At 43.2% G+C, this 110,832-nt stretch overlaps 4 protein-coding genes, 1 long non-coding RNA gene and 1 pseudogene across 9 annotated transcripts; 1 reads left to right on the forward strand and 5 right to left on the reverse strand.

The window, feature by feature from the left end:
- Window positions 1-1,473: 1,473 nt before the first annotated feature.
- Window positions 1,474-29,106, reverse strand: ENDOD1 (endonuclease domain containing 1). The gene is made up of 2 exons (XM_044258275.1): window positions 28,683-29,106; window positions 1,474-5,718 (listed from the first exon to the last, which is right to left on the reverse strand). Exons 1-2 carry the CDS (start codon window positions 28,980-28,982, stop codon window positions 4,516-4,518), a joined length of 1,503 nt encoding a protein of 500 aa, XP_044114210.1. The 5' UTR covers window positions 28,983-29,106; the 3' UTR covers window positions 1,474-4,515.
- Window positions 29,107-56,561: 27,455 nt separating this feature from the next.
- On the reverse strand, window positions 56,562-58,544 carry LOC122913475 (lysine-specific demethylase 4D-like). The gene has a single exon (XM_044260194.1). The coding sequence runs from the start codon at window positions 58,542-58,544 to the stop codon at window positions 56,562-56,564; it is 1,983 nt and encodes a 660-aa protein (XP_044116129.1).
- A 10,781-nt stretch (window positions 58,545-69,325) lies between these two features.
- On the reverse strand, window positions 69,326-70,957 carry LOC122913476 (lysine-specific demethylase 4D-like). Its single transcript, XM_044260195.1, has one exon. It carries the CDS (start codon window positions 70,919-70,921, stop codon window positions 69,326-69,328), a length of 1,596 nt encoding a protein of 531 aa, XP_044116130.1. The 5' UTR covers window positions 70,922-70,957.
- Window positions 70,958-87,613: 16,656 nt separating this feature from the next.
- Window positions 87,614-87,700, reverse strand: LOC122914731 (annotated as a pseudogene).
- Window positions 87,701-95,573: 7,873 nt separating this feature from the next.
- LOC122912473 lies at window positions 95,574-100,044 on the reverse strand. Its single transcript, XR_006385630.1, has 3 exons — window positions 99,757-100,044; window positions 98,037-98,130; window positions 95,574-95,605 (listed from the first exon to the last, which is right to left on the reverse strand). It is a non-coding gene; the product is annotated as an uncharacterized LOC122912473 (long non-coding RNA).
- A 174-nt stretch (window positions 100,045-100,218) lies between these two features.
- CWC15 (CWC15 spliceosome associated protein homolog) lies at window positions 100,219-110,722 on the forward strand. 5 transcript variants are annotated; one of them, XM_044258279.1, is made up of 7 exons: window positions 100,219-100,274; window positions 101,562-101,702; window positions 102,271-102,383; window positions 103,425-103,513; window positions 104,673-104,786; window positions 108,533-108,651; window positions 109,844-110,722. In XM_044258279.1, exons 2-7 carry the CDS (start codon window positions 101,572-101,574, stop codon window positions 109,971-109,973), a joined length of 696 nt encoding a protein of 231 aa, XP_044114214.1. In that variant the 5' UTR covers window positions 100,219-100,274; window positions 101,562-101,571; the 3' UTR covers window positions 109,974-110,722. The 5 variants fall into 5 exon arrangements, with proteins under 5 accessions (XP_044114214.1, XP_044114213.1, XP_044114215.1 ...); XM_044258278.1 differs by having other exon boundaries at window positions 100,260-100,335; XM_044258280.1 differs by lacking the exon at window positions 100,219-100,274 and adding an exon at window positions 100,281-100,335 and having other exon boundaries at window positions 101,551-101,702.
- The last annotated feature ends 110 nt before the right edge of the window (window positions 110,723-110,832 follow it).

Genomic DNA, 110,832 nt, shown 5'->3' on the forward strand with positions numbered 1-110,832 from the left:
CCAGACTGTACTTTAATGCCAGGCTTTCCAGCTGTGATCTAGAACTATCCTGACCTCTAAGGCAACTTCTGGGTAATTTCATCCAAGAACATGGCTGTTATTACCAACAATAGCTGTACCAACAAGAATCAACCTTTACTGAGCACTTACCGTGTGATAGCCATGTAACGGACCCTCACTGTCTTCATTAATTCACTGAATTCCCGTAACAACCCTCTGAGGTTGATACTGATAATTAGCCCCATTTCACAGAGGAGGAAGCCGAGGATTTGGGTGGTAACTTGTCCAATACCACATAGTCATTAAAGGGTGAGGCCATTTAGGATTCCTTCACGGATTCTGAATCACATAGAAAATTACAAGTTTTGAGCCTTGTAAGTTTTTTTGAGCCTTACAAGTTTTGACTCCACAGTCTGGGCTCAACCACTAAATACTCCCTCCAGAAGTGACCTTGACCCACCTCTCCAGAGCGTCTGGCTGTGGACTCCTACACGCTGAACACAGCCAACGAATGAGAGTCGTCGTGAGGGATTTCATTGTTGAAATTTAAGCTTAACAATAATTAGTTTGGAGTTTAGTTATTAGAAAGCAAGCCATGATCTGGGGGAAATTACCTACAGAAAGAGACAGGGAAAAGTCTGAGAACGTATGAGAGTCAAGCAGTACATGCTGTGTGGCTCCTGGAGTAACATTTTGAAAACACATATATTATGTGGTGAGCCCAGGTGAAATGCTGAAGAAGACACAGAGTCATACCTCAGACCCTGCCCAAATGGGAAGACAGCCAAGAAGTACCTACACCCCAGATGGGACACCTTACCAAAGGCCACAGAGAAGCCTGGTTCCCCCAGAGACTGTTAATTATTTCTCATGTTGTAGGGGTTTCCTAATGAATAAACCAAAAAATAAGTGTCTTTGTAATTTTCTTTGTGATTCAGAACTGGTGGAATAAGACTTTAGTGTTTATTTCAGGAGGACATATCACAAATACCTAGTGTCCCAAATAGCTTTTCAGAGTAGAGAACATTGAACAGTAGTTCAGGCCTCTTTCACTGATCTAACCTTCTCGTTCGATTCCGAAAACCTTTTTTTAAAGATTTTATTTGAGAGAGAGAGAGAGCATGTGCATGCACAAGTTGGAGAGGGGGAGAGAGCAGATGGAGAAGCAGGCTCTCCGCTGAGCAAGGAGCCTGTTGTGGGGCTCAAGTCCAGGACCCTGAGATCATGACCTGAGCCGAAGGCAGATGCTTAACCAGCTGGGCCACCCAGGCGCCCCCAAAACACTTCCTAAACAAACTTAGATGTGAGCAGAAAACAGCCAGAGTTGATGTGCATAAAGAAGAAAATGGGAAAGAAATAAAAATCACAGATAATCACCAAAGCTCATTTCAACCATTAGCATTTTCCTCTTGTAGATATCTTGTGGTTAATAATACAGATAGGCTAATATAGATGGATGGATAGAAGAGCTAATGAGTTGTCAATGATTACTTTATTGAGCATTGCAAGGTGCACAGCATTGTACATAGCCTGAAAATGTCAAGGTGACTTTTGTCACACCCTCTGTTAAGGCTTCCCTCATTTCCATGGTCTTGTGGGCTTTGTTCCTGTGCTCCAGGGAGCACGTGCTGGAACGGATTCTGCAGCACTCCTACACTGTGTTTCAGCGGTCAACGGCACCGTGGGTCCGCTCCACTAGGTTTCTGGACTCCTCCAAGACGGGGTCCATGTATTGCTGGTCTCTGCAAACTTCATGTTCAAATTAAGGTTTTGAATCTTGGATGGGATCCATGTTTGACAGATGAATGACCGACGGAATGGTGAGTGCTTCATTCTAGGTCCTTCTCCCAACTCCCTAGTCTGCATGTAGGTAGAAGTGCTGATGGGGAGTGAGAAGCCAACATTCAAAAGGCACAATGGAAAAGAGGGGAGGGGGCCAAAGGTGTGGCTCATCCACAGACTAGAAATTAGCTCCATAATAATGAAGAGCTGACTTCCCCAGGGCCCAAGAACATAACAGAGTGACAGAAAAATCTTCCAAGCTAAAGACAGGGGTCATCAATCCAAATTCTCACCTCAAAGCTCAAAGCAGCTTGGGAGGACCATCCAGCCACCTGCTGGTGTCAGTGCCCATAAATCAGGCTCAGCTACCTCACCCTAAGGGTTTATTTTGCCTTATTATCCGTTCCCAGATTTCACAAAAGACCACACAAAAATAAATAAGACACTAAACAACTAGAAGTGAAAAGAAGGCTTTTCCAAATGGCTCTCAAGAGGCGGTTTGGATGCCCCTGTTCCTTGCCTGGTGCCAAGGGGTTCAAGCTTCCATAGATGTCCTCTCTGGGCCTATCAGTATACAAATACATACTGTGAGGGAACAAACATTCTTTGGGGGGGCAGGAAGCATGGTGCTGTGCATGGACGGCTGACGGTTTCATCCCATAGGCTCAATCCATCCGATTGATGAGCCAGGGCTTGGGCTCTGTTGGTTGGATGATGGAAAAAACCCAGGGAGGCAGCTGAGTACTGACACACACACCGCCGTATCTGACATCCCAGGTGCGATGGGACATGTGGGAAAGACGTTGGCTCCTGATCTGCCACGAGCCAGCAGAGACACTAAAGACAAGCCTGGTGCCTCCCTGTGCCTCCGTTTCTTTATCAGTTGAAGATTTGGCCAGACCATCTATCTGGTGGCTTCAAAGATTCCCTTCCTTTCATCCCCTAGGATTCTTGACCCACAGTACCAAGGCAAACCCTCACCCTTCCATGTACCTCCACACGGCTGAAATGAAGGGAGGCCCACTACAGAGTCTCACACTCACAAACAGAAGTGTTGCTAAAATGCTGCTTAAGATTCTTGAATAAGTCTAGTGTGATACCCCCTACCATGGAACAGTCTGGTGTTCATAATCCCCAACACTGTCTCACCAACTGATCTACTCTGGGTGTGATTCAGTTCCTTTTCTCCAAAATGGAACTCACTACACTCACATTTCTGATCTACCTACCTTCTGGAAGTATTGTTTCTCTCCATTATTCCCTCCTTGTTGCCTTCTGGATCCCAGGTGTTTACAACTAACTATCAGATGAATGGTACTCTACACCCCAATGTCAGTATTTTACATTTGGCCCATTTCTACCTCATGGCAACTCTTTAAAATGTTCAGAAAAATCCAGATGATTCCATCTCAGCTGTGGAAGGCAGAGCAGTTTGGAAGATGCTGCTTTCTCCTTTAGGACAAGATTTAAAATGATGAGTGCTTGATCAGATTAGCTCCCAAATCAAAATTGCATTAATGGGAGCGTTGTGTTTTCTAGCCTCAAACACACTATAAAATGAATTTCCTAAGACACGGTGATTCTTAATCAAGTTTATGCTTACATAAACTTATATATGGATATGGGTTGTTTATTTTTTTCTGAAATGGATAGAATAGTTGTTTTCTTCTTCTGTGGCTCTTCTGTATACATTTATACCAAAACAATCATTTAAGGATAGAGGTCAGAGTATTTTACTATAATGAGTACTTGTCTGATGCATAACAAAGACTGACCTAGAATGCTGGAGAGTACAAATTTTCCTATTGGCTAACATATCAGTCTTTGAGCTCATTCTTGTCAGCCAGAGACTTAATCTACGTCAAGTTAATCCAAGCTTAGCTAAGGATTCTCAAACCTACACCACCTACTCAGAGCAGGGTTCTGACCCTTGTACTCTCCTCTTTATGCCCCAGAGGACTGTGCTACACTGTTCAAAGGGCAAACAATTTTCGCCCTTGCATTCAAACTTTGTTATGCCACATTTAACACAAAATGCTTATCATTACCTTAAAAAAAATGCAGCAAAACTCATCTTGGGAGGGGAAAAAAAAAAAACTAAACACACACACACACACAAACAAAAACAAAAAACATGAAAACTTACACGTCCTTCAAAGCCATGGAAAGCTCAGGGATATTAGCAAATCTTTGTCCCTAAGAAAGTTATTTTAACAAGAAAGCATGTCTGCACTTCACCAAGGTCACCTGAGTTAGAAAGAAAGAGAAGCAAATGAAAACAAATCGACCAGCAACATTATATAAGTTGTACCTCACACCTCATAACAGAAACAAGATTCACACCCCACTCTCTCAGAAATTCTTTGGGTTAAGGTTGTCTCCTTCCTAATTCTTCCCTTCTCTGTAATTCCTAGTTATTACAAATGAACACCAGAGTATCTCAAGTGGTCCATCTAGCAGCAGAGTGAAGGAAGATTCTAATGGTTTGGAAGTTTGCCCATATCTCATAGATGATCTACCTACCCATAATCCCATTCTCAACATCTCTCTTTGGTCAAGTCTAAATTATACCATCTTCCTTTGCAAAACATGCAAATACCCCTACCACAGGCCAAGATATAATGTAATTGAGAGCAAACAGAAACCCATTGTAAAGACAAAATATTCCAGCTTTCTCTATTAAAAAAAAAAATCAAATTCAATGTAACTGGACCCTGCTAGTGTTTTTGAGTTCTATAACTCCCCTGAATTGTCAAAAGTAACCCGGTAGCCAATCCTCTTGCAGATACTAAAAATAACCTGAAACAGGCTCCCCATAGTGCCAAAAGCAGCATCAAAGAGCAGAGAGAGGGTGCCGCCCAGGCCCATGGCGATGTCCTTGCACACAAGTGGAACCGCGCCTATGGTGTGCATGGGGAAAGTGGCCACGTCTACGAGGATTCGGACCGGAATGCCCAGAATGCGGCAAACAGCCTTCAGCAGACAACAAAGGATCCGGAGAACGGCCCTGATGATTTTGACGGTGACTTTGAGTACCTTCCAGGGAATGCTGGCCAACTCTTCCCCGATGGCCAAGAAGTAGGAGATGGTGGCTGAACCCAAGCGGTAAAGGCAACTTTCTATGCCGTTACACACTTGCTTGGTAACAAACCACAGGACGTACATAATGTTCTTCAGGACGCCCACGGCAACGTAATAAAGTAGTTGGAAAAGCTTGATGACGGGGGTGGCGAGGAGGCCCATCAGCTTGCCCAGAAGGCCCCTCCCCTCCTCAGCCGGCTCCGGAGGCAGCGGCGCGGAGCCCTGGCCCTGGGGGCCGGAGAGAGGACGAGCGTCCTCTTTGGTCTGCACCGTTCGCTCTTCGTCCTGGACTTGGTTAACCACTTCCAGGATTTTTTTCATTCTCTCCGTGTCCTGTTGGGCCTCGCCGCAGTTGTCCTGGAACAGCCGGGGGCTGGACGGAAGCAGTTTCTCGAGCTCGGGCACCATCACGTCCTCTATGATGTCACCGTCGCGCGCGTGCTGGACGAAGCCCATGGCCCAGCCGGCCCCGGGCGCGGCGCAGCAGGCGGCCAGCCAGACGAACGCGGGGATGGCCACTCTGTCCTTGACCTTGCGGCGGGAGGGCACGGCGCCGGCAAGGAGATACAGGTCCGCCCCGCCGCCGCACTGCGGGGTCAGGGCCCGCTCCATCAGGCTGCGCAGATCCCGGTACCACCGCTCGCGGAAGGACGGGGCCATGGGAGCTGCGTTTGTGAGCGCGAACGTAGCCACTTGGAAATCATCGCTAAGGGAAACCGGGTACACCTGTCCGCTTTGGTCATCGGAGTCCAAGTAATCTGTGCTGAGGGCCTGCTGGCTTCCCAGGCTGTTCACAGAGGTGAGGGCATCAGCCTCATCACTCGCCTCCTCGAGGTGGCTGGTGGGGTCATCGATCTGAAAGAAGAGAGCAAGTGTTGAGATGCATCCTGTTCCCTGAAGAGAGGGTGCCCCTGGATCGCCTGCACTTGAAGCCGGGGCTCTAGAGTAAAGTCCCTAGGGCACCAGCCCTCCCAGCGCCCGGGTGGGGAAGGGCTTGGTTCTCTGGTGCACACACACTCCTTCCTAGTATCCCAGGACCCTGGTGTTTGGAAGTAGCTGCAGAAGAGGCTGTTCCCTATTTTACTCCCTATGTACACTCCGCCCTTTCTCTGTGGTAATTTACTCTCTCTCTCACGCATACACACAGATTGGGTATTATGAAGCCCCTCTACTATATCATTTATTAAACATTAAATCCCAGGGTCTTAGTCTGCTCACTGACCTCACTGACAGACATGCCCTTGCAATTCCTGCTTCTTGTATTATAACAATTTTTTAACCTATGACAAAACTTTCTTCTGCTCCCAGGCTCACTAGTATTTGAATGTCACTTATTAAAGAACCATCTGAATAACTAAATAAAATCAGAATAACAGCTCCCCGTCATTACTGGTCTTAACTCTACAGAACAGCCCATGGGTCTCGGTAGGCTTCCCTTTCTGAAGGAATGTGAGTGTGTATGTAACTAAAATACCAAACTCACCTATGGGAAACTGGACTAAAAATAGAGTATTTGATGTAGAGATTAGATTTAGAGATTCAAAAATAGAGTATTTGATTTATTTGATTTAGAGATTTGATTTAAATCAAATATATTCTTTGAGACATGATCGTGTAAAGGGCAGTGTATTTTTCCATGTTCTCTGCAGACACAGTTTAATGATCTGGTTATTGCCATTATAGTAAATTACGGACAACACTGCTCCCTGAAGACAAAAATACGCCTGTGATGTAAGAGGTAATTTCAGATTGCATTTCTGGGTTACACTTGCCCTTTGGCACGCACCACTAATCTTGCTCTTTGGTTTCCCAGCGGAACCTCTGGACCAAGGGACGGGTAGAAAGCTCACTCTGTGTGCTCTACCTCCCTGTGGACCTGGTCCCCCTGGGCTGCCCACGTCATTTGATACAATTCCTGCGTTTAATGGAAATTTTTTTCCCTAATCACAACATGCTAAGTAGGTTTTAGAAAAATGAACTCTTCCCCCTCCACCAGCATCCTGCTCCATAAATAATCATAATAAATTCCTTTTCGAATTTAGTATCAAGAAAAAAATGGTTTCTCTCTATGAGTCGGTCTCTGTACCAGAGAGTAAAAGCTCCTGAAACCCATGGGGTTTCTTTCTGTTTGGGAATTAACTGAAAGGAGACTTTCAGAGTTCCTGCCAACATGCATGTAAGAAAAAAAAACTAATTGGGTGCCTGGGTGACTCAGTGCGTTAAGCCTTCAGCTCGGGTCATGATCTCAGGGTCCTGGGACTGAGTCCCGCATTGGGCTCTCTGCTCAGCAGGTAGCCTGCTTCTCCCACCCCCCACCCCCGCCTGTCTCTCTGCCTACTTGTGATCTCTCTCTTTGCCAAATAAATAAATAAAATCTTAAAAAAAAAAAAAAACTAATTTAGAGAATTGCAAAGGAGGGGCACCTGGGTGGCTCAGTCGGTTAAGCGTCTGCCTTTGGTTCAGGTCATGATCCTGGAGTCCTAAGATGTAGTCCCACATCGGGCTCCCTGCTCAGTGGGGAGTCTGCTTCTCCCTCTCTCCCTCACCCACCCTGCACTTGCTTCCTCTCTCAAATAAATAAAATCATAAAAAAAAAAAAATCGCAAAGGAGGACTAGAAGGGAACTACCCATCTATTCAACAATATTTATTGACCATATATTACATGTGAGCAGGACTAGGGAAGGAAGCAGTAGCATGGGTAACCCCCACACCCCACACCCCCATCAATACTTCTTAAGAACTACACGCCAGGCCCTCTTCTGAAAACTTCACATGTATTAAAACAGCAAGTGGCTATACTATGTCTTCACTCATTTAAACTCACCAAAAAACTAGGTACTATGGCATTGCTATCACCTTTGGATAAATGAAGACACTGAGGCACATCAAGCTTAAGCAGCCTAGTCTAGGTCACATAGTGAGGGATGGCAACACCACACAAACACGCCAAGCCCAGCCCCACGGCTGGTGACCTTAATCACTGCTTTATGTGCCTCCAACTAGACCTTCATAACATGAAGAAATGCACCATCTCTTTGGGGAAACAAGACGTAGATACAAAGTTAAATAGGAAACCAAGATAACGGTGCCTGAAGATTACCCTAAATGCTGCAGAAGTGAGATAAAAAGAGTGAATGAATTCCAAAGGAAGAAAGGGCACCATGAATGCAGTCAAGGATGACTTCTTACTTCTTAGAGAAGACAGAAGCTGAGGCAGGATTCGAAGGATACACAAGACTTCCATAAATGTAAAGACAAAGAAAGGTCAGTGAGTCTTAACAAGACTTCTAGACCAAGGCATGGGGGCAGAGACCAGCGGCCTGTAAAAATAGGATTCTTTCTCTTTTAAAAGATTTATTATTTGGCGGGGAGGGGTCAGGAGCAGAGAGAGAGAGAGAGAAAGATTCTCCATCAGACTCCCTGCTGAACACAGGGCCTGAAACGGGGCTTGATCTAACGACCCTGAGATCACAACCCGAGCTAAAGTCAAGAGTCGGATACTCAACTGACTGAGCCAGCCAGGTGCCCCCCAAAATAGGATTCTAAGTAAGGACAAGCAAAAGGCTGAATTGGAAAGGACAGTAGGAAGCAGAGTATAAGTGATCTGATACACAGAAAACTCACCATCGGAAAATTATCTCGACCAGGGAGTGCCCACTGTGCACCAGGCACTGTGGAAAAGCCTCTACACAAAGCATCTTTTTAATCCTAACAGGATCCCCATCACCTCAGATAAGCAAGTTGCAAATAATTACAATTTGGAAAGCACTGCCATGGGGGCATTTACTCTTCACATAATCCAAGGGGCGAGGCACTATCTCCGTTTGACACACAGGAAAGTGCAAACTCAGAGAAGTGATAGAGACAAGGTCACCCAATACGTAAGTGGCAGGCTGAGGTTTATAGCCAGCTTCTCAGACTCCAAAGCCCCAGCCCCAGGCCAGCAGCAGCCCACGCCTCTGGGCGAGGAAGGGAGCATGAGAGCCACATGTTGGCCATGCTGGAGGACAGGCGGGGAACAAAAGACATGGGAAACACAGACAGAGCTGCAGGAGAATCAAGTACCTTGGGTCACATCAGAAGTCAGGGGAGGAGAAAGCTTTGGGTAGAGAAGGTCAATAGTGTGGCCCCCGCCGCAGAGAGGAAAGGGAAGGATGGAGACAATGAGCAAAGTCTTTGATGATTTGAGAATCCTTAGTAAGACTTCAAAGGGCGATTTCCACTGAGGGCTCGGGAAGGAAGGCAGACTGTGAAAGTGACCGGATACGGGCAAGCGTGGACTGCAGACATGGACGGCTTGTTGGAGAAGTCTTAGGTAAAGGCAGACGATGAGCAGGCCCTCAGCCAAGAAGCAGGGCTCCCAGGGAACAGCAAAGATGGTCTTCCAGCCCCCACACACAACCCAGGGATGGGGCCCTGGGAGTGGGGGTGCTTTGAGGTCTGCATGTGTGCAAGGAGCATTTGGGGGCTCGGAGGCATCTCAGGGGAATAGCACCACCACACCGACTGAGTCCCTGAGGGCTTCTGGGCTACGAAATCCATGCAAGCCTCAGGGACCTGAGTCAGCTGGTGCAGATTTGCCACAGTGGAGTCTGTCACCGAGTGTGGTGGGAGGAGCTATTTGTGAACAGTGATAACGGTCTGCAGAACACAAACCTAAAGCTGCAGCAGTCGGCAGCAGGGAGTGCTGCTGCTTTCCCTTCTTTCCTCCTTCCTCTCGCTCGCTTCTCAACTCCCCTGGGAATTCACAAGCACCTTTTCTGAAGCCGTTCAGAGGCCTGGCAGGTAGAGGGGCGCCCCCTTCACTGCCTTCCTGGTATCAAGACAGCACAAGGATTTTGACGGGACAGATGACCCAATGGGGCCAGAAGAACAGAGAGTCCCAGCAAAGACCCGCAAGTCCAGTCAGGGGACTGTGCCAAGAGGTGAGAGAGTGGTAGCAGAGGGAGAGGGGGTGTGCCCTGAGAGAATGCAGAGGTATAGAATGTTCCAGAACACAGAGCTGCACAGAGGCTTTGCAGAGGGCTGGGATGACCAGATCAGGAGGATGGGAATGTGGGAGACGCTTACAACTAGTCACATAGTTTAGTATTAAAAAGAGCCCACATGATGGATCCAACAGAAAGAGATATCCAGAGGAGGGGGGGCTGTCCATGTGGAGATCAGGCTCCTGTGCATTTGCTTCTTACATTTTTACAGACGGCAATTTCCACAGGCATCAGGATAATCTCTCATACTTTCGTCTGCCTAAAACATCATGAAGATTCTGGGCATGGTAGCTTCTAGGTAGGTGGTGACTGATTAGTATGCTGATGATGACGACAGCACTGATGGCATTGGGGGGGGGTGAGGGGGAGGACAGCAGAAGGAATGCTTCTGGGAGCACATGGAGAAGCCTCAGCCCGGGATCCAGGATGACGGAACCTCTGCTGAGAGCACAGGGGGAGGAGGAAAAGGTGTGTTGGGAGCCGGGACTGGGGAGTTCTCTGCCCTAAGTGGGGACATGCAGGCAGAGCCCAGGGAAGGTCTGCAAGCCTCTGGGGCTCACTGTGCCAGGGAATTCAGGAGAGAGGCAAGGAAAGATGCTGGAAGGAAAGGGAGGCTCTGTGGAGGCCGCCCAGGACTAATGGGCCAGGCCAGCTCTGCGTAGGCCAGGACTGTCATTTTTGTACTTGTCCTATCCACAGACATGGCCCACAGTCCAGGGACAGATGCAGAGAAGGAACTGGTGATGATGAAGGGGGCAGAGGGCGTTGGCATCAGAGGCCGGGGGGCAGAGGCCGAGGGCGGCAGGTGGGCTACGGGCACTGCTCACAAAGAGACTGTATGCAGGTGAGAAGCAAGACAGGCTCAGGGGACCTGGACTGGGGGTGCCGGGTGGGAGTAGCTGGGTGTGGCCCAGGAGGGGGGATACAAGGGATAGTCAAGTTGAGCAAGCTGACCGCCAAAGACAGAGTGGGGAGAAGGTAGCCAGGCCCTGAAACCATGTTTTCCCATCTGTCTATGCCCCTGAATGGAAGAGTCCCAGCCCATGGCCAGTGATCTCTGGGTCCCAGCACCCAGCACAGGGGCCCTCCGCAGCAGGAGCGATTGGTAGCCGCTGAAAGAATGATCTCATCCTACAACAGTCTGCCGGTGCCCCTCCTGTCCTCCGGTTTGCAGAGGAGAAAGAGAGGCCCCGGAGAGAACAGCCTGTTCTCCAGTTCTGCTCCGGGATCTGCTATGTGGAAAAGGTAGTCATCTAGAAGGATTCTAAACAGTTGTAAAACTTTGCAGTGATTCGGGAAGGGTGGAGTTTCTCCTCCTGGGGGAGAGTCTTAGGCTGGGGCTAAGATCTGGGGCTGGGGCTAGAGAGGCACTTGCAGGGCTGATCCAGACACGATCCTATCGTCAGGAGAGACCCAGGGGGCCCCTACCTAACTCTGTGGGGACAAAGAGGCTATTTCATTTGGGGAGTTGTTTTATTTTCAAGAAGAACTAAGTAATCGAAGGGCTGAACAGGTGCTGTTCCAGTTCTGGTTCTGCCCTGATCTATGACACACACACACACACACACACACACACACACACACACACTGAAAAGATGCTATCATTTCATGACCACCTCCAAGCAGGGAGAGGGCCCCTCCTTACAAGGAACAGGAGTGCTGCTAACAGTCGGAACATCAGATAATCTTATCAGACCCGGAGCTGGCTGGTGCAAAACAGGCCCTCTCCACAGACACGCACAGGAGAAGCAACATCAACCACATCTGAGGCCTTGGGGGAATCCAGAGCGAATGCCCTCACCCCAGAAAATACCAAGCTGGAGGGAAAGCTGCCTTTCAGCAAAGGAGCAGGAGGCTGGTGGGACCAGGAGAGCAGAAGGATATTTGAGGAGGAATAACCCCTAAGAACTTGCAGCTCTCCGGGAAAGGCATAAACAGAGTTCTGACCCACCCGTTTAAGGAAAAAAAAAAAAAATCCTCCCTGTTTGGCATCCAAAATATTCTTTATCCTCTTGGGAACAGAAACAGCTTTAGAAGACTTAGTAAGTTTGTTTTTTTGTTTTTTAATTTTAATTCTTTTTTTTTTTTTTTCCTTCGGAAAGAGAAATGCAGGGCTTTCCATTTCCTGACCAGCCCTTCAGCACTGAGGCGGGCTTCCCAGTCCTCTCGGGCCTTCCTCCTGGTGATTCACCCTTCCTTTGGGCCCCCAGGGCCACTCACACACCTTCCTGCCTCAGGGAGCAGCGGGCATTTCGAGCTCCAGCCACTGCAAGCCCTGGAGGTGCTCAGGGTATGTCCCTGAACCCTAGGGGTGCAAAGGCAACCAGTGAAGGGTTCTCTCCTCCTAAGTCAGAGGATGACAGAGCAGAAGATAGACTACAGTTCTGTTCCAGCTCCATTGCAGGCTTTTCTTTTTTCTTGGAAGTGTAAAAACAAAAACAAAAACAAAAACAATAGAAGGGAGGGAGTAAAAAATGCACCAAACCTAAACAGCAGTACCAGTGGGAGGGGACACCTGAGGGGAGGCTGGCCGCTGGCCTCAGGGACAAACTCCCCACAGGCTCCTTCTCACACAAAGTGCCAAGTTTCAAACCCCCTCCAGGAGCCGCCCGAAAGTGGGCCGACTCCTTTAAGACCTTTCCAGAAGTGCAGTCCCTCCTCAGGTTACATCATCCCCGCTCTTCTTGGGTTTCCTGCCTTGCTACTTATTGAAGCCCGTTTTCCACTCTCTGCTCTGTTCTTTTCCAGAGCAATTATTCTTAGCATGTGACTGTGTGGTACAGAATTCCGAAAAGTCCGTTAAGCTGAGACATTTCCATTTCTAATTTTTTCCACCTTCTGGGGTCCAGACCAGATTAGAGGTTCTTGGGTCTGCCTGCGCATCAGAATCACCTGGAAGCTTTAAATAAAATATGTCCGAGGCCTCACCCCAGCCCAATTAAATAGGAATTCTGGGGTCAGGAGAGGGCTGGGGATCAGGATGTTTTTAAAGTTCTCCAGGTGATTCTGAGCTGAGAACCTGTGGGGCTAGATCTGTATCAGCGTTTCATTTATCCCATCAGTCTCTGCTGAAATTAACTCCTGCCCAGATGGCCAGTACGAGAAATCAGGGACGGCTCTTTAAATTAGTAGGTTTCAAAATTGTTTGTATCAGAAGCTCCTTGGTCCTTGTTCTTGTGCTTCACCCCAGGGACAGACTGCGTGGTGTGGAGTGGGGCTCCGAGGGCACTTTTACTATCATCCCAGGTGATGCTGATGAACGGTGCTGGGGGGGGGGTCCCCATGAATCCCACACCTAAAAACAAATGTTTGAATCACCTTAGGGTAGTGCCCCAGCTGGGTTTACTGATTCACGTGATGCTTGTGATTCCGGAGAGCATTATCCTCCCGCTGCAGGAGCGCCGATGATGATACCGAGGGAGAGAGCGGAGTACCATAGGGCCATTTAAGCCTGCCGCCTATCGGACCCGTTAGTAGTCTGGTCACAGATGTGTGTAAGCATGGATTTCCTGCCTTATCCATACATGGAACCAGAAGCCCATTTTTGCTATTTATACTCTTTTGAGCATATCTCACTACGCTAAGGTCTTTGACAGCAACCTCGATTTCCTGGTTAAATGACAAACGGGCATATTTGTCAGCACAACCCCCCTCCCCAAAACTCCTCCAATCTCTTCCCTCAAGTCTTCCCTTACTTCAACCAAAATAGGCTAATCCGTCCCCAACCATGTGAGTTACATGGAGATCGTGTGACTGCTTCCCTGGTTCCGTCTGCACTGCCCCCCTCCTCCCTACCCCCGTCACCTGTGACCTCAGGGGTTAGGGGGTGCCTCCACCATTCCTCTCTACTTGCATTCCACCTGGCTACTGGGGCCCAGCCCCGACCTCACAGCCTCCCGTGCTGGGTGGTCCCCTTTGTCCTCCCACATCCATTTTCCACTTTTCTCCACCTGCTCTGTGCTCCAGGAGGCTGACTTTTAGGGAGCACATCGTCTGAGCTCTCATGCCCTCTGGCTTCTGACTGAAGCAGCCAGGGGAGGATGGGAGAGAGAAAGACCGGGGTATTTCTTCCTTTGCTCCCCCCGCCCCCCACCTGGCTGCTCTGACTGAGTTTCTCAGTGGTCATGGCACCAACCAGGCTCCCACCTGATCCCACAGGCTTGGAAGGGTGACAGCCTTCTGTAAATGGCTAGGCCCTAGCAGCTTTGCCATACCTTGTTGACTCCCTTAATTCTCTGGAAATAATTTCTTCATTCCATTCTTTTGGCTAAGCTATGTGAAGAGTTCCATCCATTTCCTTCCAGGACCCTGGTGCAAACAACCTTCCCAAGATCGCTTTCCCAAGATCGCAACTTTCCCAGTCCTGGGAGACTGATTCCACCTTGGGGCCTTTGTGGCATGAGTTACACACAGAGTTGGTACACAGAGCTGGTTCCATCAAGTAGGGAAGGTCCCTTGGGTAGTCAAATATGGCTACCCAGACTGGGGTCTCCCAGACAACCCGGCGATCTCAGCCCTCATCAATCATTATGCTATAGCTAATTTCTATTTCTAAATTAACTATTTCTGAAAGAAAGCACTTCTTACCACATGACCCCCTCCTACCCACCTCCTTGCCAGTCACATCCGGCCAGCAGCCCATCAGAGGGCACTCTCTCGGATTTTCAATCCAAGAAATTCAGAGACTGACAACAATCACAGTGTGAAGCAGTTTATGGCTGAGAGCCAGGTTGACTCACTGAAAAGCAGGAAAGCTGTGAAAAGACTAGGAGAGGAGGATAGAGACCCTGAAGACTAAAAGACCATTTGACTTCTAGAAGTTTCCCAGCTCTGGTTCCTTGGAGGCCTGTGTGTATCTCTGTTCCCATGTCTGTGAATCTACTAGGGATCTATTACCACAGCCCTGCCCTTCACCTGAATAAGCTTGCATAAGCCTGTGATTCATATGCCAACCAGCCTGAAGCATCAGGAGAACCCAGCAAGTCCCCTGTGGGAGTTGGGGCAGGAACCTTATAGGCATGAAACCTTCCAGACACCTGGATTAAATTTCAGAAGATGAAGAGATAGGTCTGTCTTGGTTCCAGAAGTCTGGGAACAGACTGGAGGGGTACCCCATGGAGCAGAGAGAAGGAACTTCTACCGAGCTCCCCAACAAAGACCATATCAATGGGCAAAGGAACATGGAGGACTCTGAGAAGAAGCTGAGACCAGTCACAAGGAAGGTAGCAATGGAGCAGGAGTATGGATTTTTGTTTTTGCTTTTGACCAGCTCAACAGTTTTATTAGAGAAATCCAGGGTTACACAGGACTTTAGAGTTAGTGTTGGGACCTTTTTTTTAATTTTTTTGCCGAAGTTGCATACGACACTGACAAGCACTGGTTCTGCATCTGCTTGGCCTGACCTGTCTTCTTGCATTTGGCCACCTTGAGAGTCTGACCTCTTGCTTTCCTGGCTCAGGCCAGGAAACCCCTTGAGAAATAATACTAAGGCCAACAGGAGCATGGTGACCCTCGGCCTGGCATGGTCTGGGAAGCAAAGGTTACTTGTTCATTCTGCATGCTTAATGTATGCATACTGAGTGCTTGGACACAATGGGGAGTGCCTTTTGCATACACTGTCACACCATCTTCCCAACCCCCACCGGTGGAATGGGGACAATTTGTTAGGCCCATGCCACAGAGAAGGAACTAAGCTCCACGAAATTCAGTAACATTTCCAAGGTCACAGAGCTGGTAAATGACAGAGTTAGGACTCAACCCAATTGTGTCTCTCTACAAGTGCCACCCTCTTAAACACTCTGTATGCTTGTTCAGTCCTTGCCCCTTTGGGGCTAACAGTCTAGAAGGAGAGAATTCAGTGATGGTCATGATCTGCCTTCCTGACTTAAGTAACAAGACACCTGCAGAAACGGACTGTGTCTTATTCCAGGGCGGTGTCTGAGACTCCTACTTCTTGGCTTGGTACTGAGAACTCACTAAATGGTTTCCATGTGGACGAGAATGGCAACACCCATCACAATGTCAATCAGCAACTGGGGGGTGCGGCTCCCAGGTGGCTCAGTTGTTAAGCATCTGCCTTCGGCTCAGGTCGTGATCTCAGGGTCCTGGGATTGCATCAGGCTCTCTGCTCAGCGGGAAGCCTGTTTCTCCCTCTCCCACTCACCCTGCTTGTGTTTTCTCTCTCGCTCTCACTCTCAAATAAATAAAATAAATCTTAAACAAATGAACAAACAAAAAGATGCAGTCTAAGCCTACCTCTTAAACCCCAAGTCACGGATGATACTCTCTGGTCTCTGGTCGACTGTGACCACATTTATTACGTACATGAATGAGAGAAGGTACTTAGGCGCTGGCTGTGGCAAGAATGGAGGAGCAGAATGGAACCCAATACTGACAGCAGCAAAAGCCAACAGTACCATGCCTGGTCCATGAGCCACAGCCTGCGATATAACCACTGTCAACCCAATTATGGGGTCACCCTTGTTGGAAAACTGAGAAAGGCTCAGAGCCTGTCTCCACACAAGATGACAGCTACAAGAAATAGCCTTTCTCTGAAGCCGACTGACAGATTTACCCTCCATTTGGAAGACCATTAGAGAAGGGGACCTGACAGCCCTACCGCCTTTCCCACAGCATAGTAACTCTCACTGTGGGGAAATGGTTTATTTGTTTCCAAACTAAACCCTCCTCGAACTATTAAATCTTAACCCGTGTGTCTTCAGCACAAAAGAGACAGCATGTGCTTCTCAATGTTGTATAATAAATATGATTTGAAGCTAGTAAATCTGCCCTCAGGCAAAACCATTTCCATTTGTTCAACCTTTTCTCCTGGGCTTTATGAATTATGAATGTCGCTCTTGTTTTTTTTTTAAGATTTTTTTTTTTTTAGGTTTTACATATTTTTTTGACAGAGAGGGAGAGAGCACGAGCAGGGGGAGCGGCAGACAGAGGCAGAGAGAGAAGGAGAAGCAGGCTCCCCTGCTGAGCAAGGCGCCTGATGTGGGGCTCGAGCCCAGGACCTCAAGATCATGACCTGAGTCGGAGGCAGACACTTTACCAACTGAGCCATCCAGGTGCCCCAAATGTCACTCTTCTTCAAGTTCTTCTAAATGTGAGACTATACGACAGCAGGGCTCAGGAAAAGACCCAGATTAGAAATGAGGAGACTAGTCAGTTCTGCCACTAACTGGGTTCCTGATGTTGGGCAGGCCAGTGAGTCCCCCATAAGAGGACAAGCATCACCCCTGCTCAGGAGCACAGGAAGGGGCAAGAAGTAAGATTATTTTAGGCTACCCTTGAGTTATCTAGACAGTGACTGGAAAAAATATGATAAAGTAGACTTTGTATTTGAAGGGCCCAGGCCTTCTATATCTTTTCTTTTCTTTTTTTTTTTAAGATTTTCTTTATTTATTTGAGAGAGAGAGAGCAAGAGCAGGGTGAGGAGCACAGGGAGAGGCAGGCTCCCTGCTAAGCAGGGAGGCCCACGCGGGGCTCTATCCCAGGACTCCAGGATCATGACCTGAGCCGAAGGCAGACGCTTAACTAACTGAGCCACCCAGGCCCCCAGGTCTTCTATTTCTAAATTAAATAAATTATTTCTATTCATGTGCAAATTCACTCATGAAGAGCCCCTTCACTTTCTCACTCCAAGGGTATGGCGGTCCTTTGAGTGTCTTGTTAGCTGTGGCTCCGGGGTCCAAAAGGGTGCTGAATCTTGTTGACTAGAATGAAAGGCCTGAGAGCCTATATGCATCTCTTTGTGAATAGAAATTTTTGAAATGTTAGCGCGCGCGCACACACACACTCAACTGTCTGTGAGAAATGAGATCCTTTTCTTTATATACTTCTAAAATGCTCAAAAAATATTTTTACCATAAGCATATATTACTTCTATAATCCTAAAAACCCTTACTATAAATGATGGCCATCATCATACATTAATAGGATTAGCTGAAAATTGTCTGCGGGTCCAGATCTAGGGCTGCCGGGATGCAAGAGGACTAGGATTGCCCACGTTTCAAATTACACTGTTACTGTTCAATCCATATTTGCTAAGTGGTCCACACTGAGCAACATTTCTTCATCACTTACAAAGCGCTGGCATGAAGCTCAACCAGGGGCGGCAAGCTACAGCCTGTGGAGCCAAATCCGGCCAAGCACCAGTGTTCATGAATAAAGTTCCCTCGGGACACAGTGATGTTCACTCATTTACGGATTATTATCCAGAGCTGTTTTTGTGCGAAAACAGCCCAGTTGAATAGCTGCATCAGAGACTTTAGGGCCCACAGAGCCTAAAATACTTCCTATTTGGCCATTTACAGTAAACGGGTGCTGGTCCCTGGGTTAGAGACAGAGGCTCGGACAGTGAGCAACCAGAGCCCTGTACTCTCCTTCATGGCACTTCGTGTCTCACTGGGTGGCACTCAGTCCCACAAAGATGTGTAACTGTGACGCACTAACAAAGAATGGTGAGCTCTGGTGCTTAGAGAATATTCTGGGAAGTTGCCCTATTTGGGAATTTCAAGGAAGACAAAATGCAAAACCAAACAGCAGGTACGTAAGTCCTTTGACAGGAATTAGGAAAACAGCATTACCACCACCCCCATCGAAATGATCCAAAATAGCTAGAGGTGAAGGCCTTGCAATGTGTGTGGCACCAGATAAGGCTGGGTGGGAAGTGGGAGACGCGTGTGCAGGACTCTAGGGCACTCTGGGGACCATGATAAGGACTTATCTTTACATGAGGAGAAATGGAGAGCCCCGAGGCTTTCCAGGGAGGCTGTTGGAGGCACGACGGGCTTGATGATCTGAGAGGATTTCTCTGGCTTCCAAGGGGAGTAAGTTTAGAGATGCGGGAGGAAAAATTAACCAGTGCGGAAGCTGTTTTGCAGAGGCCTAGAGGAAGATGAGGGGAGCTTGGCCCTCCAGGTGCAGATGGAAGGGATCATGGGGGCAGGTGTGTCCAGTGAAGGTCCAAGAGCAACGGCCCCAAATGGTGCCCTTGGCCATGAAGGAGGAATCTGCCATCCTGGGCACCATGGTTTCACACTGGAGATACTCAAGAATGAGAAAAGACCAGTGGTGGTTCATAACTTCACCTTTCCCTTCCCCAGGCTTCCATGCACCCTGACATTTTGGCAGATGACCAGTCTTTTGGAAACATCGACAGTGGCCATTTCCTTATGCGGTCCAGTCAGTCCTGCATCCTGGTCAATTCACTCAAAACACTGATGGGATATGGGTCCACTTCTTCCCTCGGTTATAGTTAAATAATGATACAAGGACCTCCTAAAACCAATGCTACCATCTCCCAGACACGGTGGGAGCTCGCAGGCTGGGTGGATATCGGGTGACCTAGGACATGAGGGCAAAGGTAAGAGCTTGCATGGGGATGGAGGACATCAGTTTCCGAACAGTCCTAAAGGAAAAAAGGAATTTCTATACTTTCAAGGACGTGGGAGGTGCTGAGTTGGAGCGAAGGCCCTCTCCCGGTCCCAAAGCAGGGTGTGTGACATTCCCCGGGTATGAAGTGACAGAATGTACTGGGTTCAGCTGTCTCTCCTACTCTGGGCAACCAGGCAGGGGGCACCGGAGGGACTCTCAAGCTCTCAAGGGCTGATGGATGGATGAACGGGTACTCTCTCTCTGTTCCAGAGGTGGGGCTCTGGAGGGTGTGGTTTTCTTGCCCCCCACATCCCCACCTCCGGGGGCAGTTGGCATCTGATCAGGAGCTGGACTCTCCTGAGGCTCGTACAGGGCACCCAGCCCACTTGCAGCTGCAACAGCTCCACACCCCACAAAAGCAAGAGCCCTCCCTCATCCTGGCCACACTGAGACTCAGTGATCCTTGCTCCCTGACAAGGGTTTTTAGAAGATCCCCCTTCCCCAACCCTTTGGAAAATGTCTGTTTGCATAATGGCCACAGGATGGACTCAGGGTGGATTGGAGCAGAGCACAATTGCAAAAGGGGGGCAACAACCTCCTTGGCCCAGCGCAGCACCTCCGGCTCCTGTAATCCACCGTGGCTTCAGCACGAGGATGCCCCTGAGGGCCATGAGCATCCTCAAGTGTGGGCATGCGGCTGTGGGCTGGGAATGTGCTTCTGCTCTATAAAATCCTGATAAGTGAGCATGCGAACTTTGCAAAGAGCAGCTTCACTCCGCAGAGGGAAATAGGAGATCCCGCACGTTAACAGGTTTGCTAAGACAGGCAGCTCCACGAGCTCTCTGATGTCAGAGAGCCCCAGTACTACCCTTCCTGGCTGTGTGAGTGTGGATGACGAAGCCACCCTCTCTGTGCCTCAGTAGCCTCCTCTGCCCCAGGAGGATCACAACAGCACCAATTCCCTGCGGCTGCCATAAGGATTATGTGAGATCACATGTGAAAACAGGCCTGGAAGAGTGCCCAGGGTGGTAAGGAAACCCCCAGCGAGCTCCCGGCCCGACCTGAAGCTCCACCAAGGACACGGAGAAGCATCTCGTACTTAGCCCGGCTAACACGCCAGCTCCTCTCTGGGATCCTGGTCTCATTCGCGGCAGCCCCATTCTTTCAGTTGTTCTGGCCAAAGTCCTTGGAGTTGTCTGCGACTCCTCCCTTTCTCTCCCTCTTGGCTCTTCCTTCAAAATAGACCTAGAACTAGACCACCACCCCCAGTGCTCCAAGCCACCCCTGTCTCTTGCCGGAGTATTGGAAGTTCCCATCTGGCCTCTCTGCTTCTACCTTTGAACCCACACAGCCTGTTCTGAATGCAGCTGCCAAAATGATCCCATTAAAATTTAAGTCAGAGCATGTCAAAACCCCCCTGCTCAAAGTCGGCTCAGTGGCATCCCATCTCACACGAGTAAAAGCCAAGTTCCTTACAGACAGCCCAGGAGCCCTACATGGTCTGCCATCTCCCACCCCACCTCTTGGACCTCATCTCCTGCTACTCTCCTCATGAATCTTTCGCTTGCCCTATTGGCCTCTTCGTCAAACATGAGGAACACTCCTGCCTCCGGCCTTTGCGCTTACTTTTCTCTCTGCCTAGAACACCCAACCCCCAGGTACCTGCATGACTGGCTTTGTCCCTTCCTTCAGGTTTGTACCCAAAATCACCTCCACAATGACACTTTTCCTGAAAACCCTTTGAAAACATCACCTTTTCCCTGTAGCTCATATCCTCCTGCCTTGCTTTATTTTTCTTCTTAGTACTTTCACTATTTAATTTGTTATATCTTTTATTTATTTATCACCTGTGTCCTCTATTCGATAGTAAGCTCCACAAGAGAAGGTATTTTTGTCTGTTTGATTCACTGCTCTGTTCCCAGGGCCAAGAACGGTACCTGACACATAGCAGATGCTTTAATAAATATTTGTTGATTTAAGGAATTAACTAATTCCCTAAGTTAGTTCCTAATTCCCTAATTCCTTAAGAAGGCCAGGGCCGAGGGCCTTGTTAAAGCATTAAGCATTCCTGCCAACCGAAACTCAAAACCAATCATGCCTAAAATTAAGGTCCAAGTTGACTGGAACATGTAATTTAACCTTTATTGTCACACGCTATTTCAGCCTCCTCTTTACTCTGCAAAATGAAATGTACCCATATTTTTTATCTTGATTCAAAGTATAAGATGTTCTCAACCTGACCTCTTCAGAGGGAGCCATAAGCTGTCCGGCACTGGGTCAAAAGAAGCTGACCGGAATACTAACGGTGCTTCTATTTTTGGTTCATACCATGAGTCGGTTTCTCTTTTATTCCTCCTTCCTTTCACTGGCCAAGGAGATGCATCAGCAGGCAACAAATTATGGCTGCCACAGATGCCGCGTTCCATGGGGCCGATCAGTTACGCGGCCACTCCGGAGACATGATCTACGACTTGAAGGGGGATGAAGGGGGACCACATTCTCAATCCAACGGCAATTCTAGGAGTAAGATTAGATCACAGGAAGCACAAGCTCCTAGCGAGTGGGAGGATTTATTTTCTCATATTCTCACTTGTACTTCAGAAGTTTCACTGACTGTTTAAAAGGAAGAGAAATCTGAAACCCGAAGAATAAACTCTTTATTCAGGGAAAGTTCCATTGTATCACCATGAGCTTGTAACTGAGCTGAGGACAATCTGAAGCCGATTCCAAAGCAAAGCCACAAATCATCCAAAGAACTAGATGAATTCTGTAAAATGAAAATAAGCGAACAACCCTAGTCCATCAGTTTGGAATCTGGAGAGGAAACGTGAAAGCTGTCCCTGGAAGACCTCATGCTCAAGTAGGAAGGACACAAAGAACTTGGGAATCAGGCAGCCGTGACCTCCCATCCAGGCTCTGCACCCAGCAGCTGTGGGACCGTGGGTAAATGGCTTCAGCATGCCAAAGCTCAGTGTCCAAAACTCTCAAACATGGGTCCCAACATCTAGTTATAGGAGTGAGTTAATTAGCGAAGACGCTTGTCCACAGTGAGGGAGTCGGTAAGTGCTAGCTCCTTTCCTGGACTGTCCGAATTTCAGTCTGAACTAAAAGAACGGTGCCCAGAGATGTCACCACTGAACTGTCTGGGGCCAAAAGGGCCTGGAGATGTTCTGCCAATGTAGGGCCTTGCTTCTGAGAACGAGCACAAATCCAACAGGAACACTGAATTCCAAGAGAGAGAAAAAGGCAGAAGAGGAGAAAAATGCAAGGAAAAGGAGTGGAGGTGATTCGTGCTTTTGCTATGTGCACCCAAGGAAGGAAGCAATTGTGAGTGACTGACTCTGGAATCATCCCTTTGAGTCAGCCGCTTCCCAGGCTTGCCCAGAGTCAGCGCTGCAGACTGCAATGCCATTGTTCACTGTCTGTTTTGTGACAACACACCTCTTGGTGACTCAGGACAGAGAGGGTGGAGGTGTTTCTGGCACCAATTTTATTTTTGTTCTTTCAATCACCTCAATCCATTCATTCATCCATCTAGTCATTCAATCTCTCACCAAAGCTCTTTCTGAGCACTTGTACGATGTGAAATACAAGCCTGGTGTTTGAGATGGTGCAGATGGAGGGTTTATGTTTTAAGAGAGTTGTAGAATTTTAAGAGTCACCTGCCGAATCCAACATTTCATTTTTGTGTTTGTATTTGTGTAGGTCTTACACATTTTATAGCACATGACTCTTGATCTCGGGGTCGTGGGTTCAAGCCCTATACTAGGCGTGGAGCTTACTTAAAAATATAAAAATAAATATATTTTATATTAAAATTATTATTTTTTATTATTTATATCATTATTTTATATGTATTATTTATATTCTTATTATTATATTTTTATATAATAAAATAAAAAGGGGAGCTGACTTAGTCAGCAGAGCATGCGACTCTTGATCTCAGGATTGTGAGTTCAAGGTAGGTATTGGGATTCTCTCTCTCCCTCTGCCCTCCAACCCCCCTGCACTCTCTAAGTAAGACCTTAGTAAAACAGATACCTTTGTATTTCCTAAGACCTCACCATATTCCAGGTACCGTGCTATAGGTTCATGTGTGTTACTCTGGTCATGTGTCACAAACACTCTATGAAGTTAAACACTATTGCTGCTTCAAATGAGCAGATCAGAAAAACAGGACTCAAAGAATTTAAGGTCACATAGCCTATAAGCAGCAGAGCAGGAAGTGTGGATTCAAGTCTGGATTCAAACTAGAAAGTCTGTATCAGAATTGTCCTGTTTGCTGCACAGGGATTCAAGTATATGATGTCTTCTATGTATCTGTTCTCTGACACAATGAAAAAGGGACTGATGTTAGAATAAAGGCCTGTGTGACAGTTTCAGGGTGTGTGTAGGTGAGAAGCCACTGATAGAAATTAAAGATCCAGAATTTAATCAAGTTCTAAATTGCAATCACTGTTCCCAGGCATTTACTGAAATCTGAAATATGGCCTCACTGGGCCCTTTAGGACAATGCTCTTATAGCTAACCAGAATGTACCCTTCACTCCAGAGCCACTTACACCTAAGCCTCGTAAGTACGAGGCCAGATTTCTGCTCCCACTTGTCCTGCTCACTATTGAAATGAGCAATAGAGTGGAAATTAAGACCCCACATACAAGACGAGAATTAATAACCTACGGCCATTAATGCGGTGGCTCAACTATGAGGTCAAAGTGATATATGCAAAGAGCATTGGACTGAGAGCACATAATCATGAGTTCAAATCCAAGCTGTGCGACCCTGGGAGCATTGCTTAACCCCTCTGAGTCCATTTCCTCATCTCTACAATGAACACAATGACATCTACCTCCGAGTATTTTTGTGAGATTAAATAAGTGTACGCCGAATACAAAGCCAGATGCATCCAGGGTTCATCTTGATAAAACGGTAGTCATGTATGACGGCCTCCAGCATAAATGGACAGTGCACGTTGGTAAAGCATCACTGATATCTTCTCCAAAAATGCTTCCATTAAATGGAAAGGAACTGAGAGATGAAAAGGTCTGGGGCTCCCCGTACAAAAGAGCAGTTCTCAAGTCTCTCAAGTCTTGACTAGAAACTTTTTAAAGCATCTCCACCATGCTAATGGGGGGAATATTTTCTCACCTTTTTTGCCTTTTCCTGCATTCCCTATTTATTTATTTACTTATTATTTATTTCTTAAGATTTTACTTATTTGTTTGACATACACAGTGAGAGCACAAGTGGGGGAAGGTGTGAAGGGAGAAGGAGAAGCAGACTCCCCGCTGAGCAGGGAGCCCAACGTGGGGCTCAATCCCAGGACCCTGGGATCATGACCTGAACCAAAGGCAGATGCTTAACTGACCGAGCCATCCAGGCACCCCTCCCCCATTCATTCCACATAAAACTACAACAGCCCACTGTTTTCTCTGCTTGCTTTGGAGTTCTCCTTCTGCCCCTCAGAAGATCCCATTTAAATTCTTCCCTTGTGGGTGGACATGGGATCCTGTATCTGACACCAAAAGCTGTTGTCCCAAGAAGAGATCTAAACCCTTTGGGGTCGTTCCAGAAGCCAGAGCTGGGACTAATAGGGTGGACTTAGAAGAAGGTTCCAGCTCTGTCCATGGAACGTGTTTGTATTAGCAGCTGCTGGCCAGCTATGGGGCAAGCCTGTGCAGCAGTGTGGGTCCCACCACGAAAGCTCAAGCCGAGTGTCTCACCCACTGCTGCCTGACTGAGCCCAACAGCACATTATTTGATTCAACCCTTGCTGAGGGACTGTGTGTACCCCAGGCACTAGGAACACAAGCAGGATGAGTGAGACGCAGCACTGTCCTCTCAAGGCCTCACATGGAAGAGACCGACCATAAGCAGGTCATTACAAAACAATGTGCAAAGGGACGCCTTGGTGGCTCAGTCGGTTAAGCGGCTGCCTTGGGTTCGGGTCATGATCCCAGGGTCCTGGGATCGAGCCCTGCATCAGGCTCCTTGCTCAGTGGGGATCCCGCTTCTCCCTCTGCCTGCCGCTCCCCCTGTTCATGCACCCTCTCCCTCTCTTTATGACAAATGAATTAGTCTTTAAAAAAAAAAAACAAAAAACAATGTGGGGAATACAAAATAGAGAAATTATCAGAGTCCTGAGCAGTGGAGCTAAGTCAGGTGGGCAACTCCTTTTAGAAGAGAGGATACCTTGGCAGTCTTAAAGGATGGAGGAGGGGAAGAAGTGAGGGCAAGAGAGGACAGTACAGAAAGGGGATTCGGGGCCAAAGGAATGAGCATGAGGACAGAAGTAGAAGTGACAAGCAGTATGGTTTCTGAGGGCCATGCCAGCAGCTGGATAATGCTAGAACAGAAAATGCGAGGGTGGGGAGGAGTGAGAACCAAGGCAGGAGCTGGAGCCAGGAGCCAGGATGTGGAGAGCCTTGTAAACTGCACCCTGCAGAATGAATTCGGTCTGGCAGGTGTCGGGCAGCCAATACCTTAGAGTTTTAAGCTCAAGAGTGATGAAGTTTCTCCAATCTTCAATTTGGGGTTTTTTCCCCCAAGGGAAACAGGACAGCTGTGAAAGATTCTGAATTGGGCTGTGGAAGCCCCCCAGGGGCCAGCAGAGCCCTGCCTGACTCATCACTCAGGGCAAGCTCCTTCAGCCTCCCACCTCTTCCTCCCCGTCTGCTGGGCCTCTCGGTAAAGCTGACTTCAGAGAAAGGGGATGTAGGCACAAGGCAGCTCAGCATTACAAAGTGCTCTGAAGCAGCCAGAAGTCCACAGTGAGCCTTGAGCATCCTTCTGCAGTGGGGACCTTGGCTGGAAGGCAGGTCCTGGGATCCAGGCCAGGGGGTGGGGCGGGGGGGGTGGTGGTGGAGAAAGGTCAGGTTTGCTGCAGTGTGCTCCAGAGCCCACCTGCATCTCATCTTGCAGCTTTTTCTCCCTCCCTTTTTCCTTCCCTCCCTCCTGATACCCTCTGGCTCCTGACTGAGGGTGGGGGGAGGGGCCAGGAGGGGCGGGGCCGGGTGAGGAGGGGTGGGGGCGCCAGGGAAGGAAGGAGCGGTCAGGAACCCATCCTGCAGGGAAAAGCATCAGCCACCACCACCATTCTGACCTCCCCAGCCAGGAACTCAATGGCCTCCTCTCCTCTTCCAGATCACTGTTCATCTCCCACTCTCAAGCTGCCATTTGGACCCCTGTCTTCCCTCCTTCCCCATCCTCTTTTACCTCTCCAGTGCCAGTCCTCATTTCCTGCCCCCCAGGGGCCCAGGATCTCCTCTGCCTCTGTGACTTGGTTCTACCCCCCAACTTGCTCCAACTTTTTCTGGAATTGCACCGATGGCTCTGCCTCACTAAGTCTCGATGATTCCTTCACACCTGCCCTCTCCTTTCCATCATTCCCCTCCATTGGGAACACCTAAGCAGACTGTCACCTACCTACTTCTACTAGTTCAGTAGCTCCAACCACTCCCCACACACTAATCCCTGAATGTGCATTTCTCCCTTTAGCTGTTCCCTCCAAAGCACCAGGAGGCTTGGACCTGTCCTCTTGCTCTTTGTCTCCTGAATTCTGCCTCCTCCTCCAACCACTGCACAAATGTCATCCTGACCCTAAGGCTTTCCCCTCTCACCTCCAAGAGAGATGAAATCTAATAGGACTTTGTTTACCTTTATTAAATATGGGCTTTGCTTAGGTCCTAATAACACTAGTACTTATGTGCCAGGCATCTCTCAGAGAACTTTATACAGTCACTCATTTAAATCCTCAATGCCACCCTGTTATTAGCTCCAGGATAACCTGCCCAGTTTTACAGCTAGTCAATACAGAAACATTCTCAAACCCACATGGCTTGGCTCGGACCAGTTGTTTTGCCACTCTCCACCCAGCAGGGTTTTTCACCTGCACAGCAGGAAGCCTTACAGCACAAGAGCCACCCCCTATTGTCCTGGTACCCTAAGTTCCTGGCACCCAGCAGGTGATTATTAAATGTGCTCCAAATTCAACCGAAATACAGCGCACATTCCTGTGTCTTCCTCACATGTATGTTCTGTCTCCTCGAGCCATCCAGGAGATCCTCAAGGAGAAAAACTTATGTCATCCGTTTCTTGAGAGGCCCACAGTCGTGAGGCATAATGAATTGGGGGACAGGGAGAGAGCTTGAAGCTGGGGCAAACTATGGCAGATTAATATATGTCTTATGTGCGTACAATTTACAATGGCATTTTCACACGTGCCTGATCTCCTAGGTCTTGACATCAAGGTGAGGGCTATGGATTGGATGCGGGCAGGAAGGGAAGTAGACTTACGTGCAAGATGGGATGAGTCCTGGTCAAGCTCTCAGAGCTAGAACTATCTGGACAACATTACAGGGATTACTGCCCAGGGCTCTGAATGCAGACCCTGAAAGCCACAGTCTGTTCCCGAGTGGTTTTGGCCAGCTGTGACCATCAGTGGGCTCAGTGAGGAGCTCTGCCCCCTGCCAGGGTGGTCTGGGTGGCTGGGGCCAGCATAGGAAATAGTGGAAGATGGGTGAGGGACAGAGAACCTACCAGAAGGGAGCGTGGCTGGGTGTGCAGAGGGGGCTAGCTAAGCAGAGACAGGATGTGTTAAGGCAGGTTCAGCAGGGCCTCTGGGGACCTTCTGCAGTGTCGGGTCACCCTCCCCAGAACACTCATGACACGGTTTCCAAGTGGTCTGATAATATAGATGTGAAGAGTCAGGCAAAACTAGCTTGCCCTTCCCACTAATTGAAGATAGTCAGTCTCCCCACTGCTTATAACTATGCCATGGCATTTCAAAACTATGTATCTTTATTGTCCTAACTCAGCAAAACCACAGGTCGGAGTTACTCCATGTCCTGTGCACAAGGGGTTTTCAGACTCAGGTGGCCTCAGCAGAAGAGCTTTTCCGTAGTAGAAAGGGAGGTAAACTTCTAAGCCCAAACACCTGTCCCATCTTACCAGCTGACTGGACTTCCACAGGTCTCTTCACTCCCTGGGCCTTGATCTCCTCTTCTGCAAAATGGGCATGAAAACGCCCACCCACCCGCCTACCCTGGCCCAAAAAACTGTGGCGAGGCCCTGCGCCACCGCCTGTGGGCTCCCAGAGGAGGCTTTGCGCTGATTTGAACTGTCCGTCTCACGCCCCTCACCGGTCGGGAAATGAAGGAGACACTGCAGACATCTACCCCGAAAGGCAGGGGAGAACCCCCTCCCACTGGGGACCGCGGGGGCCCCTGCGGCTGAAGCGTTGGCTTACGGATCGCCAAGCCCTGGCTGCGGCTCAGACGGGGTGCGGCGGGGAGGATCGGAGACCCGGGGTTCCTGACCCGGCCCCAAGACGCGGGGGCTTCCTTTCCCCGCCCGCGCCCTCGCGGCGGCGGCCCAGCGCGCCCCCCACCTCCCCTACTCCCCCGGGGCTACAGCCCCGCGCCCGAGCTCGGGCACCGCTCGCTCACCTGCGGCTCCACCAGCCAGCGGGGCTCGGCGCCGGCAGCCGCGGGGCGCGCGGCGCGGAACGCCGAGTACACGGGGATGCGGTCCCGGCGGCTGTACAGGGTGGCGAAGCGCTCGGCGCCCTCGAAGCGCTGACAGATCTTCACGTGGGCCTCGGCCGCCAGCCCCGCAGGCGGTGTCCCGGCGTAGAAGAACCGGTCGCATTCGCCGAAGCCGGCTTCCTCCTCGCCCACGAGCCGGCCTTCTAGCAGCCCGGCCAGGGCGAGGAGGCTGCCCAGCGCGATCCAGCGCGCGGGCCGCATGGCGGCCTCTGCGGGCGCGGCGGGGGCCGAGCGGCGGCCGGCCGGGGGTGGGGGCGCGCGGGCTGTGCGGGCTGGGAAGTCGCGAGGGGAAGTCGGGACCCGGGCGCGGGCGCGGCGCGGCGGGGCGAGCGCACGGCGGGGCCGGGCTGGGCGGCCGGGCGGCGGGGGGCGGCCGGGCGGCGGGGGGCGGGCCGGGGCGCGAGGCCGCGCCTCCCTCCCTCCCACCCGCCCGCGCGGAAGATGGCCGCGGAGGCCTGGGGGCCCGGGGCTCGCGGGTGCGGCGGCGGCGTTCCCGGCTCCCCCACCCGACCCCGCCCCGGTCGGCCTGCCCGCCGCCTCGCCTCTGCAGGCCGCGGGGACGCGCAAGGGTGGGGTGCCCGAGTCGGGTGGGCCTGATCCGAGGGGCTGGGAAGGGACGGTCCCCTGGGCGGGGCGCTCGGAAGCCTCTGGAGCCTTCGCGCGGCGGGAGCGGTCGGAGATGCTGAGGCGCGGCGGGGGATGCGCGCGGAACTGCGGCTCTCCGGGGCGAGTGGGGAAAGAGGACCGCCCCCCAACTCTGAAATCCACTGAAAAGCCAAAGGCTCCACCGGGCGCACACGTATAGCTTTGATGTCATTCTAGCAGATCAGAAGCCCAGAACTTCAAACTGAGAAATTCTGTTGTAGGAAGTTCCCGACCTAGGCAGACAGGAGAGCCCGGCTGTGGTTTGCGTGGTGCTAGGCTGAGAAACAAAACCAAAACCAAGAAGGGACACCGGCGGACATCCTTGGTTGATGTGTTTATTTGATTCATTGTTTGCTTCACCGCGCTGAGTGCCTTCACACCAGCTGAGGGTGGGCGCGGGGGTGAAGCCAGAACAGGGCCCCTGCGGCAACAACTGCCTAATGGGAAACCTTCTCATTAATCAAAGAAGCGTGCTATTAAAGGAATCATTAAAAATGGAATATGGAACTTTGAGAAACTGACCCCTTCCAGTCTGTTTGCTTTCCTTCCAAAGGTAACATTTTATTCTAAGATTGAGCTGGCTTTTGTAAATTACACGTGTCCTCACCCCCAAGATTCTGGAACAAACTACAGGGTGGTAGCGGCTGGATCTAACTAAAGATTTTGCTGACTGCTCATTATGGCCACGGCCACGGCCTTCGTTAGCTAGCTGTGTCTTTACCTGCTGTCCCCAAGTGCAGCCACAGATCAGGGCGCTCTCCCCATTTGATGGCGCCTAGTCCCTCTTTTCCACTGACTCTCTTCTCACAGGGGAGGAGATTTCAAACCAGACCCCCTTGGGCTTCTGCACTCATACCCCACCTCAGTGGAACATCAGTAGATAGCCTTTAGCAAGGACCCGAAGAGGAAAACTGATGGCTGGTGTGGAATAAAATGACATTCTACTTACACTTCTGCCAGCTGGTTGGTATTTCCCCTCGTTTGTTTGAAATCGGGAGGCAAACTAGAGACATCACACCCCTGTCCACACCTCCGTGCTCTGATGACAATTCACCCCCCACATTCCCCCCATCACCACCTTAGACCAAGCCAGCTTAGTCTCACACCCAGTTTTTATCCTTCCATCCCCTCCAATCCATTCTCCAGCTGGAGTGACTTCCTAAAATATATCTGATGATGTCACTCAACTCTTAACAGCTGTTCAAGTGGAGACTTGCCGGAGGATGCCCCCAGACTCCCTGTTTGACCCCATGACCACTGGGATCTGGCCTTCCTGACTCCTCTGCTCTAGTCTTCCACCACACCCCCTGCTCTGGAATACTGCTAAGCAGCAAGCATTCAGTCTTCGCAGTTCCTCAGATGATAATTGCATCATAAAGGACTTCTGCTGGTCTGGAATCCTCACCACTCATGCATTTCCTCCTGCACCCCTTTCATTTAGCCTCCCCCTCCCTACAATGATCTGGTTGAACATTAGTTCTGCAAATCACCCACCTTCCTGACAAGCTTGCCCTTCCCCCTCCCCCTCAGCCCCCTCATTCCCCATCCCATACCTGAGGTTAAGGGTCCCATGTTGTCCTGCCTGCCAAGCCCAGTATATCCTGTGTATCTAACTATTATCTCCCCCCTTAGAAATTCACATAGTTCCTGTCATAGGGATTCAGTGCAGTGAGTGAGTATATCAATGAATGAAAGAAAAAAAAAACCCTTCCTCCATGAATTTTTATTTGTATTCTCATTGCTCTAGTTCATTCATTTTCAAGTGTTTTTATTTTTTCTATTTTTTTTAAAGATTTTATTTATTCAGAAGGGAGAGATAGAGAAACAGAGAGAGCACAAGCAGGTGGGAAGACAGAGGGAGAAGAGGAAGCAGACTCCTTGCTGAGCTGGGAGCCAGACAGGGAGCTCAATCCCAGGACCTGGAGATCATGACCTGAGCTGAAGGCAGGAGCTTAGCCATCTGAGTCACCCAGACGCCCCTCATTTTCTAATGTTTTTCAAACATCTACCATGAGTCAGCCATTGTGCTAAATGTCGAGTATGCAGGAGGAGCAAAGTCAGATCTGGTCCCCACTGTCGTGCCACTCATGCTAGCACCTTGAAGGGCTGCTCAGGTAGCCTGAGCTAATAGGCTGCTTCCTAATACCTTGTACCTGGCTCATGGAACTGCTGGATCATGGAACTGTTGAATCATTCAGAATTTTCTGGATCATTCAGTGACCTTCTTGATATTGTCCAGACATTTCTATCCTGATTAGGATCGAAAGCAGAAAGTAATGGATCCTGCGCACCTGCTCTGCCTCAGACCAGAAAAGGCAATGCTGGGAGCTTTCTGGAACATGGACTACATTCCAGTGCAAGACTGAGCCACGCCAGCCTTAGCAGAATAGAACTTAAGTAGACCTGGAAGACAGATAAGTAATTACAAGACAGTGGGGGAAGTGTGATTCGCTATGAGAGGCCAGAAGGCTAATCTGGGGAGAAGTTCTCGAAAGACCATGCGTACAGCGGAAAATCACACTTCATGATGAGACATGTTGAAACAATGGCTCACAAACTACCACAATAATTCATTTCTAGCCAACATCTCTGGCTCTTCTCTCAGGGCATCATTTAGCACTTGCACAAATGTGACAACTAATGAAGAAGTTAACCTCCTTTGGATCACTGGGAGTGGTGAGGGGCTGGGAAGTAGCTCCTCTTTGGGTTAGAGTGCCTGATTCACTTTCCTAATGATGACTAAAGCCGAGGAAGCAGGCCTGGCTCACCACGTTGGTGAGGGCGGAAGTCCCCTGAATCATAGGGGCTGTTGACACCCACACCAGCAGGGGGCTAAGTCATGCTTACCTAGACTGGTGGCAGAGCTGTCTTCTTCCCAGCAAAGCTAAACTTTGGATGATGTTTAAAAGTAATAATCAAGACAACCTCTGTTCTCATAGAAACAGCATCTATGGGGTCCCTGGGTGGCTTGGTCAGTTAAGCATCTGTTGCTGGGATTAGTCCCCTTCTGGAAGACAGCTTATCCCTCGCCCTTTGCCCCTACCCCCTCCACCCCACTTATGTTCTCTCTAGCTTGCTCTCTCTCATTATCTCTCTCTCTCTCTCAAGTAAATAAAATCTTAAAAAAGAAGAAGAAGAAGAAGCAGCCTCCATATGTGCACATGCACCGTTTATCCGATACCTTGTACCTGGTTCATGGAACTGCTGGATCATGAAACTGTTGAATCATTCAGAATTTTCTGGATCATTCAATGGCCTTCTTGATATTGTCCAGACATTAAAGGATTACCTCAGGCAGGAAGAATAACTTTGAACCCCACCAATGGACAAATATTGAAAATAATTTCTCTAATATACCTCAATAAAAATGGATGAAATAAAAACAGATATTTTTGTAACTTTTTTTGGCTTTCCATATCTATAGGGAGAAGGGTGTAGTGGTTATGAGCTTGGACTCTGGAGTGAGACTGTCTGGGTTCCTATGCTGGATCCTCTTCCTGGCTTTGTGATCCTCGGCAACTTGTGGAACCTCTCTGTGCCTCGAGCTTCTTGTCTCTAAATGAGGATGATGACAGCACCTACTTCCTAGTGTTAAATGTTAAATGGATGAATGCACCCAGTTTCCTTGAGTGTAAGACATGCATTTTCACACTGAACATTTCTGAAGTTGAGGTGCGTTTTACAATTGAGAGTGTGGCAGAGTTTGTCACAGGGCTATGTGAAATAATGGTGCATCTTATCATCAGTCTTGTCTTAGTCTTATATGTGATGAAAATCAGGATACAAAATAGAGCTTAGAAAAGTGCATAGCAAGAAAAGGAAAGAAAGAAAGAAAATACTATATAAGTATTTAACAGATCATAGATACAAAATATAAATATAGCTCCTCTGACTTCATCAGAGCCAATCAGTATAGCTCATTTTAAAACGTTTGTCCATGTTGGCAATGGCAGACCATGGCATGACTGATCCATTTGCCAGGAAGGAGAGAAACTGCTCTTCACACCTGGTGTGTGGTTGGAGGATACATCTGATATCCATCCCTGTGTCTTAGCAAGATCTCAGAAAGTATGTATCTGAGAGCTGCTGAGACACAGGTACCCTAAATGGGTTAATAAGGTGGCAGCCCTCTAGGTCAATATGCTTTATCTATTTATTGGAGAGACTGGGTGCTCTGACACACAGCAGAGAAGTAGGATCTCTGACGGTGGGGCTCAGCAACCCAGCTGTGGCCCCAAACCTGTATACATCAGGGGCACACCAACACTGTATAGTTAACCACTACCTTTACAAGGATGATGCGCATCCAGCTACTGGAACTATCCGTCTAGCTACTCAAGAGGGCCCTTTGGAAATTTTACACCCCTCTCCAAGTGGCTAAAAAAGTATTGCTTTCTAATCATAAGCAAAGTATTGCTTTCTAATCATAAACAGCACCCTTCCCAAGAAAGGGTTCTTTATAAATATATATATTTTTAAATCATCACGTTTCTGGTAATGCTTTAGTGGGCCTTGGAGACTTGTCCTATGAGTAACTCCCATGCCTCTTGCCACCAGCCATAATTCAACTCAACTTCTGGGCCCCAAATGGCCCAGATAGACAAGCAGGCAAATATAAGTGGGTGTTGTATAGTTAGAGAGGGGAGCAAAGCAGCTTCTCTTGCCTTTTATTTCTCTCTGATTACATCATGTTCTCTCTTAAAATGTATTCAACTGTCAATGTGAGAATGCAGAACATTCTGTGTTAAACTTTCATTCTCTTCATTGTGAACAATTTGTATAATTCTACTTATCTAGAACAAATGTCTATTTCCTTTGTACCAAGAAATTAAAAAAACAAAAAAACAAAAAACCTTCCCAACAGCAATCAGAAGAAGGAAATAAGGGCATCTGAATTGTTAAGGAAGAAGTAAAACCGACACTATTTGCAGATAACATGATACCATAAAAATGAAACTATAAAGACTCCACCAAAAAAATTACTAGAACTGATAAATGAGTGCAGTAAGGTTGCAGGATACAAAATCAATGTACAGAAACCTGTTGCATTGCTATACACAAATAATGAAATAAAAGAAAGAGAAATTAAGAAAACAATCCTGTGTTGCAATTTCACTAAAAATAATAAAACATCTAGAAATAAAAAATAAATAAGTAAGTTTGAAAAAAAGGGAAAATGTCTAGAAATAAACTTAAGGAAGGAGGTGAAAGATCTGTACTCTGAAAACTGTAAGTCACTGATGAAAGAAATTCAAGATGACACAAATGGAAAGATGTTCCATGCTCATGGACTGGAAGGACCAATATTGTTCAAATGTCCATACCACTGAAAGCAATCTATAGATTTAATGTAATCTCTATCAAAATACCAACAGTATTTTTCGCAGAATTAGAACAAAAATCTCAAAATTCATATGGAACCCCAAAAGATCCTGAATAGCCAAAGCAATCTTGAAGAAGAAAAACAAAGCCGGGGTAACACAATTCCAGATGTTAAATTATATGACAAAGCTGTGGTAATCCAAACAGTATGGTACCGACACAAAAAAAAGGCACATAGATCAATGGAATAGAAAAGAAAGCTCAGATAAAGCCACAATCATATGGTTGATTAATCTTCCACAAAGGAAGCAAGAATATAAACTGGGGAAAAGACAGTCTCTTCAACAAATGGCGTTGGGAACAGTGGACAGCCACATGCAAAAGAATGAAACTGGACCACTTTCTAACATACACAAAAATAAACTCAAAATAGATTAAGGACTTAAATGTGACATCTAAAACCATAAAAATGCTAGAAGAGCACACAGGGAGTGATTTCTCAGACGTTGGCTGGAAAAGCATCTTTCTAAATACGTTTCCTAAGAAACAGAAACAAAAATAATTTTGGGGGGGGCGCCTGGGTGGCTCAGTGGGTTAGAGCCTCTGCCTTCGGCTCGGGTCGTGATCCCAGGGTCCTGGGATCAAGCCCCTCATTGGGCTTTCTGCTCAGCAGGGAGCCTGCTTCCCTTCCTCTCTCTCTGCCTGCTTCTCTGCCTACTTGTGATCTCTGTCAAATAAATAAATAAAATCTTAAAAAAATAATTTTGGGGACTACATCAAAATAAAAAGCTTCTGCTCATCAAAGGGAACCACCAACAAAACTAAAAGACAAGCTACTGAATGGGAGAAGATATTTACGAATGACACATCGGGTAGAAGATTAGTATCCGAAAGGTATAAGGAACTTACGCAACTCAACACCGAAAGAAACAAAATAATCCAATTAAAACATGAGCAGAAGACATGAACAGACATTTCTTCTAAGATGGCCAACAGACACATGAAAAGATGCTCAACATCACTCATCACTGAAAATCAAAACCACACAAGATGTCACCTCACACCTGACAGAATGACTAAAATCAAAACCACAAGAGACAGTAAGTGTTAGCAACGATGTAGAGGAAAAGGCACCCTTGTGCACTGTTGGTGGGAATGCAAACTGGAGCAGCCACTGTGGACGACAGTACAGAGGCTCCTTGGAAAATTAAAAATAGAATTATCATATGACCCAGTAATCACACTACTGGGTATTTACCCCCCAAAAATACAAAAACACTGATTTGAATGGATATAAGCAGTCTGTGTTTACTGCAGCATTATTTACAATATCCAAATAATGAAAGCAGCCCAACAGTCCATCAACAGACGGACAGACAAGGATGTGGAGATAAAAACAATGGAATATAATTCAGCCACAAAAAAGAACGGAATCTGGCCATTTGCAACAACATGGATGGAGCTAGAGAGTATGATATTAAATAAAATCAGTCAGAGAAAGGTAAATACCATATGATTTCACTCATATATGGAATTTAAAAAACAAACCAAGTAAAGGTGGGGGGAAGGCAAACCAAAAAAGAGTCTTAACTACAGAGAACAGACTAGTGGTTATTGGGGGGGGGTGAAACAGGTGAAGGGGATTAAGAGCACACCTGCAGTGATGAGCACAGTGTGAGGTATGGGATTGTTGAATCCCTGTATTGTACATCTGAAAGTAATGTAACACTATATACTAACTACATTGAGGGGAATAAAAAAAAAAACTTTCCAGGAAAAAAAGGAAACTAAAGTTCTAGTAACATGTTTATAACAGAAAAATCAGAAAACTAGAATAAACAATTGTATACATGGCATGATCACACTGTGTGAACATAGGCAAAAAATAAAAAAGACTGACAACTCACTAATTGTCTAAATCTGCATGACAGGATAAGATTATTTTATTCTATTTTTGGATATTTTAAACAGAGAAAAATATCTTACAAGAGAAGAAAATTAACCTTTTTCTTTAGATAAAAAAAAACTCAGAAGTATGGGGAAGGGCAGAGGGAGAATCTTTTCTTTTCTTTTCTTTTCTTTTAAGGTTTTTATTTATCACAGAGAGATAGTGAGAGAGGGAACACAAGCAGGGGGAGTGGGAGAGGGAAAACAGGCTTCCTGCTGAGCAGGGAGCCCGATGTGGGGCCCGATCCCAGGACCCCAGTATCATGACCTGAGCCGAAGGCAGATGCTTAGTGACGGAGCCAGCAGGCGCTCTGAGAGAGAGAGAGAATCTTAAGCAGACCCCCTGCTGAGCATGAAGTCCATTGGGGGCTCAAACTCACGACCCTAAAATCATGACCTGAGTCAAAATCAAGAGTCTGACACTTAACTGAGCCATCTAGGCACCCCAAGAAAACACATTTTTATAAAGCAAATGATACTAGGGACGTTTCGGTGGCTCAGGCGGTTGTGTCCGACTCCTGATTTCCGCCCAGGTTGTGATTTCAGAATCATGAGACTGAGACCCAGCAGGCTCCGTGCTCTGCATGGAATCTGCTTGAGGTTCTCCCCGGCTGCCCCTCCCCACCCCTACCCCCACCCCCACCTCTTGGGTGCACCGGAGACCACACAGTCTCTCTCTCTCTAAAAAAAATAAATAAATAAACAAAGCAAATAATATTAAATTTAGAAAACACTTAATTTAGTAAGTATAAACTAAAAAAAAAAAAAAAACTCTCAGGAGGATTTCCTTCCACTGTTCATACATCACCAAGGCGTTTGGTCGTTCTTCATAATACAAATACTTGGAGGCTCTGATGAAGCAAGAAGACTCAAATCCACAGTCTCCAGATAACAGATAAACTGCTTGGTTTGGTTGTCTCACTTAACAAGACAATTTAATATTATTACTAAATTAATATTAGGGTTATTAATGTTAATATTATCTAGTATTTGTGGTAGCCTGTTGGGGATGCTATAACAACATACCACATACCAGGTAGCTTGTAAACAACGAACATTTATTTTTCAGAGTTCTGGAGGCTGGGAAGTCCAAGATCAAGGTGCCAACAGATTCAGTGAGTAAATTTCATCACATCCAATCACCCCTGATGATCAGAGGCACCACTAAGGTAATTAAACAATTCCACATTCATGCTAAAACCCAAGAGGTTCATGGCATGTCATTGCCTTCCTTTGATTTGTCTAAAAGGCTTTATTGAGAAAAATGGAAAGGAATAACAAGAACCGTGCTTTGTGTCCCTGCCCTCATCCCTCAAGAGTTCTGCCTATGTTTCCAGTGACATCTAGAACGTGGCCTTGGGTCCCAGCTCACCCACAGGCCTGTCCCCTCCTCCTTGCCCAACACTGTGTGAGCCCATGGCTTTTGCAAGTTCTGCTATTAAAGATCCTGGGCATTTGAGGTCTTGTCTTGGCTTTATTAATCTGCTCCCTCGCGGACCCAGGGCCCAACAATGAGGGCATCTGTTGCAATTCTAATATTAGCAACAAACACAAGTCACATCATCTTGTATAAAGAGAACATTGACGGAGGAACATTCGGTCACTAGCAGAGACATGGCAACATAAAACAAGGACCTCTGTCAACTGCTGGCCTGTCTGTTACTCAGGGGAGAGAGATGGAGGAAGAGAGATTAAACCTTCCCCTCCTCCCTTCTGTTCTGCAGTCCTAGGGAAAGGCACATACTCTGCAGAATTCCCACGCAGGCAGAGAGTTGTGCTGTGACCCTCGGAGGACAGAGGTCTGAGAAGGTGAGTCAGAAACAACTGTGCTTAGGGCTAGGCATATGGAAGGTGTGCAGAAGGTATACTGAGCTAACAGATCACCTGAATTACACACCTTGGGTCACACGACTTAGAGGACGCCAGGCATCTCACCTTTTTACCAGCTCTAAAGGTAGGGTGACAGCATTTAGGTTGGTTGCTTATGACTATGGGATCTCTGCAACCCAAACCAGCTGTTTAAAACACAGGGCATGGGACGCCTGGGTAGCTCAGTAGGCTAAGCCTCTGCCTTTGGCCTAGGTCATGATCTCAGGGTCTTGGGATCGAGCCCCGAGTCTGGATCTCTGCTCAGCAGGGAGCCTGCTTCTGCCTGCCTCTCTGCCTACTTGTGATCTCTCTGTCAAATAAAGAAATAAAATCTTTAAAAATAAATAAATAAATAAAACAGGGGGCATGTCTCAGAGATCAATGGGCTAATTCTAACCTCCAGAAACATTTCATTTGGCATTCAGGGCTTTTAAATTTGGCAATTAGCTGCCAAATTTTAAAAACCTGAAGATTTTTTTCCCTGAAAGTGCCAGTTGCCAGCTACTCTGGAAGATTCAGAAAAGGACAACGGCATGACCCCATTCCCACAAAACCACAGAAGACTGGCCCCAGGGAGAGTCCTCGGTCTTCTGCCAGGCTTTAACCAACATCTCCACAGTACCACTCACTGAGATAACTCCCGTGAGCCCAGGCAGATTTTCCATCAGGGGTCAAGGGTCTCACAGGAAAGGTCAGGAGATCCTGGCCAGGCTTTCGCCAACCAAGCAGCCTCTGGCCGTGGGTAGTGGTAGGAATGGGTGGAGAGAGAAGGATCCCACTGCAAAGAAATCAAACTCCCACAGCTGAAAAGCCAACCCCATCCCCACAGTGACTTGAGTGAAGGGGATGGTAGGAGCCAACACAGCCTGGACACCGTGACCCACAGCAAAGAGAAAACAGAAACGTTGGTCAAGAAGCCTGCACAGGGCCTTGTCACATGTGCTGTTCCCTGGAATGAAGATGGGAATGGCGGGGGCAGGGAAAGAAGAATGTGTCCTCTCTGTGTCCCTTCCTACGTCCACGGGGCCGAAGAGAAGGAAAACAAACCAGAACTCACTGGCACTTGTCAAAGAATCTAAACTCCCATGCACCCCTGCTGCCCAACTCCTCAGGGACCAAATGCTAGGTGGGTGGTCCTCATCTTGGCTGCACATGGGCATGGCCCAGGGAGCTTTCAAAATCTTGTCCTGCCACTGAAATGAAACTGAGGCGGGGGGTGTTGAGGGAGGGCCACCAGACATCAGTATGTTTCAGATGTGATACCAACGGGTTGAGAACCACTACTCCCCAGCAATTCTTCCCAGCCTTAAACTTGACCATGACTCACCTGGGATCTAGTTAAAAATGTAGATTTTGAGTCATAGGTCTGGGCGGGAGTTTCCACATTTCTGCCAAGCTCAAAGGCCATGTCCATACTTCAGATCTAGACCATGCTTTGAGTGACAGGAAATCACTGCCCTTTTCCTTTGTCTTTCTGTTTTCAAGTATTTTAGCAAGGGAGACTGACGGCCTTTCACTTCCAATTCTGAAACATTAGTAATAACAAAAAAAAAAAAAATTAAAGTAATAATAATGTTATTGAAGTAATACAAAATAATAATAATATCAGTAATAGCAAGACTTTGTTGTGTGCTTTTTTTAAAAAAGGTTTATTTATTTTAGGGAGCTTGGGTGGCTCAGTGGCTTAAATGACCTCATCGGGCTCAGGTCATGATCCCAGAGTTCTGGGATCGAGTCCCACGTTGGGCTTCCTGATCCTCGGGGAGACTGCTTCCCCCTCTGCCTCTGCCTCACACTCTCTCTGTCTCTCAAGAATAAACAAATCAATTCTTTAAAAAAATAAAAAATAGAGATTTTTTATTTATTTTAGAGAGACAGAGAGAGAGCATGCAAGCGAGCAGGGAGAGGGGGCAGAGGAAGGGATTCCTCACACAGACTCCCCACTGACTGTGGGTTTCCTTCACCATCACCAGGCTCCATCTCACAACCCAGGAGATCATGACCTGAGCCAAAACCAACAGTCAGATGCTCAACCGACTGCGCCACCCAGGTGCCCCTGTTGTGTGCTTTTTTGCCAAACACCATGCTGATGCTACACTTTTTAAAAATATATACACTCAACAAGAAGTTGTGGATAGCTTGTTCTTAACTTCGAGGTGGTTACTCCTGAGCATTTTACTTGTGGTGACTTATCTGATCTTCACGACCCATCTTGTCATGGGTGCTGCTATGATCATTTCCATGTCCGGGAAGAGGAAGCTGAAGCGGAGACGAGGTCACAGTTTGTAAGTGCAGTCTCCAGGGCACCTCGGAGTTGTCAGTCACCTGCCCATGGTCACGCTAATAAGTGGCCGAGCCGGGCTTCAAAGCTCCATCTGCTTGACTCTGCTGACTTCTTGGAAGGAAAAATGAATGATGTGTATCCTCTGCAAGTCAGTATTCTCGGCACACTGCCGATATGGTGACTGTATCTCCTTGTCTCTTTAGCCCTTTCTTTTACCTTTCTTCTGGACAACCAGTTTGGGGGGTGTCTTTGCCCATTCGGGCTGCTGTAACAAAATACTATAAACTGGGTGTCTTAACATTTATTTCTCAGAGTTCCAGAAGCTAGACGTCCAAGATCAGGGTGCCAACATGGCCGTGTTCTTGGTGAGAGCCCACTTCCTGGTTTCCAGACTGCCACCTTCTTCCTATATCCTCAGATGGTGGAGAGAGAAATCATCTCTCTCAGGTTTTTCCTTAGAAGGGCATTAATCTGCTCATGAGGGCTCTACCCTCATGCCCTAATCACTTCCCAAGGCCCCACCTACAAATATCATCATACTGGGGATTAGGGTTTCAGTGTATGATTTTGAGGGAACACATTCAACACATGGCCAGGGGTGGGGGCAGATCGTGGGAAGACAGAATGAACATAGGAAATGGAATTTAAATAACCTGGCTCCCTGAAGGAGCCGAGGAATGTCAATGCCATGGGCAGAGGAAGGCGGGGTCTGACAGCAAGCCCCACTCACTATCCAGGGTGAAGCAGCCTGTGGGGAAAACTCAAAGCCAGCCCCCTTCCCCATGCGGAACTGGCGAGAAAGGAATAGAAATGTCTGGAGCAGTCCTCCTTCCCCCCAAACGATGGCAAGTGTCCATTTGTCAACCATTATTGAGAAAAAGCCAGCAAGAGGGCTGCCATCAGCCCAGGAACAGATAGAAACAGCTCGGAGAGCCCCACAGCGCTTTGGCCCTGAACTTGAGGTTGTGGACTCCCTCAAAATTCCATCTCTCAAAGGGTCTATAAAACCAGTGGCTTGGGGAGCCCCTGAATATGGTTATGGCTGCTGAGGAGGAGCTATGGCATGGAGAAACTGCCTAGTGCTTGTCTGTGTCTCCAAGCAGCTCCCAAATTCTGCATTATGTTGTTCTCTGGGCGCCTAGTACAGTGCCAGTCAGTGATGGTGTTTAGCAATGTTTGTTGAGTGAATGAATGAATTGCGTTTGGAATATGAGACACAGAGTTTATTCTCTGGCTCTGCGAGTTATTTCAACCCCCTAGCTGAGAACTGGGTATCTTATTTTAAAACATACTTAATACGAAAGCAATAATGCTATCCTAGAGACTATTCATTTATTTTAGCCGTTTCTTATGATAAACCAAAGGTCAAATAAAGTTCTTAGGGTCCTGGGGGTCATAGGTAAGTACAGTCAAGATGAAACCACCACAAGAGAGGGAAATTTAGGCCAACTGGTTCCTAAGGAGTTTCTCAGGAAGGAGAAACTTACTCAGTAGACCTTGGACATTCACAGGGAATGGATCCCGACATCTTCATCAATTCCTAATGCTGGCACTTTCCAGAATAGTAAACTTATCTGGACCTGGATTTTCCTGGGCATAGCCTCTCTCTAAATCTACCGCCTCTTCAACTCTCACACCTGATTGTCCACCTTCTAGTTGTTTTGCTAGAAAATGCCTGCTGCAGGCGCCCCAGGAGCGAGGTGCCTCCCTCCTTTGCACTAGTGCCATTGCCCCTTGCACTATTCACGTACGAGCCTCAGCAAAGCTCCAGAATATCGAGTGCCCACCACTCCTCGGAGTTGCTCCGAAGTAGCTGAAATGGCTGTTTACTGAGGGAATGTGGGGGACCCGCTCTGTCTGCTGGCGTCCCCGCTAATGACAGTACAAGTCCGACACACGCCGTGGGAGCAGGTCCAGCAGGGCACCGACACCTATAGAGCTCCTGCTCTCAGGATTTGCATTTATAGAAAAGACAAACCAGTTCAAGTTGGCTATGGATTATGAGTGATTTCAAAGGTTCTCTGGTCCCCAGACTCTTCTATCCCCAGCTTCCCTAACACACCAACCACCGTAATCACTCGGCAGTCTTCTAGAGTGCCGTGCATTAACTGAGTTAAGATATTCTGTGCCTCCCCCCGAACCCCGATCCCCACAGAGGCTCCCACTCCCTCACTTCCACTCTCCACCCCCTTTGCCGATCTGTAAGAACATTAAGGAGGCTCTTGCCTCAGCCTCCAGCGTTTACACGTGTTGTCCCTCAGCTATAATGATACCCCATGTCCTCATGGCACACTTGAAGACCACAGCCCCAAGAAACCTTCTCAAAGTCTCTTTCTGTATCCCTAAAAGGCCACCCTATCAACTAGAGGCTTGTCACCCTCTAACCCCTTAATTCTGTGTGTTACTGTATATCACTTATTTATTTATTTATTTTTAAGATTTTATTTACTTATTTGTCAGAGAGAGAGAGAGAACAAGCCCAAGCAGGGGGGAGAAATAGGCTCCCGCTGAGCAGGGAAACTGACACAGGACTCAATCCCAGGACCCTGAGATCATGACGTGAGCCGAAGGTAGCTGCTTAACTGACTGAGCCACCCAGGCATCCCCGTATCTCAGTTTTTATAATGAGAATCTATGCTCCAGGAATCTATGTCCCAAGAACAGTGCCTGGTACCTAGTAAGTGCCCAGTAACAGGCCGACTGAATGAATGAATGAATGGTCCCGGAAAGGACTCTTCACACGAGATGTGGATCTTTGGAGAAGAGGCTCTGAGAGATGGGACAGAGAAAAGATGCTCTCTGAGGTCTAGAGGCTTGGAAGTAAAGCTGGTCTTGGTAGAGGACCCTGAATATTAGGGCAGAAGGACCCTGGAGGCCAGCAAACAAAGGGTGTGGAAAGAAAATGCAGAAACCCAGCAACACAAATGTTGGGTCTGTGTAGGGTCGCCCCTCCAACAAGGTACTTCCCCCACAGTGCTCAGCTCTGCTCCTCCCCAGTCCTCCCTTGAATCACCCTATAGTCCCCGCCTCTTACTGAGGGTTACAGCGAGAAGGGTGTCACTCTCACCCCACAGTGAGGGACAGTGAGGGACAAGGGCATGTGAGGAATTTCAGGGTCAGAGGCTGGCGTGCAGCACGGGAGGGCCAAGGCCCCGGAGCGAGGGGCTGTTCCTCACCCCGGTTCTGTCCAACTCCGATCGGTTTCCTTTCCGCTTATCTCTGTGACCAATTCCTCGCAACGGTTTGTGGTTTCCTACTTCAAGGGATGACAGGTAACCCAAACACTGTGGGGGTGGAGGAGGGTAGGGAAGCAACTTCAAATCCATATAGAGCCACAATCCAGGGAAATAAATATCGTGCTGCAGATCTTTCTGAATCTCTGGAAAGGACCCCATTTACATGCGGAGACTAAAACAGGGTCCTGGTTAATCCTGCTGAAGAATGCAGAGTCCAGACAGACAAACCGATAACTGAAACATTTTAATAAATCTTACAGGAGTCCCAAGACCCAAACAACAACCCTGCAAGTCCGGTTTCTTCTGTCCGTCTCACAAGTTTGGGCTTGTGAGTAATAATGACCCCAGCTAATATTTCTTTAGCACAATTTTGTTTGCACTGGTCTGAGCTGGCTGTGGGCGGCCTTCAGAGCAGGTGCAATGTGGTAACAATTGCCCTTGCCTGAGAAGGGGAGTGGAGAGCCAGAGGAAGGAGCGACTTATTGACAGATTACTTAACACAACGGTGTAGGAGTCTGAATCCAGGTTGGGTCTTCTGGTTCTTGAGCCTGGATGAAATCTTGACCTTGCCTTGGTAACATTACAACAAGGCCAAACACAACAAGGAGTGAAATTCGCAAACAAGCAAATGTGACCTCTTGTACAAATATGTGGTAGATCATGAGGGAAAAAAATAAATAAATAAGCTTTCTACCAGGGAGAGGAATGGGTGGAGGGCAGTTGGACATTTTCTTACAAAACTAAGTATACTTTTACCATGTGATACAGCAACTGCAATCCTTGGTATTTACCCCAATGAGCCGAAAATGTCCATCTACACAAAAACTTGCCTGCGAATCTTTAGAGTAGTTTTACTCATAATTGCCAAAGCTTAGAAGATGTCCTTCAGCAGGTGAGTGGGTAAATAAACAATGGTATATTCATACAACGGGATATTATTTGGCACGAAAAAGAAAGGAGCTGTAAAGCCACAAGACACGGAGGTAACTTAAATATGTATGACTACAGGAAAGAAGCCAATCTGAAAAGGCTACATACTGTAGGATTTCAGCTAGATGACATTCTGGAAAGGGCAAAACCATGAGGTCAGTAGATAGATGAGTAGTTGCCAGGAGGTTGGCAGGAGGAAGGGAGAAACCCAGGTAGAGCACAGAGGATTTTTAGGCAGTGAAAACTACTCTTTGCTGTCTGTAAGGGTAGACAACACGTCATCACACATTTGCCAACCCCACAAAATGAACACTTCCAAGAGCGAGCCTTAACGTGACTATGGACTTTGGGCAAAAATGATATGTTATTCCAGAGTCATCAGTTCTTTTTTTAAGATTTTATTTATTCATTTGAGAGAGAGAGAGAGAGAGTACAGAGGGAGAGAGGGAGAAGCAGACTCCCCGATGAGCAGAGAGCCTGCCTCAGGGCTTGATCCAAGGACCCCAAGATCATGACCAAAGCCAAAGGCAGACGCTTAACCAACTGAGCCACCAGGCACCCCCCAGCTTCATCCATTCTACCAACTGTGCCCCATGGATGTGGAGGCTGATGGAGGAGCCTGGGAATGTGGGAGTTTCTGTACTTTCTGCTTCATTTTGCTGTGAACTATTCTAAAAATAAATCAAGAAGGAAGGAAGGAAAGAAGGAAGTTCCCTTAATTAAAGAAGGGAAGAAAGAGAAAAGTCATGGGTAAGCCCGTGGGGATGCTGATGGAGCAGCAGGAGAATGGAACAGCTCAGAACGAGAGCATCGGAGAGCACATGCTTGGCCTTGTGCTTGCCCGAGGGGCAGCGAGGATGTGTGATACCCCGCCAAATGCCCTGGGCACCTCCCACGTGCCCATGGCAAGGTCATCCCGCAGCTTTGCACACACTCTTGCCCTGGAACGTTGGCACGTCAGTGAACGCTTGCTGCAGATCGCCAGCTAGAAGGTGGCAAAGCACAGGTCCAGATGACATTCTCTGATTTTGAGTCGGGTTCTGCCCTATCAGTTACTGCTGACCAGGGAAAAGCCGTGACTGGAGAAATACGTCATGATTCAGAATCAGCTTCGCACATCTGGAGCCCGAGCGTGTATATCGATGAACTGAGTTTGTGCACAGAGGGAAAACACAGAGCCACCTCAACGGCACGATTGTGTCTCTCCTTTACCACCAAAACAAGAGTCAGAAGCTACAGGGAAAGAGGTAAGGAGGAAGAATGAATAGAGACTCATGACCACTCTCTAGCATGACAGACTTCCCAGATTTCCCAGACCAAGGACCGAAGGCGATTTGTAATGGACAAGCAGAGTCCCAAGGTTCCCGGGAGTCACCTTGGGGAGTCGAGGTCTGTGAGGGGGTGAGGAAGGCGAGCCTCTGCAGGTCTCGAATCAGGTCACAGCGACGCCATGTGGAGTGGCCCAGGCAACCTGGCTCCATTGTCACAACCAGCCTGAATGGGCCTCAGGCGCTGGGTTTCCTGGTGGGAGGGCTGAGGGGACGGGCAGGTGCACAAACACAGAAGGGCAAGGGAGGCGAGCAGGGGGGAGCCGGAGTAGAAAGCATTATGCTCTCCAGGAATAGGGTCTTACTACAGTGACTTTAATTCACCCGCAATCAGCCAAGGAGACAGTCCAGCAGCTCTGATTTCCTTCTTGGTGTCCTCACTGTAGCAACTTATGTCTTTTAAAGTGTCTCACATGATGCATGATGTCCTGTGTAATTCCAATGACTACGGAGTTTTCTCCACCCACAGGGCTGACTACTCTCCCTGGCCAACAACAAGTCTCAGGACCCCAAAGATGTATTACCCACTGTCCTGGGGCCCATCTTACACCAGAAGCCCAAAGAGGAGGCAGGCAGAGCTCACACAGCCCCCCACACTGGCCACTTTGCAGGTATCAGAGCCTCAGTCCACAGCTCTAGTTGTATGTCTAGAGAAACAAGTCCTGCTCTGAATGTCCTTGCCAACATTTGATGAGGAAAAGCACAGAGCCTTTGCTGTAGTTAAGTCTCCCAGACTGCTCTCGACCCAGGCAGGCTTCCCCAAGTCTCCTTTCTTGTCTACCATGCATCCCAAGGACTAAGACCCATCTCCCCACCTCTTCGCGGCCACACCATCTCATTCTTCCTTCTCCAAGCCTGGCTGGAGAAAGAGAAAACCTACCTCCCTATTTACTTGCTGCTCCAGGAAAACTAAGACTTCATTCCTTACAGCTGCAGGAGAGCAGAAAGGAGGCAACACACACATACACACACACACACACACACACGCACGCACTTACATACACATACAGACACACACACTCACACACTTTCAGTGCCTTACAAAGCTCTGGTCTTAACGTCATTCCTCTGACTTTAAGCTCCCTTCCCAGATGGTAAGTATAGGTGTCCTTTGGACTTTCTCTTCTATTTTTATTCTAAGAGTGCTCACCTAAAATCTTTCTTATTCTGACCCAGACTTTTCCAAAGGTGATGTAGAACCCAAATTCCCAGGTGGCCCCTACAGAGGCAGTCAAGATCAAATGTTAACTACTGTTAGTTGATTACATGATAGAATACAGCAGTCACCATTAAAAGATAGCTTGAAGGATTAGCTAGTAAGATCCTTACGGCGACTGTGAAATGGGCACAGACAGCAGTCGGACGCTCTGAGAGGGGGAATTAACTTGCTCAAGTTCCCATAACTTCTAGTCAGTGACAGAGCTAGGATTTGAACCCATTTGACGCCAAACCTAATCTTTTTGACCACAAGCTTCGAGGTGCAAAGGAGATCAGGAACTTATGCCACTAGTTGCCAGGGATCCAGACAGAATTCTGCAGCGTCCAGGAGCGTTTTTGGAGAGCTCCGTCAGAAACATAATAGCGTTTTGCAAACTCCACTTTGGCCGAGAGCTGGAATGATGGTTCACAGCGTTAAGTGGTGGCACCAATGAGGCAACCAGGAAGGACTGGGAGGGACGGGAGGAAGCAAGGTCCAGGGGCCGTTCAAGGACTCTGAGCTGCGGAAGCCTTAGCCTGGTGACAGCTTGCGGGGCTTAGGTCCCGAGCGTCGTCTTGGAGCGGACTAGCCTCCGGGTCCGGAGTTGTGCGCACTGTGCCCACCGAGGCGCATCCTGGCCGCGGGCCCGGGCAGCCGACTCCCGAGCCTCCTGTTCCCGAGGACGGTGACAGCGACCCTGCCTCCTAGCTAAGCAGGTGGGTGGAGATTCGGGACAGACCTCCCTCCAGGCGCTCAGCTCCGGGCTGGGCTGCCGCACTGCTGGCTCCGACAGGTCCTGAATGGTTCCCGTCTTTCAGAGACTGGATCATATAAAGAGCCTTTGGATTTTAATGCCATACTTTGGTCGTTTGTATAAGCGTTTCTTCAAATATTTTCGCTCCAAATCTTCATAATCCACCTATGCCTGGATCTGATCCTTGGGCTTTCCACCGCAGCGGGCGGTGCTTCCCCGCAGCCCGGCCCTCTCTTTCCGTGTAGCTAATGACCAGGCTCCCCGCCCCCCTCGCCCCCTGCTGGACAGGAGTGGCTATTGCAGCGGTATCCGGCGTTCTGGTTTCCCATTTCTCCGCCAGGCGGGTTCTGTGCCTGTATTTGGACTCCGTGTTCCATGTAAGCAACGTATTCCTGAAATATTTAAATATTTTTCACGACTGGACGAACCGTCCTTATTGTACAGCTTATATTCTAGATGCCATGTTCCTGAGATGCTATAGTTTCAAATGAATAAGCATCAAAGTCCTAAATCCCAAGGTCTGTTCTGGATAGAGCTGAAGTTGCTGGAGGTCCACGTGAAACCCACAATCATATAAACGTAAGTATTGGTTACTACAGTGCTAAAGGCTCTCATCGATGTCAGGAACCACCGCCACCCATTCTAACTTGAACTCTTCAAGCAACTAAAATTATAAGAATACCCCCCAGCCTGCCAATTCGTTCAGGAACTAAATTCTATTTTCAGCAGTTTCTTGCGCAAAGGAAATGGGATATTTTTTGATTGGCATTTCAATCAAAAAATATTATTGAAGATAGTCATAATTGAAAGAATAATTTTATTCAGTCAGCTCCAATATAATTCCGTTGTCAGCAGACCCATCAGTCTCCAAAATGTTCTTTTTCACTGCTAATAAACCTCAGTTTGTTACCATCTCACAAAAAACAAAAACAAAAACTATTTGGGGTAAAAATATTTCTTTCAAGACTGAAGACGAAAAGGTACAAAGACTCACATGCCTTAATACTGTGAAGATTTGACTAAAAACTTTTTAAATGTTCTTAATCACCAAAATAAAAAGTAAAGATTAAAAAACTTTAAACTATTTCAAATGTAAATAGTTCCTGCCTTAATCTCTTGTACATGCTTGTTTGTTTTAAAGAACAAGGGCGGAGGAATAAACAGGCAATTGTCCAACAATACGAAATCCTGATTTCCCAGGAGCATTTTCCAAGACCCAGAAATATGCTTTCCTGTTTGCAACCTCAAACTGATGCAGGATGAATTGATTACGTGTTTTATCAAAAACTAAATTCACTGAGCACTCTTCTCATCCAATCCCTCGATATCCTCAAAATCTTCAAGTCAAACTCTGGTCTGCTCCTTCAGTTTCCCATAAAATAAAGACTGCCTGATAAAATCTGTCTTTAAGACATTTTAAAAGATTTTATTTATTTATTTACTTACTTACTTATTTATTCATTTATTTATTTTGAGAGATAGACGGGAGTGGAATAGGCAGAAGCAGAGACAGAGAAAAAGAATTAACTAGGCTTCAAGCCCAACACAAAGCTCCAGATGGGGCTTGATCTCACAACCCTAGACATTTAACCAACGGAGCCACCCACTCACCCTGACTTCAGAACTTTTAACATGACAACATAGCAAAACTAGTTACCATCCATGAGATAATAACTTAGTGTATATATATATTTTTTTACTTAATTATATATATATATATTCATTTTTAATCCAGGAGAAATAGAAACCCCATCTATCATGATTTCCAGTGCAAAAATTAGAAAATGTTTCCACAACTGAAAAACAAAAGCTTTAGACTTTTATCAAGAGAAAGTTCACCCTTTCCATCAATTTCACATACTTAACAAAAAAAAAACCTTCAAAAAACAATAATACAAAAAAAAAAAAAACAAAAACAAAAAAAACCCAATAATACATAGCCTATCTTCCACTGATATGAAATCCTAATTTCAAATAAGACACTCCCAGACCCATAAAGTGCTTTCTCACTGGAGCTGTTTTCAAAATGAAAAGGAATGGGGTGATAAGCCAACAACATTTTATTTATTTATTTATTTATTTATTTATTTTTTAAGTAAGCTCTATACCCAAAGAGGGGCTTCAGCTCAGGACCCTGAGATCAAAAGTCACAGACCTAACTGACTGAGCCTTCCAGGAACGCCTCAGTAACACTTTAATTCAATCAGCTGTATCCTAATCCAATGGATCCACACTGTAATTCAAGATAGAATTAAAATTAAAATCCACAAAAAGGTGGAAAGGTAAGGATCCAGAGAATTTTTTAGTCAGGAGAGAGTTGAAAAACTTTAGCTAAATGAATTGAGTGACTGCAATGCTTAAGGTATCAATATAAGCTCAATGAAGAATACAAAAATGAGTCAGAAGATGTTTATATCCATGGGGAGATAAGACATGTGCAGAATGAGCATTAATTGACAAGTTGGCTTTGAGTACTGATCCCAATATTTACTAAATGGTAACCTTAAGCATTTTATCCAATTTTTCTGTAATTTTATTTTTTCATCTATATAATGAGATTGGTAATACCTTCTACCACATTAGGCGATTTTGTGTATGAAATGATCTGCTGATGTTGATGCTTGGTATGGTTCCTGGCGTATTGTCTGTGCTCAAGAATCTAATAGAGTGTTGCCGAAGTTCGAAGGAGAAAGGTCCGAGATCGTTCTGGAGAGTTCGTTAAAAAGTAGGGATTAAGGTCATCTGCCTAAAAATGGGAGAAGTGATAAAACAGAGGTTCTGGAAAAGGCAGAAAGTTTAAAATACAGTCATCTTTGAACAATGTGGAGGTTAGAGGTAACGCACAGTTGAAAATCTGAAAATAACTTTTGACTTCCCCAAATATAAAGCCTAATGTTGACGAGAAGCCTTACTGATTAGTCAATTAACACATACTTTGTGTTTTTTTTAAATTATATACTGTGTTCTTACAATAAAGTAAACTAAAGAAAATGCTATTAAGAAAATCAAAAGAAAGTGGGGGGGTTCTCAGTCGGTTAAGCATCCAACTCTTGATTTCAGCTCAGGTCAAGAGATCGAGCCGGTGCTGGACCAAGAGCCTGCTTAAGATTCTCTCTCTGCCCCTTCCCCCATCCCCTCCTCTCACTCTCTCTCTAAGAAAGAAAGGAAGGAAGGATCAAAAAGGAAGAGAAAATGCATTTCCAGTACCATACTGTATGTATCAGAACAAATCTACATATAAATAGACTCTCAAAGTTTAAACCCATGTTGTTCAGGGTCAACCAAAATGACTGTGCGGGTGACCACCGATATAAACAAGGAAAATGGGAAAGGTGACAAGCTTACCTCTTCCCTTTCTTAAATGATCTTTATCCTCACGCCAACTTAGTCACCCTGTGACCTCACCTTTTCTGAAATTTTGACTTTAACAATCCTTAACCAATGCTGACTACTCCCTCAGTTTGCATAAAATATACCCAATATGTATCTTTTTTTTAAATCTAATTGGAAATCTCCAAATGTCTGGTTGTCTTGGTTCTCTCCTTTTGCTACTCATTTTAGATAAACAACAAAGTTGTGTGTGTGTGTGTGTGTGTGTGTTTTAAGATTTTACTTGTTTATTTGAGAAAGTGAGAGAGAGTATGAGCAGGAGGAGTGGGAGAAAGAGAAGCAGACTCCCCGATGAGCAGGGAGCCCAATGTGGGCTCGATCCTGGGACTCTGGGATCATGACCTGAGCCAAAGGCAGACGCTGAACTAACTGAGCCACCCAGGCACCACAGGACAACAAAGTTTTGATTGAATTCTTCTTCCAAGAAGTAAAACCTGGGAGCACAGAACCCTGCTAGGGTAGAGTAAGACGAAAACAAGAAAGATATAACTATACTCCTTCTTGAGTTTTCTAGGTTTTTAATCATATCTACTTAAAAAAAATGACTAATTTCATCACTTCCCTTCCATCAATTAAAGTTCTAATATTTTGTCCTGGTTTATACTTCTAATTCTATTGTAATTGCTGGTAGAAATGTCTCAAATATAAAATAGCTAACTAGATACAGAAAGTGCTTTCATTTTAAGGAATTGTTCTTTCATAGATTCATATGTGGGGGTGTATTTAAAGCATCCATAAAAAATGGTCATATAACTTTCATTCTTGGAACTATTAATAAGGTGAGTTATATTACCAGATTTTTAAAATTTTAAACCAACATTACCTACCTGCAATAAGCCCCACTTAGTCATTACATTATTTTTATAATGTAACTAATTTTAATTTAAAGCTTTTGCATGGGTGTTCATAAAGAACATTTGCCTATTATTTGCTCTCATTATTAGGTTTTTCTATCAATTTATTAGGTTTTTCTATCAATGTTGTGCTTGCTTTAAAACTGTGAAGCAAGGGGCATCTGCTTGAGAATTCTTTCCCTTTCCCTCTGTACCCCCTTTCACATGCTCTCTCTTTCTAAAATAAAAAGCAAAAACAGGGCGCCTGGGTGGCTCAGTGGGTTAAGCCGCTGCCTTCAGCTCAGGTCATGATCTCAGGGTCCTGGGATCGAGTCCCGCATCGGGCTCTCTGCTCAGCAGGGAGCCTGCTTCCCTCTCTCTCTGCCTGCCTCTCTCTCTGCTTGTGGTCTCTGTCTGTCGAATAAACAAATAAAATCTTTAAAAAAAAAAAAAGCAAAAACAAAAAAACTAGAAATTAATTTTTTAGAAATGAAATTAATGTCTCACCACCTGAGCCAAAACCAAGAGTCAGATGCCCAACTGACTGAGCCACCTAGGCACCCCTAATTTTTAGTGTGATTATCACACAATAATGATAAGGGTTTTTTCATACTTTGTTTTTGTAATTATTGATGCTTTTTTTTCACCCTAACATATTGTCAATTTTTTTTCACCCTAATATATTGTCAATTTTTGTGATTGATGGCACTTGACAAAAGCGAGTGTTCCCTATTGCCAGGTACGTAAGTTCTGCCTATTGTTAATGCCGTTTAAGTTTTTTAGATCCTTATGTCTGTCCATTTTTTCTGTCTTGCACTAGGTTAGGTAAAGGGGGTTCTGCCCACCCAGTTGTGATGTGTGTCCCAGTTTCCCCACACCAGCACCACTGCCAATTCTGAGAATACCAGCAGGTTGTACAAGAACTCGACTCAATTCTGAAACTGTTAGGAGTCAGGTGGATAGGTAGGTAGTTGGGGTCAAGGTCCCCAGCAAGGAAATATAGAGTCAGGACAGCTAAGATAAAACAGCACTGATGTCCTGTTTTGCAGCTTAGACAGGACCCTACTGACATTCTGCTTTGCAGCCTTTGCACAAATGACTTCTGTAAAACCTCCTAAAATAAGACAATTAACTGCAAAATGATTTGTTAAAATTACAGGTAAGGGGCAGGTAAAACATAAGCCCCCACATGGCAGCAAAAAAGAACCATCAGCACATGGACTAAAAACCCAATAAGTACAGTTACATGACCAAAGCCCTGATTGGCACGACTCAGCTACTCCCTGATTGCTTAAGAAAGTTCTGCAAAAGAGCTCATAAAACCCCCCAAACTTAGAAACTTTGGGGACAACCCATTTGGGACCCCTCCTTCTCCAGAAGCTTTGTACTCTTGCTCAATAAACCTTGCTTTGCTGCCTACCACTCTCCACCTGGTCTACCTCTTCATTCTTCAAAGGAGCACGACCAAGAACTATGGGCACTAAGGGGACACAAATCCTGTAACAAAACTATCTACCTGGAGATCGTATCAGGTGCTACAAGGGACGGTGTCAAGACTGCTGTACCCCCTGCATTCCCCCCCTTGCCCACCCCCCCTTCAGCACTTGCCTGTACTTCTGACCAACTAGCTAAAAATCCCTCGACCCCTTCTTCTGGCTTGATTAATTTGTTAGAATAGCTCACAGAATGAGGAAAACATTTTATTTCCTAAGTCACCAGTTTTTTAATAAAATGATAGGACTCAGGAACAGCTGGATAGAAAAGATGCCGAGGACAAGGTAGAGGGAAGGGGGGCAGAGTGTCCTGGCCCTCTCCCAGCACCCCAATGTATTCACCAACTCAGAAGCTCTCCAAACCGGTGGTTTCATCGCCTGGATCTGATCGGTTAAATCATTGGCCGTTGGCAATTGATTCAACCTCCAGGCTCTCATCCCCTTGCTGGAGGTCAAGGACGTGGGACTGAAAGTTCCAACCCTTTAATCACAAGGTTGGTTTCTCTGGTGAGTCACATTTAGGTGACCTACAGGCATTGCAAAAATCACATTGCTAATGTAACAAAAGACACCTTTATCGTTCTTATTTCTTACGAGATTCTAAGGGTTTAGGAGCTCTATGCCGGAAATGGGGATAAAGGCCAATGTCTATTTCTTGTTACAAATCACAATATCACATAAAGTGACAAGTTCTCCTATTTTGATGTGATTCTTTCAACTTGTTCTGTTTTAAAATCTGCTCTTCATCTAAAGAATAATTTTGTCAAAGTTGCATGGACTTTCATGATGGCTGTATGTACTTGGTGAAATTTAGCCACTGGTGTTATGAAAAACCTTTCTATGTTCCTTTTAGTCTCCATTCTGGCGTGTCTGTTATTAAGACCCAAGACACCTGCTCTCTGCTTGTATTTTGTGTGGCATCGTTTTGCTTGTTCTTTTTAACTATTCCGAATCACTCTGTGTTCAGACTGTTAAAAAACTGAGGCACGTAAAAAATTTTTAGACTTTATTTGAGCAGAAATCAATTCAAATCAGGCAGCATCCAATCTAGCAGATAGATAGGAACTCCAAGATGAAAGGCTTTCATAGGCAGAAGGGAACAGGAACAAAGAAGTCATAGTAGGCCAAAAACTGGGCTGAGTACAGCAGGGTTACTTAAAGGATGGGGGAGGGGCACCAGGGTGGCTCAGTCAGTTCGGTGTCTGCCTTTGGCTTGGGTCATGGTCCCTGGGGTCCTGGAATCGGGTCCTGCATCAGGATCCCTGATCGGCGGGAGGCCAGCTTTTCCTTCTCCCTGTTCCCCCTGCTTATGTTCCCTCTCTTGCTGTGTCTCCCTCTGTCAAATAAATAGGCTCAGTGGGTTAAGCCTCTGCCTTCAGCTCGGGTCATGATCTCCGGGTCCTGGGATCGAGCCTCACGTCGGGCTCTCTGCTCAGCAGGGAGCCTGCTTCCTCCTCTCTCTCTGCCTACTTGTGATCTCTGTCTGTCAAATAAATAAATAAAATCTTAAAAAAAATGTTAAAAATTTAAAAAAATAAAAATTTAAATAAAAAAAAGGATGGGGGAGACTAGCAGGCAGATACCCACACTAGTACTGGCCAGGCAATTCCTGATAAGCTGGTTTAAACTCCATTGCTGAGAGAGCTTAAACTTACAGTTAACTCACTCTTTTGTGACATGGGGCTTATCACAAGACACTTCATTTTGGACCTGTTGTCTTGTTTTAAATACATTTTATTTTATTTTTATTGTATTTATTTATTTTGACAGAGAGATCACAAGTAGGCAGAGAGGCAGGCAGAGAGAGAGAGGGAAGTAGGCTCCTCACCAAGCAGAGAGCCTGACCGGGGACTCAATCCCAGGACCCTGAGAGCATGACCTGAGCTGAAGGTAGAGGCTTAACCCACTGAGCCACCATGCACCCCTTAAATACATTGTAAAAATCTATTTTAAGAATTTGAACCTTTCTTTGCTTTGCAGATACACAGTATAGATAACAACTTTAAGAAACATCAATAAAGTTAAAAACATCCCTGAGGTGGAATTGGCTGACAGACTCAATGCGCTCTGGTTTCAGCCTGAGCAGTGGCCTGAAAGGTGGGGTGTGTCAGAGCTGCCGAAGCAGGAGAAGCTTCTGGGGCTCAGTTGTGGCTGTGGCAATGTCCAGGGGCAGCCAGGATCAGTGACTTAGAGGCCCAGATGTAATATGAGGATGGAGGGGTTTGGTCAGATTCTCAGCAACATCCAGTGTTGCCCCAAATTACTGCAGGGCAGATATCCTGGGGGGGGGGCGGGGTGACCTCAGGAACAAGCAGTGTCCGTGGCATCTAGGCCAAGTCAGAGTCCAAAGACCTTTTGGTCTTTCAGGGGTGAGCTGAGATTCCCTGAGAAGTACTATAGCATTCTGTGGGCAGCTGTTGGGAGCCACTCACTGGGAGTCCTGGCTGTCCTAGCAGGAGAAAGTATCTGGCATCTTTGGTAATCTCTCTTTTCTAGAAGACAAAGCCCCTCTACTGGGATAGGCCCAGCCTACACTTCCCGGGGTTGACAGTCAGATGCAGCTATATTGGGCAAAGTCTTCAAAAGTCAACAGCTCAAAGGCTGAAGATCTTCCATCAGGCCTGAACAAATCCCAGGATTCAAAGAGCACAGCTGCCCTTGGCTTTAATCTCAGAGGATCAGAATCAGGGATGGAAGAGACGTTGGCAGCTGGAACTGGCGTCGGATTCATAGAGGCATAAGTGTGGTCCATCATTACCAACCTCGAGAGGGTTAGAGGGACCCTGCAGTGCCCATCAGCGTTCCTGGGGAATGTTTTCTGAGTTCTGGCGACATCAGGAAGAGCGAGGGGAATACTGTCAGAGAAGCTGACTCTAATACTGTCCAGGGATAGCAGGCACGGGCCAGGGTGCATCTGATAATCAGGATCCAATGGGGGCCCTAAGGGTTGAAGATCAGGGGCACAGGAGCACCCAGAAGCCTGAGCATAAAACCGGAATCCAAGACTCAGGGGTGCCGCCTTGTCCACCCAGCCTCCATCCACAGGAAAGGGCTGAGCCTCAGAGTGCGGAGCTGGGTACCCCGCTTCCCCCAAGACACGCCTCTTGGCCCGGGCTTGGAGGTTAGGCCCCTGAGCCCCCTGAGCACCCTGTTCCCGAGGACGACGACCAGGACCACACCTGCCAGGGGAGGGCCGGGGACCTGGGGCACAGGGAGTGGGGGGCTGTGGCCCGGTGGGGCCGGGCTCCCTGGAGGGGCAGGAGGGGACAGCCCCACACTGGGCAGCAGAGGAAGAACTCTGGGCGGGTAAGGGGCGCGGGGAGGCCTGGCGCGGAGCCAGGCGGCGGCGCCGGCGGCGGGGGCCCCAGCCAGCCGCCCCGGGTCGCGGGCCCCGTAGGGCCCGGCGCGGTGGCAGGTGCCGCAGGCTCCACGTGCCTCTCCCGGGGCCGCGCACCTCCCGCCAGGCGCTCAGCTCCGGACCGCCGGGCGCCACGGGCTCCGTGTGGTCCACGGCAGCCCGGTCCTGCCCGCGCTTCCACAGCTCATAGCGCTCGGGCTGCAGGATGCGCACGAAGGCGTCCATGGAAAAGGTAACCCTGGCCTCCCCGCAGCTGCACTGCGAGGCCACCTTGCCATAATCGATCCAGCGCGGGGTGGCGAAGTTGATGGCTTCGGCGCAGTTGAAGCCGTGGTTGAAGCCAGAGTGGTAGCCATAGGGAAAGGTCACCATGAACTCGCCCGCCTCCTGCGTGATCCGACTGAACGGGATCCCGTTGTCCTTGAGCACCGTGGGCGAGATGAGAGCCACCTTGTGCCGCAGGAAGGCCTCGCAGGCGCGGGCGCTGCCCGGGAAAAGCTCCTTGGCCAGGCGTTCCAGGCGCTGGCCGTGCTCTGGGGGCACCGCGTACCAAGTCTTGGGCTCCCCGAAGTGCAGGTAGTTGATGCTGTACAGGTCCATGTCCTCCGTGTGCCAGGCGAACGTGGTCTTCCACATGCCGAAGTACAGGTAGGGGGTGTTCACGCCCTCGATCACCACGCCGCACTCCTGCTCCAGCAGGTCCTGGATGGTTCCCAGGTGTCCCAGGTTCCACTCTTTGGTGTTTTCATCGAACAAGGAGCCGCTGATGTCAGCGCCATAGATGGGAGAATCGTAGAGACGCGTCTTCCAGTATTTTCGCTCCAAATCCTCAAACCCCGAGTGTGGTGGAGTCTGATACTTCCCGCTGTTTGCCAGACGGCAGTACTCGCCCACTGTCGTGGCTTTCTTCTTTTTATGGTATTGAGTAAACACACCTGCCTGCCCGGAGACCACCTGCTGGAGGGGAGTTGCAATTAGGATGTCACTGATGTCGTCATAGGTCGGCCTGGCCCTCCATTCCTTGGGTGGAATCACCTTGGCGAGGCCTGCTCGGTGTGCACCCTGGGATTCCATGTAGGCAATGTATTTATTGAAATCTTTAAATTCCTCCGCGGTTGGGCGGAAGGTCATGACTGCACAACTTGCGTTCTGGGGACCACAGTGGTTAGACTTCATGGCAGCAGAGAGTCTCCTCAAGAACGTTTAAAAGCTAATTCTAAGAAAAGCAAACAGAATGTTTGAAATCAAATAGATGACAAAACAAACACCAATTTCGCAACAATTAGAAGAAAATTGGAACAGAAGTGTTAATTTCAAAGTTGGAAATGCAGTGTAAAAATTGCACTGTTGGCGGGAGTGTCTATTGGTGTAGCCCCTATGGAAAACAGTGTGGAGGTTCCTCAAAGATTAAATAGAGCTAACACATGGACCTAGCAATCCCACTTCCCAGCATATACCCAAAGGAAATGAAAGCAAAGTACCAAAGAGAGATCTGTTCCCCCATGTTTATTGCAACATTATTCACAATGGCCAAGATATGGAAGCAATCCAAGCATCCACGCATAGATGAATGGATAAAGAAGTGGTATATATATACAATGGGATCTCATTCCACCATAAAATGGAGTGAGATCTTGTGGTTTGCAGTAACATTAATGGACCTGAAGAGTATAATGGTAAGTGAAATAAGTCAGACAAAGACAAAGACCCTATAATTTCACTTATATGTGGAATTTAAGAAACAAAACAAAAGAACAAACAAAAAAGAAGCAAACGAAAAGATAGACTCTTAAATACAGAGAACAAACTGAGGGTTGCGAGGGGGGTGGGGGGATGGGTGAAACAGTTGAGGTGATTTAGAGTACATTTATCGTGATGAGCACTGAGTAAATGTATAGCATTGTTGAATCACTATATGATACACCTGAAACCAATATAACTCTGAATGTTAATTAAACTCCAATAAAAATAATTCTCAACTTCTCTATTAACAAGAAAGGTGTGATATGTGTGTGTGTATATATATATATGTGTGTATGTGTGTGTGTGTGTGTGTATGTATACACACACACACACACAAGGGAATATCATTCATCTTTCAGGAGAAAGATGGAGATCCTACCATTTGGGACAACATAGACCTTGAGAGCATGATGCTAAATGAGGTAAACCAGATAGAGAAAGACAAATACTGCATGTTATCCCTTATACATGGAATCTTGAAAAAAAATTTTTTAAGTTGAAACAGAAACAGAGTGGAAAAAGTCATTGGGAGGAGCTGGGAGTAATAGGAAGAGGTTGGTAAAAGACAGTAAGTTGAGAATGTTCTGAGGATCTAATGTAAAACACAATGACTATCCTTGATAAACTGTGCTGCATAATTGAAATTTTATGAGAGTAGAACTTAAATGTTCTCACCAAAATATACAAAATAAAAAAGTAAATACTCGATGTAACTGAGGGACCCCTCAGTTTGTTTTCTGAGGCTACGAGCATAACCTTGAAGCTAAACCCAGAAGGGCCAACATTAGATAAGCACTCTATAGGGCAAATGATATCTAGGGCAAAAGTTGCAAAAACCTTAAACAAAATTTTATCAAATTTTTACCACAATAGGGCATTAAAAGAATAACACACCGTGATAAATTATTGCAAGGATGCTTTAAAAACTAACAGTTTGGGGGCCCCTGGGTTGCTCAGTCAGTTAAGCAATGGATTCTTGATTTCTGCTCAGGTCATGATCTCAGGGTCCAGGGATAGAGCCCTGCATCAGGCTCCACGATCAATAGCGGAGGCTGCTTATCCCTCTCCCACCCCCATTTGTGCACTCTCTCTCTTTCTCTCTCTCAAATAAATAAATAAAACCTTTTAAAAAGTTTTTTTTAAAAGCCTCTAGCAGTGTTACTGAATACCATAACAAATGAAATGGAAAAGTCATCATCTTATATCATGCAGAAAAGTATCTGAAATAACTCAAAATCTATTTCATTATTTTAATACACGTATTTTAAAAAAGAGGAAAGGAGTCCCAGAACAGAAAAAAAAGTGCTATGTAAACTACAAGCAGACAAAAAATACAGAACATAAGTGTGTACATTAATTGTTCACTTAATGTATATACTCATAATCCTTAGTGGGTAAACACTTGAAACAATCTAATTAAAACCTAATCATGTTTCATCAAAAGATAAATTATTAGAAATAATAGGGTTCAACAAAGTTTCTAGACACAGATTAGCATCCAGAAATCTAGAGCATTCTGCACACCAGTTAATAATCTGTTGGACAGTAGTCTCCCTTTGTCCTCCGGAGATACACTTCAAGACCTCCATGGAATGCCTGAAACCGAGGATAGTACCGAACCCCATATGTATTGTTTTTTTCCTACACGTGTTTCTATGCTATAGTTTAATGTATAAATTAGGCACAGTGAGAGATTAACAGCAACAATCATAAAAGGGGACAATTATAACAGTACACAGAATTCAAGTTATGTGAATGTTAGCTCTTCCTCTCTTCCAATAAGTGTTTGTACTTATCTTTCTTACCATGTGAGAGATGATAAAATGCCTATGTGACGAGTGAAGTAAGGTGAGTGACGAGGCCCTGGAAGGTACCACTGGACTACTATTGACTTTCTGAGCAAACATCAGAAGGAGGACCTCTGCTTCTGGACCTCAACTGACCACAAGTCACAGAAGTGGAGGAAAGCAACACTGTGGATTAGAGGGGCTGCTCTAATGGGATAGCAAGAAGGTTTCCATCCCTTTTTGCAACAGAAATACAAGATCCCAATGAAAAAAAAAAACTAAAAATGATAGGCATATAATAGTTGTACTTTGAATGCATAAATAAAGAATTTTACCAGGGAAAAGTTGCTTTCTGATATAAAATGTCCTCATTTATCTGTTTTATGCTTTAAAGGAAAAAGCAAAAGCAAAACCCAAAGGAAATGCTTGCGTTCTACTAGCTTAAGACCTTGATATTAAATGAGGATACACAAGGACCTAGAAAATGGTCCCCTTTAAGGATTCAGCCTCTAAATGAAACTTGCTTTGCTCAAACTCCAGCTATACTATCCCACCCTAATTCTAATTCAATCAGCCCCATCCAAAATCTGCTAGCCCCATACCCAGTCAATGTCTCTAATTTAGTCCCACATATTTCCCAGTTCCCTGACTTTTTTTTTAAGATTTTATTTATTTATCTAAGAGAGAGCAAGCACAGAGGGAGAGTGAGAGGGAGAAGCAGAATCCTCACTGAGCAGGGAGCCTGAGATGGGGGCTCCGATGCCAGGACCCAAAATCAGGACCTTAGCCCAAGGCAGATGCTTAACCAACTAATCCACCCACCCAGGAGCCCCTTCAGTTCCCTTTCTGTTCGTTCACTCCTTTGCGGTTCTAGGAAATACTCTAATTCTCTTGGATACCAGCCTGCTAAATGCATTGCTTTTTCCTGAAAATCTGTGATTTCTACCAAGAAGATAGTAAGAAAAAAAAATTAAACCCACACATCTGAAAACAAGTTTAAAAATAAGAAAACTGTTTTAACTCAAGGAAATGATAATCCCAATGCATATTTCTCAATTGTAAATTGTATATATATGTACATATATATACACATACACACATATGTATATATGACTACAGTTACATTCTTAAATTTATAACAGAAAAATAATTCTTTTGCTCACAAGCACAAATAACAAAGTGACATACCTTCTACCAAAGAAACTGATTCCAGCTGAAGGGACTCCTGGACCCAGAGAAGAAGCATCCTCTTACTAGCTAGCCTCCTAGTGTAGCCAGGAGTCCTGATGGCTCCAGTTTTATACCTGGGCAGTAACCTCTTTTGATTTAATCAGTGTCCATCTAATGTAATCATGGGGCTAGGGTCTTGGGTAGTTATCCTACTTTCTCTAAGCTCTTCTGTTTTTTTTTTTTAAACCAATCTTTAAATCAAGCAAACCAGTCTTTAAACCAAGCAAATTAAGGTTGAAAATAAAGGAGTGGGAGAGTCAAACCAGGCAAATATTAAACAAAAGATAGTGATTAACATTAAATGCATTTATAGGATAAAAGAAAGATGTCTTGTAGTTATCAAAGAGAAATCTCACTAGAAAAATATTACAGCAATACACTTTATCTAACCACATAGCAGCAAGAGATATAGAACGCAAAGATGGAGAATTATATGCAAGATGTTTTCAATACATATAAAACGTAAGTATAAAACATTTATAAAAATTCACTGGTTGTTGGAGCCCCTGGGTAGCTCAGTTGTTAAGTGTCTGCCTTTGGCTCAGGTCATGATCTCAGTGTCCTAGGATCCAGCCCCAAGTTGGGCTCCCTGCTTGGCAGGAAGCCTGCTTCTCCCTCTCCCTCTCCCTCTGCTGTGTTCCCTCTCTTGCTGTCAAATAAATAAAAGAAATCTTTAAAAAAAATAGATGTGATTAATAAAACAGAAAACTGATACTTCTAATGAAAAAGAAAGAACTGGGGAAACCCATGAGGAAAAGAACTTTCTAGGACTGGGGCCGGAGATAGACTACAAAAGCCCGAAGCTTTCTGCTATGCTTGAAATAAAGGACAGGCTACACGGACAAACACACTGATGGGGGCACCTCAAGGAGACCGGGAACCACAGGAAAGAGCTCTTAATGGCCGGAACCCAACCAATTTGGGCAACGAAATAATCAAAGTACTATTGAATTATAACTCAGATTATAAGATGAATACCTATGAGTTTACACTGATATAAGTGATTAGGAGTCACAAACTGAGAAGAGGCAAACAAATCTGCCCTGCAGAAGATTCCAGATAACTTACACGTACTCCACCCTAAAGGAGAGCATGAAACCGTGCTCTCCGAGCATGCCCTGTGACTACTGACTGCCTTCAGGGGTACAGAGTAGCGAGGGGTGAGGGGAGACATTTGACAATGGAGGGCCCTGACAAACACTATTTCAGCCAAGTCAATATCGGGAGTCATCCATTATGTTATATATGCCCTTGAGATATGCCCTTGAGAAGATGTGATAAAAACGGCACTGGACCTCTGCAAACTGCCTCCGAAGAACACCTAAACCAAGGGGAATCATAAGAAAAACAAATTCTGACAGAGGACATCCTATGATATAGTTGACCAGTACTCCCCCAAATTGTCAAGTTTCTATATATGCGTTTTTGTGAGAAACAAGGAAAGTCTGAGAATCTATTACAGCCAAGAGAAACCTAAGGAGACATTTTTTTTTTCAAAGATTTTATTTATTTATCTGACAGACAGAGATCACAAGTAGGCAGAGAGGCAGGCAGAGAGAGGAAAGGAAGCAGACTCCCTGCTGAGCAGAGAGCCCTATGTGGGGCTCGATCCCAGGACCCTGGGATCATGACCAGAGCAGAAGGCAGAGGCTTTAGCCCACTGAACCACCCAGGCTCCCCTAAGGAGACATTTAAAAACTAAATGTAATGTGGTAGCTTGGATGGCATCTTGGAACAGAAAAAGAACTTTGGGTAAAACCTGAGGTAATCTGAACAAGCTACGGCCTTTAGTAAATCATAACATTTGATACCCATTTGTTAATTGTGACACATGCATCATGGGGGAAGTTAGGGGGAAAGAGGTCATGATCTTGGAGTCCTCAGATGGAGCCTCCCATTGGGCTCCTTGCTCAGTGGGGAGTCTGCTTTTCCCTCTTTCTCGGACTCTCCCCTCATCCTGCTCTTGTTTGCTCTCTCTCTCTCAAATGAATAATAAAAAAAAAAACTTTAAAAAAAATACTAGGGGAAAAGGTGTGTGGGAGGGGTTGGGAGATATGGGAACTTTCTGAACTATCTTCTCAATTTTTCATTAATCTCAAACTGTTCTAGAGTCACGTGGGTGGCTCAGTCAGTTAAGCATCTGCCCTCAGCTCAGGTCATGATCTCGGGGTCCTGGGAGGGAGCCCCATGTTGGGCTCCTTGCTCAGGAGGGAGTCTGCCTCTCCCTCTCCATCTGCTCCCCCTTTGTGTTCTTTCACTCTCTCTGTCTCAAATAAGTAAAAATCTTAAAATTAATTAATTAATTAACTTAAAACCTGTCCCCCAAAATAAAATATTACTAAATATAAAAAATAAATAATAAAAGAAGCTATCCATAAAGGATATTAGAATAAAAAATATTGGAAATATGATATAGACTTTTTAAGTGTACAAAACAATATGAATCTAATGATTTTATGAACCACTGCACAACTTAATTTTTTCAGAGCAGAAAGCAGTTTTTTTAACACTTAAAATTATGAAATATAGAGTGTTTACAGAAATTTGGAAAGCATATATGTACCGTTAACAAACAATTACAGAGTAAACAAAAATAGAACTACCACCCAGGTCAAAAGAAGAGAACATCACCAGGGACCCAGGATGCTGCCTTGTCCTTCTTCTCTGGGATCACAGCCCCCACTGCCTTCTAGGCTAATCCTACTCTAACAACAGGCGTATTCATTTTGGTAAGCAACATAAAATTGAAATTGTGTCCATTTTTGAAAACTTCATATAAACATATCAATAGAATCCTACCTTATGTACCTTCCTGTGTTCTTCTGTGTATTTTTTTGGGGGGGGGTCATTTTTATGTTGCCACACGTAACTGGACTCTGTTCTGTCTCAGGGCTGTCCAGTACTCACCATACACATGTTTATGCTGTGGATGGACCTGGGAGTTGCCTCCGCTTCTGGTCCCATTACACAGAGCGTCGCTCTGAAAATTCTCCAACATGTCCAACACACAGGCATTCATACCTAGAGAATGGATTTCTTGGTCATAGAATGCGAATTCATCCTTTATCTTGCCAAATTGGTATTTTTCCTAATTGTTTTTACCAATTTACATGCGCCCTAGCTTCATATGAGGGTCTTGGTTGTTCTTCACGCTTGCAAACCTTTGATGATTTGTCAGCCTTTAGTTTTAGCCAGTCAGGTGATGGCACAGGAGTATCCTGTTATGATTTGCATTTCCTTGACTGCAAATGAGGGTGAGCGACTTTTTCATATGCTTCTCAGCCACTAGGATTTCCTTCTTCATTAAGTGCTTAATCAAGTATTTTGTCCATTTTTTCTGCTGGTTGTGTGTCTTTCTTTGGAGGAATACTTTGTATATTCTGGATATTAGCTCTTTCTTGGATATGAGTAATACAATATGTTTCTTTTCCTGGATTTGTCTTTTCACTCCCCCTTTTCTCCTTTTCTTTCTTTCTTGTTTTTTTGTTTTTGTTTTTGTTTTTGTTTTAGAGAGAGAGAGAGAGTGCTGGGGGTAGGGACACAGGGCAAGGGAGAGAGAGAATCTTTTTTTTTTTTTTAATTTATTCATTTGACAGAGAGAAATCACAAGTAGATGGAGAGGCAGGCAGAGAGAGAGAGAGAGAAGCAGGCTCCCCGCTGAGCAGAGAGCCTGATGCGGGACTCAATCCCAGGACCCTGAGATCATGACCTGAGCCGAAGGCAGCGGCTTAACCCACTGAGCCACCCAGGTGCCCGAGAGAGAGAATCTTAAGCAGACTTCATGCCCAGAATGGAAACCCATCTCACAACCCTGAGATCATGACCCGAGTCGAAATCAAGAGTCCCACACTTAACCAAGCAGGCCACCCAGGCGCCCCTCTTTTCCATATCTTTTGAAATAGAAGTCCCTCTTTACCTCTGATATTACTATATTATTAAAAGTAGCTCACACATATGGTGACTATCAAATGTCAGATGCTGTTCAAAATAGTCTGCATAGAATAATTCATTGAATCTTCATAACGACCTGATCAGGGGAGCCCTCCAATTAAGCCTCGGGTTTCTCAGGTGAGGAAGCAGAGTCAGGGTGACATTAAGCAACTCGCTCAAGGTGACAGATCTGGTAAGTGATGGAGTCAGATATTCAAACAAGAATCTCCAAGATTACTCCTTAAAAGGAAGACAAAGAAGAGCGACTCCTCCATTATCAGGCGGTGATAACTGAATGGCAACGAACAAAACCCATCTATGTACGAGAAAAAGAGGCCCGACACAGACACGTGTACGTAGGAATCTGAATATAATGGAGGTGTTGCACCAAGCTGGTGGGGGGGGGGGGCGATGTACTATTTTTGAGAGAAAAAAAAAGTAGAACTCTACTTCATATCACTTACATAAACTTGAGGTGGACCGCAGACTGAAGGTTCAAAACAGGGCGCTAGCAGAGAAAATACCGAAGAATGTCTTCTTGAACTCAGGGTGGAAAAAAATGTCTTCAAGAACCAAAGGACATTTAACTGACTTCAGTGTCGCGACTCCGATGGTTAATTTTATGTGTTGACTTGATTGAGCTAAAAGATGCCCAAGTAGCTGGTAAAGAAATTATTTCTGGGAGGGTCTGTATGTGTATCTCAGGAAGAGATTAGTGTTTGCATCAGTCAACTGAGTAAAAGATCCCCTTCACCACTACAGGGGCGCTGATCCAAGCCATCAAAAACTAGAACAAAAGAGCAGAGGAAACATAAATTCAATCTCTCTGTTAGAGATGACATATCATCTTTGCCTTCCCTGGGACATCAAACGTGGGTCCTTCTGGTTCCCGGGTGTTTGGACTGTGAAAGCTAGCAACGGAGTGCACCTCACTAAAATGGGCTCAGGGTGTTTGGCAGGGGGAGCGCTCACGTCCTACCCCTCATAGTCAGTTACAGACCCAACAGGAAGAGACAGACTTGACCTTATAGTCCATCTGGCAAGTGGGTACCACTGTCTTCTAGCTAGAGGAAGAGACACTACCTCATTTCCTGCAAAAGCTCAGCCAATGAAAAGCCACCACACTTGAAACTTCCAGTTTATTCCAGTGAACTTTTGTTTTATAACAGCTTTCCCAACTTACCCTTTCTCCTTAAAAATGTATGTCTTTCCTTTTTCTCTGGACTTGCCTATGGTTTTGCCCCGGTTTGTTTGACCCAGACTGCGATGCTCTTTTATTTCCAAATAAACCCATCTTTTGCTAGTAAAATAACTGGTTTTTATTTTTAAGGTTGACAGGACCCAGATTCAGGATTAAACCATTAGCTGCCAGATTTTCGGGCCTTTGCACTCCTGCTGAATCACACCACCATATTTCTGGGTCTTCAACTGGTAGAACATCAGTCTAGCAGATCACGGGATTTCTTGGTCTCTGTAACAACATAAATCAATGCCTACAATACTAAAAACTCCTTTTATTTGTATGCATTATATATAATATATGCATATACACATATGTATATATTAATAGATCTATAGATATATAAAAAGAAACTAGTTCCGTTTTTCATCATACAAAAAATATAGTGAATTAATATTCTGAGTATCACAAAACTTCTACAGACCAATTAAAAAAAAGTCAACCTCCCAAAAGTAGGCAAAGCCTAAGCTGGAGGGAGGGGAGTGGTGGTTTGCTTCTCTGACATGTTTCCTTCTTAGCCAAGCCATCATTTTTAATTTCCAAGATTTATTCGGAGTTTTCTGCTTCTGCACGTTTTCAATATGGACATCGAAATGACCACATCTAACTGGTATTACTGAGACCTTCTACCTATGTCTCCTGCCCCTGGAATTGTCACAGAACAACTAAGCTGACTGTTAAGTATAAAAGTCACAGCATGTCAAGGGCTGTTTCAAACTTCCACTGCCTTCCCATTTCAAGTTGGGAAAAAACTCAAATACTTGACATGAGCCACAAGGGCCGGCATATGGTGCCCTGCCTCTCTCCTTCTTCCTCTCTATGCCCAGAGGCAAAGAGCTTTCTTTCTCTTCCTGAGAAAACATACGTTCCATGTTAGGTCAATTATACTGATAGTTTCCTCTAAGTGGAAGTCAGCTGTGGACCTATCTTAGCTGGGTCTTGGAAAAAGTCTACTGCTTAATCCAACTTCCCCAGACTACTGGAACCCAGGCAGGCCCTGCCCATTCTGCTCTATATCCCCTCCCCTTCAGGTTCTTCCCAGCACAGAGGACCGGATGAAATTTATCTGATTCATTTGTGCACATGTTGACCGGCAGGAATCAGTGATTGCACTATGCGAAATATGCATACAACACGGAAAAGGCTGCGCAGACTTGGGGGAAGATACTCGATGACGGCACCGTTAGTCCTCTGCTCACCTCCCAGCAATTCGGGTGCTCCTGCCCGGCAAAGCACCAGGTGATGCCTGTCCTTCTTCCTTAAGGTAGGGCTGCAAACCCAATCCCCTCACCTACCCAGTTAGTAGTACCCAAGAACCACCCTTCAAACTCCTTCCTCAACACCACACAAGGCAGCCAGCCCATAAAAATCAGTCTTGCTTGAAATGTTTTGATATAATTATCAAGAGAAATACAGGAAAGAAAAACTTCCACCCCTCAATCAGTTGAATGGACAATATTTATTAGAAACAAAGTCAGATCTGAACAGTTTGGTTATCTGTAATATGTTTGTGAACAAATACTGGCGATAACACATTTTGAATACATCAAATCCTCAGAAAGATGAAAAATTATTTTCTGAGCTTCTCCTGACCCATTGGAAGAAAGGGCCTAATTTTTCAAGGAAAGGGGGAAGGGGGGTGGAGAGGAAAAGAGGGAGATTGAGGAGGACCAAAACCCAGCAGCATTCATAGTTGGCCCAGAGGATAGGAGTCTGGGGGAGATGAGGCTCTGGCCACCTCCACAGGACCCAGCTCGCAGACACACAAGAATGCCTAGTGGATGAAAGCTCAGCTGGCGAAACGGGCATCAGCAGTGTCCAAAGACATTCCAGGGTCTGGCAGAAAGAACAATTATGGCGAACTTGGTAAAGAACATGGACTCAACGCATCAGTGGCAACATCACAGGACTCTCAAGCAAGACCAGTGTCCTGCAAGCTCGCCCAAAGCTCTGACATTAATATGGCCAGTCTCAAGAAAACTGTGGCCACACTCAAGAGCAGTGGGTTACAAAAGTGTCCCCCAGGCTTAGGGGACTGGGGCACAGCCAGACAAGGAAGCCTCAGCAGCTTGCCTAAGCCCAGGGCTCGGTGGTGCGGGCTTGTCCACCCAGCCTCCATCCACAGGAAAGGGCTGAGCCTCAAAGTACGGAGCTGGGTACCCTGCTCCCCCCAAGACACGCCTCTTGGCCCGGGCTTGGAGGTTAGGCCCCTGAGCCCCCTGAGCACCCTGTTCCCGAGGACGACGACCAGGACCACACCTGCCAGGGGAGGGCCGGGGACCTGGGGCACAGGGAGTGGGGGGCTGTGGCCCGGTGGGGCCGGGCTCCCTGGAGGGGCAGGAGGGGACAGCCCCGCACTGGGCAGCAGAGGAAGAACTCTGGGCGGGTAAGGGGCGCGGGGAGGCCTGGCGCGGAGCCAGGCGGCGGCGCCGGCGGCGGGGGCTCCAGCCAGCCGCCCCGGGTCGCGGGCCCCGTAGGGCCCGGCGCGGTGGCAGGTGCCGCAGGCTCCACGTGCCTCTCCCGGGGCCGCGCACCTCCCGCCAGGCGCTCAGCTCCGGACCGCCGGGCGCCACGGGCTCCGTGTGGTCCACGGCAGCCCGGTCCTGCCCGCGCTTCCACAGCTCATAGCGCTCGGGCTGCAGGATGCGCACGAAGGCGTCCATGGAAAAGGTGACCCTGGCCTCCCCGCAGCTGCACTGCGAGGCCACCTTGCCATAATCGATCCAGCGCGGGGTGGCGAAGTTGATGGCTTCGGCGCAGTTGAAGCCGTGGTTGAAGCCAGAGTGGTAGCCATAGGGAAAGGTCACCATGAACTCGCCCGCCTCCTGCGTGATCCGACTGAACGGGATCCCGTTGTCCTTGAGCACCGTGGGCGAGATGAGAGCCACCTTGTGCCGCAGGAAGGCCTCGCAGGCGCGGGCGCTGCCCGGGAAAAGCTCCTTGGCCAGGCGTTCCAGGCGCTGGCCGTGCTCTGGGGGCACCGCGTACCAAGTCTTGGGCTCCCCGAAGTGCAGGTAGTTGATGCTGTACAGGTCCATGTCCTCCGTGTGCCAGGCGAACGTGGTCTTCCACATGCCGAAGTACAGGTAGGGGGTGTTCACGCCCTCGATCACCACGCCGCACTCCTGCTCCAGCAGGTCCTGGATGGTTCCCAGGTGTCCCAGGTTCCACTCTTTGGTGTTTTCATCGAACAAGGAGCCGCTGATGTCAGCGCCATAGATGGGAGAATCGTAGAGTCGCGTCTTCCAGTATTTTCGCTCCAAATCCTCAAACCCCGAGTGTGGTGGAGTCTGATACTTCCCACTGTTTGCCAGACGGCAGTACTCGCCCACTGTCGTGGCTTTCTTCTTTTTATGGTATTGAGTAAACACACCTGCCTGCCCGGAGACCACCTGCTGGAGGGGAGTTGCAATTAGGATGTCACTGATGTCGTCATAGGTCGGCCTGGCCCTCCATTCCTTGGGTGGAATCACCTTGGCGAGGCCTGCTCGGTGTGCACCCTGGGATTCCATGTAAGCAATGTACTTATCAAAATCATTAAACTCTTCTTTGGTTGGATGAAATATCATTATGGTACAGCTTGGGTTCTGAGCACAGCTGGCCTTAGACTTCATAGCTTCCATTAATAAGCACCAAGCTTCACAAAGTTTTTCAGTATGTTCTAGATAGTTGAGGATACTGGAAAATGCTATATTTTAAAAAATGGGTTTGAGAGTCTGAGTCACTAGGAACCACCAATGGACCTTTATGAAAATGAAATGATAATGTTTCTTAGGCTTGCTGATTCACCAGCGAATGACGCTCTGGGAGGAAGAGTTGCCTAGAACTAGCACCGGTTAAGCCTGTGCTGCTCTTCAGTCGCTACTCAGCTCTGTTCCCTGGAGGTCTATTGAATCACTCAGTCTTGGGTGATTATACAGGTTATTTCTTCAGGGCAGTGTTTAAACAAAGCCTAAAAGGAAGAATACAGAAGGGTTGAAAATTAATGTTGCAAAAGTTATTAGAGAGTTACAAATAAAATACCATTATGGAATATTATTGCACACTCAAAGAAAGGCTAGAAGTTTATAAGATTAACAAAACAAGAGGTGGTGTGGATGTGGAACAATGTGGAGGGGTTATATTCTAATAAAGAGAATGGAAATCATTACATTCACTTTGGAAAACTATTTGGTCAGTATACACTAAAATTGAGCATCTGCTTGTGTAAAATTGAACACATGCCTGTGCTATGGTTGAACTGTTCCCACAATGTGCATGGCTCTGCACTGACAGTCACCTCCAAGAATGTCTATAACATTATTTCTAGTGGGCAAATACTGGAAACAGCCTAAATGCCCATCAGCAGTAGAATAAATATGTGATAGTATATCCATATAATGGAATACAATACAGCAATGAGGACAAAAAATTACAAAGAAATATAAGAATAATTTTATAATCATTATACTAAGCAAAATCATCCAGTCTCAAAAGAATACCTACTCCATTATTCCATTTTTATAAAGATACAAATTAGGCAAAGTAATCTATATTAGAAGTCAGAGTAGTGATTACCTTTGGAAAAGAGAGAGATTGTGCATGGGGACATAAGGGTGCCTCTGGAGCATATTAATATTCTTGTTTTGAACCTGGGTGCTGGTTACACAGCCATCAGAAGAGCTAGTTGTGATAATTCACTAAGCTATGATGATTGTCACAAACTTCCATATGTTTATCTAAAAATAGAGCTTAGATGGAGCTCAACCACAATACTAGGGTACATAGACCCCACATAGTGAACACCTCTGAAGTGCCTGGTTCTAGTGAATAGGGGGCATTGTGCTGTAGGGCACCACAGGACCTCTTTTTTTATAGGGCCACCACTTTCCAAGATCGGTACATAGCTGACTTTCCTATTGGGAAACAGACACAGAGAGTTTAACAAAATGAGGAGACAGAGAATATGTCCCAAATGAAAGAAGAGGACAAAACCACAGAAAAAGAGCTAAATGAAATGTAGACAAGCAATATGCCTGATAAAGAATTAAATGTAGTGGTCATAAAGATACTCAGGGACTTGAGGAGAGAGGGGAGGATCTCAGTGAAACCTTCAACAGAGAGAAAATATTTAAAAAAAACCAATCAGAGAAAAGGAACTCAGTAACTGAAATTGAAAAAAAAAATACACTGAAGGGAATCAATAGCAGATGAGAGGAGGCAGAAGAGCAGATCAGCAACTTGGAATACAGGGCAATGGAAAGCAACAAAGCTGAAAAGCAGAAAGAAAAAAAGAGTAATAAAAAATGAGAATAGGTTAAGGGAACTCCATGACATCATCCAGGGAATAACATTTGAATTATAGGAGCCTTGGAATATGAGAGAGAACGGGGAAGAAAATTTATTTGAAGAAATAACTAAAAACTTTCCTAATATGGGGAAGGAAACAAGACATTTAAATCCAAGAAGCACAGAGAGACCCCAACAAAATTAACCCAAAGAGGTCCATACCAAGACATGTAATAATTAAAATGGCAAAGCTAGTAGAGGAGAATTTTAAAAGCAGAAAGAGAAAAGAAAACAGTTACATATGGAAAAAAAAAAACCTATAAGGCTACCAGCTAACTTTTTAGTAAAAACTTTGTAGGCCAGGAGAAAATGGCATGATATATTCAAAGTACTGAAAGAAATAGACTTGCAACCAAGAATACTCTTACCTAGCACCATTATCATTTGGAATAAAAGGAAAGACAAAGAGTTTCCCAAGACAATTTCAGTAATTAAATGTAAATGGGCTAAATGCTCTAATCAAAAAACATAGAGTGACAAAGGAGTATACTACATAATGATAAACGGAATAATCCAACAAGAGGATATAACAACTGTAAATGTGCACCCAATATGGGAGCAGCTAGATACATAAAGAGACTATTGATTGACATAAAGGAAGAAATTGACAGTAATTCAGTAATAGTAGGGGGCTTTAACCCCCACTATATCAATGGATAGATCATGCAGACAGAAAATCACAAGGAAACAGTGGCTTTGAAATGACCCAATGGACCAGATAGACCTAACATATAAACTCAGAATATTCCAAACCCGAACAGTGGAATGCACATTCTTTTCAAGTGCACATGGAATATTCTCCAGAAGAGATCACATTAGACCACAAAATAAGTCTCAGTAAATTCAAAAATACTGAAATCATATCATGTGTCCTTTCTGACTAGAACACTATGAAACCAGAAATCAAGAAAAAATCTGGAAAGAACTAAAATACATGGATGCTAAATACTATTAAACAATAAATGGTTCAACCAAGAAATCAAAGAGGAAATAAAAAAATACATGGGAAACAAAAAAAAAAGAAAAAGAAAAAACAACAGTCCAAAATCTTGGGATGAAAAAAAAGTTGTCCTAAAAGGGAAGTTTATAGCAGTAGAGGTTTACCTCAAGAAACAAGAACAGTCTCAAATAAACAACCCAAACTCATACCTAAAAGAGCTAAAAAAAAAAAAGAAGAACAAAGCTCAAAGCCAATAGGAAGAAGGAAATAAAAAGGATTAGAGCAGAATAAATGAAATAGAGACTTAAAAAATCTAATAAAACAGCTCAATGAAACCAGGATAAGATAAATTTGATAAACCTTTAGTCAGACTTATCAAGAAAAAAGAGAGAGGACTCCCAATAAATAAAATCAGATACAAAGGAGAAGAAATAACTGACACCCCAGAAATAAAGAACATTTTTAAAGTTTTTTTTATTTTTTTAAAGATTTTATTTATTTATTTGACAGACAGAGATCACAAGTAGGCAGAGAGACAGGCAGAGAGCGAGGAAGGGAAGCAGGCTCCCTGCTGAGCAAAGAGCTGGACATGGGACTCGATCCCAGGACCCTGGGATCATGACCTGAGCCAAAGGCAGAGGCCTTAAGCCACTGAGCCACCCAGGTGCCCAATAAAGAAGATTTTTAATCCCAATATACTTAACATACAGTGTTGTATTAGTTTCAGTTGTACAATATAGTGATTCAACAATTCTACACATTACCATGTTGAGCATTGGGTAATATATAGAATTGCTGAATCATTACATTGTATACCTGAATCTAAAATAACATTGCCTGTTAATTATACCACAATAAAAAAGAAAAATAATAAAAATAAAATAAAGATAGAGTTTAGGTATTAAGCTAGCACTAAAGAAGATGAAGATACATATTTCATTGTACTAAAAGGAATAGTGAATAAAAATAAATAATAAACACCGAATTGAAGGAGCTTGAAATTAGATAGGAGGAGAGGAAACAAATGACAAGGAATAAGGATGAAATTAATGAAAGATAATACATACAAAACAAGGATGAAGACCAAAACTGTTCTTTGAAGAGACTAATAAAAACACACCATGAATATAACTGATCATAAGAGAGAAGATAATAGGCAAGACTAGAAATTAAGTATTGCACAAATCTAGTAATACAGTAGAAAAAAAATTAATCTCCAAAGAGAATCTTCTTGGTATCCTGACATCAAAATTTTCAAAAAAGAATAACTTTCTACAGAGGAAACATAGCCAAAATAGATCCAAGAAAAACTAGAAAGCATAAACACAAAAATATAAGAATCCAATTCAAAGTATGACCTCTAAAAGCCCAAAAGATAGATCATATTGTAGGTGATTCTAGCAAACTTAACAGTTAACTCTTACTGATGCAAATTCTTTCAGAGTATAGAAAAGTTAGAAAGCTACTCAAATGAGGCCATTATCTTTGGCAACACAATCAGAAAAGGACAAAAAAAATTTTAAGCTATAGGCCATATTTAGTTATAAACATAGATGAAAGCTACACGGGATATTTTCCAACCAAATAAAGCAACATATTAAAAGAATAATACCTCATGACCAAATAGAATGTATCCCAGGAATGAAAGAATGATTCAACATCTGAAAATCTAATGATATAATTCAGAATATTAACAAAGAAAATGAGAAATATTATCATCTTGTACGTACCAAAAAACCGTTTGATGAAATGACACTCATTCATGATTTTAAAATTCTTTACTTGTAAACCACTAAGAAATAGTTCTATAGTAAGATAAAGGATTTCAATGTAAAAAATATATATAGCAAGCATCATTCTTAACAGTGAAACAAAAAGAAACATTCTTAACCAAAAAAAAAAAAAAAACAAAAAAAAGGCAGCATGAATATGCTCTCACTCAGAATTTAAAAAAAAATAGATGCAACAGCTAAATACTTCATTAACACAATCTCAAGAGGTCCCTTAACACTGTTTGCTAATTCTTTTAAATTCCTAATTTCTTAGTTTTTCTGCACTCCAAATATTGTTTTATCTTCCCCATCTTCAAATTTGAGCATGCCTACTCCATCCCTCTTAGAATCCTTCATATGTCCTAAAATTCCCTCCCTACCTGATCTGGCCCAAAATTACCTCTTAATTTTTTTTTCTTTTTTAAGATTTATTTTTTTAAAAATATCTTATTTATTTATTTGAGAGATAAAAAGAGAGAGAGAGAGAGCACGAGTTTGGGTGGGGGCAGTTTGGGGGCAGAGGGAGAAGCAGACTCCCCAGTGTGCTGGGAGCCTGGCCCAGAACTCAATCCCAGGACTCTGGAATCATGACTTGAGCTGAAGGCAACTGTTTAACCAACTGAACCACCCAGGAGCCCCCCACCATTACCTCTTAATGCTCAACACCACCGCTTTCTACTTACCCCTTGCTCTTTCAGTTCCAACCACATTCCTGTGTCTCAAAAAAGCCTAGAGTGGGGGCGCCTGGGTGGCTCAGCTGCTTAGGCATCGGCCTTTTGGCTCAGGTCATGATCTCTGGGTCCTGGGATCGAGCCCCACATTGGGCTTCACTGAGCAGGGAATCGGCTTCTCTCTCTCCTTCTGCTCCTTCCCTCCCCACTGCTCATTCCACTCTCTCAAATAAATAAATAAAGTCTTAGGAAAAAAAAAAATCTGTAGTACTCCTGCTTGATGGTCTTTGTACACAGAAAACTCTTACCTCCCTCAAGTCTCAGCTCAAATATCGCCTTCCCGATAGTCTTGTTTTGGGTGAGATGGTTTTCTGTCAAGAAAACAACTCCAAATGAAACCTGAACTGATGATCAGGACTTAAATATCTCTTCAAAATTCTAATCAAATTGGCTCCACCCAAACTCCATCATCTCTAGTCCAATCACAATTGAATCCAATCGACTAGCCAACCATGTCTTCTGAGGGAACCACCGCTCCTTGTTCTAGTAAATAGGCCTCGTTTTCAATGTTACCAGCCCACAAAGCATTGGTGTTTTGCCTGATTTTTTTTTTCTCAGAGATTTCTTATAAGAAAATAAAGAATAACTACCATCCTTCAACAAATCTGAAACCATATTTTTAAAAACATTTTACTTATTTATTTGAGAGCGAGAGTAAGTGCACAAGCAGGCAGGAGGGGTAGAAAGAAAGGGAGAAGCAGACTCCCTACTGAGCAGGGAAGCTGGATGCGGGGCTCGATCCCAAGACCCTGAGATCATGACCTGAGATGAAACCAGACGCTTAACTGACTCAGCCACCAGGGCGCCCCCTGAAATCTTATTTTAAAAATAAAAACAATTTGTAAGCTCCAACAGCTTTTCCTGCACCCAGAGCTACTGTGGCTGAAGAAACTGCTAAGAAGACGGGATGGAAGTGAGTCAGGAGAAGTGGCTGGAAGATGAAATGGAGAGGTTCACGCTGGGCTCTCTACTACACGATAAACCTAGGTTTACCTATGAGGGAGACAAATACACCGCTTTCTACTTACCCCTTGCTCTTTCAGTTCCAACCACATTCCTGTGTGGTTGGAACGGTGTGTGAAATCAGAGCAGGCTTCCTAGTGATCCTGAGTCCACTTGGAGTCACCTTACAAAATCACTGGAAATTTTGTGAGTGACTGTTTCTGGAAAGATTCCTTGGAAGTTTGCTAGACACCAAAAGCACATTCATATTCTGGGGTTCTACAAATTTTAGGGCCCTCCTAGGAACAGAAAGATTTCTCTGGCAACACTGCCAGCATGGGAGGAATAGTAGTATAGGAAAGCTGACACAGCTGTTAGAGCCCAAAACACCATTAGCATTTGGGTCTGCCCACGAACCATGGGGAAGAAAAGAAAACCTTGCCAAAGAAATGGGGTGAGGAGGAGCTCCTGGGAAGGAGCCAACCACATTATGGTTAGACACCAAGGCGTTTACTCTTACCTTAGATTTTCCCCCAATAAAACTACGAGCTATCACCTTAACTGCCACTGCTCGAAATAATGGAAACCACCCATATCTTCCACGGTTCCCAAGAGTCTTGGCACCAGAGGTCTCTCCACCTTATTCGAGGTCCATTCAGACAAAAGGAAGCTAAGGCTAGGGCCCAATCCTCTACCATCCCTGTCCCCCGGGGAGGTCACCACGGTTTCGTTTCTTTATTAACACAAATCCTTTTTCCTTTGGGTCTGGGGTCTGAGGCAAAAATAGCTAAGGAAGGGCTTGCTCTCTGTGACCTGGTGGCTTTTGTAGAAGTGTACCAAACAAATGTTTGCTGCAGACTCAAATGCCAATGGCAGGAGCACTTTGAGTCAGTGGTGGTAGCTCTGGACACCTTGGCTTTCGATGGACTCTAAGCCACTAAAGAATCTGCAGAGGTGGGATAAGGAGGATAAATACTTTCCTCTCCTTTTCCAACTTTAGTGTCAAAGGCCAAAAGGAGGGCTTGCAGCTGCTGGGACAATCTCTAGGTCTCTATAGAACTTGTTGCTAATAAATGCAGGCAAGGGGAGTAGATGACAATCTGGCTCATCCTTGAGGGAGCAGGACAAATGCAATTATTTAGACTCTAAAAATTGGGTGAAGTCAGATAACATCTGACTTCCTATTCCAGATTTAACTGATGAGCACTCAAGAGTCTTGGGGATCAATGGTTACGAAGGAGAAGCAAGGTCCAAAAACGACCCCACATGTTCACCCTAGAATGCCTGAACGATTTGCTAGCCCAGACCCCTGCCCCTAGCTGGATGGGAAGTGTTGGTGTTCAGGTTCCTATGGGAATAATGGCTTGCTGCCCGTGGCTGGAGGACTAACCATCCAAAGGGACACAAGGTCTCCAGCTGCCTCCTTTAGTCCAGGGCCCAGAAAATATTGTAAATGACTGGTATGACATCTAGACAGCTTGATTCACGAGGAAGGCTCTATGTACCTCTCCTGATAAAGTCACTGTCACTGAAGCTCTATATGAAGGAAGAGCAATGGGGGAAGGAACCCGTCCACTAGAACAAAACCAAAGTTGTATCCAGCATGCCTCCTGAAATAGGAGATGCCTCTCTGTGGAGATACTGAAGAAACAGGAAGACTGTGTGTGCCTTAGTCTTGATGTGTTTCCTTAACTCATACTGTGTAACTTTGAAGTATTTGTCTCCAAGCATTGTATAATGGGTGGTCGCCCCCCACGGATCTATCTAGCATGAAAAAAATTTTCCCCATGACAAGGAACATTCAAAAGATAGGGAGAAAGCAAATAGTAAGGTTCCATCAGGGTTAGTGTTTTTTCAGGCAAGTACATCTCAAGCAAAGAGGGATACTGATGGGTTAGGTGGGGGTACAAGAGAGTGGTTGTCATCATGGGCCCTTAAGGCCTTAATTGTTTAAGCAATTAAACTCTATCCTGAGTTTAAACAAGAAAGGAGAGCATGTGGGTGGTGATGGAGAATGAAACAGGATTCGATTTGTGGGCTGAATTTCTCAATCTTGATAGGGCACTAGGAAATGTAAGCTAGAAAGAGATTAGGATCTTGTAACGGATTTTTTTAAGTTGGGCAGTTTTTAACTGAGTGTCCATTTTTGATGTATTGAAATCTCTCTTTTTTACTTTATGCTGTGAAACTTCAAACTGTCTGCCTCTACCCACATTATCTCACCCAAATTTCCCTTCCTTCCTTCTCAATCCTTAAGTTCCACCCCTTCTTAAGTGCATGAACCTGAATTCTTTTCTTCCTTTACTGTCCCCGTTCTCTCAGCTCCCATAGTTCTCTCTTAGCACTCATCCTTCATACTTTATATAATGTGAACAGCAAGTGTTACCTTTATTTAGCATCTCACTTTTCCAGGCCTTTTACTAAGCACTTCCTAGTATCTCATTCAAACTTCACCATTACTCGATGAAGTTGGTACCATCATTACCCCCATTTTATGGAGCAGACAGCAAGGTCTAGAAAAATTAATACTTAACTCAATAGCTTGTGGTCTCAATCTCTAGAGTTATTTCTCTAGAGTTATTTCTAATCTTCCATATAAAAGTATTTTGAAAGCCTGGTCTATGTCCTGTCCATGACCGTATTTTCCAAGAGATCTTGGTACTCTATAATAGTGTGCGCTCCAAAAAAATTTTTTTTGCACTCCAAAAATTAATTAAATAAATAATCGAGTGAGGCCATTTGGTAAATACTTGGAGTCTCTCTCCTGGTCACATGCCATCTTCCTTCCTGTGCTCCTTCTGTAAGAGGATATACTCCTTTCCACAGCTAATCTCATTTAAACTCCTTAAATCAACACGTCTCCCTTGTTCCAGGAAAGCCAATTAATCACTATCATCTTTGCTTTTCTTAAGTCATCAGTCATCCCTCTCTTTCCTAATTTAAGCTACTGTCCTTTCTCTCAATTTCCTTTCAGTGCCTAATCTGTCAAACGATTGAATGAAAATAATCTTTGTTCACAGACTCATTTTCTTATCTTTCTCTCTCCTCCTCTGGTTTTACCCCCACTCCTCCACTGAAATTGATCTCTAAATCATCAGAGTGTCTCCTCTGGGCTCCACCAAGGATCCTACTGAATCTCACCACGCCATGGATTGTTGGAGCAACTTCCTCCTACAACTCTGACCTCTCAGGCACTGCCGTTACTCTTCATCCTGGTTCTTCTCTTTCTCCCGGCTTCTCCTTCCTCTTCCTGCCACATGAATGCAAACTTACCTCAAAGCTCAACTCTCTTAACTCTGTATTTTTCTCTCTTTGAATTTCCCGTTTATGTTCATGGCTTTTTTTAGTACTGCACTCTCTCTTCAAAGATATTTCTTGCCATAAGCTTCTATAATACTGACCTAACTCCTAACCTTGTTTGTCTTCTTTGTCTTGGGACAGCCACAGAGCCCTTGGAAATCAACTGCTTTAGTACAAATTGATCACCTTTCTTCTAAAACTAATTTCCTCCTTTAGATCTCTTTATTTCATTTACTTATTTTTAAAGTAGGCTCCATGCTTGGTTTGAACTCAGGACCCTGAGATCTCAACACTTTACTGGCTGAGCCACCCAGGTATCCCACCCTGGATATCTTTATTTCTGCAGTTAATACAGTTATCCTAGTCACTGTCTGACTCAGACTTTAGCCACTGTATCTGCTGATAATATCTAAGTCTGTGTTTAATAAAAAATTCCTTCTTGAGTCAGAAAATCTACTTACCATTCATTGAAAATAACTTATAATCATGGGATTTGATGGCTAAATAAATTCTGTTCTGTGACTCAACTGTTTTCTCCCTATTATTGGAGTTACTTTGTTTTCACTTTACTAACAATCATTACTTATAAATATGTATCCCATATTTCAGTACCTTAAACAGTATATCCAGTAAAATATTGGATAAAATAAATTGGATAAAATAAAATAAATTAATCAAATTCCTTAGGTATGTGACATTGTAGTATTTAAATATCTTAAGGGTTTTTTTTAAAGAATGATTTTGTTTATTTTTTAAGAATGATTTTGTTTAATTTTGTTCATTTGTATAAATTTTTAAAATTCATAAGGTAAATTTTAGTTTTTGTTAAATTACTGAAGTAAAATCAAAGTTGATTTTCATTAATGTTATTGACAGTGTTCAGTAGCAAATTTTAGCTCAGCCATAATCCAAAACAATATGAAAACAAATTAGTCTAAGATACAAATTCAAATGACTTTGAAAAAACATTCCTTATGGAGTGGCATCACAGAAGTGAATTGTTAGGCATAGTAATTACACAATTACCATATAAAGGCTTCATTTGCTTGAACTCCTTTTACAAGCTTGTGTATGTATAAAAACTATTTTTATGCTACAAGTGAAGAGTTGCAATTTCTTTAATGTGAGACCTGTGCCTAGTTTTTGCTGTACAAATACTTAGTTTTCAGGCAATATCTTAAGGTTTTTAACACACATTTCCAAAACTCTTCAGAAAGAATGCATCATTTCATATCCTCACCACTGAGCAACTTTTTGCGGGGGGGGCGGAAATAAAAGGAAAAAGAAACTACATTTTGGAAAGTAAAAAAGTGTAGCTCAAGTTTTAATTTACATTTCTTGGAGTACCATGAAGGTTGATTTTTTTTTTTTTTTCTTTTGTGACTAGGAGCCATTTGCATTTCATCATATGAATTGGTTCATATCCTTTGCCCATTTTTCTCTAATAGGGCCCGAGTGTTTTTTCTCATCTGCCTATATGAACATTTTACCTACTACTCATATGAAAAATTTGCATATTAAACCCTGTTAGGTACATTCATAGGTTTTTCTCAGTTTGCCATTTCTTTATACTTCTTTAATTTTATTTAATCTAAAGTGCTTTTGACATATATTTCAGTGTTTTATGTTGTTGAGTCTATCTTTTGTTTTGTATTGTCTTTTACATCTTTTAGAAAATTACTTAGTCATCTGGGCAGAGATAAATATCTTTTTTTCATTTATATATGTTAATTGTACCTCTAACTCTGATTTGAATTATACATTTAATTCTGTATTTTTTAATATTATATTAACTTGTTTTATTGTTTTGTAGGGATGGTGTGAGGAATAAGGCAGATGCAAACCTGATATTTGGTCCTTTAAATATACCGTTTATTGTGTTTTCTCTCTTTTTCTCAAGTTTACAGGAGCTTTTATTTATCTTAATTTTTTCCCAATCTCAAAATTCAGGTTCTTTGGTTTAAGGAAAATTTTTAAGTTATTTCTTATTTCCTCTACTTTTTTCCTCTGTACATGAACTCTTGTTATTTGGATGTCAGACCTCATGGATTGGACCTTTAATTTTTGTAACTGTTCTTCTGTCAGTTTTCTGTCCTTTTATTACTATGTTTTGTCTTCTAAAAAAATCCTTATCTTTACCTTCCCAAACTCTTTCTGTTGCCTTTTCTAGCTCTCTCAAAATTTTAATTTCCAACAGGTCATTTTTTATCTCTTTTTTTGTGTGTGTATGTAGCTTCTTTTACCCCCCTCTTTGTGTCTTATTGTCTGTTCTTATTTCATGGTGGCATTTTTTTTTTAATCTCTTTGAAAATATTAAAATGTCAATGGCTTTTGAAGGGCCCCCCCATCGTCTGTGTTTCTTTGAAATTTCCTTTTATTAATTTTTTTGTTTCAGTTTCTATCTTTCAGGTTTAAGGCTTTCCTCAAATGTCTGGTGATCCTTAGTAAGTGGTTCATAGAAGAGTGCAACACAAAAACCCGTTTAGAATCTCAGAGTGCGTGGCGATTATGTTTTCCTACATGATGATCTGTCTGGGTTGTTTCTTGGGTGAGCCTCCGGTGCTGGTATCTGGGGGGCCGTCATATTCAAGTGTGATGGATCTTCCAATCTTCCTCTTGGAGGGGACAGGCCTGGCTTTCCAACCACATGGAAAAAGTGTCCTGACATTTCTAATACCAACTTACAAAGTTCACTAGGTCAGCTTGTTTTCCCTATAACAATCACACTCAACAAATGCTGGAAATTGCCAGTCCAGAGACCATCTTTTTCACCTAGTCTAGAAAATGAAGCCTAGGTAAGAGTGGAACAGTAAACTGTTCCTAAAGGGAGGGAGGGGATCTGAGGTTCTAGCTGCTTCTTAGACAGACTTTCAAGAAATCCTAAGCCTTTTGGGTTTTGTAGAGATAATTGCGTTGCCTCTTGGCTTTCCTCACTGCCAATTTAGGATTCAACTTCACAGGGTTTGATACAAGTTTCTACTTGTCTGTTTTAAAATTCTACTACTATCTTATCTCCTTTACCATTTTTCTCTCTTTGTAAACTATTTTGTGAACCAAAAATCTTGTTATTGTTACTTCATTGGAGTTTTGGAGGGAGCAAGTGAGTGAGTGTACTTAAACCACTACTTTTATATATTTTTGTTTTCCCCAATATATCTCTCAATATACCTAACCCAAACCCTGGGCTCAGTCACATTCTCTATCACTGACCCTTTATGCTTCTCCTCTCTAACTTCTCTAAGTTATAACCCCTGCCTTCCAGACAAACACCTTCCTTGAGAGATCCTTCCCCACCAACCCTAGGCCTCTCCACCAACTATATGTCTAGGCAATGTATTTGGTGCTTAATACAAACTGTTGAAGTGGGAGTTCTCCAGAATGTTCTACTTGACAGTTAGCTTTCATCTCTAATAGGTCCTTGTCTAAAGTCATAAATTCCTTCCATGAGATGTGCTTGCTTCTCTTTCCAAGATATTTATATGTTTCTGCCCCACAAATTTCAACATTCTCCTCTTGGTAAAGTGCATGGAAAGGAGAAGATAAAGAAGACTTTTCCTGTACACTTTGTGCCTCAAATGCTAATATTTGGTGTCTAGTTCCTATTCAGGAACATTCAGGAGTTTGGACATAGAGAAGACTCATGGTAGGAAATGTCAGACATGAATAGCATAGATTAAATTGTGACAGATTGGGACTTGGGGTCTATTTTATTTTGGGGGAAGGACTTGCCCTTTAAATCAATTTAAATGTCACATTATGAAAAAAAAGTCACATTATGATTTCATTGTGACATACATTGAACATTGGAATATTAACCTCATTAGAGTATTTTCTGTTTACTTTCCTCTGTTACATGGATACAGTGGTATCTAACAACAGAGAGAGGCAGGAGCCAGAAGTCTTTTTGGAATCCCTTATCTCCAGGACATAGCCACTTGGAGTTTTGAGGCAAACATGCTTCTTTGAACTGCAATAAATTTTAAATACTTTTTTTTTTGAGAGAGAGAGAGAGAGAAAGAGAGAGAGATAGAGGAAGAGAACAAGCAAGAGAGGTATAGAGACAGAGGGAGAATCTCAAGCAGACTCTGTGCTGAGCATGGAGCCCAACATGGGGCTCAGTTTCATGACTGTGAGATCATGACCTGAGCTGAAACCAAGAGTCAGGGGCTTAACCAACCAAGCCGCCCAGGCACCCCTAGATACATTTCTTGAGTAGTATGTAAGTCTGGTTCTTGGACTTTCCCAAAGATTCTAAACTACTTAATGCTTGGGGGAAAAAATAATGTTTGCCCTAAAACAGTGAATTCTGTATAATGCACCTAAAGAACCCTGACCAGTACACTTCCTCTCCCTCATTCCCACTCCCCCAATCACTCTTTAAATATTTTAGCTGTTTGTTACATTTTCTTTTTCCAATATTTCTAGACTTTTAGTTTTGGATATTATAGACAGTCATACTATAAAAGATGTAGATTTAACTCTCTTATGCTCCATCCCAACACAGACCTTCCCTATCCCATCCTCTCGTATAGTTGTATCAGTTTTTTTAGTTAAATCAAGTCTGTATTTTTACCGTGCAAATCTAGTTACAGTGGAGTCATGTCATACACTATGAGTGCATTTCCACATAATTTTATTTATTGGGGAGTTAATAACTGTCTCATTGTTTCATTTGCTTGGTTTTACATGTATTTATTCATTCCCAAATTCATTTCCAGCAGTATAAATATCTTCCAAATACACAAAACACATCAGGTACTAAGTCAGATTTCTCTCTTTAGAAATAGTCTTCCTAGAGCTCTCCATATGCTTCCTTGAATCTGGACTGCTTAGTCTTTAGACCACTGCACATTCTGCAGTCTGGGGTTTCTATTTATCATAGTCCTGGGGGACTCTCCTTCCCTGTTATGTTAGACCCTGGTTTCCTCTTGTCCCAGTATTTTTTCCTGGTTTACTCCCTTGGGTTGGTGGAGCATACCCACCAGGATCATCCTTTGAGGTTACATTAGAATTTATTAAGTAGCTCACAAAATCTCCAGAAGGACCAGAGAATAGGTTTTGGAGACTGTGCTCCTAGGAACAATACCCAAATTATCCAACAATCTATATTAAGGTATTGCTATACTTTCTTTGGTCCAAGGTACTAAAGACCATGAGAAATGGACTTTACCAACTACAGTCTGTGGCACAGCTGCCTCTGAAACCTGTCTCTCACCACCTCCTCCAGGAACAGATCCTGCACAAAGTCAATTTTCTCACATTTCTTCAAATTGAGGTCTTCATGGAAGTGTCTGGTGGGAAGAGCCTAGGTCATATGTCTATGTCTTTGCTGAAACAGATCTTGGATAATTGAGTTCTGGCTTCAAACTTGGCAAGGCAGTGGTCCTAATATGTGAATTTCCCCAAATCTAAGAAGGGAATTCAAAGTTGGTCACAAATATAACAACTGTCTACTAAATTTTGCATGCCTGAAAAGGTCTTCCCCCCCCCCCCACACCTTTACCTTTCTCTTTTGGGATTCTGAAGATGAAACTGCTCCATTGAATTCTAGCTTCTAGAAATCCAAAACCAATGTGTTTTCTGATCCTTCTTGTGCAACCTGTTTTTACTCTCTTGACACTTTTAGGATATTTCTTTGCTCCTTATTTTCAGAGGTTTCATTAAGATAAGATTTGTAAGTCTTTTTTTTTTTTTTTTGGTCAACTATGAGCTAGACTTTCTGATATAGAAACTCGTGTTCTTCATTGCTGTGAAACTTTCTGATAGCCATTTCTTTAATATATTTCTTCCCACTACATATTCAGTTCTCTCTCTCTGGAAATAAAACTAGTTGGTTATTAAACCTCTTGGACTGATCCTCTCATTTTCTTATTTTTTTCTCCTATTTTCCATCTTTTTGGTTTTTTGTTATATTTTATTTTCCAAATCTTTTAGCAATTATTTTTAATGTCCAGAAATTATTTTTTGCTCTCTGAATATTCATTTTACTGTGTTTCTGATATTTTCCATGCCTGTAGGTTTTCTCTTCTCTCTCTAGAAGTATTAATTTTAGGGATCTTTAAAAGTTTCGATTGCTCCCTACATTGTATTTCTTTCCCCTGAATTCACCCTTCTACGATGTTTTGGTTTCTGTCTTTCACGTTAAGTGCTTTCCTCATAGTTATTCTTGCCTTGTGTTTAAGAGTCAGGCACTGAAGAGTTGCATTTGCTATGTATGACTGGTAAGCTTCACTGAGAATGCTCTGACAGCATTTCCTTTGGGGATGGGGCAACTGTCAATACCTGAAGGTAAGAGTATAATGAAAAACTTTAAATTGATGTATCAATTTCATTTGAAATTGGGGCTCAGGAATTTAATTTTCTGTTTTTCAGAAACATTAAATAACAGAGAAAATTGCATAAACAAAATTTGCATTCCAAACAGAATTGACATTCTTAGTATTTTGTCATATTTGCTTCAAGTGCATTTTTTAAAAAACAGCTTTATTGAGATATAATTTACAGAACAAATATTTCATCCATGATTAGTGTACAATTCATTAATTTTTGGTATATTTACAAAGCTGTACAACTATTACCATAATCTAGTTTTAGAACATTTGCAACACTCCAGAAAGAAACCTAATGCCCATTTTCAGTCACAACCCATTTCCATACTCAGCTCCAGGGAACCACTAATCTATCTATAGATTTGCCTATTTTGGACTATATATATATATATTTGAAATGTCCAAAAAAAAAAAAAAATATATATATATATATATATATATATATATATATATATATAATATGAAGTTTTTTGTGTCTGCCTTGTTCCACTTAGCAGGTTTTTGAGGTTCATCCCTGTTGCAACATGTATCAGTATTTTGTTTCTTTTTATGGTTGAATAATATTCCATTGTTATGAATATACCATATTTTAGTTATCCACTCATCTGTTGATAACATTTGTTTTCATCTTTTGGCTGTTATGAATCAGGGTGTTATGAACATTCATGTACAAGACTCTGTGCAGACACGTTTTTATTTTTCTTGTGTAGATACCTGGGAGTGGAATTGCTGGATCACATTGTAACACCTATGGTTTAATGTTTTGAGAAACTGCTACACTGTTTTTCTGAAGGGCCTGCAACATTTTAAATTTCCACCAGCAATATATGAGCATCCTTGTCTTAATACTTGTTATTGTCTTTTTTTTTCAAATAGTACTTCTAGTTCGTATGAAGTATCTTGTAGTTTTGATTTGTCTTTCCTTATTGACTAATTTGATGCTGAGCATTTTTTCCTATGTTCTTTGCCATTCATGTATCTTTACTGAAGAAATTTCTATCAGCAATAATCGCGCCTTGGATAAACCTCATTGGCTACGATACTGCCACTGCGCAAAGAAATTGCTATTCAAATTCTTAGAGCATTTTTTGAGTTGTCTTATTATGGAGTTGTGAGAGGTCTTTATATGTCTTGGTTCTAAGTCCCTGTTGAATATATCATTTGCAAATATTTTCTTCCAGTCTGTGGGTTATCATCTCTCTTTCTTATGTCTTTTGAAGTGGACAAGTTTTGAATTTTGATGAAGTACAACTTATTGCTTGTGCTTTTGCCTAGCCCAAGGTCATACAGATATAGTCCTGTTTTCTTCTAAGACTTTTATAGTTTTTGCTTACATTTAGGTCTCTGATCAATTTTGACTTAATTTTTGTATATGGCATGAGGTCGGGATCCAAACTCATTCTTCTGTATGTGGCTATCCATTGTTCCAGCAACATTTGTTGAAAAAACTACTCTTTCACTGTTGAATTGTCTTGAAACATTTGTTGAAATCAACTGGCCATATACGTAAAGGTTTATTTGGGGGTCTCAATTTCACTCCATTTAATTGTGTGTGTGAGTGTGTGTGCGTGCGCATGCTTGTGTATACATACATACATGTATGTACATACATACATGTATGTATACACATGTGTGTGCACATGCACGCACACACACACACACACATACCAATGTCTTAATTATAGCAGCTTTATAGTAAGTTTTAAAATCAGGAAGTGTGAGTCCTCCAAATTTTTTGTACCTTTTCAAGATTGTTTTGGCGACTCCAAGTCATTGTGTTTATATATCAACTTTTAGTTTCTACGGTTGGGGGGGGGCACAGAAGGAATTATAATAGGATTGTACAGAACTCATAGATCAATCTGGAATGTACTGCCATCTTAACAAAATTAAGTCTTCTGATCCATCAATATGGAGTATCTTTCCATTTATTTAGCTCTTCTTTAATTTAATGTTTGGTAGTTTCCAACGTAGAAATCTTGCACTTTTGTTAAATTTACTCCTAAGCATTTTATTCTTTTGATGCAAACAGAATTGTTTTCTTAATTTCATTTTCAATTCAGATTGCTCATTGCTAGTGTACAGAAATCAACTGATTTCTATATAATGCTCTTGCATCCTGAAATCTTGCTGAACTTACTCATTCTAGTAGTCCTTTAGTGGTTCCTTAAGATTTTCTCTATACAAAATCATGCCATCTGTCAATAAAGATAATTTTATATCTTCCTTTCCAACTTCGATGCCTTTTTTTTCTTGCCTAAATGCCCTGGATTATAATCTTCAGTGTATGTCAAATAGAAGTAATGAGAACAGACATCCTGAAGAATCTTATTCCTGCTTCAAGTATTTTTAAATAGAAGAAATAAATGTTTCAGATGATGTAAACCCCAAATCCTAATCTGCTTTTCCTCTCCAGCCCCATAAACAACAACAATTATGAATTTGGTGCATTTCTGATTGGTAGATGTCTTTTCACTTGTATATGTATATATGTTGTGTATCAACTAATAATATGAAGTATTGTTTTGTGTATCTCTTATATAAATGATTTCATTACAAATATGCTATTTTTTCAATTTTTAAATTCCACATTATTTCAATTCATATATACAAATATATATATGTCTGTATATAGTCTGTCATAAGAAAATATTTAATGCATTTCTCTATTAGTGGGTATTTGGATTACTTCCACTGTTTTTTATTATAAACAATGCTGCATTAAAAACCTTTTACATGTGTTCTTAAAAACTGTATGTGAAAATTTATCTAGGGCACATACTTTTAGGTGATACAGAAAGTACATTTTGTATTTTATTAGGCATGGTCAAATTGCTTTACCTAGCGATTTTCATAATTAACACATGCACTAGCAGAATAAGAGAATTTCTCCATACCCCCAGATGCACTTGATAATGTCAAAGCTTTAGTTAACTATCTGATTGGCAAAATAACATATCCCCTTTTATTTTATTGTGTGGGCTTGTTTCCTGATGAGGTGACGTGCTTTTTCATTGATTATTGACCTTCTGTGGGTTTCAGTTTTATGAATTACCAGTTACATCCTTTGCTCATTTTTTCAGTTAGTTTTGTTTTTCTACTGATTTTGTAAGAATTCTTGTAAGAATTCTTTAAATGTCTTTAAAAGTGATACCAATGCTATGTCTACTGTATTGGTGTAAGTCTCCTACCTCATCCTACCATCTCTATTTAAATTGCTTATGGCAGTTTTTTAGTTATTTTGAAAAATCAAACTATTAACACTTGTTAATCTTCTCCACTATGATTTGTTTACTTATGCCCTGTTTAAGTAACTCACTGTTTCTTGGAGTCACAAAGATTTTTCTTTTGTTTTCTTTGTATTTCATCTTAATCTGTTTCATTCATTTAGAATGTTGTGTCACTGCAGTTGGGAGGTAGGGATATATATTGTTATTTTTGCTTTTGTTTTTTAAAGAAATCTAATTGTCTACCACCATTTTCCCCCATTGAGTTGGAATCCTCCACTCTCATATTCCAAGTTCCAATATAAGCATGGATCTCTTTCTAAACTTTCCATTCAAGTCCACCGAGTGGCCCATTTCTGTGCTGAGCCTACACCATTTCAATTATAATAGCTTTACAATTACTATTGATAATTGGTAAGGCAAGTCCCTATGTAATTTTCCCGAATTAATTTGGGTAGATTAGTAGAGTTAAATTTCAGCATTAATTTTAGGACACATTTTTCAGTTTCTCCAAAAATCCTATTGATTTGAATTGAAATTTTATGAGTTAGAGAAAAATCTGAGGTACACATAGCTCCCATACTGAGAATTCCTATTCATTAACTGATATTTCTCAATTTACTCAGATCTTGTACATATTTCAAAAGAGTTTCAGAATTTTATCCATAAAGATAATGTATCTGTTTGAGTGTATTGTGATGACACTTTTTTCTGTTAATTTTCATTATTTTTTAACTATATATTGTTTCACTTTTACGTCTTTTTCCTATTAGTTATACTAGACTGACCACTGACTCTAGAGTGTTCTGTATTTCCACACAGATGGTAATATTTTATGGGAAAAAAACCCCACAAAAATTATTTCTCTTCTTTTCCAGTAGTCATAGCTTTTTTCTTTTTTCTTCTTTCTTTCCTTTTTTTTTTTTTTTTTAAGCTGGACAGGAATGGAAGTCTTACATAATTAGATATGATCTCTAGTAAAATAGTGAATGTTTGCTGATTTAGTAGAAATTCTACATTTATTTCAGATTTTATTAAGAGTGGTTCTTAACTTTAAATTATATCATATCATTTATCACCTAATCTGACACACTTTTGAGAGTGACAGGGACCCAAGAAAGAGACACATAAACCAGGACTCTACTAACTGACCAAATATTTGAATATTTGAACAATGTAACATTATATAGAATATAGAACAATATAGAATATTTGAACAATGCAATCTAAAAATTGACCTAATGGGCATATATCAAACTTTATACTCCCAAACCACAAAATGTAATTTTTTTTCAAGCACTATAGAAACTTTACAAAATTAACCATAAAACTGTGGCAATAAAACAAGTTTTAACAAATGTCAAAGGGCTAAAAGCAGGCAGGACATAATTAGAAACAATAAAGTTAAAAATTAATACTAAAAAGACATGTAGAAAACACTCAATTTATCAAATTAAAAATAAACTTCTATACAAACCTTTAATCAGAAAGAAATAAAGATGAAATTAGGAACTACTTTATGGGTATTCTGCATTTCTTGTGGGATATTGGTAAAAGGTATTAAAAGGAAGATTTATAGACTTAAATAAATATCTAAGAAAGGAAATAAAAGAAGTCTGAAAAATTCCGTCTCAGGAAGTTAGGAAAAAAGCAAAAAAAAAAAAAGTATAAGAAGAAAATAACAAAAATACAACCAGAAATTGATGAAATATAAAACCAATATAAAATAGAATGAACAAAACTAAAAGTTGGTTTTTTTGAAAAGCTGAATAGAATCGACAAACCTCTGGTGAAAAGAGTTTTTTTTTTTAGTATTTTATTCATTTATTTGAGACAGAGAGTGAGAGCATAAAAAGGGGGAGAGGGAGAGGGAGAAGCAGACTCCCCACTGAGCCAGGAGCCCAATGCGGGACTCGATCCCAAGTCCCTGGGATCATGACCTGAGCTGAAGTCAGATGCTTAACCATCTGAGCCACAGGCACCTCACCTCTGGTGAAAACAGCAAAGACCAAAAATAGAAGGCACAAATAACCAATATCACTAAAGATAAAAAGATCATCACTATAACAATGGCAGACATTTAAAAAAAAGAAAAGAAAAGAAAAAAAGGTAGTACAAACAACTTTAACCCAATCAATATATTTTAAAATTCAGATAAAACAAATTCTTAGAAAAACATAATAACAAAATGGACACAAGAAGAACTAGAACACTAAGTACATCTATAATGCTCTTCACAAAGAAAATTCGAAGCCCAGATGACCTAATCAGCAAATTCTACCAAACATTCAAAGAAGAAATAACACCAACCTTAAACAAATTTCCCCAAAGAGACAAATTTCCAACACATTTTATGTTACAATTTTTAAAAATATTTTATTTATTTATTTGACAGAGATCACAAGTAGACAGAGAGGCAGGCAGAGAGAGAGGGAAGCAGGCTCCCTGCTGAGCAGAGAGCCCGATGCGGGACTCGATCCCAGGACCCTGAGATCATGACCTGAGCCGAAGGCAGCGGCTTAACCCACTGAGCCACCCAGGCGCCCCTATGTTACAAATTTTATGATATAAGTCTCCAACGAGGACACTATGAGAAAGGAACATAATGGGCTAATCTCACTTATGAACACAGATACAAAAGTCCTAAAGAGAATTTGAGTAAACTGATTCCTGCAATAAATTCATCATGATCAAGATGGATTTATTTCAAAAACGAAAGGTTGACGATTAAGCAAAAAAAAAAAAAATTAATATGTAACACACTAACAGGCTAAAAGAGAACCTCACTAGATGTAGAAAAGTGATAAAACTCACCATCCATTTAGCAAACTAAAAATTTTAGGGAAATTTTATTGAATAAAATGCATCTACCCTAAGGCTTCAGGAAACATCATACTTAAGAAGGAAGGAAAAGTTAAAAGTTTTTCCTTTCTGATCAGGAAAAAGACAAGGATGCCTGTGATTTCTTTATTCAACCTTGCCCTGGATGCCCTATCCAACAAAAGACATCAAAGAAAAAAAGAGGGGGAGGGGAAAGATTGGAAAGGAAGAAACAAAGTTGTCATTATTCCCAGATATCACTGCATATGTGAAAAATCCAAAAGACCTATAAATAAGCTATTTTAATTAATAAGAGGGTTTGGAAAGGTCTCTGAATTTAAAATAGCAATATATAAAAAACAATTTATATACACCAGCACCAATTAGACAGCAAAATTTAAGAACAAGGCCATTTACAATAGTATTAAAAATTTAGCGGCTGAGGCTAAAGCTAACAAAATTTTGCAAGTCTTCTGTAAAGATAGTAACACAAATTACTTAGAGGCAATTAAAGTAGACTTCAGTGAATCAAAAGACATAACCTATTAATAGATTTAAAGATTCAATATTGTTGAATTGTCAGTTCTTCTTATATTGATCAATAGATTCAATGTTATTCTAATCAAAATCCCAAAAGTATTTTTGTAGAACATACACACTTTATATTGAGGCACAAAGGGCCAGAAATCATAAAGGAGAGACAAGACTAGAAGACTTGCTTTACCAGATTTCAAGCCCCCTCTGTCACACTATGCACAAAAATGAATTCCTAGTGGGACTGTGTAGGCTATAACTATAAGACTTTCGGAAAATAATATCCAAGAATAGCTATATAACTGTAAAGTAGGGAAGATTTCTCAATACCAGAGAGAGGAAAAGACCAATCAGTCAAAATACCCAAATATTAAAGACTTTTTATATGTCGAAATATACCAAAATGAGGAGCCAAGAAATGGAAAATACACATGTAGCACAAATAAGTGACAGAACTGACGGCTAAGGTATTAAGAGCTCAGAGGAACCAATAGAAAAAAGATTTAAAGAGATATGTCACAAAAAAAATCCAAATGGACATTAAACATATGTAAAGTGATTGGTAATCAAGAAAATGCAAATTCAGACCTCAATAAGAGATTACTATCACCCACCAAGTGAGTGGAAATCTGGATAGTATCAAGTGTGGTGCAACTATGGAACAAGAACAAGAATGGGATATATACAAATGAAATGTACACACATGCATCTCTGCACATTCATAAGAAGGTTCATAGTAGCATTATTTGTAACACCCATACTGGAAAACATAACTGTTAGAATAAATAACATATACTGTGTATTTTTACACAATGAAATTCTATGTAGACTACTACAGCTACACAATATACACAATTCATTCATATAAACATTTTGGACACTTACATAAAGTTCAAAAATTGTCAAAACTAAATATCATTAAGAAATATATATAAGCATTCATTGAAACTTATTTGGGTGCTATTTGATTAAAATTTGTAAATCTTCAATGTTTATTAAATATGATGTGTGTTCTCTTGTTTTAAAGGATTTTCTATAAATCTATAAATGCAATATACAAATATATATGCATATATAAATGCAATAAGGATATTTATCTATACGCACAATGCATCAACGTTGTTAATCTGTCTGCTTGACCTATCAATCCGAGAAAAATGTCCTTTAAAAAAATTCCCATTCTAATTGTGTTTTTCCTTTTAATTCTTTATTTTTGCTTTATTTTTCCAGACTATGTAGTTAGTTGCATACTTTTTCATGACTGTAATATTTTCCTAGTGAATTTTTCTTTATGATTCGATAAAGATGGCCCTATTCATGTCCTTGTTAATGCTATTCTGTTTAAAAAATCCTTTTGAGAATTCATTCTGTTTAAAAAATCCTTTTGATAATTCAAATACATAGTTTTTGGTTGGAATTGCTTAGAATTTGCCTGGTATGCCTGTCTATTTTTCCCCATTTTAGTTGCTTAGTTTTTTTTTTTAAGATTTTATTTATTTATTTGACAGACAGGGATCACAAGTAGGCAGAGAGACACAGGCAGAGCCGAGGAAGCAGGCCCCCTGCCGAGAAGAGAGCCCGATGTGGAGCTGGATCCCAGGACCCTGAGATCATGACCTGAGCCGAAGGCAGAGGATTAACCCACTGAGCCACCCAGGCGCCCCTAGTTGCTTAGTTTTAACTGTTTTTTAATATGTTCATTTTTAACTATCTAGATAATTATGGGCTGGCCAACTAATGAGGTAGCCATGTGCTCAGATTATGTAAAAGGTGGTTAAAGTGTACCATTATATAGTAAGCTAGCCTGGACCAGCAGCAAATTTCATTTTGAAGCTGGGTCATCTGTCTGGGCCCCAGAGCACCTTCATTTAAAATCAGGAATTTGTTGGTGTAAGGCAAGCTACTTTTTTTCCCTATTCTTGTCAAAACAAAAGTTTCAGCTTTCATCTTAGAAAATTGGTCATTTTCTACCTATAAAATTTAAACAAATGCCATTATGTTTATATATTTATGTTTACTTTTAAATGTGATTTCTGACTTGTGACCACTGGGTTTTTCCCCTTCATTTTCTTATTAAAAGCCTCAAGGAAACATTTTCAAGTAAAGTTTTCAGCTTGTGGGTTGGTAACTTTGTAAATGAGAGGGTTTACTGGAATTGGGGACAATGATTCAATTGAAAGAAGAGGGAGGTTGGGTTAAATTACAATTGTGATTGGACTGGGGGTAGGGCTGACCGAATTAGAATTTTGATAATACATATATAGCCTGATAGCCATATGACTTCTCATTTAGTGATTCTTTCCTGAAAAGAAACCATCTTTCTTGGCGTATCTTCATGTCAAACCTGGATTTCAGACTAGCCGAATGTAAATTACTTTTTTCTCCTTTAAAATATAAAAGAGATTAAGGCAACAACTTTTTACATCAAAATGTGATTTTTTTCTTCTTAAAACTCATTCACTCACCATCTCACTCATTTATTCATCCATCCATTCATTCATTTACTTATTTGGAAAAAATTTGTGGGCACCTCTTGGTGTCAGGCACTATTTTAGATGCTTGGCCTACATCACTAGGATAAACAAAGATTCTGCTCTGGTAGAATTTGTATTTTACATGGAATAGGTAGATAAGGAAATAATACACATAAATTACACAGGATCATGAAGATGATACATGCTATGTAAAAAAGAAAAGCATAGCAGAATATGAAAGATAAGGAGTACAGGATGTTGGGGTCCAAAGGGGAGGATGGGCGCAACTTTAAATAGGGCTGTCACGGTTGGGTGACCTCATTTAAACAGAGACCTGAATAAGACAAGTTAAGAGGGCTCTTGGCCAAGAAATAGCTAATGCAAGGGCCCTAAGGCAGGAACTCTGAGCAAATAGCACCAGGAAGGCATGTAGCCTAGAGAGGCATGAGCAAGAGAGGACATCAGTTAGGTAGGGGAGAGTCTTGCAGGTCACTGTGAGGACCTTTTATTTTTACTATGAGAGAAATAGGGAGTCAATGCCTGTTGTCTAACTAGATCCCCTTTTCTCCCGATCCCATACATCTGTATTGTTAATTTTTAAAGATTATTGCCCATCTGATACTATAATGTGATAATTCATTATTGGTTTACTTTCATTTTCCTCACAGGGAGGTTGCATGTATTTTATACTTATTGTTTCTTTGGAATTGATTTCTTTGAATGGCCAGTTTATATTTCGTGCCCACTTTTTTTATTGGGTTATTTGTATTTTGTTATATTAGTATATTAGTATGTTATATTAGTGTATTAGTAGTAGCAGTAGTAGTAACCTTTTATACATTATAGGCATTACAAAATTTACCTGTTCATCTTTTGACTTTGTTTTGAACATTTGCAAAAATATTAAAATTTTGTATAGATAAATTTTTACAATTACTTCTTTTATAGCTCTTAGGTGTTTTGCTTTGCTCAAACGATCTTTACAAACTCTAGGCTATACAACTAGTTCTTAAGTTTCTTAGATTTTTAAGGTTTCTTTTTTCCTTTTGGATATTTAATTCAGCAGGACATAGTGTCTGTAAAAGCTTTGTTTTAATTATTTTTTTAAGATTTTATTTATTTATTTGACAGAGAGAGATCACAAGTAGGCAGAGAGGCAGGCAAAGAGAGGAGGAAGCAGGCTCCCTGCTGAGCAGAGAGCCCAACGTGGGGCTCAAACCCAGCACCCCAGGATCATGACCTGAGCCGAGGCTTTTACCCCACTGAGCCACCCAGGCACCCCTCTGTGGAAGCTTTGATGCTGGAACTCCTATATTACATCGTGCTACAAGGATAGTCAGTTTTGCAAACATAGTTATTATATAAAACATCCCTTTCACACTGAGTTAAAATCCTACCTTTGTCATTAAAATGAAGGAGTTTTTAAGGTTAAGCTATATTACATCATATCCAAAACCTGGTAAGACATTCTAGAAGGGATGGATTCATAGATTACAGGAGAGAGAAAATATAGCAGGATGCCAGTTAATAAGAAGGTTGGAGGGATTGGGACCCAGACCATAAAGGGGAGGGCTTAAGTCACCTCATCTCTTTCTACTAACCCACAGAAAGCTGAGGGTATGGGCACAGTCATAGGCAGCTTGCTAGATCTGCTGAAGAGCACATGAGAAACCCTTATTTAAGAACTTCTATTTTCCCAGAGAAGTCAGATCATCCACTCCTCAGGAAGAGGATGAGAGGGGAAAAGAGGGTGGAAGAGGGGCGTAGATTTGAAGAAAGAAGGGAATGTGGGAAATTCTATCATTGCAGAGCAGTGGTTTGGCAGGCAGAATTTAGGGCACAACTGGATTTCTGTGGTAATGGGTTTCAAAGGAGAATTCTTGGGAGGCTATATACGATTTTTGCTAGGAAAGATAGCTAATAAGGTGAATTTTAAGTTTTTGGTAAACTTTTAGTTTCTTTTGCTAATATTTTCAAACCATTTAAGTCAAAGGCTTTTAGTTTCATTTATTAGTACTTTAAAATCACTTAAGGAAAAGCTTTTCAAGTTTATTTTCTAATTAATACATTCAGACTGTTTTGTTTTAAGTCAAAGCTTTTCATTTTGCGGGCTGATCAGGTTGTATGTTGGGTGCTTATTTAATCATGGTGATCCAAAGATTAGGTGTGGGCTAAGAGAGAAATGAATCAGTATGACTGACTCAGGGCTAATAAGGGGAGTTGGAACATCAAAACCAGGGGTATCTTCTGTAACTGTGTGCCCACTTGCCCTTGTTACTTCATTCCTCCTCCTCAGAGTGCACCAATCATTCATTCACTCATTCATTCAACAAATACTTACTCAGCACCTATTATGTGCCAGGCACTGTTCTATATGCAGAGGATACACCAGTGAACAAGAGAGACAAGGTTCCTGCTTTCCTGGAACTTATGTTCTAATAGAATAGGAAGATAGACAATAATAATAAAATAATATTAATAATAGTAATAGCTAACATTAATTTTGCAACTACTCTTTGCTGAGACTGTTTTGAGCACTTTACAAGTATTCATTCACTTAAGCTTTATCATAACAATAAGAGGTAAAGACTAGAATTATCCCAATTTTATGCAATGGACACTTGAGGGCACAAAAAGGGAAAATAACTTTCCCTTTCTGGCAAGGTTAAACAGTCAGGAAAAGGCACACCTGGAATTTAGTACCAAGTCAGGCTATAGATCCCTTTCTCTTAAATGACTGTTGTTCTGCCTCTCAGAGAAGAAACAAGGCAAGAAACAATAAACAGAATATATTTTGGTAGAGTTCAGTACTACAAAAAAAACAAAACAAAACAAAACCCAGGGCCACATGATGGTTATATGCATGTCAGGGGTCGGGGCGAGGGCGGGGGGTGGGGGAGATGAAGAGGTCAGGGAAAGCCTCACTGATGAGGTGACATTTGAGCTGAGGCTTGAAGGTTACCAGTTATCTTGAGGCACAGGCAACAGAGAAAACCTGGTGCAAAGAAATCTTATCCTTGTTTGTGAAACAGAAACACCCTGTTGGCTGTAGCTGGAGTTTAATATGTAAGAGAGTGTCTGAATAAAAATGAAGTCAGGGAGATGGGCAGGAACCAGACCCCATAGGGTCTCAGGACACATTAAGGAATTTGACTTTTATTCTAAGTGCAGTGGGCTGTTATGCAGGAGAGTAACACTCCCTAATTCATAATTTTCAAAGATCACCCTCATTGTTACATGCAAAATTAACTGTATGTGCGCCAAAGTGGGAGCAGGAAGATCCTTTAGGGAGCAATTGCAATCCAGGTAAAAAATCTTGGTGGCCTGACCTAGGGTGGTGGCAGTGGAATGAAATTTTGGGAAATGAGAGTAAAATTGGCAAGTCTTGCAAACAAACTAGATGTGAAGAGTAAAGAAAAAGCAATTTAATTAGGAGCCTTGGGGTTTTGGCTTACTAACTTGTACATGGTCATGTCCTTTACTGAGATGCATAAAACTAGGGGAGAAATACCTTCCTTAACAAAATTAAGATCTTCCTCTTGAACTTTATAAGGGAAAGGGCTCTACTTTTCTTTAAAAAAAAAATTATAAGTTTCAAAGCGTTCTGGAAATAAAGCTTTTGATTCAATTTTATGAGCTCTTTACATTTGAAACCAAGTTGGAAGAGCTGAATTTTCATTTGTTTAATAAATATTTATTGAGCATCTACTGTGGTCAAAAACCATGAGATAAGGAGATGGACTCAACAAACAAGAGCCGTGCTCCCAGTGCTTTCTGGGAAAGCGAGGAAGGATGACCGGTGATCTCTTTCCCCGCTATTCGTTGTCTTAGTAAAAGTTCACCTAACGCTTGAGTAGCCATCTTGTCATAACTGCATCTCGTGCTTCTGGCAGTTGGGCCCAGCGTTCTAAACGCTCATCATCGGGTTAATAAATGAATCTCTAAATAGTGACATCTCCCCTCCCACTAGAACTTAGGCTTTTTTAAAAAAATAGAAATTTTAACAAACAATACGAATACAACCTTTGCTTTGAGGACTAATATTTTTGCAGGAATGGTACCTTTGTAAAGATCGTGGTTGCCCCCGTACATATTTGTTCTTTCTTCATATCCAATTAAATGAAAACACTAGTTTTTCCGTAGCCCAGCTCTCTAGGCTTGTTAGGTCTAGCTCAGGAGAGAGGAAGCAGGAGCCGTAGGATTTACACAGTTTGGTGTAATCCTTCTCTACGCTCTCTCTCGCTAGCCGGGAACCCGGGGTCGGCTACCCGGGGCTCTCCGTCCACGCAGCACCGGAATGAAGGAGTCTGGGAGGGGGTCGGGGAAGGGAAAGACGGAAGACACATTAAGTAATTGGTTCGTGAAGGTATAAAATGATGTTTAGGGTCTACTCTAAAGCACCGATTTCAAATGCCCGCCCCCTGGGCCGTTTCGGCCCCGCCCCTTGTTGTCGTCACGCAGACTTCCACCTTGCCTGCTGCGGATTGGTCTCCGTCTCTGCCTCTGAAGTGCGGCGAAAGAGCTTGGGGTTTGCTTCCGGGTCTTGGGCCCTGGCCCTGGACGCAGAGGCTTCTGGGAGGTATGAGTCGTAATGGTGTCTGTATGATTTCCGGATGCTGTCGCCTTAGACCTCGGCCGACGTGAGCGGCAGGAGGGTGGCAGATTGATTCTCTCGTCCGAGTGGGGCAGGGACGGGAGGTTGGGGTCGGAGTCGGCAACAGAGAACCGGGCGCGGGCGGTGGAAGCCCCGGAGCAGCGGGCGGTGGTAGAGCCCAGCGAGTCTCCGGCCGGCCGCGGAGCGCGAGGGCAGCTTTGCGGACGGCGCTAAACAGCGTCCGCACGCCTCCATCCCCCGAGCCCCTTACGAGTCGGGCCTTTGCGTGAAGAGTCAGCGAATTTCTGGTAACAGCCCGAAGGCGAGCCCCCGGGAGGCGGGAGTGATAAAAACCCGGGAGTGTGTGGGAGGGCGGCGGCGCCCCCAGCGGCAGGAAACGCAGTTTCTCCCTCTGCATAGACCCCTTCTCCCTTTTTAAAAAATCCGGAGAAGTGTACGGGTTCCCCCAACGTCCCTGCACGCTCACCGTTTGGACGCTTAACGGGACTTAAGTCGCCACATCTGATAGGCACTGGGCCTGGCAGCCCCAGATCCAAAGTAACGTAAGGAATAGGTCCCTGAGTTTTGCTTATCAGAATCCTTTGGGGGGGGTGAGTTTCCTGTTTTGAGCATTATAACCTACAAAAGATCTGATTTATAGTATAGTGGTTGCTGAAGAAGAAAATTGGACGAACGAAGGGTTTTGGGGGAATTTTTGCACATGTAAGTGTCATTAAAGTTTAGCACAGTTTTCTCCAGGACACTCAGTATTTGTCAGTGACTTTAAAACAACTTTTGTTTTTGTAGTTACTAGCCTGTTTTCTGTTGTATGAGGTTTAGATAAAATGCAAACCTTGAGACGTCTGGTGGAGTAGGGTTGAGAATTTTTCAAAAACCCAATCGTGGCAGTACCAAATTTTACATGGCTTTGACATTTCCATTCTCCTAATAATCCTGTGAGGGACATTGCCCATTCCAGAGAAACTTAATCTCGATCACTTGCCCAGGGCCACAGAGATAGGAGAACAGGAACACAAACTCAGGTCTCCATGAGAGAAGGTTTTGCATTAGATAAGAGCTGCCTAAGAAGCTGTGTTCCTTCTGTACCCTGAGCGTCGTTATTTGTTTTCTTCAGTACTTTCATTTGAGATTATTTAAGTAATTTTGGGGGAATGAGTTTTGGGAATTATTTCACAAGGATGAATATTTATTAATACTTTATGAAATGAGGGTTTTTCATTTTGGAAATAACTTGATACAGTTTTCCTTTAGAGCATAAAAGATGACAACAGCAGCTAGGCCGACGTTTGAACCTGCGAGAGGTGGGAGAGGAAAAGGAGAAGGTGATTTGAGCCAACTCTCAAAGCAATATTCGAGTAGAGACCTACCTTCTCATACAAAGATAAAATATAGGTAATGAAGACTTTTTATTCTCTTGTTCAGAACACAAGACTAAATCTATTAAATGACATGCTCATGACATTGTAGCGTGTTTGGGGTGTTTCACCTAAATTATCTATTTTCATAGGAGTAGAATGCAGTAGAGTGTTTGACATTAAAATTATGCTCTTTATAAAAGTTATTGTATATTTCTTATGCAGACAGTCCTGTTAACTGGTAATTTCCATATGTATATGGCACAATAACAGTGACCTCAGAGGGCCAGTGCACTATCAGCACGAGTCAATATGAGATTAAAAGTGTCACAGTAATGAGCCCTGAGTTGATACACTAATAAAAAATAAAGACATTTGAATTAATCTGCAGCCTTATGGGAAAATAAGTGACCCAGTTTGGGTTACCTGAAATATTGGAAACATTACAAGGATGCCTGTTATAACCTTCCTGTTAGGGGAATGGGCTTGTTTAGTACCTTGAAACTTGAGGGACTAAAGAACAGAGTCGCTTTTTGTGAATTGTCTAACATTCTACAGCCATGTGTTTTCTTAGTAACATTTTTGCTGATTTGTTTCTACTTTAGACAAACTACTCAGGATGCCCCTGAAGAGGTTCGCAACCGTGACTTCAGGAGAGAGCTCGAAGAGAGAGAGCGAGCTGCTGCAAGAGAAAAAAATAGAGATCGTCCAACACGAGGTACCAACACTGCCCCCAGACATTTGTCTCAGGAAATTATGTTGAAAACAGTTTTTCTTTTATTTACTAATTGGAACTGATTACTATTTTTGTTTGCTTGCTTTAAAATATTGGTGTAGGGGCGCCTGGGTGGCTCAGTGGATTAAGCCTCTGCCTTAGGCTCAGGTCACGATCTCAGGGTCCTGGGATTGATTCCCACATTGGGCTAGCCCTCTGCCTACTTGTGATCTCCGTCAAATAATAAAATCTTTAAAAAATAAAATGTTGTTGTAAATTTTAAGTATTATTTGCTTTAAGATATTGTTAACACTTCCTTAATTGATTAGATTAGAAGTGATAACAAGGTTGATTCCAGTTCCATCTCTGTGTGCTGCTATAGTAGAAAGAACAGGATGATTTGGGGATAGCTGGCAGCTGTTGTTTCAGTTTACATAAAGGTTTTTTTTTCTTTTTTTTTTTTTTTAAATTGATTTATTTATTTGAGAGCATGAGTGCACATGCACATGTGAGCAGGGGGAGGGACAGAGAGCAGAGGGAGAATCTCAAGCCGACCCACACCCAGCTGGCGGTCTGATGCTGCTCTGTGGGTCTTGATCTCAGGACCCTGAGATCATGACCTAACCCAGAATCAATATCAGACGCTTAACTGACTGAGCCACCCAGGTACCTCTAAAGATTTTGACTGTTTACAGCAACCGGACTTGTTGAGACCCTGTTTTTTCTGTCTCAGAGCGTCTCCTATATTTGTCACTGGCTTTTGGAACACATCTAAAGGCATAAGTTCTAGTATCTTTTTTATATTTTCAGCATATGTAAAGTCTTCTCCTATATTTCCTCAGAGAGGCAATGGTTCCCATATTAAAATCAATACTTTCATTAATTCATTTGACAAATGTTGACCAAGGGCACATGTCAGGCACTGTGGTTCCTGTCTGTGCTGTCTTGGTTATAATCTAAGCTATTTGTTCCCACAGGTCCCTAAAATGTTAGAAAAAACACAATATTTATTTTAGTAAGCTAAGTGATATTTGTTTTCCCCAGAACATACAACCTCCTCTTCAGTATCAAAGAAACCTCGATTAGACCAGATTCCTGCTGCCAACCTTGATGCAGATGACCCTCTAACGGATGTATGTTTTACTTCCTCTGTTGATCTCCACATAGTAATTCATTTATTATGTTTTCTGAAATGCTTGTTTTATTATTTGACTTTAAGAAATGGCCTGTGTTTATTTTTACTTAACTGTTATTCAGATGTAGTCCTGACTTTAATGCTAAGCTTTATGGTTGATTTTTAAAGAAAAAGTATTATTCATCACAACAGTAATTAAACTTTGAGAGATTAAAGTTTGATCTCTGGACAACCAAATTAAAAAGTGATCTATTAAGGGAAAAGCTTCTCTCCAAAATAATTCCCCATACTAAGCCCTGGAAGTTGACCATGTTCTCTGCCTCCAGACGGCATTCTTTATTCTAGGGTCTCTTCTCAGTAATAGCACCCCCAAGAGTCGAACTCAGAGACCTTTCCACATTAGATACCAAAGGTCCCCCCTCTAGATGTGCAACTCAGTGCAACTTAATGGCTCCCTCTGCTTAGGAAGGGAAGTGATCTAAGTGGAAGTTCTTTTAGGATTAGTGCTTCAATTACTATTAAATTCTATAGTTTGCAGTTTTGTACATAGAGTGGGAATACATGACTGGCCTTTCATTGGATGCATCTAAGTACATGTATCAGCAATTAATTCCAGAGTTGACAGATTAAATTAAATAATTAACTCAGTAATTAAAGGGAGCCCAGTTTTAAATGGGATTTAATAATTGTTAGAAATTATTCTGAGAATGTAGCATCATTTTTTGTACTTTTGATTATCCCTACTTCTTGCTTAAAAGTTGATTTTTTTGAGCTAATAAAATTGCTTGACTCTTAGGATGATACACCATCTATGTCTGTACTGTATGTATCAGTGTAAAGTGTTCCATGTCTGATTTTAGAAATATTTTCATATGTAAATCCCCTTTGGCCATGTAAATTTGAAGAATACTTTGTTACACTTTTGCTGTTATAATCTCTGTAGCATCTCAGGGACATTTTAGTAAGAATTCTGTAAGCTTGTTTGTAGGGTTTCATTTATGTTTTGGTTGATGGTTGACTTTAATCACATTTAGGTGCATTTATCTTTCCATATAGGAAGATTAATCTTTCCCCAAAGATGTGATGAGTATAATTTTTATGGGAAAAATAAGGAATAATGTGTATTTTCTCATGGGCTATCATCATTACTTTTTTAGGAGGAAGACGAAGATGAAGATTTTGAGGAGGAGAGTGATGATGATGATACTGCAGCTCTTCTTGCAGAACTAGAAAAAATTAAAAAAGAAAGAGCTGAAGAGCAGGCCAGGAAGGTAAAAATCAGAATATTACATTATTTGCACTTTCTCTTTCATTCTAAACTACGAATATTTTTTAATTTAAATAATAACATCTTACATTAGAAATTGCCCTTGCCATGTCTAGATACTAGAACACCTATAGATCTAAAAGTCTTACTTTTTTTGCAACATCCTAGTTTTCCTGGCTCTGTTAGAAATTATTTCCAAATAGTTCAGGCGTGCTTCATACTGTTCATCAGTTTGTTTTTCATTCACTTGTTCATTTGTTCAACAGACGTTTAATCATTGTCCATTAAGTGTCAGAAGAATTAAAGATGGATTCGATATAATCATGGTCTACAAAGAACCCACGGATATAATGAGGCCATCTTATGTCTTTGTCTTCTGCTTCCAGCCTTCTTTCCAGGCATTTTTTTGTTCCGTCTGTCAATAGATTTTCTATAACTTAGAGCAGTTTACCTAATTAATCTCCATTTATACAATGAAAGAAAAGAATGTCTATCTCAAAAAGAATTACATGGGATCCATAGTACATACCTTTAAACTTTAGATGAATTTGTCGTAGTCATAACAAAAAGAGATGAAACAGGTGAGCAAGAGCAGGTCAGAACAGTAGAGGTTCATAAGCCCATGCTAAAGGAGTTAGGACTCTCTCTTGAAGGCCAAGAAGAGCTAGTTGATTTCAGCAGGAGTATGGTAAGACTGGATATACATTTTATTACTTTGTTTTTATTAGGAAATGTTTCAGTAATACAGAAACATATGAGTAATAAATTTAATAGTCATCTACTTGGATATGCATTTTAGAAAGATTACTCTGGCAGAAGTATGGAGGTTGGATTGGGAGAACTGATTGAGAAAGATGTTCCAATAATCCTCACATGCAATTAAGGTAATTTTGCATAAAAGGAATTGAGAGAAGTCAATAGCGGCTGATAGAGCTGTTAGAGAGGTAAAATTGACCAGATAAAGTGACTGATTAGATGTGGCAGCAAAGATGACCCCTAGTTTTCAGCTGACATTCACTAATGGGGAGGATGGCAGAAGGATGCCTATGTTTAGACGGAGAGAGGAGGGATGATGAGCTCTGTTTGGAACATGTTGAATTTGACACATTATGAGACATTCAGATGGAGATGTCTGTCCACTTTCAAACAGAACAGCTCATCCTTTTTTTTAATGAGCTTCTGTTTTTAAGTTTTCATTTGAACCAAGAATTGTTCTGTTTAAAGAGGGGGAACCCACTGACACGGGTTCATGTGAGGAGTCTCAGGAAGTAGAAGATTGCCGGAATTCAAATTGGAAGAAGAATATTTTAAATATAATTCCCATCAAAGTTTGGCATAGGATAGCATAATTTCCATAATACCTTCTAATTGTCTTCATCTAATTTTTAAAAATCAAAGAATTCTAAGAACTTTCCTAATATCACTTGTATACCACTAGAGGGCAGTTGTTCTATTCCTGATTCTTTTGGCTTGCCTAACGGTTCTGGATACATAAAGAGACAGGCAGTTCAAGTGCATTTGGTTGACCCTTAGGGAGAATAAGCATTTCAGACAGAAGGTCTTGGAATTTTGTAAGATTCCTCTACTCTCTTTGTACAAAAACACGTTGGTGTTTCCAGGGATTGAAAGACAGTTTTGCTTTTATTCCTATTGTCCGTCTGCTTTTCTGTCCCAAAATATTTTCGAACCAGTCAGCCTGACATAGGCTGACTGGTTCGTAGAAAGCTACGAAGCTTTCTGTAAAGCCCCAGATGGCAAATATTTCAGGATATGTCAGGCTTGCAGAGCGTGCTGTCTCTCATGCAGCTCATCAGCTCTGCTCGCTGTAGCATAGAAATAGCTGTAGACAATATAGAAATGAATGAGTATGACTGTCTGTTCCAGTAAAACATAATTAACAAAAATAGGGTGGTTTGGATTTGATCTGCAGGCTGATTATTAGCCTATATTTGTGAACCATAATGTGCCTGGTACTTGAATATGGAAAGAGTTGGCACCTTTTTTTTTCCAGGGCTGTGTGTGGTAGGCAGCCAGCATTCTAAAGGAAATATATTGCAAATATGAAATGGCCAGAACTTTATTACATCACATGTTGCTATTATTATAAGTTGGATACATTGCATATTTGAGCTTTTATTTTTCTAGCATCTCAGAGAAATGTCTTTTCACTTTCAAAATCAATATAAATTGTTAAAAATACATAGTTTTTAGAAAGCTGTCTATTCTTAATCTATAGTGGATATTCCTGATTTTGTTTGCTTAAGGTCTGAGCGGTGACCTCAAAGGAATTTCCCTGAGTATTGCATCTTCTCCCATCCCAGTTATTTGGTCTCTTAAAAATGAAATCTGTTAGGGTGCCTGGGTGGCTCAGTGGGTTAAAGCCTCCGTCTTCAGCTCAGGTCATGATCCCAGGGTCCTGCGTTCGAGCCTTGCATCAGGCTCTCTGCCCAGCAGGGAGCCTGCTTCCTCCTCTTTCTCTATCTGCCTACTGGTAATCTCTGTCTGTCAAATAAATAAATAAATAAATCTTTTAAAAAAGAAGAAGAAGAAGAGTTACCTGGGGTCCAGAAAAAAAATAAAAAATAAAAAATCTGTTATCACATTTGGATATTAAAATATCATTAATTATATGGAAAATTGGGTTATTTTTCCAAGTGGTCTAAAACTTTCTTAGGTTCATTTTATTTATTTATTTTAAGGTTTATTTATTTCAGAGAGAGAGTGTGAGTGCAGTGAGGGAGAGAGACAGAGGGAGAGGGAGAGAATCCAAAGCAAACGCCATGCTGAGGGTGGAGCCTGATGTGGGGCTTGATCTCACAACTCTGAGATCATGACCTGAGCCAAAGTCAGGAGTTGGCTGCTTAACTGACTGAGCCACTGAGGTGCCACTGTTAGGTTATTTTAAATTGAAAGTATCTTTTTCCTTGATCCATCAAGTCGTCAATTTTTGTCCTTCTTCAACTACAATAAAATGGAATTTATTTTTGTTTTAAGATAGCATTAACAGGTAGATCTAGCAGTTAATGGCTAAGAATTCCAGACATTTTTTATTTCTAAGAATGAAGCTGAGGGTGATTTGAGTTTAAAGCTAAATTAAAAGTGAAGAAAGACAAGCTTGTAACTGATGAAGGATGAATGACATAAAAATGGAAAGTTAGTAACAACAAATCATAACAAAATGGATAGGTCTATGGTCAGTAGAAATGCATGTTAATGGAATATACGTTACATGATAGTTTATCTTAGGAGCTACTTCTTGGCCAATAATAAATTGTCACTAGTCCTGGAGCTACAAATTTACATTGTTAATAACTCAAGATAAAATTATTTTTAATCATAGTTCTATATAGGTCATCTTTAAAAATCAAGTAATAGCTTTGCTAAATGTTTCTTTGGTGTTTAATATAGTTTTATTAGTAGAATATATTTATTGATGTACTCTTAAAATGGGCAATTAATTTTACATGTACTTTAAGAAAGAAAATAGATTTAAATATGCATTCATAGAATTTCTGAGTCAGACTAATGAATGTATGATGACAAGCATGAAATATTTGTAATAAGAAGACCAAATTATTTTGATAGGTGAGACTTCTTTGGTATATCTTATATCTTAAAACAAACAAACTCCTACCTTGATGCTCATTCTTTCTCCCTCATAAAATCCTCAGTCTTTTAAAACAAGGATTATGTCCGAAGATTGACCCCAGAATTAACGTAAGTAAATGAGTCCTCCTCTGTCATTGACAGGAACAAGAACAGAAAGCTGAAGAAGAAAGAATACGTATGGAAAACATTTTGAGTGGAAACCCTCTCCTTAATCTCACTGGCCCATCCCAGCCTCAGGCCAACTTCAAAGTTAAAAGAAGGTACTTTACACTAACGAGTTGGGTATATATTGCAGACTGTGCGTTTCATACTAAACTATAGTATGTAAGGCCTGTGAAAGTCCCCTTTCTGCTGACACTCTTCTCCATCAGATATGGGAATAATGAAGAAGGAGAATGAAGGAAAATGTACTTTCGGTAGATATTTATAACAGCTGTGTACCAGGTACTGTTCTAAGCACTAGGGGCAGAGCAGTGCATTGAGCCTTTGGCTCTCCAAAGCTTACATTTTAGATGTACGTTTGACGAGTCCTCAAGATCACCCTTCACATTCAGAGACGCACTAGACAGACACAGAGGACTCCGCATATAGCATACTCGTGACTAATGTAGTAAAAATACACAGCCAGCTCCATCATAAAGAAGAAACCTGTGGGCGTGCCTGGGTGGCTCAGTGGGTTAAGTCTCTGCCTTCGGCTCAGGTCATGATCTCAGGGTCTTGGGATCGAGCCCCGAATCATGCTCTCTACTCAGCGGGGAGCCTGCTTCTCCCCTCTCTCTGCCTGCCTCTCTGCCTACTTGTAATCTTTCTCTCTCTCTCTCTCTCTCTCTGTGTCAAATAAATAAATTATCTTTAAAAAGAAGAAAGCTATGCTTCCTTATACTCTGTCACTCCTGTGAGGGGTCACCCAGTGCAGTCTTTCCTCCGGACTGAAATGGAGATCTGGGCCAATCTATGAACCGTAATGATTATACCCCAGTACTTTCTTCTTTGTTGCCATAGAATGTAAATACTACAGTGGATGATTACTAAATGGCAACTGATGAGAGAGTATAAAAGCCTTAAAACCATGCAATCTAAACTATAGTAAAGTGGTCAGTTATTATCATCTAGAAGTATCTATACTAATCAGGCTGTTGCCTCTTTGTTTTAGACCTGAAAATATTAAATATTGATGTAATTAAGCCTATGAATTCCTGCTTCTTGACTCAAAGTTCATTATATAGGAGAAGTAATAAGAATGTTTGTGTGTTCTAAATAAGAATTGCCCTTTCTGCTGTAATAAAGCACGATTACGACTTATTAAGGATGACTTTGTTCTTTCGGGTGTAATTGCTGCAGCAGATAAAGTACATGTTGAGCATCATTCTGGGTAATGACTAGGCTTTGCAATTCACTTGTTCTTATCTCCTGAATCAGACATGTAAGCCTTCTGTTTTTTCTTCCCTTTAGGTGGGATGATGATGTTGTTTTCAAGAACTGTGCAAAAGGTGTAGATGATCAGAAGAAAGACAAAAGATTTGTAAATGATACGCTGCGATCTGAATTTCACAAAAAGTTCATGGAGAAATATATTAAATAGTACAGTTTTATGTGCTTAATTAAAGACTGTAAAATGTAAACAATCATTCTCACTTTTTCTTCTGTTTTTCTCTTTCCCCATCTAAATTGTGTATAGGCTTCCCTAATTTTAAGTTCCAAAATAACCTGTCCTTTATTGATACCTTATTTGATGAGGACTTGGGAATTGGTTTAACCTAGTTTCCTCGGAATACCTCCAGTCATATGTTTTCCTTTTAATATGGGAAAGGGAATCTTGTAATAAATATTTTCAAAAATCGAAATAACTAAATCTGTGTCCCCAACTTTTTTGTTGAAATGTATGCAGCTTATAAAACGTTACATATTTTTTTTGTGAATTATATTTTTGTGTGTGTTAACTTCCTCTCATTTCTTTGACATTAATTTAAGGTCAGTTAATGTGTGATATCTTCACCATGTCTTTTTAAGAGTGTGATGGAGGATGAAGGGCATTCTGTTTTGGCCCACATGTTTGTACAAAAGAGAGTCATCAACCTCTCTGCTCTCTGAGTGTGTGTCTGAGGACACGTGGTGTATCCTTCACTTCTGCAAGTTCTCCTTTCTTTTTCTCTTGGCCCAAAACCGCCCCTTAAGCATGGTTAGGAAGCATGTGGCATTTAACCTATATTCTGGATCCTCAACTGCCGTGTTTGTTCTTAATAAGAGTTTGCAAACTGACAAACGTGAGATGCAGAGCCTAGGAAAGTTTAACATCGAATGATACATGAAATAAAACTTTTGGAAATAGGAGTTTGTTTGTTTGTTCGTTGTCTTGGAGGATATGTTTGTGGGAAGTGGGAGCATCTCTCTGCAGCTGGGAAATGAAGTTTTCCTAAGCCTGGACCATGATTGGAGGGTGT

Source organism: Neovison vison, chromosome 7, assembly GCF_020171115.1.
Source record: "Neovison vison isolate M4711 chromosome 7, ASM_NN_V1, whole genome shotgun sequence".
Classification (NCBI taxonomy): Eukaryota; Metazoa; Chordata; class Mammalia; order Carnivora; family Mustelidae; genus Neogale; species Neogale vison.

Excerpts from the sequence above, each read along its gene's own strand:
- CWC15 (XM_044258279.1), top strand. The coding sequence starts at position 101,572 with ATGACAACAGCAGCTAGGCCGACGTTTGAACCTGCGAGAGGTGGGAGA. Across the intron at positions 101,703-102,270 it reads CATACAAAGATAAAATATAG|ACAAACTACTCAGGATGCCC; the intron begins GTAATGAAGACT and ends TTTCTACTTTAG. Across the intron at positions 104,787-108,532 it reads CTGAAGAGCAGGCCAGGAAG|GAACAAGAACAGAAAGCTGA; the intron begins GTAAAAATCAGA and ends TGTCATTGACAG.
- LOC122913476 (XM_044260195.1), bottom strand. The coding sequence starts at position 70,921 with ATGGAAGCTATGAAGTCTAAGGCCAGCTGTGCTCAGAACCCAAGCTGT.
- ENDOD1 (XM_044258275.1), bottom strand. The coding sequence starts at position 28,982 with ATGCGGCCCGCGCGCTGGATCGCGCTGGGCAGCCTCCTCGCCCTGGCC. Across the intron at positions 5,719-28,682 it reads GCTGGCTGGTGGAGCCGCAG|ATCGATGACCCCACCAGCCA; the intron begins GTGAGCGAGCGG and ends CTCTTCTTTCAG.
- LOC122913475 (XM_044260194.1), bottom strand. The coding sequence starts at position 58,544 with ATGAAGTCTAACCACTGTGGTCCCCAGAACGCAAGTTGTGCAGTCATG.